Below are 140,778 nucleotides of genomic sequence, written 5' to 3'. Positions count from 1 at the left end.
TCCTTCCTTCTAATTGGGTTTCTTAAATCTGATGAGCATTTAAGTTCTGACAGCTAAACCGTGCCCGGCCTGCTACTGCACACCAGACAGCCTCTTCACCGCTCAGGCCAATGACTGTGAATATGACAGCAGCAGTTACGTGACACTCTAGCCATCTGACTTTCTAAACCAGGGATCTGAATGTTCATGCTGTATTTGTACATCTCCATTTGTTCGATTTTCACTGTGAAGGAAGGTCAAGCTTATAGAAAAGTTTTGAGAATAACACAATGAAGTCCCATATACTCTTCACCTTGATTCACTGCCAATGGGCCATTTTTGCTTCATCTTGTTCTTTCTACACACACACTCACAAATTTCAGTTTATTTTTTTGCCAAACCTCATTTGAGATTACGTTTCAGACCCCAAAACATGGTCAAAATTATGACCCCAGATACTCCACTCACACCCATATTCTGACTTTATTCTTTTTAAAGTAGGCTCCATGTCCAGCGTGGAGCCCAATATGGGGCTTGAACTCACGACCATGAGATCAAGACCTGAGTTGAGATCAAGAGTCAGACACTCAACTGACTGAGCCACCTAAGCACCTGTCTGTATTCTTTAAACTAATTCCCACTGCCCACGTATGGGGTTTCTGTTTGTACATGGTGCTGTACCAATTGAATTTTACTTATTTTGCTTAGGACACAGCAAACTCTCAGACAGCATCAAAAGAACTGCATGTTCTTCTAGGTTGACCTCGCTTTTAAATTACTCCTTTTTCCTCTTCCCCCAATTCGTGAAGTACCTGGTATTATACTTAGTATAATGAGAAAACCCCCCATTGTATCAGATCAGATCTACAGAGAGAGGGAAAATAAACATAATTGACAAGTGGATGATCTCTCCCCAAATTAAGCTCAATTTTCCTTGAGGCTCAAGTAAGTCAGATCCACTGCTGCCCACCTCTACCCAGGTGGCAAAGTATTAGAGCATGACAGGTCAAGGGGCTTTGGTGCTGGGTGGGATAAGGCAGGGCACCAAAGATGGAAAAGAAGTGGAGCCAGTTGCCGTTAAGTCATCCTTCCCACCACTGTAATCCTCGCCAGAACTTTTTAGATCTTTGTGAGATGCTATGGTCTGAATATCTGTGCCCCCCAAAACCTGTATGTTGAAAACCTAAGGCCCAAGGTGATGGTATTAGGAGGTGGGGGGGGCTTTGGGTGGTGATTAGGTCACAAGGGCAGAACCCCCACGGATGAGATTAGAACCCTTATAAAAGAGGCCCTATATAGATTACTTCCCCTTCTGCTATGTGAGAATATAATAATCAATCTGGAACCAGGAAGAAGACCCTGACCTTGGACTTTCAGCCTCCAAAACTGTTAGAAATCAATTTCTATTGTTTATAAGCCACCCAATCTGTGGTTATTTTGTTATAACAGACTAAACGGACTAAGACATGAGGCAAAGAAGGAAGAACCAAAAAGAGAAACAGAGCTTATTTCAGGCCTTGTTGCGATACAGTAGCTTTTTTTTAAATTTATTTTTTTCAGCGTAACAGTATTCATTGTTTTTGCACAACACCCAGTGCTCCATGCAATACGTGTCCTCCCTATTACCCACTACCTGGTTCCCCCAACCTCCCACCCCTGCCCCTTCAAAACTCTCAGGTTGTTTTTCAGAGTCCATAGTCTCCCATGGTTCGCCTCCCCTTCCAATTTTTTTTTCATAAACATATAATGTATTTTTATCCCCAGGGGTACAGGTCTGTGAATCGCCAGGTTTACACACTTCACAGCACTCACCATAGCACATACCCTCCCCAATGTCCATAACCCCCTCCCCCTTTCCCAACCCCACCTCCCCCCAGCAACCCCCAGTTTGTTTTGTGAGATTAAGAGTCATTTATGGTTTGTCTCCCTCCCAATCCCATCTTGTTTCATTTATTCTTTTAAAATGATTTTTAAAAAGTAAGCATCTGAACAGGTCCTGGGCTCCCGTGCTGGCTTACCTTGGCGAGGATGAAACGATCATTGTCTGCGTTCTCCGGATCCTCCTGTTTGTATCTCATGATGTGGAAGAACAGCACGGACATGATCTCGGCGGCACTGCTGCATGATGTGGGGTGGCTTAAAGACAGACACAGCACGGGTCATTTCTCACAGGTGAGTGACTCACCAGGGACACGGAGCAGGAGGAGACCTTTTAGTACACAGACTCCTCAGACTGGAAGCAGCAGTCATTTCTCCCAAGCATGGAAGAATCCAGTCAAGGAAAAGGGATTCAGGGCCACTGCCTCCCAAGTTCATGACTTTTAAGGATGCTGTAAGGCCCAGTAACCTCATAACCTCTCCCTGTGGAGAGAAAGATCTCCAAGACTACCGCCCTCTATCAATGGAGCACCTGTATACTTGGGGCAAGTTCACCTAGTGACTCCGTAAGCACTTGAGCATTCTTTAATTTACTTGAGTTTATCTGTGATATCATTAAGTAAAAACACCATAAAGCAGAAATAAACCCATGCGTACATGAAAAACTAATATTTGATAATGGAGCCAAGAATACTCAATGGAGGAAGGGCAGTCTCTTCAATAAATGGGTGCTGGGAAAACTGGATATTCACATGTGGAAACATGAAAATAGAAATCCTACCTTACACCACTCACAGAAATTAACTTGAAATAAATTAAGACTTAAGTGTAAGACCAGAAACCGTCAGATCCCTAGAAGAAAGCAGGAAAAAACCTTGACATGGGTCCTCATACTGACTTTTTTTTTTTTGGATAGGACAGCTAAACCACAAGGAACACAATAAAAAACAAGTGGGACTACATCAAACAAAAAAACTTTCTAAAAAAAGATTTTATTTATTGTCAGAGAGAGACAGGGGGTGGCTTGGGGAGAGAACACAAGCAAGAGGAGTGACAGGTAGTAAGAGAGGGAGAAGCAGACTGCCTGCCGAGCAAGGAGCTCAATGTGGGATGAGATCCCAGGTCCAGCTCACGTATGTTAACAATCTCTTCTTTCAAAGTTCATTATTAGAAAATGGAGACTTAAACTTTTTGCCTTGCAGGTATTCCCTAAATAGATAAGGTTTTGTTTTTGTTCTTTTAAAAAGATTTTGTTCATGGGGCGCCTGGGTGGCTCAGTGAGTTAAGCCTCTGCCTTCAGCTCAGGTCATGATCTCAGGGTCCTGGGATGGAGCCCCGCGTTGGGTTCTCTGCTTAGTGGGGAGCCTGCTTTCCCCTCTCTCTCTGCCTGCCTCTGCCTGCTTGTGACCTGTAAAATAAATAAAATCTTCAAAAAAATAAAAGATTTTGTTCATTTGACAGAGAGAGAATACAAATAGGCAGAGTAGCAGGCAAAGGGAGAGGGAGAATCAGGGAGCCTGATGCAGGGCTTGATCCAAGGCCCTTGGGATCATGACCTGAGCTGACGGCAGCCACTTAATTAACTGAGCCACCCAGGCGCCCCTAAGTGGATAAGGTTTTAAAAATTGTTAGATATCTTTAAAATACAAATAAATAAAAATTACTAGAGAAATCTTGTACAAAGCCAAACCACTATCAATTTTGAAGATGACAAAAGCAAGAAGTGTAAAAAAAATCCCAAAACATGCAGGTCTAAGTTCATGTAAACTGTACTTTTAATATCAAAGCTCAGGATGGAAAACAAGATTTTATTTTATTTTTTAAAATATTTTATTTATTTGACAGACAGAAATCACAAATAGTCAGAGAGGCAGACAGAGAGAGGAGGGAGCAGGCTCAATGCTGAGCAGAGAGCCCAATGCGGGACTCGGTCCCAGCACTCTGGGATCATGACCCGAGCGGAAGGCAGAGGCTTTAACCCACTGAGCCACCCAGGTGCCCAGAAAACAATATTTTAAAAGAGATACCATGCAAAACATTCTATTCCACTAATACAGAAATTAGAAATCAATAAAAGAAAACTGGAAAATCCACACATTTGTGGAAATTAAGCACTACACTCTTAACCAATGTGTCAAAGGAGAAAACAGAAGAGAAATTAGAAAATACTTAAAGAAAAATGGGAATAGAAACACAGCATACCAAACTTTATGGGATACAGCCAAAGCAGTGCTAAGAAATTGACAGTTGTGAGTGCTTGCATTAAAAAATTAAGATCTCAAATCAAACCCCTAACTTTACAACCTAAGAACCAGAAAAAGTAAACCCAAAGACACCAGATAGAATAATAAAGATTAGAACAGAGAGACCAAGAAAACCCACAGGAAAAACAAAAACAAAGGTTGGTTCTTTGAAAAGATAAAATTTTTTTTAAAAGATTTTTAAATTTTATTTATTTGACAGAGAGAGATCACAAGTAGGCAGAGAGGCAGGCAGAAAGAGAGGAGGAAGCAGGCTCCCTGTGGAGCAGAGAGCCCGACGCGGGGCTTGATCTCAGAACGCTGAGATCATGACCTGAGCCGAAGGCACCGGCTTAATCCACTGAGCCACCCAGGCGCCCCTGAAAAGATAAAATTAACAAATCTTTCTGCTAGACTAAAACTAAAAAAAAAAAAAAAAAAAATTTTTAAATGTACTAAATAAAGCAGGGGCGTCTGGGTGGCTCAGTGGGTTGAGCTTCTGCCTTCGGCTCAGGTCATGATCCCAGGGTCCTGGGATTGGGCCCTGCATCAGGCTCTCCGCTCAGCAGGGAGCCTGCTCCCTGCCCCCCCCCCCCCCCCCCCCCGCCCGCCTCTCTGCCTACTTGTGATGTCAAGTAAATAAATAAGTAAATAAATATCTTAAAAATATGTACTAAATCAGATTTGAAATTACTAATTTTTAAAAACTATTTGACAGAGCAGGTGCAAGGACGAGCATGCACAAGCAGGGGGAAGGGCAGGCAATGGGAGAGGGAGAAGCAGCCTCTCTGCCGAGCAAGGCAGCCAACGTGGGACTCAATTCCTGGCCCCTCGGACCATGACCTGAGTGGAAAACAGTTAACAGACTGAGCCACCTAAGCGTCCCATGAAATTATAGATTTTATTTCAGAAATGAAAAGGCAGTATTACCATTGTACAGAGATAAAAAGGACTACGCAGTACCGTGAAAAACTCTACGCCAATAAATCAATTAAACTACAAGTTGTTTCATGTCACCTGAATAGCTCAGTTCACAGTCCCAGGGTCCTGAGATCAAGCCCCACAACCAGCCTCCCTGCTCAGCGAGGAGTCAGCTTCTCTGTCTGCTGCGCCTCCCCCCGACCCTCTTGTACCTCTGCCTGCCCCTTCCACATCATGCATGTGCGCTGGTCCTTCTCCGTCTGTTCCTTCTCCCCTCGTGCGCTCGTGCTTCTCCGCCCACCCCACCTCGTGCACTCGTGCTTCTCCGCCTGCCCCTTTCACTTCGTGCGCTCGTGCTTCTCCGCCCTCCCCGCCTCGTGCACTCGTGCTTCTCCGCCTGTCCCTTTCACTTCGTGGGCTCGTGCTTCTCCGCCCTCCCCGCCTCGTGCACTCGTGCTTCTCCGCCTGTCCCTTTCACTTCGTGTGCTCGTGCTTCTCCGCCCTCTCCGCCTCGAGCACTCGTGCTTCTCCGCCCTTCCTGCCTCATGCGCTCGTGCTTCTCCGCCTGCCCCTTCCATTTCGTGAGCTCGTGCTTCTTCGTCTTTCCCGCCTCGTGCACTCGTGCTTCTCCGCCTGCCCCTTGCACTTCGTGCGCTCGTGCTTCTCCGCCCTCCCTGCCTTGTGCACTCGTGCTTCTCCGCCCTTCCTGCCTCATGCGCTCGTGCTTCTCCGCCTGCCCCTTCCACTTCGTGCGCTCGTGCTTCTTCGTCTTTCCCGTCTCGTGCGCTCGTGCTTCTCCGCTTGCCCCCTTCACTTCGGGGGCTCGTGCTTCTCCGCCCTCCCTGCCTCATGCGCTCGTGCTTCTCCGCCTGCCCCTTCCATTTCGTGCGCTCGTGCTTCTTCGTCTTTCCCGCCTCGTGCACTCGTGCTTCTCCGCCCTCCCCGCCTCGTGCACTCGTGCTTCTCCGCCTGTCCCTTTCACTTCGTGGGCTCGTGCTTCTCCGCCCTCCCCACCTCGTGCGCTCGTGCTTCTTCGCCTTTCCCGCCTCCTGCACTGGTGCTTTCTCCGCTTGCCCGTTCCACCTCCTGGGCTCGTGCTTCTCCGCCCTCCCCTCCTCCTGCCCTCGTGCTTCTCCGCCCTTCCCGCCTCGTGCGCTCGTGCTTCTCCCTCTGCCCCTCCCCCTAGTGGGCGCCGCCTGCTCTCAAAATCTTTTTTAAAAACCTTCAGAAATATGAAAAAAAAAAAAAACCTAAGAAGTTTCTAGAAACAGAATTCAATAAGGCGGAATGAAGTAATAGAAATTTTTATAAAAGTACTCCGTGCCCAATATGGGGCTCCAACTCACGACCCTGAGATCAAAAATCAAACGCTCTACCCACTGAGCCAGCCAGGGACCCCAAAAATAAATTCCAAATAAACCCATAACTAATAAAGTCAAAAACGCCTCTGCCGAAGGAAAACTCTCGACCTGATGGCTTCGCCAGCGAATCCTACCAAATAGAGAATTAACATCAATCGTCCTCAGACGCTTCCAAACAAAGCCGTGGGAACATCCGACGCCCTCTGAGGCCAGCAGGGCCCTGAACTCAAGCCACACAAGCACCCCGCACGAAGCCAACATCCGTGAAACACAACGACGCCCAAGTCCTCACAAAAAGCTAGCTGACCGCAAAGTCTCCCTTTCGCTAGTTCTCCCTCGCCCCTCGCTTGCTTCTGTTGTGCCCTCCAGGCGGCATCAGGACGGCATCGAGGGCGAGCCCCCGCCCGCTCCCCTTGCCAGCGCCAGCCCGGCCGTGCTCCCCCGAACTCACCCCCGCTCGGCCACGCCGCGTTCTGGGATCCTCCCTGCTACACGCCGGAGGCCCTGAGGGTTGGGGCCGCCACCCTCGCCGCGCGTCCCAAACGGGGCTTCTACGACCGAGCCCGCCCAGCCCCCCCCATGACTCCCTTCACCTCAGGCTTCGGTCGCCACCAGACCAGCCGCTTGAGGCCACGAGGAATTGGGACGAGAGACCCTTACCCAGAGCTCGAAGTGCACGTGGCCCTGATGGAGTGGATGCGCAGGCGATTGGCCATGTCCCGCAACACCTGCACAGTCTTCGCGTCAGGCTTGGCTTCCTCGGTGGCCGTCGTGGTACTCGATTTGGCGTCCGCCATCGCTACCGCTGCAGTCGGTGTCTGAGGAGCAAATGGCGCTGGCCGTGTGAGCTGTGCTTTATAGCTCCCTCCGCGGGGTGTAGTGCGGCTCCCTCGTGCGGTGCTGTGCAGATCCCTCCGCGCACAGCTCCCTCCACGCGGTGCTGCGACGCTCCCTCTGCACGGTGGATTTTGAACACTTGTCTTTTGTCTGTGGGACATTAATCGAAATAATTTAATTTCTTTTTATATTTCTTTGTGCTGTCAATTCAAAGAGGACTGCCTCTGCGGGCTGGGGGCGGAGGGTGGTCCAGGGTCTACTTTTGGGTGGTAAAACGGCTCTGGAACTATATGTTGTGGTCGTTCCGCTCGTGGTGAATGTATCGAAGGGGACTTTCCCACACACTTTAAAGTGTCGCAATAAGTGAAGTCGTGTTTTACGCATTTTATCACAATATTTTTTAAAGAATAAGCCACGCTAGAATTTTACCTTTTGTTGGCCCCCGACCCCCACCCTCCAAACCAGTCTTGCCCCAGTTAGGCTTCTCAGGAGATGAGGCATGCTGCTCTGAAACAGCGTTGTCTCTTTCCGCTACCTCTTTTTCTCTTTCTAGAACCTTCTGTACGGCAAGCTGCAAGCTCCTTGTGATCCTTGAGGTGGCGTTAGCCCAACGCTAGCTACCCTGCAGCTTTCCTGAGGCAACTTGACTTCTGGAAGCTCCCCATCTCCTCAAGGTCACGATGTAGTCTCGGAGAGCCGGTCCTTCTGACTTTGAGACAATCTTAAAAGAACGAGAATGACTCCCCCCGGTGAATGACACCATCCCCACAACACTATATCCTAAGTTCAGATACTGGGGAGCATCTTAATTCAAAACTGCCGAGCTACTGAGAGCCCTTAAGTGCCACTGAACGCGGATACGCTCCCACGGTCTTGCTTGGGTAAAGGGCACATGCGCTGAAATTTTCATTTGATATTGCCCAATCGCTCCACGAAAGCCATGTGTGCCCCTCCTGCAGCGTACGTGAGTGCTTGTTTCCCCGCATCCTCGTCAACACTGGCTGTCATTAGTCTTTTTAACGTGCGGCATTCTCTGGATGAGAAAACAGTATTCAGTTACTGCCTTGATTCCTGTTTGCCCGATATCCTTGCAGTCGCACGTTTTCGGTGTGTTTATTGCCATCAATAGTTTCTCGTTCCTGAATTGTCTATTACTATCCTTTACTGTTTTCATATTGGATTGTTTTAGCTTTCTAATTTGTAGGAATTTTCTACATACTGTGTTGACTAGCCTGTTCTCTATGAGAGATAATTGCAAATCTTTTCTCCCAACCTGTTGCTTTTTATTTCTTATTTATTTTTAATTAAAAAATATCTTATATATTTATTTGAGAGGAGAGAAGGATGGTGGTGGGGGGAGGGGCAAGGGAGAGGGACAAGCAAGCTCCTGCTGATCACAGAGCCCCACGCAGGGCTAATCCCAGGACCCCAAGATTATGACCCTAACTGAAAGCAGACGCTTAACTGACTGAGCCACCCAGGCGCCCCTCAACCTGTGGCTTTTTTAAAAAGTTAAGCGATGGGGGCCTGGGTGGCTTAGTTGGTTAGGCATCTGCCTTGGGCTCAGGTTATGATCCCAGGATTCTGGGATCGAGCGGGAGTCTAGCTTCTTCCTTTCCCTCTTTCCCTCTGTCCCCCGCCCTTGTGTGCACTCGTGGGCGCTCTCTTTCTCACACACACAAAAGTAAGTTAAAAAAAATTTTTTTTAATATTAAGAGAAACCTTATTTTTTAAAAAAGATTTTATTTGACAGAGAGACCACACAAAAAGGGAGAACAGCAGGCAGAAAGAGAAGCCTGACAGGGGCTCGATCTGAGGACCCTGGATTGTGGTTTGAGCCCAAGGCCAATGTTTAGCTAACTGAGCCACCCAGGAGCCCCTGAAAGCTTGTTTTAATGAAGTAAAATATATAAATCTTTTTATATATGGAACTTTGGGTTCAGCCTTGTTCAGAAATGTCCTCTTCACGAAAAGATTGTAAAAACATTATTATGTTTTTCTAATGCTTTTGTTGTTTCGTTTTTATGTTTGGTTCTTCGTTTATATAAGGTAGCACTTACCGCATGTACAGGCACTCCGCATAACTTACTTTTTTAGTAGCCAATTGTCCCAACACTCTATTCATCATTCTTTTTCAAAAATATCGGGGCACCTGGGTGGCTCAGTGGGTTAAACCTCTGCCTTTGGCTCAGGGCATGATCTCAGGGTCCTGGGATCGAGCCCCACGTCGGGCTCTCTGCTCAGCGGGAGCCTGCTTTCCCTTCCTCTCTCTCTACCTGCCTCTCTGCCTATTTGTGCTCTCTCTGTTAAATAAATAAATATATTTTTAAAAAAATCTTAGCTATTCTTTTACATTTTCTCTTTCAAATTAATTTTGGAAGCAGCTAATTTAAGATTCATAAGACACTTCTGTTGGGTTTTTAGTTGGGATTTCATTGAATTTATAGGTTTATGTGTAGAGACTGACATATTTATGGTATTAAGTGTTTTCTTCAAGACCATGGTATAGAGTCATTGATAATCACATCTAATTGGCATCCTATTTTATATTTTTTATTTGCCCTAATATCTTGTTTCTTTCTGTGCCTCCTTTCCTTCCTTTTTTTTGAATTAATAGAGTGCAATTGTTTTTCTCTTCTTGGTTATTTGGATATTATGTACATGGCTTTTTTCCCAGTGGTTAATTTTCCACCAATGTATTCTCTCAATTCTGAGTTGTTAATGATACCTCTATCTATATCTAAATTCCACAATAGAACCAGTCTTTAGTTTTTATTTTATTTTTTTTAAGATTTGTTATTTATTTATTTCTGTGACAGAGATCACAAGTAGGCAGAGAGGCAGGCAGAGAGAGGGGGGAAAACAGGCTCCCCGCTGAGCAGGGAGCCCGATGAGGGGCTTGATCCCAGGACCCCGGGACCACGACCTGAGTCAAAGGCAGAGGCTTTAACCCACTGAGCCATCCAGGCGCCCCCACAATACAACCAGTCTTTAACAAATTTTAATTTTCTCTGTTTCCTACTTCCTTTATATTTTATTTTTTTTAAAGATTTTATTCACCTATTTGACAGACAGAGATCACAAGTAGGCAGAGAGGCAGGCAGAGAGAGAGGGGGAAGCAGGCTCCCTGCCGAGCAGTGATCCCGATGTGGGACTCGAGTCCAGGATCCTGGGATCATGACCTGAGCTGAAGGCAGAGGCTTAACCCACTGAGCCACCCAGGTGCCCTATATTTTACTTTTTTAAAGATTTTATTTGTAAGCAATTTCTACATCCAATGTGTGGATTGAACTTACAACCCTGAGATCAAGAGTTGTGAGCTGTACAGACTGAGCCAGCCTGGTGTCCCCTACTTCCTTTTTAAAAAGATTTTATTTATTTCTTTGACTGAGGGAGAAAGAGAGCGCAGAAAACAGGGGGAACGACGGGCAGAGGGAAAAGGGAAAGCAGGCTCCTGGCTGAGCAAGGAGGCAGATGTGGGATTGACCCCAGGAGGATTATAACCTAAACTGAAGGCAGACACTTAACCCACTGAGCCACCTAGGTGCCCCTATATGGACATAGTTTAAACCAGCCAACTTTTTCTATAAATGGCCACATAGTAAGTCTTTGAGGCCGTGTGGTCTCCTTTGTGCAGTTTCGCGGCACAAAAACAGCCGCAGACAACACATAAAGGCACAAGCGTAGCTGTGCGCCAATCGCGCTTCATTCATGGTCACTGACATTTGAATCTCCTATAATTTTCACACGTCTCAGAATACTCTTCTGATTCTTTTGCAACAATTTAAAAATGTAAAAACTGGTGTGTTTGGGTGACGCAGTTGGTTGAGTGTCTGACTCTTGATTTCATCCTGGGTCGTGGTCTCCGGCTACTGGGATGCCTGAGTAGGGCTCTGAGCTCTGTGTGGAGTTGGTTTGAGATTATCTTTCTTCCTCTCCCTCTGCCCCTCCCCCGCTGCCTGCTTGCCTGTGCTTGTGCTCAGTCAGGAGCGCTCTCTCTTTCTCTATAAAGATAAATAAATATTTTGTAAAACTTAATAAAAAATAAAAATGTAGGGCGCCTGGATGGCTCAGTGGTTTAAGCCGCTGCTTTCGGCTCAGGTCATGATCTCGGGGTCCTGGGATCGAGTCCCGCATCGGGCTCTCTGCTCAGCAGCGAGCCTGCTTCCCTCTCTCTCTCTGCCTGCCTCTCTGTCTACTTGTGATCTCTCTCTGTCAAATAAATAAAAATAAACAAAATCTTTAAAAAAAATAAAATAAAAATGTAAAAACCATTCTTAACTTACACCTGTACAAAATAAAGCCATGCTTGTCTAACCTTCAGCTTGAAGAGTTAAATGGTTCTACAAAGTTTATTGCAAAAACTGTCAATCCCTGGTTTCCACCCACTAAATCGTCCACTCCCTAGAATCAATCACTTTCAACCTTTATAGCTCTTTCTTTTGGTATTTACCTCCAATTCTCTAAAGAAATAATTTTTGTTTTGTTTTGTGTTCATTTTAAAGATTTTATTTATCTGAGAGACAGAGAGTGAGCACAAGATTGGGGGGGCAGAAGAAAAGGGGGAGGGACAAGCAAATTCCTTGATTGGGGAGTCCGACACAGGGCCCAATCTCAGGATCCTAAGATCATGACCCAAGCTGAAGGCAGATTTTTTTTAAAGATTTTATTTATTTATTTGACACAGAGAGAGAGATCAAAGTAGGCAGAGAGGCAGACAGAGAGAGAGGAGGAAGCAGGCTTCCCGCCAAGAAGGGAGTCATATGCGGGGCTCGATCCCAGGACCCCGAGACCATGACCTGAGCCGAAGGCAGAGTCTTAACCCACTGAGCCACCCACGCGCCCCAGAAGGCAGATGTTTAACTGACTCCGCCACCAAGGAGCCCCTAAATGAATCGTTTATACCATTTTTTATTTTTATATTTTAGGAATTATCAATTGGTTTTTTTTCACTATAGAAGATGATAATGTGGGGCACCTGGGTGGCTCAGTTGTTAAGGGTCCTGGGATGGAGCCCTACATTGGGCTCCCTGCTCATTGGGGAGCCTGCTTCTCCCTCTCCCACTCCCTCTGCTTGTATTCCCTTTCTTACTGTGTCTCTATCAAAATAAATAAATAAAATCTTTAAAAAGAAGAAGAAGACGATAATAATGTATCTCTCTCCCACACCCCTCTTCCAAATCCTTCCAGTAAGGTGTAGGGGTAATCTAGGTTAGACCATTGGTGTTCCCATTATCAAGTCCATGGAAACACTAGTTGTAATTGAGCCATCACTCTGATGACTTTTCTTTTCTCTCCCAGTGTTTTGTTTACCTTAGACTTAATACTTGTCCCCTCTCACCACGTTGCTTTTTCTCTACTACTTCTCATTGACTAGCAATTCCCCCAGCTCTCTGTATCTTCTCTCTAGCTGGCCAAAGATGCCCAGCATTCCACGCACTTCATTTCCTTGGAGTGCTCTCTCCTGGAGCCCTTAAATTTTTTTTTTTTATTTTTTAAGATTTTATTTATTTATTTGCCAGACAGAGATCACAAGTAGGCAGAGAGGAAGGCAGAGAGAGAGAAGGAAGCAGGCTCCCCGCCGAGCAGAGAGCCCGATGTGGGGCTCGATCCCAGGACCCTGGGAACATGACCTGAGCCGGAGGCAGAAGCTTTAACCCACTGAGCCACCCAGGCGCCCCTCTCCTGGGGTCTTTTTAAAAAAAGATTTTATTTATTTATGAGAAAGAGGTGGGGGGGAGGAGCAGAGGGAGTGAGACAAGCAGATTTCGTGCTGAGTGCGGAGCTGGACGTGGGGCTCAATACCAGGACCCCAAGATCATAACCTGGGCTGAAACCAAGAGTTAGATGCTTAACCAACTGAGCCACCCAGGTACCCCTTTCCTGGAGCCTTTTGACTTGCCATCCAGCTGCCAGCCTGGGCACCCCTTCCATCATTCCATCATCCTGGAGATTCTACTTGCTTCCTTTTGACCTGTGTTATAGATCACATCTCTACCTCGTTCTTAGGTCCCTCTCTGGTTTTGGTGGTGCTCCTTCTCTAGTAGCTTCCAGAGAAAGAATCAGGTGAAGTAAAGGATTTCAGTTCTTTCATGTCTTGAGTCTAGTTTCACAATAGGCAGTTTGGGTGTAGAATTCCAGGTTGGAAAATCACCCCCCCCGCACAAATTTGGAGGCATTACTTGTTTTCTTGTTCCTCAGTGCTTTGCTGAAAAGTCTGAAGACATTGACTTCTGATTATTTGAATATGACCTATTTTTTTTCTCTCTGACAGCTATTCTCTCAGCATATTGAAGATATTACTCAACTCTTTTCTGGATTTCACTGATGCCGCTAAGAAGTCAGCTTTCAGTCTGAAGGTGATGGTTTTAAAGGTAATCAGTTTTTTAAATCTGGCTGTTTTTAAAGTTGTGTGTCTAGGTGTGGGTTTACTTCTGTTTTCCTGTTTGGGATTTATTTGGCTTCTTGAATTTGTGGAGTTGTGTTTTTCATCAGTCCTGGAATGTTCTTTGTGATTATCTCTCTTTGTTTTTTCAAGATTTTGTTTATTTATCTGACAGACAGAGATGGCAAATAGGCAGAGAGGCAGGCCGAGAGAGAGGGGGAAGCAGGCTTGCTGCTGAGCAGAGAGCCTGATGTGGGGTTCGATCCCAGGACCCTGAGATCATGACCTGAGCTGAAGGCAGAAGCTTAACCCGCTGAGCCACCCAGGCGCCCCTGATTATCTCTTAAAATCTTGCCATTCTCTCATTTTGTTAGACTTTCTCATTCTATCTTCCATGTCTTCTGTTTTTCAAATTTTCTATTTCTTTGTGCCTCTGTGTTACATTCTGGATACTTTCTCTTTTTAGATTTTATTTATTTAAGAGAGAGAGCATACAGGGGGACAGGGAGAGGGAGAGAGAGGACCTCAAGCAGACTCCATGCTGAATGCAAAGCCTGACACAGGGCTTGATCTCTCAAACCTGAGATCATGACTGGGCCCAAAATCAAGAATTGGCTGCTTAACTGACTGAGGCACCCAGGTGTTCCTGTTTTGCATTTTCCTAATTCTCTCTTCAGCTATTTCTTTAAAGGTTCTTTTTAAAGATTTTATTTATTTATTTGGCAGAGAGAGATCACAAGTTGGCAGAGAGGCAGGCAGAGAGAGAGAGAGAGAGAGAGGGAAGCAGGCTCCCCGCTGAGCAGAGAGCCCGATGCGGGACTCGATCCCAGGACCCTGAGATCATGACCTGAGCCGAAGGCAGCAGCTTAACCCACTGAGCCACCCAGGCGCCCTCTCTTCAGCTATTTCTAATGCACTATACATCCATCTGTTGACCATTAAAAACTATTATTTTTAAAATTTAGTTTATTTATTTATTTATTTTATATATATGGAGAGAGCACACAAGCAGGGATAATGGGGGAGGGAGAAGCAGGCTTCCCGCTGAGCAGGGAGCCCGATGTGGGGCTCAATCTCAAGACACTGGGAACAAGACCTGAGTAGAAGGCAGATGCTTAACCCACTGAGCCACCCAGATGTCCCAACCACTTAAAAACTTTTAAAAATGTGAGATTTGGCATATGTATATAAAAGCACAGAAAACATCAACATACATTTTAGGAAATAATGGTAAGATGAACTTGCTTATCTACTACTCGGGTCAAGCACCTTGGCCTCCACGTGTCTCTTCCCATCAATTCCCCTTCTCCCAGTTTAGTGGGAGTCACTATCCTGAGTTTTATGCTATCCATGTTCACACTTTTCTTTATCATTTTATTGTCTACTGTCCCTAAACAGCATCATTTTGTTTTGCCTGCTTTTGAACTTTATATGAATGAAACCATAGAGAGTAAGGATTTTTCCATGTTTAGCTTTTTTTGTTCAACATTATGCTTGTTCATTCATGTTTCCAAGACTGTAGTTCATTTTCATTGTTGTATAGTAGTATATTGTTGAGCATTTTACAGTTCACGTTCACATTTCACTATTGATGGGCCGATGAGTTGTTTCTAGTCGTTGGTTATTGGAGACATTAATGTACCTGTTTCTCAAGGCTATACCTATTAATGCAATTTCTGGGCCATTTAGTATGCATGTCTTCAATGTTACAATTTACTAGTGCTTTTCCAAAGTACTTGTACCAATTACTCTCCCACCTGGAGTGATTTAGAGGTCCTGTTGTTCCATATCCTTGCCAACATTTATTATTATTAGTCTAAGTTTTGCCAGTCTACTAGATGCATAATGGCATGATCTTTTTTTAATCAACGTGTGATTTGCATACAATAAAATAGACAGAACCAAGCTATGTATTATCATATAATCACCCCTGATTTACCACCAGGAAATCCTTTGCAGATTGAAAATGTTTGTGAAGGCTCTTACAGTTAAAAAGTAGAAACAGGGGCGCCTGGGTGGCTCAGTGGGTTAAGCCTCTGCCTTTGGCTCAGGTCACGATCTCAGGGTCCTGGGTTCGAGCCCCACATTGGGCTCTCTGCTCAGCAGGGATCCTACGTCCCCCGCCCCCGCCTGCCTTTCTGCCTACTTGTGATCTCTCTCTCTGTCAAATAAATAAATAAAATTTTTAAAAAAGTAGAAACAGAACAGAGGCTCCACCTGTTTTTTTTAAAAAAGATTTTATTTTTTAATATAAAACAATACCACTTCCTGCTAGTGTTTTTTTTTAATAGTCATTTTTCTGGGGCGCCTGGGTGGCTCAGTCGGTTGGGTGTCTGCCTCCAGCTCAGGTCACGATATCAGGGTCCTGGGATTGAACCCCACATCAGACTCCCTGTTCAGTGGGGAGAGCTTCTCCCTCTTCTCCCTCTGCTCCTCCTCTCACTGGCTTTCTTTCTCTCAAATAAATAAATAAAAATCTTTACAAAGATAGTTATTTTTTAGTAAACGTTTACAAGCATTGGAGGAAAAATAAAAGATTTTACTTTAAAATATTGTCCACCCCCAACGTGGGGCTTGAACTCCCAAGCCCAAGATCAAGAGTTACACGTTCCACTGACTGGGCCAGCCAGGCGCCCCTCCACCTGTTCCGACTCCGCCCACATTTCCTGGCGCAGCACCATTCACTGTTCCCTGGCCCGTGTGTTCCAGCTGTGCTGCTGTGAGCATTTTTATTTTAGAGACGAGAAAACTGACCCTCCGAGTCGTTTATTAACTTGTCCATGCAAGAGACTCATTCGTAGGCATCACAATAGACATTTTCACAGGTGACCATCAGCTCTATATGAGCAAGGAACGTGTCTGGCTTCTGTACCACGTTGTGGGTGCTCGGGAAACACGTGTTGAATGAATGATTGAATGAAGAAATGAACCTGTCAGGATGCAAATCTCCTTGCCTACCTCTTCTATCTGCCTGGCAGTAGCAATATAAGAATCTGTATGGGTTGATGGGAGCAAGCTTATTCCGTACTTTACAAGAGTAGTTCTTTACAAAATGAGATTTATACCAGTGCAGTTGGTATTTCCTGGAAGAGAGGAAATCCAAGAACAGATAGGACAAACGTGGAGGGAAAATTCTAGCCATGGAAGATTCTAGCCAGGGAAGATTCTGGGGGTTCTAGTGAGGTACACTCATAGAGCAAAAAGTCGGGGGCTGGGGACACCTGGCTGGCTCAGTTGGGGGAGTGTGCGACTCTTGATCTGAGGGTTGTGACATCCGAGGAAAAAAAAAAAGTCAGGTGCTGAAAAGAAGGGGAGAGGGGCCTGGAAGTTGAACTTGACCTCCTCGTCTGTGCTGGGCCCATCTTGAATGCACAAGTCTTGCACGTGTGAGTATCTGTGCTTACGCCTACGTATTTTTAGCAGGAGGCAATTCCATGTCCTGTCCTACTATTTGTAGCTCAAAGAAGTCCTGTTAATGATTTCTCGTTTCCCAACGCAGGCGGAAGACAGCAAGAGCTCAAGTGCCACAGTGCCCTCCAGCGTCCCCGCCCACAGTGCCTCCAACAGTCCCTCGAGCCGGCCCCTGCCATCCGCCGAGGACGGCCCCAGCGGCCATCGCAGTCTCCCAGCTGGGGAGCTGGCCCGGCACTTACAGGACAGTGTCCGGCACCGCATCCTCTACCTCTGCGAGCAGCTGAGAGTGGAGAAGGCCAGCCGGGATGAGAACACCATGGGCTACCTCAAGCTGGTGTCCAGAGCCGACCGGCACCAGGCCCCCCACATCCGGCAGGCCTTCGAGAGGGTGAACCAACGCGCCTCTGCCGCCATCGCCCAGATCGAGCGAAGGCTCCGCCATTGCCAGCAGCAGCTGCGGGAGCTGCAGGAAGGCCGCAGGCCCAGGGGCTCCGCGCCGAAGGCAAAGAGCGGCCTGGACGAGTGCAAGCAGCCCGGCGAGAAGACCGCGTTTTCGGAGCCTCCCAAGCCGGGCCGGGCAGACGGCCTGTCCACCAAGCTGTCGGACGTCGTCAGACACGTGCCCCTGGAGAGTCACTTTCCCGCCTCGCAGCCAGGGAAGCCCTCCGAGACCCAGCGGCGCGACTTGCTGTTGCAGAAGATGAAGGGAGACCTGAAGGCCGCCAGGGAGCTCCACCTCAGCCTCCAGGCGTCCTATCAGAGCCTGAAGGAGAAGCGTGGGACGGACCTGCAGGCATCTCTAGTGGCCCTTCGGGAAGTGAAATGCAGGTGAGCTGGAGACCCTCCCCTCTGCTGCCCCGGCTCTGGGGACAGCGCGCCCCCCCCCCCCGGACTGGGTGCAGGAGGGCGAAGGGGAGAGAGGACGGTGAACTTGGATGAACTTGGAGGATCAGGGGAGGGGAAGGGGGCGAAGCTGGTGAGCGTTTCTCTGGGCAGCGGGGCGCCCCCACAGTGGGGAGGGCCCGTCCCGGCCCGCTGTTGCACACGGGCCTGCTTCATCTGCTGCAAACGCTGTTGCTGCTCAGGCTCCCGCTCGGTGGTCCCAGAGGCTGGGGGCTCTGACCCGTTGTGGTGGTGGGGAGCCCAGCAGATGCCTGCTGCCCGTCAGGGAGCGGTCCGGCGCCTGCCAGAACGGAGCAGGAGGAAGCAGGTGCCCCACCAGCCACGGTCCCTTCACCTGTGCTTATAGGTGAGTTGGGGCCAAAGGTCCCATATAGGATATTTATTCTGAAAATGTTTGTCTTCTGGGGAATGCATTCTCCCCACTGTGTGGTGGATCGACTTCATTTTCATCGAAGACGAGACTAGGTCCCACAAATAGGGAGAAAAATGCATACTCGGTCTCTCAAAGGACCCGTCCCATGCCTACTTGGACCTCTCAGAGGGTCCTGCCGGCCCTCAGTGGCGCCGCAGTCTCCCCCTGATGCCCACAGTCTGTGGCACCGGCTGCTTGCGCTCGCTCTAACCCTCCCAACGGCCTGGCCATGGAGGAAGGGATTCACTTACGAACGAAGATTCTCAGTAAAGTAAGAACTTGCGGTCCCTTAGTACCTCTCTCTGTGGGGGGGGGGTGCACGGAAAGAAACTTGGGAATCAGTCCTCTAATGTTTTCTCAGGGAAACGTTACCTGCATTTACACTGCTTGACAAATCCAGAAAGGACAATTACAAAATATGATGGGGAGGTGCGCTTGGGTGGGCGGCACCATCAGTTAAGCATCTGACTCTTGGTTTCTGGTCATGTCATGATCTTGGGGTGGTGGGATGGAACCCCGCGACGGGCTCGGTGATCAGCGAGGAGCCGGCTTGAGAATCTCTCTCCCTCTCCCTCTGCTCCTCCTGCTCACGCTCTCTCTCTCTCAAATAATAAATAAATCTTTAAACAAGTATTACGGCGCAACCCACTGTCAAATAAGATAACGAATCAGAATTATAGGTCTCTTTTGGATGTGATTTTTGTGGGACACGGCAACCAAATCTTAAATGTTGGGACTCTTAATGTCCCTTTGCCAAAATACCATTCATGTCCAAGGTCGAATTTATACAAAGCAAGACTAGAGCTCAGTGGCAGTCACACAAACCCCCGCAAGTTTCCATCCTGCCTCGGCCCGCAGGACCGTTTTGCTCTTGTAAGCTCGTCACCCCTTAGCAAATCAGAATCCAGCAGCAGGGAGGGGCAGCAGGGCCACCTTCCCCTCCCGGATTCCCCATGAATTCGACCAGCTTACTTCTGGAACACCTGCCCCCACTGCCACTGGGCTGTGACCGGAGTGTGAAGTAGCTTGTCGGCCACAGCCATCAGCCTACCTGGATTAATATACACGGGAAGCAATGAAGCAGGTCTGTCCATCTTCGAGTGGACAGTTCTGTGGCATGTAGTCCATTCACGGTACTGTGCAAGCACCGCCTCTATTTGGTTCCGAACATTGTCATCACTCCGGAGAGACACGCCATCGGTCCCCATTCACTTTGCCCCAACCCCCGGTCACCACCAATGTGCACTCTGTCTTTCTGCACTTGGCTTTTCTGGGTATTTCGTGTAAGTGGAATCATACAGTGTGTGCCCCTTTGTGTCTGTTTTCTCGCACCCGGTGTGAGAGTTTTGAGATTCATCTGAGTTGCATGGAGGAGTAGTTCCCTCTTTCTTGCTTAGCGCTGTTCCCTTGTACGGATGTACCACAGTTAGTTGACACATTCACCTGCTGCTGGTTGGAGCTGGGGTTTTTTTAATATTTTATTTATTTATTTGAGAGAAAGAGAGAGAGCGCATGAGAGGGGAGCAAGTCAGGGGGAGAAGCAGACCTCCAGCTGAGCTGGGAGCCCGATGCGGGACTTGATCCTGGGAGGCCGGGATCACGACCCGAGCCGAAGGCAGTCGCCCAACTGACTGAGCCCCCCAGGCTGGGGCTGTGATGAATAAAGCCGCCACGAACGTTCTTGCGTCAGCTTCTGGTGGCTGCCAGGCTCCTTAGCTTGTGGCCACATCACTCCGATCTTCACATCTCTCTCTGTTCCGTCTTCCTCTGGGCCTCTCCTCTGTGTGTAGAAGCTCCCTCTGCTTCCCTCCTGTAAGCGTGCGTGCGACTGCACGTGTGCCCCGGAGGACCGACTCTGCCCCTGCCGCATTACCCCGACCCTGCGCATAAGGCTTGATCCCTCCTACATCGGTTTCTCCATCTCAGACTTCTTCAAGTTGCAAGCCACTAGCTTCTAGCTCAGTGCACTGAAGACCAGTCTTCGGGAATGATCGAGAACGATACTCTTCTTCAACAGCCATAAGCTTTAGGACACTCCGTGTCGGCGAGGGCAGGTTTCACAGTTTGGGAAGACTGGAGGGCATCTTGGTTGGCTGGTTGTCATTTTGTCTTTGTAAGAGTGTTTTTTCTCTCTTTTTAAAAAAGACTTATTTACTTATTTTAGAGAGAGAGAGAGAGAGAGCGCGCGCGCGCATACACGTGGAGGGGAGGGGCAGGGGGAGAGGGAGAGAAACTGCAGCCGACTCTGCGCTGAGCACGGAGCCCGGTGTGGGGCCTCGTGCGGCTTGATCTGATGACTCTGAGAGCGGGAGCTGAGTTGAAGCCAAGAACTGGATGCTGAACTGACTGTGCCACCCAAGCACCCCTGGAAGGGCATTTTCTAGAGTGGCCCATTTGCCTCTGCAGCTGTACGAGTGGGAGAGCGAGCGGTCCTTGGCTACTGGAGAGCCAGAGAGGAGCGTCAGCGCTGCTGCAGCCCAGCAGGCTGGGGGCCCGAGACAGGGGAGACTACTAGAGCACCGTCATGACCACATTTTCTCCTTCAGTAATCGCTTCCCGAACGCATCGAGGAATATATTTGTCAGTTCATATTAGTATGTTAATGAGGAATCTATGCGTGACTTCGTAACCCTGAAGAGTATGTTCACGCACAGATCCTTGAACGTTCTCGTGTCTGAGTCCTCCATGTAAATGGAGAGACGGGCATGCAGAATGTCCTTTCAAGGGGGCGCCGTGCTGCCTCCCCGTGGGCGTCGTCAGTCTACTCTGTCCTCCATGAGGAGTAGGGCAGAGCCCGAGGGACTGTTTCCTGAAACCCGGTCATGCGCCAGCTCTTGACAAACCGGCTTTCAGCAAGTGAGTGTTCAGCTCATTACCTGCCTGGGCCATGACTCCGTGTGGCTGTCGGTCAAGTGCTTGAAGCAGGACGAAACTGACCTCCTTGCCTCACATTTCCCGACTGTGCGACAGCACCCCTCGTTCTGCCCTGTGCGCGCCAGAGCCCTGTGATCGGACTGGGCAGCACACCCCAGCCCTTCTGTGTCCCCGGGGCTCTCCGGCACCTGCCTGCTTCGGCAGCATATCACCTCCCACTCCACACCCACGGGCCGAGCCTTCCTTTCTTCGGCTCTTCCCTAAACGACGACACTAAAAGCCACATGGCCTCTGGCCTCCAGCCCATCCTTCCTGGTGCCCAAATGAAGAACCTCAAAGTGTTTTTAAACCATGAAAAATTCCAAACCCGGGGAAAATGTAGAGGATAACATGATTGAGACCGTGTGCCCACCTGCGGGCCTCTTAAATCTTCGCATCTACCATATGTGCTTCACATGGGATTTTATTAAGAAGTAAAACTTGACAGAGCTCTCTTGAAGCTGTCACAGCCTCCCTTCCCAGCCCCAGCCCCCTTCCACCCACCTGGTTATCCTCATTGGGCCGTATCTTTCCCACGTGTGTATTGGTGCTTTACACCTTACATGCGTGGCTGGTTGAATACATACTGGTTAGTGACGTTTTGTTCATGGTTTTTCAGAGGTTTACTGAGGTATAAGTTACATGCAATAAAGTGCAGCATTTTAACTGTATGTTTCAATGATCGTTAGTAAATTTACTAAGTTATGCGACAGTTCTTTGTCTTGTTTTAAGATCTTATTTATTTATTTGTCAGACAGTGTGCGCACAAGCAGGGGGACCAGCAGGCAGGGGGAGAGGGAGAAGCAGGATCCCTGCTGAGCAAGGAGTCCGATGAGGGGAGCCGATGTGGGACTTGAATCCAGGACCCTGGGATCATGACCTGAGCCAAGGGCAGACACTTAATCGACTGAGCCACCAGGTGTCCCTGTTTTTGTTTTAATAACGGCTTTATTGAAATATAATTCCCAATTCCCATCCCATAAAATTCACCCATTTACAATCAGAGCTGCGCAACCATCACCACTCTTTCATTCCAGAACATTCTCATCACTCCAAAAAGCTCCCCACCCTCTCCCCACCCCCCCAAGTGCCAGGAACCACTCCTCTGTTTCTGTCTCTATGGATTTGCCTATTCTGGACATTTCTTTTTTTTAAGATTTGTCTATTTATCTCTTTAGAGAGAGAGAAAGCATGAGCAGGGATGGGGCAGAGGGAGAGAGAGAGGCAGACTCCCTGCGGAGCAGGGAACCCGACTTGAGGCTCCATCTCAGGACGCTGGGATCATGACCAGAATCAAAGGCTGATGCTTAACTGACTGAGTCACCCAGGTGCCCCTGGACATTTCACGTAAATGGAATCATACAATTTGGGGTCTTTTGTGACTGCTCCATCCCTGTGAGCTGCAGACTTTTCTGGAAGCACTACTGCTTACCAAACCCTGGTGCTGGGAACTTAACAAAGTTTTGATTCTCCCACTTCTCGTCTATGGCTGGTTTTGGAGAGCTGTTACAGAACGGCGACTGCCTGCGAAACAGACCCGTGTGTCAGTGTGTGTGCGGCTGCTGTGCATTTGTGGCGTCCTGAGGCCGGCCTGGAGGAGGACGGAGGAGGAAGGAGCAGTCGGAACCCAGCTGCAGCCTTGACACAGCCTGCGGGCCGGGCGCGCGGGACCATTACTTTCTCTTTTGCTTCCAAGACACGCGCGGCTGGCGGAACGGGTGGGCGAGCACGTGCAAGGACACCTGGGTGAGATTCACCGCCTCAAGCAGACCCTGGCGAGCGCGGAGGAGAAAGTGGCCTATCTGTCCTATGAGAGAGCCAAGGAGATATGGGTGAGAGCCTCAAGAGGGGGGAGCTTTGAAGGAAATGGCCAGTGAGAAGGATGTCGGGATGAGAGAAGCAAAGGGTGATACCCCTGCAGGAAAGACGGACCAGTCACGACTCGGCAGCATGCAGTCTAGTCTCTCCGCTCACGCGGCGCGCCCCGCACTCCTGCCCGGATCCAGCTGAGCCGGCCTGGGGCTTTGGGCTCTGCTGTTCTCATACTTGGTATTTCGGGGCCACCTGGGGGGGGTGCTGGTGAGTCACAGCAGCTTCTTCTGGCGCGGAGAGCTCCCTCTGGGTGGCCCTGCTTTTGACCCCGAGTTAGCAAGCACGGGGTAGGGCTTCCCTCGCCTGTGGCGGTTGGGCTCCCTCTCCCGCACCCGCACACCTTACTCCCGTCCTTGGCGAGCTCTGGCACGGCCAGCTTCGCAGTCTTAGGCCACACTGGGTGTTACGGGGCCAGGACAGGGCCCTTGGCATGCAAGAGCTCTAGGCTCTTGACTTCCCTAAGTCTTCGGCTCGCCAACGTTTGCTGTGCTCCCCTGAGGAACTCGGGTAAGTGACGCACTTCATGGGGTGGGGGTGCCGTTCTTGTCACCTGCAGGAGGTCATGGAGACTTTCAAGAACCGCCTATCTAAGCTCGAAGCGCTACAACGAGCCACACAAGTGGAGATGCTGGAGAACTGCAGGACCCATCCCCAGAGGTTTGTGCTCCGATGCGCGAGCCTGCTCCTCACGCTGGCCACCGTCTTCTTGGTCTTCGTCTCCACTGTGTGCGCCTGCCCCCTGCCACTGGTGAACTCCCGCCTGCGCACGTGCACCACACTCGCGCTCATCGGTCTTGGGGCCCTGGCCTGGCAGAAGCGGCACGCCCTCCCTGCCGCAGACTGGCAGGCCTGGGTCCCCTCCGGATGGAGACTGTATTCCAAGGACTCCAAGCCTCTATCAGATGGGACTTAAAGCCTGGGTTTGCTAGCTCGTACCGCCTTCTGGGTGTCAAGGGCGTCCAGCCAGCCCAACCCGGACAGCCACTTCTCAGCTCTCCCTTTCCGATTCCGTCACCACCAGCCCGCTTTGCCCTTCTCTTCCTCATGACCCTTCGATACCATCTGCAGACACAAGTCTTGGAAAATATTAAAGTGTTTGAGGCTGATCGGGGAACTGGGGATCTGCCGTTCTGTCCCCTCATGCCCTCTTGTGACCCAGTGACCAGACCCTCAGAGGCTCAGGTGTCCCCAGGCTGCAGCGGTGGCCTCTACGACTTTGTTGCTTTTGGCAAAGAGAAACTACGTTCCTTTCACAGGGATAGAGAAGAAGGGGCGGCGGAGGGGGTGGCGGCGAGAGTGCTGGTGTGGGGGCAGGGGTTATGTTTCCTGGTGGGAGCAGACCTCGTTGTTGTCATGGCTGGGAGACACTCATGCAGGTGACACCGAAGACACAGACGAGGCCTCTGTCTTGGAGGCGCTGGAGACTTCAGAGCTCTCGCCCACCTTCTTGCCGAAGAGCTGCAGGACACAGTTCCGAAACTGGCAGGACAGAAAGTGCTGGTCAGCAGAGCAGAAAGGGCCACGTACTCTGCTGAAAGTCATTCTTGGGGTATTCAAGGAGGGTCACCTGGGTGACTGAACACCCTCTCTTCCACTATTCAGAACCCTGTACGGAGAATAGAGGAGCCCGAGGCTGTCACTGACACGTGGCGATGGTCTACTCCTGCCTGTTCGTTCATCTGAGTCATTTAATTTAGAGTCTGACGGTGACTGTCGTGGGTCAGATTGTGACTCTGCTCCCCACGTCCCAGAGCTATGTTCGAGTCCTAACCAGAACCTGTGAACAGGACCTTATTTGGAAATAGAGTCCTTGTAGATGTGGTTAAGATGTACATTACCGTGAGGTCGAGCTAGAGTAGAGTGGGCCCTAATCCAATGACTAGTGTCATTAGAAGAAGGGAATTTAGACACAGACTCAGAAGGTCACGTGGAGGTGAAGACAGAGATCAGGGTGGCTTGTCTACAGGCCAAGGAGCACCTTGCCAGAGCGGTGGAGCACCACCGCCAGAAGCCAGAGTCACCCTCAGAGCCCTCAAAAGGAACCAACCTTGCCCGCACCTTGACCTCAGACTTCCAGCCTTCAGAACTAGGTGAGAAAAGAGTTCTGCTGGTTTAAGCCCCCCAGTCTGTGGCACTTTGTTACGGGAGCCTCCGGAAGCTGGTACAGAAACCAAAGATGATGCCAGCTAAGGGGCCCGTGCATAGGATGGCCTGCCTCCAGAATGTCTGGGAAAAGACTCGGAGGCATTTCAGTGAAAGGCATGTGATTGTCATCTCGTTTCCATTCCATCATCTCTGAGGACACACAGAACTAGGCTGCTAACAGTCTAGCCGCGGCCTCATGTCTTTAACCACGAGAATCTTCCAGCGTCAGGAGGGCCTCCATCTTTGCTGCTTGGCCCTAAAGAGATCTGGAATGTGTTCGTTTCTCAGATTAAGTCTCGTGTCATCACTGAGCTAACCACAGTGCCTTGAGAATGCAGATCAGAGGCATCTCCTGTACATTCCAGGCTTAGTCTTGACTACCTCCAGCTCCCTCCAACATCAAAGAAAACACACAGTCACTGAAATCAATAACACAAGAAATGGGCCAAATAGCGGAATTCATTTAGCTGAGGAATTCTTTCGACATCCGCCTCCTGAGTACCCACTCTGCGCCAGACTGTGTCCCGGGGGGATCAGCAGTGTAGAAAAAGTAACGTTCTCCGTGCTCATGGAGCACCATGACAGAAAACTCTCTCTGAATGCAGCAGAAAGAGATGACAATGTGGAAAGGGTGAAAGCAAAGTTTGAAAGCCTGGAGGGGTCCAGAAGCGCAGAAGTCTTGCCTAGGAGAGGAAATTCTGGAAGGGGAGGATGGAAAGACTCAGGTAAACACAGTACAAGTCAAGGTGGTCTAGGCTTTCAGAAACAAAAGCCAGACTTAACAAGAGACCCTTGGGAAAGCCAGGAAACAGGAGTCAGGCTAGAACTACACTCAAGGTGTTGAGGGGCCAGCAATGGAGTCCTGGGGAATCAACTCCAGCACTGGTCCTACTTAATACTTGAACATGACCCAAAGAGTGTGTGCTCAGTGAACTCTACAGGGAGTCAGGGCCGGGCCAGAGGGCGTGGAGCCATGGGCCAACCACGTAATGGAGGAACAGAGAAGAGCTAGTTGGGAGGAATGGGAGTTGGGTCTGGTGTAATGCAAGGCCCCCTCGAGGGTGGTATCTCTGGCCCATGGACCTTTCTGGTCACCATCAAGTCACACACCCACAGTTGTGCCTTACTGAAGTAGGTCTGATAGATTCAAGGAAGAATGGGGCAAATCATGCTTGGAAGGTGCGGAGCCTCGGTGGTCCCTATAACCTACCGTGAGGTCTAGGGGTCCTGGGCGGTTCACTGCTGAGGCTCCACGTGCCAGCCCCTGACAGCTGCTGCATGCCGAGGCCTTGGGCAGGCACAGCATGTTCCCCTGAACTACCCCATAAAGTCACCGAAGCCACATGTCAGTGCAGCCGAGCAGGGCCCCTTGAAGGGTTGAAAGCCGGACAGATAGATGACAGTGAAGAGGAGAGTTGTGCCTATGAAGGCAAAACGGGCACAGGCAGGGTAAACGGAGACGTGTTCAGGCATTCCCTGGGTGTTCGAGCTCCAGGATGGCCCTGAGGCCAACAGAAGGGAAGGGTAGCCGCATACCAGATGCCCTGTGGCGCCCACCCTTGGGTCGAGACTCTGAAAGAATCCAGAGCGGGGGCTTAGCTGAGCTTCCCCTGGTTGTTGTGTTGGAGGTCATTAACAGGGTCCCCCGGACATGATTCCAGGTGGGGGCCCTCCCTGGGCTCTTCTGCAGTCAATTTCTAGCTTGTCCTGCCGACGGTGTGACTTACCTGCCGGTTCATAAAGACATAGATTATGGGGTTGTAGATAGTGGCACTTTTGGCAAAGTAGGCTGGCAGGGCAGCCACCAGGGGGTGGAAGGCGTAGCCAGGATGGGCAGCGGCGAAGCATGCAAAGAACGTGTAGGGCCCCCAGCAGACACAGTAGGCGAAGATCATGATCACCACCATGCGCGTCACCTCCTTCTCCGCCTTCTGGGTGGACTCAGATTCTTTTTGCTGCTTTGCCACCTGGGGGAGACAGAGATTCATGCCTGGGGCCGAGGAGTGGAAGAGTCCCTCTGGACTCCTACCCCAGGGGACTCTATGGCTATTGGTGGACAGCGGCTCAAGGAGTCAGCGCGGGGATGGGGAGTGATGAGAGAAGGCGATGCCCCGCCCCCGTGCTGGTCAGCGGCCAGCTCTCAGCCGAGGGAGCCCGCAGCCTGGCTTAGGCTGGACGGGGCCGGCCTTGAGGGAGGCTTGGAAACACAGCTGGCCCTGGGGGAGAGGGCCTCAAGCCAGGGCCTTCCGAGCTCTTGGCTTAGCTGGGCTAAGCCACACAAAAGGAATTCGGGAAGGAGCCAAGGAGGCCATTCTTAGCCTCACGCCGTCCCTTATCCGTGTGTCCCCTCCAGTGCTCAGGTCTGAGGGGCTGAGCGCGAGGAGACCCCGAGGCTGGACACTGCCCGCGGTGGGCAAGGACGCAGCCCAGAACTAACATGGCTCAAGCCCTGGTTGGGTTCCTGCGGGAGGCAGCTGGGTTGCCTCTGATCCCCAACTGCTAGTGGGGCTGGGGGTGGGCAAGCGGGGCGGGGGGCACGTCACGGGCTGAAGGCAGGGAGCTTGTGGCCTTCACTCTAGAAAGACCTTATGGATACTCGTTTTGCTTGCGGATACAGCTGGCTGCACGGGACTGCCCGGGAAAGCCCGGCTTCCCCCCCAGAGGGGAACCATCCTGGGTCAGGGAGGAAATGCAGCTCTGCTCCCTTATTGGGCCCCACGTGAAGGGGGGCTGTCCCCTCCCATCTCGCAGGGGCAAGCAGAAGGGAGCCCGGGCTGCAGGGGCTGCTCCCAAGGAACAGTTGGTTGGAGGGCAGGAGAGAGGACTGGGTGATCCTCGGTGCCAGCCCTAAGCTCTCTGGCCCTCGGGATCCTGCCAGGCCAGGGGGGTGGGTGCGGGGAGGCCCGGAGGGTTTGGGGGCTTACTGCGCGGATGGCCAGCCACACTTGGAGGTAGCAGAGTATGATGACACTGAGCGGGATGATACAGCACGTGACCATGAGCACGATCATGTAGGACTGCACCCCCGGGTACGAGCTGCCACTGAACACGTCCGGGCCACACGACGTCTTCAGGCCATGGGGCCAGTACCTGCAGAGAAGGGCTGGCAGCCTGTCCTGATGCAGGCAGGGTGGCCTGGGACCCCCTCAGGCCAGGCGCGCCACCGACCTGGGTGGCAAGATTGCTGGGTTTTGTTTTTTTGAAGCTCCATCCATTTATTTTAGAGAGGGGGGAGGGGCAGGGGGAGAGGGAGACCGAATCCTCAAAGCAGCTCCCTGCTCATAGCAGGGCGAACACGGGGTTCCATCCCGGGAGCCTGAGACCACGACCTGAGCCAAAACCAAGAATCGGCTGCTCAACAGACTGAGCCAGGCAGGCACCCCAGGATTGTTTGGTTTTGAAAATTATGGGGAAATTCACATGACAGGAATGAACCGTTTTTGAGACGAGCAGTTCAGTGCTGTTCGGTACATTCACAGTGTTGGGCAATCACCGCCTCTGCCTAGTTCTCCAGCACCTTCATCGCCCCCAAAGGAAACCCGTGGGTAGCATTTTGGTAAACCTTTGTCCGGGTCTAGGTCTCATAGCTCCTTCCTTTTTTTATTGTGGTAAAGTACTCATAACATCTGAGTGCCCAAAGAAGCGGCCCGGCCAAGACACCAATGACCTACAGACCCAGCTGTACAGACAACCCAAGCAGCCTCTGAAAGGGAGGCCCCTCGGAATGTTCGAGAAAGGGGCCTGGGGCAGAGTGGTTTAAGGGGCCCTGCTTTCACTTGCAGCTCCTCCCAGGGCTCGAACTCATTGCCTTTCTCTGTGTGCTCCCACGAGTGTTTCACGCTTGGGGGAAACAGACCTTTCCAGAGCCCCTGAGACCACAGGCAGACAGATTTATACATCTGTAGACACTGCACCCTCAGAGGGGTCCCAGGGAGAGTTGGGTCCATCCTCGCTTTACTCATGGGGTCACAGAGGCCCAGAAACAGGAAGCAATTTGCCCCAAGGTCCCAGAGGGAATCGGGAGTCTGCCCCTCCCCCACCGTCCTTCACCCTGTGCCCTGAACGAGCTGCCTTCCCAGTGCCTCACCTGCTCCAGCCAAAGATGGGTGGGGCGGTCCACACAGCAGCCCAGATCCAGGAAAAGGCAATGCCTGCGATGGCTAGTTTGGCATCAAACCTCACGTTGCCAAAGGGCTTGCAGACTACCATCCACCTCTCCCAGGAAATGATGGCCAGGGACCAGAGACCCGTGATCCCTGCAGGGGACAGAAGGCAGATGAGGGCTTTGAGCCTCCAAAGTCCCTCCTTCCATCCAGACCAGCTGACACCTACCTGCAACGCTGAATTCTCCCCCAAAGTGTATTCGGGTCCAGGGGGCAGTGGGTGTCTTGGTCAATTCCTCTGACACCCCCTTTCCCCATTCTTTCCTCTCGGACCAGTACCGCCCCCCCCCCCCCCCCGGCTTCCTAGCTCTCTTCCCGTTGGCCACCAGCCCTTCTTCCGACGCTGATGCCCCTCCCGATGGCCACACACACACCCACGTGACTGCACTGAGGTGCTGTTGTCCCAGCCGAGGGCAAGGAAACACGACGCATCCAGCGACCCGTGCCCCTTCTGCCGCTCTGCACACTGGTTTGGGCTCCCAGATCTCCCCCCACTGCCCGCCACCTGGCAGGTGGAGACGGTGTCTTCCTGTCCTGCTTATACGCTGGAGGTCTGTGGGCAGCATTCAGGGCTCCACGAACTGGGGCAGGAAGAAAGACGGCTTTGTTTGTGGTAACCTCTAGTGGACACTGGGCATTTCCTTCCGTTATTAGCACAGCGGCATCAGCAATGCCTGGGACTTGGTCACATTCCAGAAGCGGAAACATTTCCCAATATCACCACATTCCTTTCCACTTGGCAATTTCAGGGGCTGTCCAGCCAGATCCAGTTATGTGGTACTTTAATAAAGAACGGTGTCAATCATACTTCTAAATAATACATTCGCTAATAGTTTTAATGAAGGACTATGCCACTAATCAATATTTAATACTTTGATCATTATATTTCAGTATCACTGGATTCCTTTGTAATCCTGTACATCTTGTCGTGCACCTTGGTGAACATTCTCCCGGGGAGGGTCCACAGGCTCCTCGGCACCTCTGTGACTCGAAAACAGACCTCAAGCAGAGACAGAAGCGAGTGGGGAATCCTGACAGAACCAGAGACAGGCCCAAGTGGAGATGAAGGTGCACTGAGCACTTGGAAATGGGGATGGGTCTTCTCTGCTTTGCCCTCCCCGGGCAGCCCCATCTGTACCTTTGGGAGAGTGATGGGCCGTCGTCCGTAATGAGAGGGGTTGGGGGGACAGCGTGCGCCCCTGCACAGTGAGCTTCACCTCGCCCCCAAGGCCTGCCCCCATTTTACAGATGGGAAAATGGAGGCGCGGCGCGGTAACCTAATTCAGTGGCATTCACTGCTCGAAGAATTCAAATCTGGGGCCAGGGACCCCCCTCCTTCCTCAGGCCCTTGCCGTCCTTGTGTCTTTGTTTTCTCTTCTAATCTCCACCTCCTCGGAATGCGAACTGGAGATCAGTTTACGTAGCAATTAGGCAAGCCCAAGATGGATATGGGAACCAAGGACCCAGGAATGATGACCAGATGGTTCTGGGCAGCTTCTCATATGGAAGAGCTGGTGTGACAGGCGGGGGCCTGGAGACTCAGGCTGCGTGCGCCAAGCCCCGTGGCCCTTAGGCGCTCTGTTTTCTTGGATGGGCACCAAGCTGCAACCCTCAGCCCTCCGTTCTTCCATGGGGGCCTGGCCCAAGAGCTCCCGGAGGGCATCTCAGCCTCAGCGGGCCTGCCTGTCCTCCTGTTCCTTGTGGGCCCCAGAGAAAGACACCTGGCCTTATGGCAGCCCCCCGTGGAGCCCCACGTGTGCAGGTCCAGCTCCCGCTGTAGCCTCCGCACCCCTCCTTCTGTCAAGTGCCGGCGGCCCCCAGCTCTCCTTCCTCGGCTGTCCCGTCCCAGCTCCCTGCTTGTCTGGTGGACTTAAGATTCAGGTCCCCCATTGTCTCGTCCAGCTCCTGAGAGAACTGATGTGCCATGTGGTCACATCTGGGACAGGGACCCCTCTTGCCAGGACTTGGAACGACCTCGGGGCGGGGTCCCTATACTCTCGCGCCCGGCACGTGGCTTCTTCTTTGCCGATGTCGACCCGAGCAGAGCCAAGCAGAGCCAAGGCCCACAGAGGTGTTAGCGATGGGGGTGGGGAAGGGGATCTGGGATCTAGTTTCAATATTCCAAGAGCTCGAGTGGGACGTGCTTCCTTCCCTGGAGAAAGCTGGCACAGGTGAGCTGAAGGGCACATGTCCCTGACCTGAGCACAAGTTGTGTTTGCCGTGACCAGAGCCCTTCCCTCCCGCACGATTCTGGGACTGTCTGGTGCTGTAGGCGTCTCCTCCCACGCCAGCTGCACAAACAGGCCCGTCTCAGGGTGGGCACTCGGGATGCCTGCTTGCTGGACGGCAACCGGCCCGCCCCATAACGATCCAAGCTCGGTTCGCCCTGCAGGTCCGTCTCCCTTCAAATATGTACCCTGGGCACACCTCGGGGGTTGCTGCATGAGCGTGTCCTTTACACGCGCCGTCTGCGTCTGCCCCGAGCCTGGCTTACCACACAAGGAGACAGTGTAGCCCTCCAGGACACACAGAGGGTGGCCCAGCACGAAGTAGCCATAGATCTGGTTCACGACGCTGATGGTGCTGGCGATGATGGTCTCCGCTAGGTCAGCGACTGCCAAGTTCACCAGGATCCAGTTCAGGGGGTGACGCAACTTCTTGAACCTCATGGTGGCTGCCAGCACAAGCCCGTTCGTGAAAACAGACGCAAAGACCACGAAGATCATCCAGGCGCTGGTGAGGTGGTACACCCACCTGGGAGCGATGTGGTAATTGGGGCCTTCGAAGGGGCCTGCAAGGCAGGAGGCGCAGAGTGGGGACAGGAGCTGGGGCTCAGCACTACCAGCCGCACGGCTGTGCCCTCCCCGGCCCTCCCTGCCTTGTCGGAGCGACGCTTGTCCTCCGGAAGCGGAGCGGCAGCTCGGCCCCTCGGGACCACCGTCTCCGCACTCCTCTGTGACCTTCTAGCTGGTATCGGAGCTACCCACGCACGCGTCCCGTTGTCCATCTCACACGCGGGACCAGCACACAATCGGTGTTCGGAGAATGAATGAATGAGCTGTGAGTCGGATTGTATCCCCCCCGAAAAGACATGTCGGAGTCCCGACGGCCAGCACGTGCGAGTGTGACCTTATCTGGACACAGGGTCTACCCAGAGGCAATCGAGTTACATGAGGTCGTTAGGGTGGGGCCCTGAGCCCACAGGACCGGGTCCCTCTACGAGGGGGTCATTTGGACGCAGAGACGGGCACACGGCGGGAGGCCACGTGAGGAGGGGGACAGAGCTCGACTGGAGGCTTCCCCAAGCCCAGGAACGCCACTGATGGCCAGTGACCACCAGAAACTGGAGGAGAGTCCGGAGCCGACGGTCCCTCAGAGCCGCCAGGAGGAGCCACGCCTGCCCACACCTGGATCTCGGACTGCGGGCCCCCGGTCTGTGAGGGAAGGGATTTCGCTCGTTGGAGCCACTCGCTGTGGGGGGCTTGGTCATGGAGGACCTAGGAAATGCACACAGATCGCAAAGGAGGGCTAACTCCCCTTTACTACAACACAGTAGTTCTGCGCCTCTCTGTCTGGGAAGGACCTTTCTCACCACCATCATTTTTGGCAGAATAGGGGAAGGGGTTATAAGCCGGTGCCCACCACCATCCAACAAGGCCGTGCAGCGCCTGGGAAAGCATCCACGCGGAGCCCAAGTTTACCAGGACGCCTCTGTGGTGTGTTTCAAAAGCCCAACTCAAACCAGTTTTAGCACCACGAATTGTGTAAGACTGATGAATCCCAGACCTGCACCCCTGAACCAAACAATCCATTGTATGTTAGTAAAAAGAAGAAAATAAAAAGTAAGGCTTTCTGGGATCCCCTGGCTACAAGCAATGTGGTAGATCTCGCTCCCCCCGCCAGCACAAGTGGACCCCACGGCACCCACGGCTCCCTGGGACCAGACCCCTGAGTACCGAAGGCCTGCGTGTACCAGTCTCTGTGCAGAAGGAAGCAGAGGGAAACAATGGGGAACAGAGACCATCCCCCCCAAATTGCCAACAGACTGTCCCCGGAAACTACAGTGGGTCAGTTTGAGAACAGCAGCTGGAACTGGGAGGTGTTTGGAACACTCTGGCTTGGGGATAATTTCAAGATGAGGCCGCCAGAGCGTCCTTCCCAGACAGCCCGTGGAGTCCAAATTGGGCAGGGCAGGGACAAGAGGGGACAGGGCAGTGTGCAGTGGGGGAGGGGAGAGGAGGGTCCCGAAGGTGGGAAGTCACAGAGGAGGGTCGTCTACAGGAGGAATTTCGTACAGAAATGGGTATCACAGTGAACTCACAGGAGAAGAGGTTCTGAAGAAAATTCTGCAGGGAGGGAGTTAGGTGTGGGGGCAGATAAAGAAGCAAGATTTCCTTGAATAGACCTTGTTCTCTAGATTTTAATGTGGAATCTTGTAAGTATTTTATTACATAATTTTAAAACAACATTAAATTTTAGGGTGCCCAGGTGGCTCAGTGGATTAAAGCCTCTGCCTTCAGCTCAGATCATGATCCCGGAGTCCTGGGATCGAGCCCCGCATCGGGCTCTCTGCTCGGCAGGGAGGCTGCTTCCCCCCTCTCTCTGCCTGCCTCTCTGCCTGCTTGTGATCTCTCTCTCTGTGTCAAATAAATAAATAAAATCCTTAAAAAAATAAAAATAAAAACAACGTTTAATTTTTAAAAAGTAATCCCGGAAAATCCAAAATAAAACAAACGAAACTAAATGTATATCCACTCAGAGGCATAATCACATAGGAAGGGATTATTCTAAAGGACTTGGAAAGACACTAGATAAAAAGACCTGTCCAAAGTTTTGGGTGATCACATCGTTGATGGTAGTGTTGGTGTCCTTATTCTGAGACCGTTGTGAGTGTCTTTGAGATCAAGCAAACGAGTAATTAAATGATATTCTAATTCTTCCAGGCAAAGCCCTTGAGAACAGGATTCCTAGTGGGAGGAAAGGAGACACAGAGGTCAACCCCAGCTGGCTCTGCTGGGAAACCAAGTCATCACTTTGGAATCGGGGCAATAAAAAGAAAGAAGGGGCATTTCTCTCGCCTTTCCTATACACACTGTGCCCTTGGGGAACCCAAGAGTCGATGAGGGCATCGTTCCTCTGTCAAAGTGCGCTAGCTATGGATGCGCGTGGGGTCAAGGAACCAGAACGGCAGCAGCCGCCAACGCCCCAGGAAAAGGGACGCCGTCCTAAGGGAGAGCTGGATCCAACGGCCGCCAAGCCGGTCTTCCGAGCAACTACCGGTTTGCACAAACGTAATGACAGACGAGGTGGGGGACGCCACCCGTGGGAAACCGCCGGCGAAGTCTGAAGGGGACGAGCCCAGGGACGAGCGACCCCTTTCCGTCGACAAATCAGTTACAAGGAGGCAGAGGGGGAGCCTCGAAATTCAAAGAGGATGAGAAGAGAGCGATCAATCTGAGCATGGTGGTTCAAGCAGAGGGAGAACAAAATGTGTGATTGTTCTTTCAATACCGACTAGGAGACTGGATGATCCCAAGGCAACGTTACCTTCCGGGTGTGACAATGACGCGGCGGGTACGTTTCTCAAGCGGTTCGCAGAGGAAATAGTGTGATATCTCAGGTCTGCTTCTGGAAATCGGGGAGGGGGGCGTTACACACTGGCCTCCGCTTCAGTCAGTACTTGAGTTTGGGGGGAGGACAAAACGGAACCTCAGGCCTCAGTGAAGCCCTCTCCTCCGGGAGAGCACGGCCGCGTCTCCACCGAGGCCATGACGGGATGCGGACTCTCAGGTCAGCGCAAACTTCGGGGTCTCAGTCAGTTCGGCCCGGGAGCCCTGGCTATCAAGGAGCTGGTGTGGCTTCTGGACACCACGGCACGTGAGACATTCCCGAAGGAACAGATGGTCTTTGGTTTGGAGGAGCGACTGGGGAAGGGGGGCAGGGGCTAGGGGCCGCCGGTGTCCTCAGCTCTTTCCAGGGCTTGCATGCAAAGCTTTTGGACTGGCCCGCTCCCAGGGCATAACTCGCGCCGCCCCTGCAGAGGAAGAGCTGCTCTGGGAGCCACGCGAGCCTCCCCCCAAGAATGCGCAGCCAAAGTCTGCGGGCGCCGGGCGCACGGTTGGAGAAGATGACTACCGCTGTCCCTGGTTGGAGACGACTACCGCTGTCCCTGGTTGGAGACGACTACCGCTGTCCCTTCCAACCCTGAGTGTGGAGAAGTCACTCACCCTCCTCCGGGGCAGCCGCCCAGCCTCCCGCTCCCACTGTTTGCCTCCTTTTGCCTTCGGGAGATGCAAAAATGAGGCAGACCCGGCTTCCTCCCCAGGAAGCTCAGGGAAGGGCATCCAGATAGACGCACCAGCACCGAATGCAGTGAGCCTGGGACCACAAGGAACTAGGTAGTGAATGTCCCTGGGACAGGGATTTTCCAAAGGTCTGGGAAGTCTGTGTGGTTTGAAAATGCCGGTTCCACATTATGGTGTCCTTTTACAATGAGAATGCCCCCCCCCCCCCCGATTTCACGTCATCATAGAGATTAAGCGAGAAGACCACCTCGGCTGAGGACGATGCGCGGAAGAGAAGTCTCGCAACCGGGCTGGGCGGCCAGCGGCCCCCTGTGCGGGCACTAAGGCCCAGTGTCCCTGGAAGGCTGCCCTAGCCAGTGTGACCCGGCCTTCACAGCACCTGCTCGCTCACCTCTGGTGGCGTTGCTGTTGGTGTAGGTGAAGATGCTCGCCTGGGTGCTGTCCTCATAGCCGGGCTGCGGATGCCCACCTGCAAGCCTTTGGGGGCCCCACCGCTGGGTCATGACTCCAGAAAGCCCCGTCCTCAGTGCCTGCCAGCCCTGGCGCTGCCTGGGGGTCATGGCGCTTTATACCGGCCCGTGGGATCAGCCCAGGCTTCCTCACCTTAAAAGCTCCCAAACCCTTCCCCCCCTGATCTCTTAATTGGGCCTTAGACCTCCTCCTCCCCCACCCCTTGCCTCCTGGCTCCTAAGATGAGCCTGCAAGGGCGGCTCAGAAGGATTTTCTGGGAACCCAACTCGGAGCCCCCAGCTTGCGCAGGTGGCTGTGGGAGCTGCCGTGGGCCCTCACCCATGTTCACATTCCCTTTCCTCCCTACCGTGTGGCACTCGCTCTTAGGTCAGCTGGACCCAGGCTTCAAGACCTCCAGATTGGGGCATGCGGTAGGGAAGCAGCCCAGAGCCTAGACCTGCCTTCCCTGCCTGGTTTGCTGCAGAGCCGTGGGAGGTGCGGGGCCGGGAGGCTTTGCCGTGCCCAGGCCGGGAAGGGGGCCTCCCTGCGGGTCAGGCCATCTCGCGGACTCAAGCGGGTGCAAGCTTTCCCGAGGAAGGGGGACTGGTGTGAGGTGCAGAGAGGCCGCACTGCGCATCTTGCTTTCCACTGCCTGCTGCCCCTTGCGACCCGCGCTCCCCAGGAGCTACGCCAACAGAGGGCTCGCGGGGTGGCAGGGGCTCATGGGGGAGCCCTCCCAGCAGCCTTTCCGGAGCCCCTGAAGGGGCCCACACGCATTCACATTCCACCTGCTCAAGTCTCTGTCCCCTGAGTTCATGACCTTTCCTTGGACCACTCCCGACCACACCTCCTTCAAAGCAAACCCGTCAACAGACTGTTGCGACCGGCCGCCTCCCGGGTCCTCTTCGCCCCCTGATGTCTGGCTGCAGGCCTTGGGCCTGGCCGCGCTCCAGTTTCATGCTGATCGCCCAAGTCTGCAGCCCTTGTCCCCGTCTACAGGGGAGCACATCTTGTCTCACGGGTTCCCGCCAGCTCCTCTTTACACAGTCCTGAAATTCAGCGGCCTCTGTCACCTCCTTTGGGTTGGCCTGAAACTCAGGAAAGCAAGACCTGGGCACATGACGTCACCTCCCCACTCTCAGTGCCGTGACTCGGCAGCACCCCAGGCTACGGCTCCTGGTGGCGTGGCCGGGGCTCCAGGTGGCGGATGGAATGCCTTGGCTGCGTCCCTGGCGGCTGGAGCTCCGGGGGGCCCCGGGGTGGCCACCCAGAGGGAGAATAGCTCCGAGCATGGGTCAGCGTCTGCCGCGTGCCTGGGGCCAGGCTAGGAGCTCCGTGTGGCATCGAAGGAAGGAGTCCTGACCACAGTCTTGCCAGGCCCCACTGGCAGCCTGGAAAGCTGGGCTCACTGCCCAGGGGTAGCTGGAAAGCCCAGGGAACATGTCCCCAGCACTTACACTCCTAGATACCTGCTGAAGAGAAGTGAAGACATATGTCGCGGACGTGTACGGGGACACTCCGAGCAGCACCGCTCACCGGAAGCCAAAATATAGAAACAGGCGAAAAATGAACGAATGAACAGAGCGTGGCCTGGCCGTGCAGCAGGCCGCCGTGCACCGTAGCCAGGGACGGAGTTCCGGCCGCGGCGCCAGGAGCGGCCTGCGGAGTAGGACCCCGAAGCCCCCACACTGGATGATTCCGCGGAGAGGAAATGTCCAGAATAGGCAAGTCCGCGGAGACAGAAAACGGAGGGGGGGTTGCCGGAGGCGGGGGTTGGGGTGGACAGCGGGGAGTGACTGCTCGTGCGAACAGGGGTTCTTTTGGGGGGTGATGGAAATATTCTAAAGTTCAACTGTGGAGCTGCAGCCCCAGTGGAAAGCAGGCTGGCGACTCCTCGTGTGGCCCAGCAGAATTGCCAGGAACGACCCAAGAGGATGCGGAGCCGGGGCGGCCAGCATGAGCACAGCAGCTTCAAGGCGCCCTGGGAGGCGCAGGCCTCTGAACGTAGCTTGACGTGACGAGGTTTTGTGACTTCCTGGTTTACGCCTTTCCCTCCTCCTGGGTCCCAGGGAGCTTTGTCTGCCTGTACCCCACCACGGTCAAAGAATCAGAGCCTGTGAGAACGTCAGAACTAAAAGTGGACCTCCTGGGCGTGCCTGGATGGCTCAGTCTGTTGAGTGACTGCCTTCGGCTCAGGTCATGATGCTGGGGTCCTGGGGTCGAGCCCCACATTGGCCTCTCCGCTCAGTAAGAAGCCTGCTTCTCCCTCTGCCTCTGCCCCTCCTCCAGCTTGTACTCTCTCTCTCTCTCTCTCTCCCTCCCTCCTTTGCTCACTCTCTGTCTCTTAGATGGGTAAATAAAATCTTTAAAAATATAAAAATAAAAGTGGGTCTTCTCTGAGGTCACCACCGAACCTGGCCCCTTCTGAGCACCAGACATGGGATGGCCTCTGCCCAGCTCCACCAGGGACTGGCAGGGTGGCCTTAGATGGGCCGACCCCTCCCTCTCAGGCCAGGTTCACCCTCTTTCTGCAGGGAGATGACCAATCCTGCCTGCCCCCGACCCCACGGGATGACCAGAGACATCCAGGGCCACCCTGTTGTGCAGAAGGAACCGCCTCGGTGGGGGTCTGGCCGAACTGAAGCAGGCTGTGTGCGGGAGCCTCCCGCTTGCGCCCCAGAGCTGGCCCTTGTTTAGCATGACCCTGATGACGGAGCTGGGTCTGCCCGAGGACCCGGGGAGGGGGCGGGGGGAGGCGGAGGCCAGAGGAGCTGGGGCCAGTGGTGAGCCCGGGCTGTCACGTCGCTGGGAGTGGGGTGCTAATTGATGATTAGGGCTAACAGAAGATCAAGTCTCATTTTAGCGTAAAGCAGATTACTGCCCCGGAAAGTCACCTAGCACCTGGACGCCCACGTGTGCTCCCCGAGGCGAGGGGGATGAGCCGGGAGGAGTTGGGCCAAAATGCGCTGGAGCAGCAGGAGGCACAGCAGGGGGAGGGGCCTCTCACCGCCAAGGGCTGGGGGCTCACACCGGCCACTCTGGCCCAGGCTGCAGGAGGACACGCCCGCCTCGTCTCTGACCCCACTGCTCCCAAGCGACCAAGCGAGGCGGCGAGGGGGTGCCGAGTCCGCGCCTGGCACCCCGCAGGCCGGCGGCTGTGTCGGAAACAGCTCAGGCTACAGGGCAAAGGGACTGTTGGCTGGTTTGTCTGTGACGTTTTCGTGTGTGCGATGAAACGTACATCAGGTCAAACTTCCCACGCGCACCACTTGCCCGTGTACGGCACAGCACACCATCCGCCTCCAGCGCGCTTCCCGTCATCCCAAGCCGGATCTCTGTCCCCGTTCGACACCGACACCTCCCCGCAGCCCCCAGCACCTCAGAGGTGGGCTCCTACAGTGTCTGTCCTTTCGTGTCCGGTTCCTCTCAGCTGGCAGAACGTTTTCAAAGACCATCCATTGCCTTTGACTTTCAAATAGTTTTACATACATCGACTTTTAATTTTCATGTGGCCAAATGCGACTCTGTTTCCTTTTTGGTTTCTGGTGGAAAAGTTCTCCCACTGTGAGTTCCTCGGAGATCCGTCAAATGCACCGTGTGTGGGAAGTCCGAAGGCGAGGGCTGGACAGTCCCCCATTCCCGCGACTGTCCCATGGCATCCCAAACTGCTCACCTCAGAACCTGACAACAATCAGATTTGCTTCACCCTCCAGCTGACCAAGTCCCCCTCCGGTCAATGTCCCCTTTGTGGTCCAATCTCCATGCTCTTCGGCTCAGGCCCCTAATCTCCCCCCATCTGCCGTGGGCCTCCTGGAGCGCTGTCACGCCTGCCCTCTGTGACCTTGAGCGAGTCAGTCACCATCTCTGAGCACGTGTCCTTATCAGGAAGAGGGGATGACATGTATTTGCTGTAAGGCTTGAAGGAGATCATCCTTTGGAGAAGTTCCAGCACAGTATTTGACAGAGAATTCGGTCCAACCATGCGTTCCAGAGATACTCATCGAGCAGCCGGTGGGGCCAGGGTGCAAACGCACGGACATCCCTGTGCCTCACAACTGCGTTCTAGCCGGGGAAGAGACCGTGGCCAGCAGACTTCATAAGTGAGCTGTGACAAGTAGGATGGAGAACAGGAAAAGGGAAACAGGACACAGGGGTTGGGGTGGCAGGGTAGAAAGGAAACGGGTGTCCATTTTCATAGGGCATCCGGGGGGGCCTCTCTGAGAAAGGGCTATGGGAGCAAAGACTTAAAGGAAGGAAGGAGGGGGCCATGTAGAGATCTGAGGAAGACACCCCAGGAGAGAACCAGCAAGTAAGTGCAAAGGCCCTGGGGCAGGAACATGCCTGGAATGTTCAAAGAACAGTATCCTCCCTGTTCTGGAGACCAGGGTAGCAGGAGCAGAGTGAGTGGAGACTAGAAAGAAGAAAGGTCAGAGAGGCGATGGCGGCCAGAGCATGTGTGTCCTGGAGTCCATTTTCCACATGTTGGCTTTCACTGGGAGTGACGCACAGAGCCCTGCACGATTCTCAGGGAAATGTGACACGATGGGACCTGGCTGCTGTCCTGAGAGGGGAAACAACTGAGGCAGATGCGGGGTGATCGGGTGAGAAGCACTCGGCGGGGCCAGGGGAGAGATGGTGATGGCTTCACCAGGGAAGGGCCAGGCCAGCAGGATGGGCAGGAGCGTCAGGTGCCCGGAAGTTTCTGCAGGTAGAGCCAACAGGATTTCCTGGTGGCATCGGCGGAAGCAGTTGGAGAAAGGGAGGAGCCAAGGCCAACTCCAGAGTTTGGGGCCTGAGCAACTAGAAGGATGGAGGTTATCCTCAGCCGAGAAGTCGGGGCCACGGGCAGCGGGGGTTCGGCTGGTGGAGGGAGGCTGTGAGCACCAGGAACGCGGGTGTAAACCACCAATGTCAGGAACAAACAGGGCCCGTCCCCTTGACCCACAGACGTTATTCAAAGAGATTATGCGGAACAACTTATCCCAATCGGTGTGAACATTTGGGTGAAAAGGACCAACTTCTAGAAAAACCCTAGCTTACCAAAATGGGCCCAAGAAGTAGAAAATCTGAAGAGTTCTGCATCTATGGAGACGTGGGAGCCCTGATCACAAAACTGGCCACGAGCAGTGTCTCTCTTCGGTTTCTGGGCCCTACAACCTTGTTGGTTTTCAAGCCTTGTCTGTATTGTCCTCCCCAGTAAGCCTCGGACCTTTGCGGCTCATCCCGGGAGGTCTTCGTATCCACACAAACAGAATCAATAAGTCCCTGCTGAAAGTTTTGATGTAAATATCTGAAATTTGAGTTGACTGAAATTCACCAGGCCTCCACCGCGAAGGCACACACGTTTTGTTCACTTGCACTATTGGGACAGTTTCCTCCAGAAAACCCTACTGGGTTTGTGTTGCTTCATTTTCCCTTTCTTATTTTTGGTTCCTTGTCTTTTTGAATCCATTTTTCCTGTTTTTACTTGGAGAAAAAGAAGTATTTCTTTCCAATCTGGTCCATAGTTACAATCTAGTTCAGAGCCAATCCTTAAACTCTATCTAGTTTCTGCTGTAATTTAAAACCATTTCATGTTTGTGTATAAAGAGCCTTCAAAAACATATATTCTACAAAAGCAGTCACAAAAGAACAAATACTTACTTATATGAGACCGCTGGAGAAGTCTAAGTCATAGAGACAGAAGTAGAAGGGTGGGTGCAGGGGGCTGGGGGCGGGGGGAATGGGGAGTTCGTGTTAAAGGGGTATAGAGGTGCAGTTTCGGGGCGCCTGGCTGGCTCCGTGGGTTAAAGCCTCTGCCTTCAGCTCATGATCTCAGGGTCGAGCCCCGCATCGGGCTCTCTGCTCAGTGGGGAGCCTGCTTCCTCCTCTCTCCGCCTGCTGTTCTGCCTACTTGTGATCTCCATCTGTCAAATAAATAAATAAAATCTTTTTAAAAAAAGAGTTGCAGTTTCACACAATGAAGAAGTTGGCAAGCTTGGCCGCACAAAGATTAACAGTACTGAACTGTACTCCAGGAAACCATCAAGATGGCAAAGTTTATACCACAACTAAATTTGCAAAATATATACTCCACTATATTAACTCCACTGCAGCCTATGGTGAACTCATGTGTCTGCCTGGCAACGTGAAAGTGGTGAAAGTCCTCTTTGGGAACAGCAGATCACATCAGGTCCACGTGTAAGAGAACTTCCGAGGAACACAAAGACGTCCTTAAACCGTTCACACTGAGCTGTCTAATAGGGCAACTCGAGCGTCTCTAACCGTGGCACTCTACTTCGCAGGTGTCAGTGTCCCTGTGGCCACCGCCGCAATCAGGCCGAGCCCACATTTGGCTTTGGGCTTGAAGCTGCGCTCGGCCAGGGCCCGTCACTTCGTAACTGTCCAGGGTTTGCTGGAGCAGCTTGTGCGCCCATGAGGCCCAGGGGAGCTGCGGGCTCTGCGGGAGCCGGGGTTGGGGGGGGGGCGGGTGGGAGAAGGACTGGAGCAGCAAGCGGGGCACGGACAGTTCTCTTTCCCGGTCAGCGTTGCGAACTGGCTTCTTTATATCCCAGGTCAGAGAAAATGAGCAGTTCGCTTTACAAATCCTGGTCTTCAGGTAAGAGAAAGGGGAGAGATGGAATCGTGCATGCTCACTGGCAAATTCGATCTGAACTCTAGGTTTAAACCCACGCGTATATGGGGGCGTCTGGGTGGCTCCGGCAGTTAAGCTCCTGACTCTTGGTCTCAGCTCAGGTCTTGATCTCCGGGCAGTGAATTCAAGCCCCACGCTGGGGCCCACGCTGGTTGCGGAGCCTGGGAAGGGGCGGCGCAAATCCGCAGGTATAGGTTACACACGGTGCTCACACATCCCAGCATGGTCTGTCCGAAGAGGGTCAAGGTGAGCCTGGAGCATCTCCGTTGGCCCAGAACCCTTGGGCGAACGGCAAAAGGGCACGGGAGCCAGCCCGGGGGGAGGCCCCCGGCCAAGCCTGGGGCAAACTGAGCCTCAGGAAGGATTCCCGGAAGGAACGGAGCCTGTGCGCGGTCTGACTGCCCCCCGGCGCGCCAAGTGGGTCTGGGCTTGGAGAGACTTGTTTTCCCAGCAGGCGGCTCCGGCCGGGGGACTCCGGCGGGCGGAAAGGGCCGCCCCCGCCGCGCTCCAGCTCTCGGGCGCCCTCTTCTGGCCTCGCCGAGCGCCTCGCCCCGCGGGGTGGCGCCTCGCAGCGCCCGGGCCGCTTCCGTTTCCGCCTCTGCGGAAGTTGCGCCCGCCTCTGCCCCGTTGCTTCCCACGTGTGTCCCCGGCTGTCCCCGGGCAGAGTCGGGCCGCGTCCTGCAAGAGTATATCCTGCTCGGGGGGTCCCGGGGGCCAGTGGCGCGCAGAATTTCACTTGAGTCTAGTAGTGGGCTCTGGTCCTGCAGGTCCCCTGGCTGCCGATTGTGCTTTCAGTAGATGGGGGGGGGGGTGCGGCTGTGGCAGGGGGTCCCTGGGCCTTTCGAAGCGGGGGAGTTCGGGTTTTCTGCTGCCGTCCTACTCCTGCCTGAACTCAGAAAGCTATTTCCTGATCTTTTCTTTTCTAGCTGACTTTTTAAAAAAAGATTTTATTTATTTATTTATTTGACAGGCAGAGATCACAAGTAGGCAGAGAGGCAGGCGGAGAGAGAGGAGGAAGCAGACTCCCCGCTGAGCAGAGAGCCCGATGTGGGGCTCCATCCCAGCACCCTGAGATCATGACCCGAGCCGAAGGCAGAGGCTTTAACCCACTGAGCCACCCAGGCACCCCTCTAACTGACTTTTATATTGTGATAAAGGACACATAAAATTTCCCACTGGGACCATTTGTAGGTGCGTTAGTACATCCTCGTTGTCTTTATTGTCTTTTTCTTTTTTGTACTAAGGTCATGAACTCAATTCGTGGTCCAGTTAATTGGTTTCTTATTTTCATTCCCACAGACGGTGGGAACTGAACAAAGGCTCACACGATACACGTGCAGTTAACATTGTCGACAAGACGTGCGGGACGATACGGTTCCCTTTGACGCGCCGCCACTGATAGGGAAAGATATTCCAAAGAGAAGCCCCGGGTGAATCTGTTTTACCAGTAGTAGGTCGAGCCGCTCAGGGTCCCTTGTTGTCGCTGTGTGTACTCCCTTTATCCGTGGCCGTGTGTTCTTTATCTGTCCTGCCTTTCTTACACAGCACGGCAAGACATATGTTTCGTTTCCATTGTTCTAGAAATGGTTTTGCTGCCTCTGAGTTGGAACCGAGGACGGAAAGCTTGACCCCGAGGGGTCTGACTGGCCGGATCCCTCCCCCTCCAGTGGAGCGGCTTGCTGGCTGCTCTCTCTTGTGGCAACCCTCCGGGCCATTGTTGTGGAGGCCCCGGGCCATTTTCTGTGCGCTCCACCCACACCTTGGTCTGTAAGGCTTCGTGTCCAAGTCTGATTACTTAAGGTTTACTTTTGCAAGTGACGTTCCTGCTGAGGCTCACAAAATCGATTTATCTGCTTATAGGCTAGGAGGCAAGAGCATCGACTCTGATCGACCAACGCAGGTAACCACTTGGCTCGAAGCCCAGCGGCCGGCGGGAAAAGGCACAGCATGCGGCCAGCACTACTATGCTTAGGGATGATACAGTGGCCTCGGTCAAGTTCTCCTTTCACTTGCTACAGCACCTGACGTTAGTTATACATGTCTCATAATTCCGCTACGGTCTGAATGTTTGTGCCCCCCTCTTACGTTGAGATCACAATGCTCAATGTGCTGGGATTAGGATTCGAGGCCCCTGGGAAGTGATTAGGTCATGAAGGCAGAACCCTGGAGAATGAGATTGTACCCTTAGGAAAGGGGCGGGAGAAAGACCTCTTCCTCTTTGGCCCGGTGAAGGCACAGTGAAAAGTCTGTGACCCAGGAGAGGGCCCTCATCTTGCCGCGCTGACCCCCTCATCTCAGGCTTCCGAACTGTCGCCCCGTAAGCAACTGATTTCTGGGGTCCTGGTCTAACAGATTCCTAAAGGTGCCGAAACAGCTTCAGAAGTCAATCATGGCGAGCGGCTGGCGTCTGGAGGCATGTGCTGGAAAAAGGCTACGTTGCCATGAAGGGCCCTTCACAGGGGATTCTGATGAGGTTCCAGAAATTAAAGAGGAGAGCTGGACAGAGAACCTTCTCAGAGCACCTGTGGGGTCACGAGCCGGGTGTTGGTGCAAGCAGTACGGAAATGAGGACACGCTTTGGGAAACTGTCGGAAAGGCCAGCCTTGGGAAATGGCCAGGAACTTGGCTGAATTGTTTTGTTTTGTTTTGTTTTTTTCAAGATTTTATTTATTTATTTGACAGACAGAGATCACAAGTAAGAGAGGCAGGCAGAAAGAGAGGGAAGCAGGCTCCCCGCTGACCAGAGAGCCCGATGCGGGGCTCCATCCCAGGACCCTGAGATCATGACCTCAGCTGAAGGCAGAGACGTAACCCACTGAGCCCCCCAGGCACCAGTGAACTGTGTTCATGTGGTGCTGTCCTGTGAGTACTGGGTTTGCGCACCGCCTTGAGGGAATGTGGGCAGACAGGGAAGGTGCAGCTGGGCTTCCTGAGTGCTGACGGCATGACTCGAGAAGAAGCGGGTAAGATGGAATGGTTAATCCAAAGCGAAGCGGAACTTAAAACCTCGGAAGATTCTCAGCCTGGCCGTATTGCAGGACACGAGCAAGCATATCGGGATGAGAACACTCAGGGCGCGGCCACGCGAGCCTCTGGTGAGGAGCCTAGTGTGGGTGCGAGGGCCCGGGCTTTGTCAGCCCCCGCAGCAGGCGGACTGCCGGCTGGAGCTGGAGGGAAAGGGGCCAGGCAGGCAGGAAGGCAGGCTGGGGGGCGCAGCCAGAGACCTGTTTTTCCAGACAAAGGAAGGACCCCAAAGACTCTTCAGAGATCTTCGATGTCAAAGCGGGGGGTGGGGGCTGGACATTGGGCCAAACGACCCCCGCCCAAAGCATGGGCTGCCATGTGGGCCATGCCCAGAGAAGCCCTGGGGACAGGGACGCATCGGGCTCACCGCTCAGTGGGAAGTCTTCTTGTCCCTCTCCCTCTGCCTCTTGCTTGTGCTTTCTCGCTCTGCCTCACGAATAAATTAACTAAATCTTAGAAGATGGAACAACTTCAGATCTGCTGTTGTTTGCCCCGTTGGGTTTTAGACTTGCCCGCCATCCTTCTGCCCTTTCTTGCCAGTTTCTCCTTTTTGGAAAGGAAGTGTTTATCCTCTGCTTGTCCTACCACTGTATTCTGGAAGTACAGAACGTGTTTGATTTAAAGGTTCACAGCTGGAGAGGAATCCGCCTCAGGATGACTCAGACCTCTTACCCACTTCTGATTTATACAACGTTTAGATGAGACTTTGCACTTCGGACTTTGGAGTCACTGCTGGAGCTCTTAGAGACCTTTGGGGCTGTTGGGATGGGATGCGTGTATTTTGCATGTGAGAATTACATGAATTTGGGGGATGCAGGATCGGAATGCTAAGACAAATTCGAATGAATACCAGTCAAAGGGAATATGCTCTTGGCACAAATTCTTCTCTCAAAAGACAGGTGTGAGCTTTGAATCCACGCGTTGCGCAAGCATCTGAAGCTCGATCTCTGGTCCCTGCCTTCCGGTTTTCTTACGGGTTTTCTGCATTGTAATGCGTCTCTCTCCGGTGGTGGGCTCCATGAAATCTACCGCGATCCTGATGTCTGTGGGCCGCCCAGGCCAGTCCGCACAAGCATAACCTTTGAAATGGAGAAACAGAGAAAGAGCAAGAAGAAAAGATTTCGTTGTCTATGACTACTAGAAAATGGAGCACTAAGGACAATGCCAGAAATATTCTAGGACAGATAATGACAGCTGGCTCGCCCTCATCAGTTTCACTTGTTCCCTGAAAGGCCTTTGTAATTATGCCTTACTCCACTGGTCCTGGGCCAGCCGCCTGCCCCAGGAAGTCATCCGCTTCTGGTTGGAATTGGTCCTAGCCATCCCGAGCTTTACTCCTCTGCAAGCTTTTCAGGTGTGTTTTTCAAGAACTTTTGGGCAATTCTCAGGAGCTCACATGTATTCCATGATTTGGTCTGGCTCTCAAGTGTTTCCGCTGACAAACCGCCCCAAAACTCCGTGGCCTAAAACAACAATCATTTGCGATTTCTTTCAAGTTTCCGTGCTGACCGAGCTGGGGCTGGGCGGTTCTTTGCTCTGCACCGTTTCGGTCGGGGTCCCTCCTGTGACTTCATTCAGCTGGGAGCAGAGCCAAGGAGGCTGGAACCTCTGAGATGGCCCCAGTCTCGTGTCTGGCAGTCGGCGCCCGCTGCGGGACAGTTCTCGTCCGTGTGGCGGCTCATCTTCCATGGCTTCTCCTGGTGGCCTCTCGAGGGCGACAGCCCACACTTCTTCCGGTGCCGGTGCTGACTTCCGAGAGGGAAAACGCGGGAAGGGCGAAGCCTCTTCTGGAAGTCACCGGCTGTCACTGGTGCCACGTCTTGTTAGAGCGAGTCCCGGGGCCTGGGAAGAGAAGGGGAAGTAGACTGCGCCTCTGGCCGGGCGGCGGCGTGCTCACGCCGCGCTGCAACAGGGAGCGCGCCGCGGGGGCGGCAGAGTGGCCGTCGCGAAGCAGTCCACCCGTCCCGTGGGAAATGCTCTGTCATCCCCACATCTAAGACAAAACCTAAGGGCCCAAACGAAGTTGTTGAACGGTTGGCGCTGAGGTCTCCGGTGGGGCCTCTGAAAGCAGCGCTGCCTTCCCGAGTGTGGGTGTCCGTGTTGACGCCCCTTGATAAGCCATGACCCTGGCCTGCTGCGCCATTTGTCTCCAATCTGTCCATTTCATGTGTCACTAAAGCTGTTAGTTTTTTAGTTTTAGGGAATTTGAAACCTTATCACAGAGAATAGTATAATCTCAGAGAAGGTATAAAAGTCATTGTGTCAAGACCACTCGCATTAGCTCTTGTGTAAAAATAAGTGCGTTTAAAAATTTGTTCTAAGAAGTTATATGAGTACCAAAACAGGTTTTAAGTGTTTTTCTTTTCTTTTCTTTTCTTTTTTTTAAAGATTATTTATTTATTTATTTGACAGACAGAGATCACAAGCAGGCATAGAGGCAGGCAGAGAGAGACAAAGGGAAGCAGGCTCCCTGCTGAGCAGAGAGCCCCATGCGGGGCTCGATCCCAGGACCCTGAGATCATGACCTGAGCTGAAGGCAGAGGCTTTAACCCACTGCGCCACCCAGGCGCCCCTTCTTTTCTTTTTTTTTTATGATTTATTTATTTGAGAGAGAGAATGAGTGCAAGAAGCAGAGGGAGAGAGAAAATTTTTTAAATTTATTTTTTATTTTTTAAAAGATTTTGTTTATTTATTTTCAGACAGAGAGAGCGTGCACAAGCAGACAGAGTGGCAGGCAGAGGCAGAGGGAGAAGCAGGCTCCTCGCTGAGCAAGGAGCCCAATGTGGTCCTCCATCCCAGGACCCTAGGATCATGAGCTGAGCCGAAGGCAGATGCTTAACCCACTGAGCCACCCAGGTGTCCCGACAGAGAAAAATTTTAAGCAGACTCCGTGCTGATCTCAGAGCCTGATGCAGGGCTCGATCTTATGACCCTGAGACCATGACCTCACCTAAACCAGTGCTTGACTGACCATACCATGCGGGCGTCCCAAGTGTTTTCTCATTGAAGTGAAATTCGTCTAATGTAAAATTAACCATCTTAAAACGTACAGTTCAGTGGTATTTGGCACATTCACAATGTACAATTATCACTCATTCCAGAACATTTTCTTTGTTCCAGACAGAAACCCCGCACCCTTTAGAAGTTACTTGCCATTCCTTGCTCCCCTGCCCCAGCCCCTAGCAGCAATAATGTGCTTTCTGGCTCCGTGGATTTGCCTATTCTGGGCATTTCAGAGCAATGGAATCATGTAACATGTGACCTTTTGTGTCTGGCTTCTCTCATTCAGCAGAGTATTGTCCAGGTTCCTTCATGTTGTACCTTCATTCCTTGTTTCAACTCAATAACATCCAAGTGCATGGCTAGACCGCGTTTGGTTTACTCATTTACCTGTGGACTCACTTTTTGACTATTTCTGCATCATGTTTTTGAGATTCGTCTGCAATGTACCATGTATCAGTATTTTATTCCTTTCTACCAGAACATATTTAAGTTCATTTTAATTAATTTAATAATTTAACATATTTAAATTAAATGTTAATAAATGTAGCTTTTATAATCCCATCGAGTTGTTTGTAATAACCCTGGCACACTGGGATCATGCCTTGTTACCTCACACCCCCCTTGCTCACATGCGCCGCACAGGGTATCACCCAAGCCGGGCAAAGGAGTAACCCTTGGCACTACAAAGCTGCCATCTACCAAGGCCGTGGCATGGAGACTACTCTCGTCAGCATTATTAATTTGAGGACTGGTCTTGGAGAAAGCCCACATCAAAGAGAGTTGTGTCCAAGCAGAGGATCAGAGGGGATGGGGGGGGGAATGAAACAAGACAAAACCAGGGAGGGAGACAAACCATAAAAGACTCTTAATCTCAGGAAACAAACTGAGGGTTGCTGGAGGGGAGGAGAGAGGGGGGAGGGGGAAAATAAATTAATTAAAAAAACCAAGAAAGAGAGTTGTGAGAAGAGAATGGTCAGTTGCTTGATAAGAACATAAGTGGCCTAGAAGCAGAAACGCCCATGGCCTTGACAGTGTAACCAGAGTCACAATATTTGATAACAACCCACAGGAGAAAGTAACATGATAACGGGTAGGAATTTTAGCTCCTCCTCAAAGAAAGAGCTTTCACTACTTGTTTTGCTGGCTTGCTTATTTTCTTATAATTGACCTCTGGTGTGAAGTAACCATGCTAAGGGGAAGCAGAGAAGCACCTCTGAACAGAATTTTGAGCTGTCCATTCCTACTAGTGAGAAAACCCTTTACCCTCCGGCTAGAATACCAGTGCGAAAAACTAGTGATTACTTAAAGGCCCAGACCTCTCTACTCTATTACACATAAGTCTTTAAAACATTTATTGACTTAATACACCTTTATATGCATTACACAAATGTACACTTATGTACTGTCACAGTAAAGATGTGCAGATGGCAATACTATTGAAAGCTTTAAGACTTGAAGTGTTTAAAATATGATTAAAACAACCAGGCATGGACTACAATCTGCTGGACCTGTTGCTGATTCACCAGGTCCTGTCCCCCAGCTGCCTGGACTCCCACCCCCTGCTCTTGGCCTATGTGAAGCGCCTCAGCACCCGGCCCAAGCTCAAGGCCTTCCTGGCCTCCCCCGAGCACGTGAACCGCCCCATCAACGGCAATGGGAAGCAGTGAGAGCTTGTGCACCCCCGTGGGTAGCCAGGGCTGCCTGCCTGCCTTTCTCCAGGACTAATAAAATTTCTAAGCAGGAAGCAGTGCTGTGAGCATCGAATGTCTTGGGGGAGGGGGCTCTTGAGACCCTCAGCAGTCAGGTTGCGGGGAGAGACAGGGCAGCCTGGATGCTGGAATTCGAAAACACATCGGGATTTCTTCTTAGAGCCTTCAACCTGGACTGTGTTTAGTGAACTCCAGAGTAGGAATAAAAAGATCCAAAAAAAACCAAAAAACAAAAAAACAACCAGGCATGGCACAAAACAATAATTATACCACAGTGACTTCATGAGTTTGAGTGGTATGAGGGCCAATGGGGTTTATACACAGGCAACAATATAGAAGTAAAACGCATGGAGTACTTCTTCGTTCTCTGTATGAATTGTAACTCCTTTTGAGATTGTCCAGGTAGAGATTACTTGCTAACTGCCTCAATTTATTATTCACCCAAGGTCGCCAAGTCAATGGATTAAGAAACGATAAGTAGGCTGACGTTGAAGAGCAATACAATCGCGGTTGGGGAATAAAGGAGTACTCACTATACAAAGCAGAATAACGTTGTGGGACAACACACTTCCTGCTATTACACTCACATAACTACAGCTACTTAGTGTAAGAAGTGATGACTTATCTGCTGTACAGCATAAGTATCATGAGTTTAGAAAGTTCCACTTAATAAAGCACCTTGTAAGAAATGAATAATAAATACATCTCAAATCTTGCAAAAACCCAAATGTAGTGTTCACGTGATATTTTATATTGTAATAAGATTGGGGAGAAGACAGAAACACCTTTTAAATGAAAATTAACAAAACTATTCAAGGGTTTACCTTGCGAAGAAGTATTGAAGGAGCTTGGGAGTTTTAGATGGTTTTCTTGGCTTTACTTTACCAAGTGGCGTACAGCTAAAGCCAGGACTGTATAAGTGGGGTCCAAAACTTTTAATCACAAATAATGAGAGGTCACGTCATATGGAGGTGAATGGGATGACCAGGGCCTTAGCCACACGAAGCCACGCAGTGCCCCACTTACGTGGCCCGAGGATCCCGTGACTGGTGGAGCCTGTGACAGCCGTCTATTGGCCCCATGGAGGCATGTGGGGCAGGGGGACTCTGTCTTCCCTTTCCTGTCAGGCTGGAGGCCACTTCCCCATTTGTCTCTTACATTGTTAAAGCCCTTGAAATACTAGGAAGAGGGTTTAATACAGGAGGAGGCTCCCGAAGCTTCTCCACAACTGTTAATGTTTGGCCTGATGGCAATGTGTGTTTCCTTGTTCTTTATCCTGTAACTTAGCAACCAGGACATCCTGGCAATTAAAAAAAAAAAACAGTTTTCATTTTCTCTTATCCAAAACCTGTTTTAGAGAGAGAAAGAGTGTGCTGAGGAAATAAGACTACAGTTTAGACTTTTACTAATAGCTTAGTTGGTTTTATATGGTTATTCATACATATTTTATCTTTACTTATTAGAGTATGATAACCACAAAATCAACGATTTTACTGATCAATTTTTCTCTTTTCCTTTTTGAGCATTTGGAAATTACCTTTGTGCATCGAAGAAACCAGGATGTAATATTGCCCCCATAAGATCGATATCTTTAACTTAGTTAAATATCGGAACAGGCATACTGGAGGACAGATCCATGTTGGACGGGGACTGGAGGTTATACAGTTTGGGCCCTTTAAAAAAAAAGATTTTATCTATCTATCTATTTATTTATTTATTTCTTTAAGAGAGAGGGAACAGGGGGAGGAGTAGAGGGAGAGGGACAAGCAGACTTTGTACTGAGTGGGGAGCCTGGCGCGAGGCTCGCATCTCACCACCCTGAACCATGACCTGAGCCGACATCAAGAGCTGGTCACTGCGGCAGTTTGGTTCCTTCTTTTCTTTGTTTAAAGATTTTATTTATTCATTTCCGAGAGAAGGAGATAGAGAACCAATGAGCAGGGGCATCGGCAGAGGGAGAGGGGGAAGCAGACTCCCCGCTGACCAGGACCCCAGTGAGGGACTCGAACCCAGGACCCTGAGATCATGACCTGACCAAAGGCAGACGTCTAACTGGCATCAGACGTCTAACTGACTGAGCCACCCAGGCGCCCCTGGGCCTTCTGAAAGAAATGGAATACAAATATACAAATTTCGTTCCAAAAATGTATGTTTATTTGGAAAAATAAACCACAGCAAACGACTCCCTGCTCTGCCACCAGCTCTGTGGATGTGGCCTGGCTGTGAGCCGAAGTGGCCCATCTCCCTCTCCGTACCTACGGGGCTGCCGTCGGGGCAGTGCCATCCCTGCCGTCTCTAGTCCAGGACCATCCTGACGACCTTGAAGCCTGGCTGCAGCCTCCATGAAGCACCCTGACCCACATCCTCGACCTAGCAGCTCTCCTGTGGTCCCGCTCCTCAGGCTACTTGACGCGGTCTTCCAGCACGGGCGCCACCCCTGCCCGCGCTGTGAGGGGGCCTGGGCCTCTAGACCTGTCGCCCGATCCTGGGGACAGCCCTCTGAGCCGTGAGGGAACTGGCGGTGAGATTCTCGCTCAGGAAACCTGCCTGGGCTCCAACCCAGTCGTGGTTTCTTGTTTCCTAACCTTGAGGAGCTGGTACTTTCACAACATCAGAGGTGTGGGCTTAAATTTTAGAAAGACTTCCCTCAAAAAGTCTTCAAGTGTCTTTGAAATCAATGGAAATAGGAATTCCTGTGGCCCTGACAGACTCATGTCCTCGTTTGTTCATTTCCTCCAGATGTGGGCAAAGGTACCTTTCAGGGAAATTCCTCTCACTGACAGGCATGCAGAGCAAAAGCCCCTCCTTCATCCCCCCGAAGAGTATCCTCGAACCCTCCCACATGCTGGAGACTGTCAAGGAGGCCTCCGGTGGGGACAGAAGCGCCTCCACTGCGACTGCGTCTGAATTGGGGACCTTTGTTGGGCACCAAGTTTCAGTGTCTCCCCGGAGGGCTGAGCCCATTGGCTTGGGAACCCCTGGGTGCAGACGGACAGGTGCAGAGGCTGCCCCCGTTTCATGGGGCACTATAGAAAGCTGGGAATTTGTTGCGGTGCGCGGAGGGCAAGCTAGGAATCAGTGGGAAGGTTCTGACGCCATGCTGGTGTCCACAGCTTCTCCGGCATCCTGCCTTAGCCCACTTGTGTATTTTCCTGAAATTCCCCTGGTTCTTCTAAGGGGGAGAAATGAAGAAAAAGCAGTCAGAACCAGCCTCACGGAGCCCGAGTGGAGGTTGGGCTCATGAGCTGGCTGGGACTCCACTTGTTTCCCTCCCAGACCTGCAACAGCCGTGCCCCAGATGCCACAAATGACGGAGTGCCTTGCTCCCCTGGACTCCAGGGAGCAGAGCTGTAGGCAAAGACCACAGAAAACAGGCAGAACCAGTTCTGCAGCTAGAGCTAGAAGCTACGTGTAGACAGACAGAGCCCCAGTCCCCCGGGAGGGCTCCTCAGAGACTGCTAACCCTTGGACTCAATGACTCTGGCCCCAGACAGGAAGCACAGAAAGAACGACCGGTGTGTCACTTCGCCCTGGGAGACTGGACAGCTCCCCCAGGCTCCCTGTTTCTAAACTGGGAGACAAACACGCTGTGGGAGCCTGGGCAGCTTTGTATCCTGGAACACACTCACAACTCCCAGAAACGGGAGTTTCAGTCCCTCGCCATGAAAGACAAGACAAACTAACCAAGATGGACCAGGGGCCAGAAATCTCAAGTGGCCCCCAGACTTGGACAGAAAAGAACCCAGAAGCCAGCTCAGTCGCGGCAGCTAACAGTCACCTCCCCAGTCAGCAGCTGGGAGGGAGCTGGGAAGGAGGGCTAGAGACCCAGGACCCTCACCTCCGCGGCTGGGACTTCCCGAGGGCTAAGGCTCTGCCCTCATGGCAGCTACCCTGAGGTGAGTGACTGTGGGGGAAACCTCCAAACTGTGGAAACAACCATCTTTTCATTATTATTATCGTGTCATGTCAGTCACCATAGAGTACGTCATGAGTTTTTGATGCAGCGTTCCAAGACTCATTGTTTACACATCACACCCAGTGCTCCATGCCGTCCGTGCCCTCCCTGATACCCACCACCAAGCTCTCCCAACCCCCCAACCCCTCCCCTGCAAAACCCTCAGGTTGTTTCTCAGAGTCCACAGTCCCTCATGGTTCATCTCGCCCTCCGAGTTCCCCACCTTCATTTTCCCCTTCCTTTTCCTAATGTCCTCCATGTTAGTCCTTATTCTCCACAAGTAAGTGAGACCATATGATAATTGACTCTCTCTGCTTGGCTTATTTCGCTCAGCATAATCTCTTCCAGTCCCGTCCATGTTGCTACAAAAGTTGGGTATTCATCCTTTCTGATGGAGGCATAATACTCCATCGTGTATATGGACCACATCTTCCTTATCCATTCGTCCGTCGAAGGGCATCTTTGTTCTTTCCAGACTTTGGTGACCGTGGCCATTGTTGCTATGAACATTGGGGTACAGATGACCCTTCTTTTCACGACATCTGTATCTTTGGGGTAAATACCCAGTAGTGCAATTGCAGGGTCATAGGGAAGCTCTATTTTTAATTTCTTGAGGAATCTCCACACTGTTCTCCAAAGTGGCTGCACCAACTTGCATTCCCACCAACAGTGTAAGAGGGTTCCCCTTTCCCCACATCCTCTCCAACACACGTTGTTTCCTGTCCTATTAATTTTTGTCATTCTGAAAGCAACAGTCTTAGCCAGAGATATGATAAGCACGTGTCCAGGTGCAGTGAGGCAGGCAGCCGGAGAATGCTGGCTTAAGGTGCAGCTCTGGGGGACAGGCTGCAGAGAAAGAGGAGTGTTTAGATCAATTTCTCCCCTAGGTATAAGGGATGTTACTTTTCGAAGGGCTAAAAATCTGCCATGTCTTTATGACTTATGTGAGTGACATCTGCATCATGTCCCAGCTACACCTCCAAGAAATGCTCGATATGGCACTCTTCGTGAGAACTAACAAGCGATATGCTTGTGACTTCAATCAGAAACACATGGGGCGCCTGAGGGGCTCAGTGGGTTAAAGCCTCTGCCTACGGCTCAGGTCATGATCTCAGGGTGCTGGGATGGAGCCCCGCATCGGGCTCGCTGCTCAGCGGGGAGCCTGCTTCCCTTCCTCTCTCTCTGGCTGCCTCTCTGCCTACTTGTGATCTCTGTCTGTCAAATAAATAAATAAAATCTTAAAAAAAAAAAAGAAACACAGCGGAAGGAAGTCCAGCTCTTTTCTCATGAAAAAGTCCTGCTTCAGTTGAGAGAAAATCCACTTTTCCTTAAGTTCGGAATAGAGCTCACCCACTTGTATTTGGGCCTTTGCGTCGTTCCCACTTCAGACACTGGCGTAGCCACGATGTCTGCATCACTGTCTACAGCATGGTGTTGTCCCCAGCGCGGTGACACGATCGATGGCGCCCGGGGGTGGGGGCAGAACTGCCTGGCTGAGGCGGGAGCTCCCCCGGCAGGATCATAACACGGACACCCCTCATCAGGACGAGAGCAAGGGCGCTGAGGAGCCACAGCATGAATGGAAGGCGGCGTGTGACTGCCGATGCGGTCGCGCTTTCAAATAATGGCTGTTATGAACAGTCTCATGGCAACGCATTGAAAAATGCTGTTGAAATGAACAAGCCCCCAGAAAAGGAAAAGGCAGAGAGCAATCAGAGCTTCTCCCAGGCGCGCATCTGCTCTTGTCTCATGGACTTGCCTCACAGCACGGCCCCCAAACGCCAGTCTTTGCTCCCGCCTCAACCGAACAAACCGAGAGTGCCCCTTGCCCCCAAGCCAGAGGAGAAGGCCGCCTCTCAGCACTTGTAGAAGGGAGCATAGGAACAGCAAGAAGCAATTTGAACGGACTGAGGAAGTACAAAAGGAAACAGGTAGACTTAAAGAACAGGCCAGTGACGAGATTTTGAAAGCAGAACAGAAATAAAGCAAACTCCGCCAACCTTTTCTTCGGAAGAGGTCGGACTTTATCACCAAAATTCCAGATTTGGGGTAACCGCACTTGTCAGCCATCCACAAGTGTCGGCTCTGCTTGGGGAGGGGGACGAAGAGACCCTGCATTATTTGACAAGAGTTGAAGTGACCGAATTTGAAGATATTAAATCAGGGTGCAGAATACACTTTAAAAAAATTTTTTTTTGGTGGAAACCCTTAGTTTGAAAATGAAGTTCTCTCCGAAGAATTTCATCTGAATGAGAGTGGTGATCCATCTTCAATCCACTGAAATCAAATGGAAATCTGGAAAGGATTTGACGAGAAACGTTCAAGTCCAGGGCCGCAGCCGGCCAGCAGGAAGAGACCGACTGACGAGCCAGGAGCCTCCTCGCCCGCTCCCCCACTCGCCTGCTCCCCTACCCGCCCTCACCCCTACCCGCCCTCACGCAGGGGCAGACGCCGCCGCACGGGTCACCCAAGACGATATTTGGCCAAATCCGTGACAGCACTGCTTGGTGCCCGATGTGCGTGATGGAGGAGGGGAAGGAGGAGAGGGCGATGATGTTGAAGAGGGAGGACTGGAAGATACCGCTGAAGGACGAGATGACGGCCAAGGTGAGGCAGATGAAGATGACGGCATTCGGGGAGGAGGCGAGGCGGCGGGAGGACGAGCTGAGTAATGGAACAGCCCCGGGTTCCAACCTTTTTTAATGTTCTGCGGTCCCTGGGAGCAAGTTGCAGTCTTTTTCTTTCCTCTTCTTGTGCTCATTTGCCCTGTTTTCTGAAGTCTCTTTTCCCTCCCTCTATGGCATGGTTCTTAAGTTATTTTGGGGGGAAGCACCTTGAGCGGAATGCAGTGGGAAAAACATATCTACCCCTTTCTTTCCAAATTTATTTTTATCCCTTCCTGTCTCAACAAAAACTATGGAATCAACACCACTGTGCTCTGCGGGAGAAAAAGAAAAACCTTCTGCTCCCTTAGCAGAAGGAAGCCGGAAACTGGAAGGTGGGAGGCCCCTGCGTGGTGGTGTCTGGAATTCTAGCTGTTTTCCTCCCTTCTCTGGATGCTGGGCTCACAGACTACACTGTGTCTCTACGTGGGTATGGACAGTTAGCATTTACCAACTTGTATCTGTCTACTTTCTCTTGTATAAAAAGAAAAAAGAAAAAGAACCTTAAAAATGAGGTTATAGACTGTCAGCAAAGGGTGGGTTTGAGATGTTCGCGTGGGTTTGTGGGCATTTTGACCACATGGCTTCTCTTCTGACTGACACCCTTGCCATCAAAGATGACACTTTCAAAATAAAATTCTCTCTTAAGAAGCAAAACAGATGTGGGGCCCCTAGGTGGCTCAGCCACTTGACCATCTGACTCCTGATTTCGGCTCAGGTCATGATCTGGGATTGTGGGATGGGGCCTGGGTTGGGCTCTGTGCTCAGTGGGGCGTCTGCTTGTCCCTCTCCCTCTGCTCTCTGTCCACCCCTCCACGCATGCACACACTCTCTCTAAAATAAATTTTTAAAAATCTTTAAAATAGGGCGCCTGGGTGGCTCAGTGGGTTAAGCCTCTGCCTTTGGCTCAGGTCATGATCTCAGGGTCCTGAGATCGAGTCCCGCATCGGGTTCTCTGCTCTGTACGGAGCCTGCTTCCTCCTCTCTCTCTCTCTCTCTCTGCCTGCCTCTCTGCCTGCTTGTGATCTCTGTCTGTCAAATAATTAAATAAAATCTTTTTAAAAAATCTTTATAAGAAAAAAAAGAATGAAACAAAGCAGATGAACACAGGGGAAGAGAATAAAAAGAGAGGGAGGCAAACCATGAGAGATTCTTACGCACAGAGAACAAACCGAGGAAAGGCGGGTGGGGGATGGGTTAAATGAGCAACAGGTGTTAAGGAGGGCACTTGCTGTGACGAGCACTGGGTGTGACATGTAAGCGACGAATCACTAAATCTTACTCCTGAGGCCAATATTACACTATATGTGAACTGACTAGAATTTAAATTAAATCAATCAATCAATAAAATAAAATTGTCTCCTAATGATGACTTGAGCCCTGCCAGTCAGTGGGAGGATCACAGGAACCTGTAGGATCTTACCTGGAACTGACATTCTCTATTGTAATTTCATTTTTAAATTTTCCTTTTGTTTCACTGGGAAGGATAGATGATACTCAGTTTTAAACATTAAAACGTACAAGTTGCCTAGTTACAATAGAACTAAATGTCTACATGCACACACACACACACGGAAGAGGCAGAAACCCGAAACAGTCATATAATCATAAAATGTTTTTATCGATAATCAAACTCCAGGCCCAGATGACTTAATCAGGAAGATCTACCACATATTCAAGAATAAATGGTTCTACTTTTATACACATTCTCACAGAGAATAACAAAAGAGGATATACTTTTGTTAGAAGGCAAACATAGCTTTGACACCAAACCTATTAAAAGCGTCATGGGGAAGGAAATTATTGGCAAGCTCCCTTATGAGCATAGATGCAGAAATCCTAAGCAAAATATTAGCTGTTCGGGCTCTGCTCAGCAGGGAGCCTGCTTCCTCCTCTCTCTCTGCCTACTTGTGATCTCTGTCTGTCAAATGAATAAATAAAATATTTTTTTAAAATATTAGCTGTATATAAGGATGGTAGTACATACTGACCAAGCTGCGTTTATCTCAGGAGCGCAAAGTTGGTTTAACAATAGAAAATAATTTATTGTAATTAAAGACATTAATACCTTAAAGAAGAAAAATTACGGGATCGTTACAATAGGTGCAGAAAAGGCATTCAATAAAATTCAACATCCATTCATAATTAAAAAAGAAAACTCGGGAAACTGGGAATTAAAGTGAGCTTCCTTAACAAAAGCCCTATAAAAATAATTATAGTCACCACATTTAATGGTAGAATGTTGAAGGCTTTCCCTTGAGATCAGAAATAAGAAAAGGGCGCTCATTATCATCACCACTTGTCAACGTTGTAATGTTGGCCCTAGTAATAAGTAAAAGCTAAAGGCAAGAAAAGACTGTCATTATTCACAGGTGATTTGATGTGGACTATGAAATACAAAGAAGCTAGAGATAAATCATTACAGTTATTAAGAGAGTTTAACAAGGTTGCTGGATATAAAATCCATATATAAAAGTTACTTATATTTCTATCAGCAGTGAACAGTTCAAAAATGAAATTTTAAAAATTAATATACCATTTGCAATAACACTTTAAAAAACACAAAATACCTAGGAATACGTTTCTAAAAGATTCGCAGGCCTTTCAGGGAGGAAATGATAAAACTTTAACGAGAGACGTTAAGGAAGACCTAAATAAATGTCCGGATTGGTAAGGCTCGATACTGTTTCCCCAAACTGATTCACACATTCAGGGAAATACCTATCAAGATCATCATACAACGAGCTGATTCTAAACTTTCTATGGAAATGCAGGGCCCCAAGAATAGAAGAGGCACTCTTTTTTAAAAGATTTTATTTATTTATTTGACAGACAGAGATCACGAGTAAGCAGAGAGGCAGGCAGAGAGAGAGGGGGAAGCAGGCCCCCCGCCGAGCAGAGAGCGCGATGTGGGGCTCCATCCCAGGACCCTGAGACCATGACCCCAGCCGAAGGCAGAGGCTTAACCCACTGAGTCACCCAGGGGCCCCAGAATTCCAGTTTAATAGGAAAGAGCCCAATAACTCCATAGAAAAATTGGCAAGAGACTTGAACAGGTATCTCACAAAAGCAGAACTTTTCATAAATGTATGAAAAGGTGCTCAATTGTGCTAGTGGTCAGGGAAGAGGAGAATGAAGGCGCAGTGGCACACCACGGCACACCTACAGGATGGGCAGGAACTAGAAGTCCCAGCTCTGACAGTACCGCGTGTGGGCGAGGATGTGAGGAAATGAGGCCTGAGCGCTGCTGGCGGAACTGTAACTTGGCGCAGTCACTTTGAGGAACTGGTCGGCGCTCTCTGCTCCGATCGAACACACACACAGCGTATGCCCCGGACAGAGGCTCCAAGAAGAATGTTCTGGGCCGGACGTTTGGCTCTCTGTAGTAAGCAAAACCAGGAAACCCCCCAAATGCCCAACGAGACTAGAACGGGTAAATGAGCTGTGGTGTATCCGCATGAGTAAATATCACACAGGACATATATCCCCAACATGATGGTTAGCGAAAAGAAATTAATAACTTGGCATTATTCCATTCAGAGAAAGTTCAAAGTAGGCCGGACTAAACTCTTGTTTGCGGAAGCTTCTTTAGGTGATAAAATTCTTTTTAAAAAAATTTTATTTATATATTTGGGAGAGAAAAACAGACAGAGACAGCAACAGAGAGCACGAGCCAGGAAAGGGGGAAGCGGGCTCCCCGCCAAGCAGAGAGCCTGAGGCGGGGCTCGATCCCAGGACCCTAGGAACATGACTTGAGCTGAAGGCAGACACTTAACCAACTGAGCTCCCAGGAACCCTCAAACAGCTTTAAAAAAAATTATTTCTTCATTTTGGGGGTGGGAGAGGGCCAGAGGGAGAGGGAGAGAGAGAATCCCAAGCAGACACCCCGCTGAGCACAGAGCCTGACACAGGGCTCCATCCCGCAACCTTGACATCATGACCTGAGCGGAAAGGACCTGAGCGACCTGAGTGAGTCGTTCGCTCAACAGACTGAGCCACCCAGGCACCCCTCAAACAGCTTTATTCAGGTACAACTGACATGCATGCAGAGGTAGTGCTTAAAGTATACACTGAGGGGGGCGCCTGGGTGTCTCCGTCAGTGAAGCGTCTGACTGTTGATCTCAGCTCAGGTCTTGATCTCAGGGTCGTGAGTTCGAACCACACGTAAAAAAATAATAGAACATAAAGTATACAATTTGGCACATTTTGACACATGTATACTCCTGTGAAACCACCACAATCAAGATCATGAACACAGCGAGCTCCCCCAAAAGAGTCTACATGCCCCTCTGTAGACCCTTCCCCCCACCAGTCCCGACGGCCCAGTCCCCAGGCAACGCCGATCTGCTTTCTGTCACTACATGTTCATTTGGCTTTTCTAGGGTTTTATGTAAACGGAGTGTAGACTCTTTATATGAATGCGGTGTGGACTCCTTTTCTGTCTGGCTTCTTTCACTCTGTGGGATGACCCTCAGCTTGTCCTTGAGTAGCATTCCCTGTGGTGGACGTACCACAAGCTGCTTCCCATTCATCCCCCGAAGGACATTTGCCTCGTTGTACCTGGCGAGGGCATAAAGTGCTCCCTGGAACGGAGACAGCCTATCAATGTCTCCCACCCGTGTGCTCAGAACGGACATCCTGTCCTCCGCACCCAGATCCAAGCCTCGAGGTAGGGTGTCAGAAGTGCCTTCTCCAGAGGCTCTTCAGTGGCTCAGTCATTAAGTGTCTGCCTTCGGCTCAGGTCATGATCCCGGGGTCCTGGGATCGAGCCCTGCATTGGGCTCCCTGCTCAGCCCGAAGCCTGCTTCTCCCTCTCCCTCTGCCTGGTACTCCCCCTGCTGTGCTCTCTCTTGCTTGCTCTCTCTCCCTCTCTCTGTATCAAATAAATAAATAAATAAATAAAATCTTAAAAAAAAATAGAATCTTCTCCAGAGACTTGGGGTGAGACTGAGCTTTGCTCATGGTTCCAGAACTGAAGGACGGGGGCCTCCCAGTTGAAAACACGCGGCGAGCGCCCAGCACATGGCTGAAAACAGACCCTTGCCAAGGTACGTGCTTCTAGACGCTGCAGGAAAATCATGACCAGCATGGAATTTCATAGTAGCCACATTATCACTCACATCTAAAGGCAGAATACAGACTCTGTCAGACATGCAACTTCTCGAAAATTTCTCTCCTGCACGCTCCTTAGAGAATTGCTGGAGAATATGCCCCTCCCTCAAAAACCTGTGGGGTAAATACACATAACAAAAAAGGACCAGGGCCACGGATACATGAGTTCCAACGGAGGAAGGAGAGAGGGAAAGAAGTCTGGGGAGGAGGGTCCGGCCTGACTTCGGGTTCCAGGTTTAGAAGCAACCAGTCTCGATCAGAAAAAATGTGACATAAAGACAGACACATGCAGTCCTTGGTCCCCATCTCAGCCTTGCCACATGCCTGGTGTTCAGTCATGACCCTGCCCACTGGCTTCCCTGGGAGGGAGCTCCCAGGGAAGCTGAGGCCGGATCCCCGCCCAGAAACTCTGTCCAGCTTCTCTTCAAAGTGATGAGGTTGCCCTCTCCTTACCCATCACCCAGCGCTTTTTTTTTTTTAAAGATTTGTTTATTTATTTGAGAGAAAGAGAGCACGAGTGGGAGGGAAGAGGGTGAGGGAATCTTTTTTTTTTTTTTACATTTTATTTATTTATTTGACAGAGAGAGAGATCACAAGTAGGCAGAAAGGCAGACAGAGAAAGACAGGGGAAAGCAGGCTCCCTGCTGAGCAGAGAGCCCAACACAGGGCTCAATCCCAGGACCCTGAGACATGACCTGAGCCAAAGGCAGAGGTTTAACCCACTGAGCCACGCAGGGGCCCCAGGGAGAGGGAATCTTAAGCAGACTCAGCTGAGTGTGCAGCCTGATGCGGGACTTGATCCCACCACCCTGAGATCACGACCCGAGCCGAAACCAAGAGTCAGACGCTTAACCCAGTGAGCCACCCAGGCGACCCCATGGCTCAGATTTTATACACCTTGGCTTTCTCATGCATTCATACAAAGCGAGCCTTCCCTAGACTTGCATGTTATTTAAATATATCCCTCGAGTATGCATTACATTAGAAATAAATATTTTGGGGACAGAGGCGCACGTCTGTGTTGGGAGTTATCTGTCAGGTCACCGGACATCTGAGTGCTGACTGTAGCCCAGGCACTTTTCAGGCTCCGGATAGAGCAGAGAACAAGGAGCAGCCCCGCCCTCATGGCGCACACCTCTACAGTGGGGGAGAAAAAAGCTTTCAGGTCTCCAGAATTTGTAACCTTGGGGAGAAATGGGTGCCCAGAAGGACAGCAGAGCCAAGGCACAAAGCGGGACAGCGCGGCTGCTCTTGGAGGCGTGGTACGTAGTCGGAAAACCGGTATCACAGGTTACAGTTTAAGCCAACTCCGTTGTAAAGATTTGAGTATTTCCTGTGTATTATGATGTTTTGCTACCCTAAAAGAACTTTCAGGACACCTGGGGGGCTCAGTCGGTAACGTGTCTGCCTTCGGCTCAGGTCATGGTCCGGGGGTCCTGACATGGAGCCCCGCGTCGGGGTCCCTGCTCGGCGGGAAGCCTGCTGCTGTCTGCTGCTCCCCTCCTCTGACAAACAAATAAATAAAATATTTTTTTTAATTTTTAAAAAAGATTTTATTTTATTTATTTATTTGACACAGCGAGAGAGATCGTAAGGAGGCAGAGGCCCGGGTGGGGGGAGCTAGCCAGTTCTGGGAAGCTGCTCCAGCCCGGAGCACAGCTTTGATATGCAAACTAATCAATCCAGCTCGAGACCTCCGGCGGCGGGCGGGCTCCTACCGCTCGGGAGGGGGTCTGCCTCAGCCCTAATCATCCCAGGGGCGGGTGTCAGGCAACTAGAGACACCCTGTAGCCCAAAGCCCACTAAGATTATTTAAACTAACCCTAAACTGTTCGCCCTGTCCTGCCTTGCCTCTCTCATGAAAACCATAGTCAAGTTTGTGGCATAAACCTTCCCCTCCCTCCTGTTGTCTGCGTCCTGACCGCCCTGCGGCGTCCTCATGCCGCTCCGCATGGCAGGTGTCCTGTGTCGAAGACCTATGAGTGTAATAAACTTTGTTTTTCTTCGCTTCCCCTCCATCTTTGCTCGTGATTACACCTGACTGATCATGCCATGAAAGAATGCAAAACACCAACTTGTGTCATTCTCTTTGTTTTGCCCCAAGGATGAGACTGTTATATTTCTGCGCATGTCTTCACATATTTCCAGCAAACTGTGCTTCCTCTGCTGGAATGAACTACTGCTCTGTTCAGGAAGATCATTGCAGTTTTGGGGTGCCATTTAATGTTCTTTGAACCCTCCTTTGTCACACACCAATATTGCTTTCTCCGCTGATTAGGAAGGAGGCGGCTGAGCGCAGTCGCGTCTCTGAAGAGTTCAGCGGCCGCACACGCTGTTCAAATGAATTGGCACATCTTGGGGACAAACCAGTGAGCCGTGGCTTCAAGCGGCAGGCCCACGGGGTATAGGTAAGCCAAGGGGTGTCTCAGTAATGGGTTCGGGTGGAATCATCCCATTTTGTAAGTGAGTGAGTAGCTGAAACCTATGCCAAAATGCTTGATGCCAAATGCGAGCCAATGCAGGCACGCGGAGCGGCACCGCTCCGAAGTCTGACAGCAAACACGAAATCCACGAAGACCACGAGCTGTGAGAAACAAGGCTACAGAAATAAAACTCAGAGAAGGAAACCAAGGATGGAGAGAGAGAAGAGGTGGGAGCAAGGGATTTCCTTATCTCTCAACAAAAATTGCTCTTATCAGCAGATACTGTTCAGTGGGTTTCCTAAGGCTGGAGGGGAGCAGGGAGAGGACCTGGAATCAAGGAGGGCCTCTTGGTGGGAGCTCCAGCCGTGGGGGGGGGGCAGCAACCTCCTACCTGGATGGATCGCCAAGCTTCTTCCACATCGACCTCCCAGTGCTGCTGGGTGCCCCTTTCCTGGCATTCAATGCCCTTGGTTGACGTAGTTTCTGTTTTCTTGGAGGACCTTCATGGATAAAATAGCCAGTTTGAGACCACAAGGAAGAGCCCATGCTGGCATCATGGCAGAGGGGAGAGAGAGATAACCATTGACCAAATATGAAGTCAGAAAGAGCCCTGAAGAAATTTCAAAAAATAGAAAAGAATACAGAACACATTCTTTTTAAAAGAGTTTATTATTTATTTATTTGACAGGCAGAGATCACAAGTAGGCAGAGAGGCAGGCAGCGAGGGGTGGGAAAGCAGGCTCCCCGCATTGGAGAGTCCAATGCAGGGCTCAATCCCAGGACCCTGAGATGATGACCTGAGCCGAAGGCAGAGGCTTAACCCACTGAGCCACCCAGGTGCTCCAGAACACATTCTTGGAATAGAATGTTAACAATTAAAATGGAAAAGAGAACAAAAGCCTACCTTTACAATTTAAAACTCCCTTTTAAAAAATCTTTGGTTAAAAGAAGTCTAAGAAAAAAATTGCAGAATATCTAGAAAACAGGAAGGTTGAGAACAGAAAGTACTGAGCCGGAACACAGAGAAACCAGAGAACTAATAAATCAATCTCAAAACTGGCTCGTTGAGAACCCAAAAACAAGACCAAAAGATAAAACAACAGCCAACATAAGCAAGGGGAGAAAAGAACCAAAAGAAAACAAAATGAAAGGCCCAAACTGGGAAATAACAGAATTGGTCATAAGTCTCCCAGGGTCACAAACAATTTGTGTTCTAGGCAACAGGAAAACTAACTATGGTAGGGGAGCCCTTAAGCACAGAGAAAGTTCTCGTGAAGAGATCCCTGATGCCTGATTGAGCTACTGCCACGGCTTCAGATGACACCTCCAGACCCAATTCACTCCAGGAGGAGCAGAACGTCTGCAGCTTCCCCGAAGTCCCTTGGAGAACATTCCTGAACTTAATCCTGGTTAGAACTTGGCCGCTGCCCACCACAGTTTGCCACAGCAGGAGTTCTTCCTGAGCTACACAAGAAGAGGGGGAGCCATGGGTGACTGCATGGTTCAGTAGGTTAAGCATCGGACTCTTGATTTCAGCTCAGGTCATGATCTCAGGGTCGTGAGATCAAGTCCTGTGTTGGGCTTTACACTAGGTGTGGAGCCTGCTTGAGATTTTGTCTCAAAATCTTCCTTTCCCTCCACACCCCCGCTTCATTACAGAGTGTGTTTGGATATCTGGTAAGGCAGTCTTCTCTTGAGTCAACAGTTTCTTGGCCCATCTTGTATATTTACTGTGATGAACGCTTGAATCATATCCTTAAGTTCCATGACATTCAGGTAGGGGTAAAAATGGATAACACCTATTGGCATCCTTCAATTTCCAATGTTTCTGTTCCCCTTTCCTCCACTCTCTCCCTTTTTAGAGATTATCTTTTCCTCTTTATCAGGATGAGATGTAAATGTTCTGACAGTTCAAAAGTCAAGTGAAGCTGCTCTCGAGTGGTCAAAGATACATTACCATTGAAAGTTAGCACACCTGTGTGGCTCAGTTGGTTAAGCATTAGCCTTCAGCTCAGGTCATGATCTTCGGGTCCTGGGATCAAGTCCTGTGTAGCCCTCCTTGTTCAGTGGGGAGTCTGCTTTCTCCCTCTCCCCCTGCCCCTCCCCCTGCCTCTGTCTCTGTCTCTCTCAAATAAATAAAATGTTTTTTTAAAAGAAAGTTAACAGAAGAGGTTCGAAATTTATACTTACCAACAACTAAAGATAACAGTATGAATATCAAAGGCGGTGTGGCAGGAGACCACTCTCAGGAGCACCCAGGCCTTCTGAGTTAACACTTCACTATATATAAGGAGAAGAGGGCTGTGTCCCATCCTGCAATGAAAACCTATCCCTCCATATTCTGGAGGGATATAAACAAGTTTTCTGCAAGTTGAAAACCAAAGACAAGTTGAAAACCAAAGATATCATAACCTGAATGTGGGTTACGATATTTATGTAAATATTTTTGATGCCAGATCAAGAAGACACATTCTAGGATTACATTTCCTTTGTATAAATTGAACTGATGAACCCTGGGCCATTGGGAAAGAGAGTTGTTTCAGCATCAAGGTCCAGTGAATTCTCTCTTGTGCACCATTAGTTGGTAAAATTATGACATATTTTACTTTCTTTCTTATTTTGATCATAAATTCCTCATCAGTTCTTGTTTTCCTGTTTCTAGGTACTTTCCTTTATTTTCTTGTACTAACTAACCATCATCGCATTCAATTTTCTTCAAACTCCCAATTGCACCATCTCATATTTGAGTTGACACACACACGCCCTTTCTTCTCTGAATTCTTGGAGTTCTCTCTCCCAGAGCCTGCCTTTCTCCTACTTCAATCCGCTCTGATTGCCAATCAGGCCTTCTGCCCAGTTGGCATCCCTGATATTTCCTATCACTGTGCTCCTGGATTAGATCCACTGTTTTGTGGATCCCACATTTTCCTTTTTCTTGGCTTATGCCCTTGTTTTGTTGGAGAACATCCTCAAGTAGTTTCCTAAGAAAGTATATTTGAGAGAAATTTTCTTAGCTCTTGCATATCTAAGAATATTTTAATTCCATTGTCCTATTTGATGGATATTTTGGCTGGTGGAGAACCTGCATTGAAAACCATTTTTTCTTAGAATTCTGGAAACATTGCCCTATTATCTTTTTTTAAAGATTTTGTTTATTTATTTGAGACAGAGACCACAAGCACGGAGGAGAAGCAGACTCGCCCCCCAACCCCCACTAAGCAGGGAGCAGGTCACCCTGGGATCCCAGCGTCCTGGGATCACGACCCAAGAAAAAAGGCAGATGCTTAACCGACTGAGCAACCCAGGCGCCATGCCCTATTATCTTTTAAAAATTGTTGCCTTATTACCTTTTATCAGTGTTATGAAGATGATGCTACTTATTCTGATTCCTGTTCTTTCTTCTCACTTTTATCTTTCAAGAACTCTTGTTAATTGCTTGCTGGACTTCTCAAATTGTTCTTCCTAGTCCTTATATTTCTGTTCAGATTTTTTGTCTGTATTGTTTTGTTTTATTTCCTAGAAGACTTCTTCAGTTTTGCCTTTCAATATTTCTATTGGAATTTGAACTTCAATAATCACATTTAATTTCCAATAATTATTTTTTCTTCTCCATTCCTTTTACATAATATTCTATTCTTGTTTTGTGGATACAATATTTTCTTTTAGTTTTCTGAATATGCTAATTAAATTAAAATTTTCTTTCCATATGTTCCCTGCATTTTCTGGAATTCCTTTAAGTTCATTTTTTCCTATAGGTTATACTTGATTATTTTTAATGTCAAAGACCTTCTTCAAATTTCTGAGGATTCTTAGTGTTTTTTTTAAAGATTTTATTTATTTATTTGACAGAGAGAGAGATCACAAGTAGGCAGAGAGGTAGGCAGAGAGAGGAGGAAGCAGGCTCCCCGCTGAGCAGAGAGCCCGATGCGGGGCTCGATCTCAGGACCCCGAGATCATGACCTGAGCCGAAGGCAGCGGCTTAATCCACTGAGCCACCCAGGCGCCCCCTTAGTGGTTTTTTAATATTTAATAAAGAAATGCAGGATAGGGCGCCTGGGTGGCTCAGTGGGTTAAGCCTCTGCCTTCGGCTCAGGTCATGATCTCAGGGTCCTGGGATCGAGTCCCGCATCGGGCTCTCTGCTCGGCAGGGAGCCTGCTTCCTCCTCTCTCTCTCTCTGCCTGCCTCTCTGCCTACTTGTGATCTCTCTCTCTGTCAAATAAGTAAATAAAAATCTTAAAAAAAAAAAGAAATGCAGGATAGCTATTGTGGATTTAATCTGCTTTAGGGAAAATAGGTCTGTTTTCCTGCTATGAGGCTTCTGTGTAGGCCAGGGAACCAAAGAACAGAGTTCACATTCTGCAAATGTTAGAACGAGGAGAAAATTGTTCAGGAGTTGCCAGCTTCCATGCTGGAAGCTCTACCTCTCTGTAGACATTTCACTCCATTTCTTTAGAGGACGGTCACGGGTTTTTCTTGCAGGCCTGCACCAGCTGCCAGCTCAGCTACCTGGCAGAGAAGAGGAGGTTCCAACTGTTGCAGTCATTCTGTATTGGGATCTTCAGTTAATTCTCATGCGTTCGGTCCCATTTCGTTCTGTTGCCTTCTACCACATGCCTGCTGATTCTGAGCCTACTCTGGGGGCGCCTGGGTGGCTCAGCTGGTTGACCATCTGGCTCTTGGTTTCGGCTCAGGTCATGATCTTGGAACTGTGGGCTTGAGCCTGCTGGTCAGGGTCCGAGCTCAGGGAGGACTCTGCTGGAGATTCTCTCTCTTCCTCTGCCCCTCCCCTCAAACATGCTCGATCTTGCTCTCTCTCTCTCTCTAAAGTAAGTAAATAAATAAATCTTTAAAAAGGAAGGAAAACTCTGTGTGTGTGCACATACAACTGTGAATATAATGTATCAGAATTAATTCGTTTCTCATCTATTTTCCCATTTCCTAGTACGGGTAGTTAGGTTATTAAATTTTTTTAAAGATTTTTATTTATTTATTTGACAGACAGAGATCACAAGTAGGCAGAGAGGCAGGCAGAGAGAGAGGAAGGGAAGCAGGCTCCCCGCCGAGCAGAGAGCCCGATGCAGGGCTCAATCCCAGGACCCTGAGATCATGACTTGGGCTGAAGGCAGATGCTTCACCGACTGAGCCACCCAGGCCCCCCAAGGTTATTAATTTTTCTAGATGACTACTTTAGCTACATAACGTAGGTCATTGTTTGTCATTTCTGAAGTTTATCATTTTAGCTGTTGTTTCCTCTTCAGCCAGAGTTATTTTGAAGTCTGTTTTAAAACTTCCAAATGGAAAGTGGTTTTTCATTTTGTTTTGTTTTACTTTTGCCCATTCTTTTGTTCCTAAGTTTGAATCTTATCATGAAGTTGCCAGAGACTGGACTGCATGATTTCAACATTTTGGAATTTACTGAGACTTTTTTTGAGGTGTCTAATTCATAAGTAACTTTAGGAAATTTTCCATAGTGCTTGAAACAAATTTATGTTCTTAATTTTTTGTTTTCATCTGGGATGCTAGTTCTACAACTCCAGACCATCCGTTTTGCCCTTCTCATTTTCCATTGCCTTTTTGGATGTGCTTTCCTAAAAGTAAATATTTCTATCAGTCCAAGGAATTTTTAGACAGATCAATTAGGAGTTGGTGCTCTGTCTGTCATATTGATAAAATCCTTCTGGTAGTTGGTTTTCTGTCAATTGCTGTTCATACTATATTTTCCTGGTTTTTCTAAAAGATTTTGTTTATTTATTAGAGAGAGAGAGTGAGAGAGAGCACAAGGGGGGACGGCAGAGGGAGAGGGAGAAACAGACTCCCCCCTAAGCAGAGAGCTCGATGTGGGGCTTGATCCCAGGACCCCGAGATCATGACCTGAGCCAAAAGCAGACACTTAACCAACTGAGCCACCCGGGTGCTCCAGTTTTCCTGGTTTTTATCTTTTACAGTCCAAATTTTAAGGGGACCCATTTAAAAAATATTATAGCCCATTTTTTTAAATGAGGCATTTTTAATTCTACTGGTGAATACTTTAAACTCTAGTATGTTTTTCTACTTTTCAATGGCAAAAGTGAAATTGTATTATTTAAGCCCTGTTTAGTCAAACTAAAGAATTTAGCAAGATCCTCTTCATTGGTTTTCTTTCTCAAAAATGCCTTGACTTGTAGTCTTGTACCCTTACTCTTCCCAATCTAGAATTAACTTGTTACGGTCCACAAAAACTCCTTGATTTTGACTTGGGGAAAAGAATCTCCAGATTGATTTATGAAGAATTGGCATCTTTATTATGTAACTCTTTCCTTACAGGAATGCAGTAGTTTGTTTGTTTGTTTGTTTTTTTCTTACTTGACAGAGACAGAGTCAGACAGAGAGGGAACACAAGGAGAAGCAGGTTTTCCACAGAGCAGGGAGCCCAATGTGGAGCTCGATCCCAGGACTCTGGGATCATGACCTGAGCCGAAGGCAGACACTTAATGACTGAGCCACCTGGGCGTCCCATCTTTCTTTCTTTTTTCATCTGTGATTAGTACTTTATTTTTTATTGTGTTATGTTAGTCACCATACAATACATGATTAGTTTTTGATATAGTGTCCCAAGATCTCTCTCTCCCTTCCTTTCTTCTTTCTTTATTTCTTTCATCTTCTTTTATGTTTTTCAATCAAGTTTATAGTTTTTAAATAGAAGTTTTTGGCACTTCTTAAGGTTAGTCCCAGCCATTTTATAATTTTTGTAGCCAGAGTAAGTTGAGTCTTTTTTTTTATTACATTTCCCAGCTTTTTATTACTGGCTGTATCTATATGTCTGCATCCTAAAAACCAGGGAATTGATCTTTCCTTACTGAGTCTAATGCGTTTTTCTCCTCATGATGAAACTCCAAGAATGAACTTTCAAAGAGAATCGGAGGAGGATACCTGTGTTTTATTTTACGTGAATGATGTTGCTCCATAGATCTTGTTCTGTTTCTTGTTTTGTTCCCACCTAACACCATTAAATATGATGTTTGCTCTAAGCTTTTTATTTTTTTAAAGATTTTATTTATTTGACAGAGAGAGAGATCACAAGTAGGCAGAGAGGCAGGCAGAGAGAGAGAGGAGGAAGCAGGCTCCCTGCTGAGCAGAGAGCCTGATGAGGGACTTGATCCCAGGACCCTGAGATCATGACTTGAGTGGAAGGCAGAGGCTTAACCCACTGAGCCACCCTGTTCTAAGCCTTTTAATAGATACCTTTGATTAGATTGAGGAAACTCCCTTCTACTCATAGCTCCCTGAGTTGTTTTCCTCATAAGTAGGTGTTGTATTTTATTAAACACTTTTCCTGCATCTATCGAAATAATCATATAATTTGTTCCCCTTAAATCTGTTAAGATTGATTTCTAATTTTAAACCATCCTTGCATTCTTAGCATAAATTTCAGCTTGGTTATGAAATATAATTATAATCTGCTGGATTCAGTTTACTTGTCTGGCATTTTAACATCTATCTAATATATCCTATAGCATACTTTCATTGGCTCATTATAGTAGTTATATTAGTCTCATAAAATACGTTTGGAGAGTTTTTTTTCTGTGTATGGTTGGAATTACCCATTCATTAATAATTTGGTAGACTTTAACTGCAACGCTCTCCAAGCCTTTTTTGTTTGTTTGACAGGGGGTAGATTTTTAAGATACATAGTCAATTTCTTTGTGGTTATAGAGGGTCTATCCAGGTTTTATGTTTCTAGGGTCAGTTTTGGTAAGCTGTGCTTTTCTAGGAATTTGTTCATTTTGTTTATGTTTTCCAATTTTCTGCCATACAGTTGTTTGTAATATCCTTTTAAAATTTTATGTCTTATCTACTATCTATTGTATAATCTGTATATCTGTGGTTGCATCTCTTTTTCATTTCTAATATAATTTGTCTTTCCTCTCTTCATATTTAGGTTGTTGAAGGGCTGACTTTTGCTTTTCAGCTTTTCAAAGAATCAGCTTTTGATGTTCCAATGCTATATCATTCGTTTCTGTTTCATCCTTTTCTACTCATTCTTATTTGTCTTCTATTTTCTTCAGGTTTACTCTGCTGTTTCTTTTTATAGTTTCTTTTCTTTTTTTAAGATTTTATTTATTTATTTGAGAGAGAAAGAGAGCGAGATCACACACATTTGGGAGCAAGCACAAGCAGGGGGAGGAGCAGACTCCCAGCTGAGCATGAATCCTGACGTGCGGGGCTCGATCCCAGGACCCTGAAATCATGACCTGAGCTGAAGTCATACACTTAACTGACTGAGCCCCCCAGGTGCCCCTCTCTTATAGCTTCCTGAGCTGAATGCTCAACTTGTTGACTTGTTAACCCAAACGCCGACTCAACACCTCCACTTGCACATCTAATAGGCACCCAGGCTTAACATGGTCAAAACGGAACTCTTGATATGCACCTCTAAAAATGTGCTTTCGTACAGTTTTCCCCATCGTAGTGAAAGGTACCGATTCATTCAGTTGCTCAGTGGAAAACTCAGGAATCATCCTTGTTCCTTCTCTTTCTCTATACATCTAATCTTTTCTACTCGACTTTGAAAGTCCTGAACGAGTGTTACAGCATCTCAGGACCTCCCCGGCCACCACCCTAGTTCCTGCGGCTATCATCTCTCCGAGACGGTCGTCAGGGTCTCCTGACTGGACTTTTGTTTCTAGTTTTGTCCCTCACGGACAGCTCTGCACACGGCACATACAACGTGGATCTGATGATGTTAACTCGCAGTTCAAAGTCCTCCAAAGGCTTCATCTCAGGAGAGGCTCCCAGTTCCCGTGGTGGCTCTAGCTGCCTCTCCAACTGCACACCCTGCTATTTTCTGGCCACATAAACTTTCTTCCCAACATGCCAGGCACAGTAGCTCCTCAGGGCTTTTGAACTTGCCTGGAATATTCTCTCCACAGATACCCATATGGGGGAATGAAACAAAGGCAAAAGTGTATAGATAGCTAAATAGCACCCCTTTACTCTTGCTCTATGTGTCTCAAAACCCTTATCACGCTGTGACATTATATTATATCCCAATTTGTATGCTTAGCATGACTCTTTGCCACAAGAATGTTTACTGTCATGTTCAGTACTGTGAATCCAGAACCTGGAACGGTGCCTGGCATGTAGCAGGTATTTAATAAATGAAGGGGAGCCACCAAATCAGAATTAGAAGGTTCCTTGTTTTTTTTTAAAGATTTTATTTATTTATTTGAGAGAGAGAGAGCAAGCTTGAGAGGGGGAGGGTCAGAGGGAGAAGCAGACTTCCTGCTCAGCAGGGAGCCGGATGCAGAATTCGATCAGAGGACTCGAGGATCAGGACCTGAGCCAAAGGCAGTTGCTTAACCAACCGAGCCTCCCAGGCGCTCCTAGAAGGTTCCTTGTTAAGCACAGAACCAGTACAAGGAGCATCGGATGAGTTCGACAGGTGGAATACAATTAAGGTTGCCTGAGAAATTGTCGCGTCCTGCACACCCTATTGGATAAAACTTTTCCCATACTCCTAAATATTTTTCTGACCCAGAATTGCTGGATCTTAGCTCACAAATCACCTTTTCCGGCACGTGTTCCCTCTCCCCTCCTGGCAGAGCTAAGTGCTGTTCCTTTGTGCTCTCACTGCCACTTCTCCACACCTCCACCAAAGCATCCGATACAACAATGACAGATCTCGGTGCAGCCTGGCCATGCACACTCTTCTCCTACCAGAGTTTCAGGAAGACCACGGCTGTGGTTTGTTATTTATTCCCTGACCCTGTGAGAGTGTGGCATACGGCATCGGGCAGACGGCAGGCCCAGATGAAAGAATGCAATGGGTAGGCCCCTGAGACGAAGGTCGGTTGTCTGGAACAACGTCAGGCTCCAGACTAGGCAACTTTGCTGCTCCTAGTGAAGGTGGTGATGCTGAGAAAATACAGATGCGGTGAAACTCTTACAGCAGCGTAGTTTGTGCGTTTGTGTACAGCGGGTCAACCGCCCAGGAGGGCCACGCAAAAAAGGCGTGCGGAGCCTAGGCCTCCACTTGCCCCAGCATCCGCAAGGGCCCATTAATCCTTAATATTCAAATTCCTCCCACTAAACCAGCCCCTCTGCGCCCTAGCCGCCTCTTTTCCCCAAATGACGGTGGATGGCAACCAATCGGGAGCTGGACAGGGTTTCCACCCCCTTTTCCCTAGCGGGAATGGACACCAACCCCAGCCAATTGGTAGCATCGTCACCGAGACCCCGCCCCACCCTGGCCGCCGCACCCAATGGCGGGAGGGCTCGCGGCGGTGCCGGGGGCGGGGCGCGGGCGCGCAGGTGCAGCAGCGCGCTAGCCGGCCGGGAGGGCGGGGCGCGACGTCGGCCGTGCGGGGTCCCGGCGTCGGCGGCGCGCGCGCTCCCTCCTCTCAGAGAGAGGGCTGTGGTAAAAGCCGTCCGGAAAATGGCCGCCGCCGCCGCTGCCGCGCCGAGCGGAGGAGGAGGAGGAGGCGAGGAGGAGAGACTGTGAGTGGGACCGCCGCGGCCGCGGGCGGGGACCCTTGCCGGGGGGCGGAGGGTAGGGGCGGGACGAGGCGCGGGAGGGGCCCGCGGGGTCGGGCGACTCGGCTGGCGGATGGCGTCCCTCCTCTCTACCCTCCCCCTCCCGCCGCCGCCGGTGACGGCTCCCCCCCTCCCCCGGCCCGTCACCCGCACTCGCGGTGACCGTCCTCGGCGCGGTCGTCCAGGGCCGACTTCGCCTGGCGCCCCCCCCCTCCCTCCCGCCTCCGGCGCGCATCCCGGCCCCCGGCCCCGCGGGCGCCCCTGTCGCCGGGGTTTTGCCTGTCGGGACTGCGCGCGCGTCGTGCCCTTCTCGGGGCTTCGGGCCCGCGGCGTCGTCGCGCGCCCGCCGCCCCGGCCTCTCCCTGGATCGCGCTCTCCCCTTTCCCTCCCTCGCGCGCCCCCTCTGCCGTTACTCGGCCCCCCCACCGGCGCGCGTGCGCAGTCCGCCTCCCGTCGGGAGAGTGCGCCACAAGGGCTCCTGCGCTCTCACCCCCATCTCCAGGCTTTGCCTCCCCCTCCTTCTCGCCCGTTCCATGACTTTCTGCCCCCAGTGCGAGCGAGTCGGTCCACCATCTCCTCTCCCCTCCAGCAGGAAAAGTAGGTGGGAATTATTGCCCACCCACAAAAGGGACTAGACGTTGTGTTCCTGGTCCCACAACTCATCATAAAGAGGCGGTTATAGTTCCCATCGTGAACCTTAGACAGGGGACTGTGTGTCCGGGAACACCGGAGGCTCTTCGGTGGGAGTGCGCCCCCAGGGTCTTTGGGGGTTCCGTGGCCTCAGAATGTGAGCGCCCTCCCATCCTCCCCGCCCCCCTTCGCCGGAGATCTTCTAGTTACATAAGTGGAGTGGGACATAGTATGTAACCGGCTTCTGTAGTCCTGGAGCGCGCCCTGCTCAAGATCATCATTACCAGATGGGGCGAGTGCATCGCATCGCTGTGGTTCCTGTCAGTTGCCCCTGAAAGTTTATTTTCTTTGTAGTTTGGTTATAAGTGAATTGCCCACACTGAAACTCAGGTGACTTTTACGTGGTATGGCAATGTTACTGTGGTTTTGCCCTGAAGATTTAATGTCATTGTAAAGAGTTTAAAAAAATTGCTTTCACAGAGGAGACCTTTTATGACCTTGCTAAGTGGACCTGAGATTGGGAAAGCTTGCTCTGGAATACCTACCTCTGTGGTGGTCGCCTGTGTTGAGTGTGTTCGTTGTGGGTTGGTCACAGCAGAAATGGGCTCCACCAAAGTGATATTCCTGACTCATGGTCAGGCAGATGTGTGCTTCTGGTTCTTTTTCCAGGAACAGGAATGGACTCTGCAGAGCCATTCACACATTGTGTCTCTGTTGTATGGGGGATCAGTACCCCAAATTGTGAGATGGTAGGATCGAATCGGGGGGCGGGGGGGGGGTTGGTAATGGTGGAAGCAAATCTAGCAGCGCCTGATGCCGAGTGGCTTAGACCTTGGGAGATGCTCACAAGTTTTAGGTGTTTTGTTATACCAGAAAAATGAAGCTTATTTGTGCCGTGGTAGTAAAATCCAGTGTTGTTAATAGGCAATTATTACTTGAGAAGAAATTCGTGTTTCATGGCCAAAATTTTCATCTGGATCTCAGCAACTTCAGTTAGCAACAAGAGTAAGCTGACCTCTTGGGTCTTTTGATATCTGCTGGATCCTTATTTTTAAAAAACAAACAAAAACAAACAAACAAAAAACAGTGTCTAGTTTTCTTGGGTCTTTTAGGAATTTCCACTGGGGCTTTAGGGAATAGGCTTATTTATGGACCTTTTATGACTTCTATTTCAAATGCCAATCAGGAAGCCCGGGAAACACTTGCTTTTATTTCTTACCTGGACACACGAGAACCTTAAGGGACACAGTCCATCTAGTAGAGTACAGTTGGTTAAATAAGTTGTTACAGATACCCATTTGTGGCACATCAGCTTGGTGGCATGTCGGCTTGGTGGCAGATCACTGAGGGACTTTCCTAGCCACACACTCGCACAAGCCCACTTGACAGAGATTCCAAGGTTTGTGCATCTCGGCCTATGACATGCCAGGACGAGGACTCCGCTTTGTTTTGCATCATTGGTAATGCACTTGCCTCCTCAAGTGCCCCTCCAGTTAGCTGTTCATCATACCTCTAGCCTTTTAAGCAGCACAGGCAGCTTCCAGAAGGTAGTTCTCCGAAAAGTGCCTGGTGGCATCTGAGGTCAGTATGTTCTAATAGCTTGAAGAGACCTGCAGCTTTCTTGCTTCGTGGGCTCTCACGGCGTCCTGTTTCTTGTTACACATGTGCCTGGAGTGCTTTAGACCTACAGTACGAGGTCTTCATTTCACCCGATAGAGCATGATGCAGTCAAACTCTACTCTGACTTTTGTGCTGTTGATGTATCGGGAGGGTTGGAATACAATTTTGTGTTCTCTTTGCAATTTCTAGCCAGAGTCATTGTTTCCCGTTCACCCTGCCTGTGTGGCCAAAGCTAGAAGGGGTGGAGAGGCAAACTGTGGAGTTTAACAAAAAGAAGCTGTGGAGTTTGGCTAGAGAAGTCCAATATAATGTTGCTTCCCCCTGAAAACTCCATCCCCTGTGTGGGCACTGAATGAGAACCTTGCTTCTTTCACCTGGAATAGAGAAGAGCAGAAGCAAAATTGTTAGTTCCTTACTCCAGTCCAGTTTCCAACGCTGATGCACCTGCCTGGGACTATTTGCATGATGAATGACGTGTCCTGGAACCTGTCAGCGTTTAGAAAGGAGACTGTCAGTAGAAATCTTTTAATTGGCTAAGGCAGTTTGTCGCCAGGCTACCTGAGTTATCTATGAGGAGAGAATCCCAGAAAATGTTTGACATTCGTAGTGACTATAGTCGACCTTTGAACGATGCAGGGATTAGGGGCCCTGACCTCTCACCCCCGTGCAGTTGAAAATCCACGTATAATTTCTGACCCCCCCCCGATCTAACTGCTAATAGCCTACTGTTGACTGAAAGCCTTAGTATTAACTTAAACAGTTGATTGATGCATATTTTGTATGTTATGTGTAGTATATACCGTATTCTTAAACACAACAAAGATGTTATTAAGAAAATCATAAGGAAGAGAAAATACATTGATAGTACTGTACTGAAAAACATCCGCATGTAAGTGGACCCGAACAGTTCAAACCTGTGTTGTTCAAGGCTCAACTGTAGTTTTTTAAGCACATGGGGGTGGAGGGGTGGGGGAAACAGTCCTGGACTGGTGGCGAGTCCCAGGCAGCGCAGCAGGACACCTGCTTGTTTTCCTACCTTCTGCCATGGTGACATGCATGCGGTCCGGCCTCATGTGGCATGTGGCCGGCAGACACAGTCTTTTTTCTTGGGCAGAGCATTATTTCTGCTTCAACGGAAGGACCTTGTCTCAGTTCTTCTGTACCAGCCTTCTCCGGTCAGATTGCTGTTGTCGCCACTGTGACCACTGTGCCTCTTCCTCGTTTCCAGTAGGACAGATGTGAATGGGTTCTTCCTCCTTGGGCTCACTTACACAAAATTATTCTCTTCTGCCTTTCTCTGTTCTCTTCTGCCTTTCTCTTGCAAGGAACCTTTTCCTATTGAAATCTTGATTTGCATGCCATTACTTAAATACTTGGTTCTGCCATTTTTGATGGTAGGTATGGTGTTGGGGGGATCTGAGTGGGAGTGGGAATTTGGTGGCAGGCAGGGCATCCCCATTCCCATATCGAAGGGGTGTCTGTGGCCATTCTACTCAAGAATGAAGCCTTGGCCTTTATAACTTCTTCAGGGCTTACTGATGTTGGGTCTGCTGGCACGCCAAGGTGTCCTTGCCATGGCTGTTCTGCCGTTCCTGCAGGTGTCTGCACTCTGGGGAGCAAGCCTTAGGAAGGGCTGACTTGTCTTCCTTGCCTGGGAGCTGGGGGCATCGTATACGTGAACCTGCAAATTACTGTTTCTTTGGGCTTTTACTTACCTGCTTTCATTTGCTTGCTCTTTTTTCCGTGAAATCTTGAGTTAATCAAAGATCTTAAAATTTCAGAACTGGAAGGAACCTTAGTCCAGCTCCCTCAGCTTACAAGTGAAAAACCATGGCTGTGAGAAGTTGTAGCTTTGCCAGGGCCTCCCAGCCAAGATACTGGTTTGATTTTTATTATATAGCTAACTGAGTAGTAGTGTTACCTTGACTTCTGGATTTCAGAGTATTCTATGACTCCACTGTTTAAGGGAATTGTAAGGCCGCACTGCACCTCAATAGATAATTCTAGGTACCATCCCGGTAGTTATAGACCAGCTGTAGAAGACTTGGTTGGTGTTGCCCTTCCTCTGGGTTTAATTACACTAGTAATTGTTAGTGTGACTAGTCTCTGAATTGTATACTTGAGGCTTGTCTAGTGTAAAGGCAGAAGTGCCGCTCTCGGGCCCTCACGCCAGCCAGAGATTAGCTAATACGGGGCCGTTTAGATTTTAGCAAGGGAATGATGTTATCTTGATGAAAAATGTAATGACAGAAGTCTTCTTTTGAATATATTCAAAAGCAAAAGAGAAACTATCAAACTAATAACTTAGTTTGTTGAGCATTGTGATTTAACTGATCTGAGAGGCTTAAAAGCGATCGCTCTGAAACAGACTTGCGTATGTTGGAGGAAGGCTTTGGATCTCCCGGGGCGTTTGGTCTCTGTTGGTGCTGCTTCCCCCCGCCCCCTCTGGGCTAAAGCTCCTTTAAGTGATGTTACAGCAGCTCATTTCAAATTCAGCTGCTTGAAAAAGAAGGGAGACTTTGCCTCTGGATTTCATGTGTTCTTTTGGGGATGACATTTTGATGTTGAATGTTCTCTTGAACATGTTTTCTCTCCCTGAGCCTTTCTGTATGACGTAGTGCAAGGAATACTTACCAGGGATCACCGCTGACAGTACGCTTTATAGTGCCAAAGTGTCCCTCAGAGGTGACTTGTGATAGTGTTGGTTCTAACACACATGAATCTTTATTTTAGTATGTGTGTTATGTGCAAGTAATTTGCGGTTTGTCCTTTGTTTCTAGTAGGTAAGCTGGGAAATAGCATAGTACTTTGTCTATATGTTTATCTTCAAAATGTCCCAAATAGCCCTGGGAAAAAGGTCGTGCAGCACAATGGGGGCTTTCAACTTACGATTTTCTTTGTTTTAGGCTCCATAAAAATACAGACTCACCAGTTCCTGCTTTGATGTGACATGTGACTCCCCAGAATACATCTTGCTTCTGTAGACCAGCTCCAACAGGATTCCATGGTAGCTGGAATGTTAGGGCTCAGGTAAGTAACCTTCCTTTTTTTTTTTTTAGTATATGTCCTGGTTTGGCCATCTGTTTTTAAAAAAAACAACAAAACAAAACAAGGAAAAAAAAAACAAGATGTACTACTCTTGGACAGTATAAAAGTACCCCAAAGACTAAAGCTATAACTGTGCCAAACTGTGCCATATAATAAAAAAAAGTCACTTCCCTGAGCCCTGAAAGGTCAGTTTGGGTAGGGTTACTTGGTAGCCACAGCGTGATCTGGGGGCGGGCGTCAGATTAGAGCCGGAACTGGTGATCTGCAACTTCAGTTCACCTTGACACGGTCAGCTGAGCCGAGGGCGCTGACTGAGCTCTTCACGTGCCACTGCTGCTGCTGCCTAGCGGCCTGCCGCCTGGCGCTTTGTTGCCTTTGGCTTTGGGTAGATGACTTCCTGGTCAATGTTAGTGAGCAGTGGTGAAACATTTTCAGATATGGGAACTGGTGTGCGGCCCCCTAGAGGAACGGCTTCCTGAAAGCTGTCACAGAACCGCAGAGCCCACGGCTAATGGCTGTGCTTGCTACCCTCCTCCCACGGGAACTCAGGAGAGCACCAGACACGGGGCCGGCTCTGGAGACTCTAGAGTAGAATGAGTGCCTTTGGAAAAGCTGAGGATCCAAGCCATATGAGTGAGGTCTGACGATCAGGTGCTCTATAAGCCACACTTTGGGCCACTTTGGTGCCATTGTGTGGGATTTAATTTTGTAAAAATGAGTGCTTCCTTAATTCTCAACTGTCAGGCTCAATATTTCAAGCTTTTTTAAAATCAGTGGTCACTCCACATTTGATGTTTGACACCTGGATTTCAAAATTCCATGTGGTAAGGCAGAACGTACTGATTGAATTTTTCCATTCCTTTTCCTAAGAAAAAAATGTGAGTTTACGCATACGCTGCCGGCTGAGACCCCCCAGGTAGCACTTTGTTGTCTCTCTCTGGTGGTTTCTGACACCCGAGTCTAAAGCTTTGTGGCCATCCACAACATGGCCTGTTAGAGGACTGTGTGAGGGCAGGGTTGGGGTAAGGGAGGATAGAAGGTGTGGAACGAAGTGAGGAGCATTGCGCTGCCTCCAAGTCCCAAATTTGGTTCCAGTCCTGATCCTGTGACTCAAATTGTCATTTCTCCTTTATTGCTGTGGGGTGTACTCTGGGCCCTGCTGACAGGCCGTCCTTTGTACACCACATATTTATGCTGGTGGGAGTTGTGTGGCTGGTGCTTTGTGCATTGTCTCAGAAATGGTGTGGACTAAATGTATCATGGCAGTGAATGCGTTTCTTCTGGTAGATGTGAGGCCTGGGAGTGGTTTATGTTTCTTGTAGTCTTTTTCTCAGATTATGAATGGATTTTATAAAGCAGGCAGTGGTCAGTCTATATAGTTTCTTCTAAGACATGTAGAAAGGAAGAGATATTCAGAAAAATATCTGTTACTTACGAGTGGAAGAGACACAGCCATTTGGGCTTCAAGAAACTGAAGGGAATTCTGCAAGGACAGAACCTGTCTTTACTAGATGAGCTTCTTATCTTACTATTTTTCTTTTTTTCCTTTTTTAAAAAATTATAAAAATAATGCATGCATTTATAGAAAACAAACCATTTTAAAGTATAGCATGTAAAAAGATGAAAGCTCACCATTACTCTCCATGCTCGCGATACCCAGAGTAACAACTATAAACGCAGGTCCTTCTGAATCTTCTCAGGCTATACAAATAGGCAAAGTTTGTGTTTTAACAAGATGAAGATGATACTATACATATTTTGCATCTGTTCTTGTGATTTATTTCTCTCTGCCTCGTTTCTGTTAAGTGGCGGTGTGATCTGGTGCTGACTTACTGTCATGCCTTGTCCCCCTGTTGACTTTCCCGACGGTTCACTATTAAAGACGCTGCCGGATTGAACGTCCACACGTACCAGTCTTTTCGAAGAACAGCTGCCTAGACTCGGAATTGCCGAGGGTACCACCACATTGCCTCCTGAAGTGGCTGTCACGGTTCCCATGACAGTATGAGAAAGTGCCTCTTCCCACACCCTCCCAGAATTGGATGCCCATCTTCTAAATCTGTGCTCCTTGGGTTATTACCGGGGCCAGACCTCAGTAATCAGCAGCCATTTGTATTTGGTCTTTGTGAGTTGCTTGCCTGTTGGTGTTCTGCCTTCCTTCCTCCATCAGGGTATTTGTTTTTCAGTCGATCTGTAAGAACTTGTAATGTGTCAAGGATACTCTCTGTCATCACACAGATACTTCTCCTACCTTGTCGTATATCTTTTGATTCTGCTTGTCTTTTTGGATATATAAAACTTCTGTTGGGATTTTTTTCTTTCGCTTTTATACTTAGAAAGCCCTTTCCTACCTTAAGAGCATGTCAGTATCCATCCGTGGATTTTTCTTCCTAAAAAAAGATTGATGTACTATATTGATAAATAACATACAAAAGAATGATAGGTAAGTTTTCCTGTTTTTCATATGGTTATAAAAATGCCTCTTTTGTGTGGAGCTTTGGGTCGGGATGAGGTCTAGAGCCCATTTAGCCGGTTGTGTCATAGCCGTTAGGTGAGGCAGTCGCCTCGTCTCCACCTTTAGTGAAGTCTTCACTTTTAGACTTGAGTTCAAGTGAGCAAAGCAGCTCTTACTTTTTTCTTTCTGAAGTTTTTCTTTGTGAGACTTGATGGCTGGTCAGCATATAATCATCTGTTCATTCCCCCAACAAGTCCTTGAGCCCCTGATTCAAGGCAGAGGCAGTCTGGGGCCCTGCAAGTGTCGCTTTGTTCTTGACTTGGGCGGGGCCAAAGAGGCTGCAGTACCATTGGCAAAGGCTCCAGTGCTCATTCCAGAAGACTCGAGAAAATAGTGGATCTTCACAAAGTAGGTTTTGGATAAACTAGGAGGAATCCAGAGGGTGTGTGTGCATGCGCGTGCATATATGCGTGCGTGCGTGTGTGTGCTTTAGATTCTGACACAGAAGTGAGAGCTTAGGGTAGACTGCAACATAAGCGTCGTTTGTTTCCTAACTCGTGTGATTGCAGGCTGGCTTTTGTCTTGAATGATGATGAGGGCTTTTTGCTGGTGAAACAGTTCTATATTCAGCTAGCTTGGTTGTGATGGAATAAAAGTTGTGTACTGATAAAAATGGTAATTTTCTTCTATGATGATTTTGAAGCATTTCTGTAATAGCTCATAAAAATAAAGGCAGGCTTTTGGTGAATATATTCTTAGGGAAAAACTAATTTTTTGCAGCTTGCATCATTTAAATCTAATAAATAACCTTAAAACTGAAGTGGAATCCTGATTTGGATTGAAAAATATTTTTTGCTTAGATAAAGGATATAAATGACTTATAATTAAGAAAAAGCTTCTTGTATAGGCTGGGTTTTTTAAATGAACTTTAAAAAATGGGTATATAGGGGCACCTGGGTGGCTCAGTGGGTTAAGCCTCTGCCTTCGGCTCAGGTCATGATCTCAGGGTCCTGGGATCGAGCCCCGCATCGGGCTCTCTGCTCCGCAGGGAGCCTGCTTCCTCCTCTCTCTCTGCCTGCCTCTCTGCCTAGTTGTGGTTTCTCTCTGTCAAATAAATAAAATTAAAAAAAAATGGGTATATTGTACAGAATGAAAAAGGTTGTGTAAGAGGCTATACGGTTAAAGAGCTACTTGCCACCCTGTTCCCAAATATCCATTTCTCTCCCTGGAGGCAGCCGTCATGACCAGTTTCTTATTAATAGTGTGTGTGTGCGCCTGTGCACATGCACCTGGGTGTAGTGTTCAGATTGTGGTAAAACACACCGAACACAACATTTAGCATTTTAGCCACTTTTACATGTACACTTCTGTGACATTAAGTATATTCTTGTGCAACCGTCCCCGTTATGTATCTCCAGAACCCTTCTCATCTTGCAAAACTGAAACCATCTGCATTAAACCCTAATTCCCTGTTCCTCCTCCCCCCCCGGCCACCACCCTTCTTCCACTTTCTGTTTCTATGAAATTGGCTATTCTAGATACTTCATATTGTTATCTACTTTATAATTGTGTTTACATATTTTGTGGGCATGTACACACAAGGGTGGGTTTGCGTTTTTACACAAACGGTAAAACACTTTACACATTTCCAAAATTTGCTGTTTTTAGTTAATGTATCTTGGAGATTGATATCCGTTTCTGTAGAGCCGTATCATTCTTTTCAAGGGTTGTAGAAGAAATTCCAAATGTGGGACTTGCTGGCTTAAAGAGTATATGCATTTTAAACTTGGAGAGAGATTGCTAAATCAAGGGTGGCCTGTTAATTGCATAGTTTTTTTTAAGATTTTATTTATTTATTCATGAGAGAGAGAGACAGACAGACAGAGGGAGAAGCAGGCTCCCCACTGAGTAGGGAGCCCGACGCAGGACTCGATCCTAGGATCCCGGGATCCCGACCCGAGCCAAAGGCTTAACCATCTGAGCCACCCAGATGCCCTGTCAATTGCATAGTTCTGAAGAAAAGACTGCGTATGAGTAGATGAACACACAAATTTATGGCTGTGGTGCTATTTGTAGAGACTAGAGAGCCGTTAATTAGACTAGGAAGAAATCATTTTTAGCAGCTAGCGCTAGAAAGCAAAACTTCAGAAGCTTCCCTTTCATCAGATGTGACCTCATGTGAGCAGAGCCTATGAGGCAGGACCCTTTACTTGACAAGGGAAACTTCAGCCAATTCTCATTTGTGAATTTTGAAGAAAATGGAGCATTTTTATTTTGGTACTAAGTTGCAGTGGCTCCTTGGGACTCAGAGTTGAAAGGTCTCCTGAAGCTGCTGAACCTTCTGTCTTATTTGTATTGTGATGTGCATAAGGAATGTCCTGGAAATATTCAGGACAAGATTGCTGTTGCTTTGTTTCTCTTCGATTCTTGTACTCTTCCCGGAGCAACACTTGGTTAATTTACCCTATAACAGTTTGGCGTGTATTATGGGTCACGTGCCATACGAGATGCTGTGGATTACCCTTAGCTATCTTCTGATCGAAAGGAAGATACAGATGGGCAAACAGACCTTTGCTTTACAAGGGGCCAGACGCTCTGACGGAAGAGCGCTGACCACTGCGGGAGCACACAAATGGTCGAGGGGCCCCGCCGACACTTGGAAGTGAGGGTCAGGGAAGTGACTTCTTTGAAAAGGGACTACCAAGACCTGAACCATAGGTGACATTAGCTAGTCCAGAGGAAAGTATGAGTTGGGGAGAGACCATGTTCAGAGGCTAAGATAAGAGACAGCTGACTGGTGGGCTGGGTCTGAGGAATTCGGAGCACAGAGAGGACACAGGGGCGCCAAGCGGGGCCTGAGGGCAAGGAGCGTTTTTGTTGGCGGAGTGCGCTCCTAGGAAAAGAGACACGCCGCACCAGCTGTGCCAGAGGCGCTCTGCTTTCCTTCTGAGTTGCCCCACGCTCTGAGATGTCCCCGAGCCCCAGAAGGCAGCGTGACGAGCTCGGGCCATCCATCCTGTCCCCTTTGCGTCCCACACTGCTCGGAAGGCCATCTGCCCTGAGTGACTTCCCGCCCACCCGGCAGGTCCCCAGGACTCCCACTTCCGGTCTCTCTAGGAACCTTCCTTCCCTCCACGAGACCCGTGAGGAGAGGGCTTCCCCTTCTCCAGCACGCTTCCTTCTCCCATACTTGATACTGAGGGGAGCTGGGTATCGTGAGAGTCAGCTCTGGTGCCAAAGCCGCTGCTTAGCTCTTCTGATGTTTCCTTATTTTTTTAAGCAAGATTTTCATGGTGCAGGAAGCAGTGCGTAAGCAAGCTCACTCTCTCGTCAGGGACGGGGTCCACCCCGATGAGCCGCCGTGGCTGGCGGCACGGTCATCGCCCCGAGCCCGGGCCCAGAAGGTTAGAGCAGAGCGCTCCGTGCTGCTCGTCTGCGCGCCTGCTTCTCTGCCCTCCCGCAGGCCATCCTGACCCTTCTGCCTTCGAGGTCTTGCCTTCCTGCTGTCCTCTTTGCCCTCTGCCTCCTTGCTCACGTGCTCGCTGCTCGGCGCGTTCTGCTCACACCTAAGAAATGTTAGCATTTTGCCCTCTTCACATCTTCCTCCTCCCAGGGGTTCCGGTGTGACAGGCCCAGTGAGGTCCCAGCTGCGCCTGCGCTAGCTCGCCCTGCCTCCCCGGGGTAGCCTGTCCCCAGAGGGAGCGGGGGACACTCTCCGTGCAAGCTGTGTGCTGTGTCCCACATGAAATGTGTAACACTCAGAACTGTCTTCGCAAACGTGCCGGACGTTTTCCTGCTCTGTGTAACATCCTGCAACTCGTTCTTTTCGCTCCGTAGTTGGCTCTTGAGCTTGGTCTGTGTCGCTCTGTGTAGACCTTCATTCAACATGTCTCCTTGGGCCGTAGAAACATCACTGCGGCAGAAGCCCCACCAGAGCCCCGAGGGAGAATGGAATTTAGAGAAACGGGCATTGACATCTGGTTTATGTTTACATCCTTTGGTCCTGTTAACCAAGAAGATATTTTTATTTCTTTGTTTGTGAAAGCTTTCTACAAAAAAAGGCATCCATTTTCTAGATTTATTAATAGGGCAGTCCAAAGGTTTTATTTTTAGATTTGAAAGAAGGCAAAGAAGGATTCTGAGATATGCATATTTCCCTTTGTTCCCGTCTTCTTTGCAACATTCCATATTTTTAAAACACGAGCTTGAGCATTTTTAAGCACAAACTGACTTTCTACGTGTGGATTATTTTTGAAAAGATTAAAGCATTTTGGTTTTTCTGGGACTTCTAGTGATACTGAAGTTTTGACATTACTTTGATAAGTTAAATTTTAAATTTGTCTATAGATATTTAATAATACATTTTTAAAATGTGAATTTCTGTGTTTTTTTGGTGTTTTTGTAAACAGCAGAAGGTATCAGTCCATATTAAGTCCTAATTTGCTCTAATATTTTCAGCTGTTTTTGGAATTAGACTTGGCAAAAAAAAAAAAAACAGATAAACTTCTGCAATTGTGACAGTTTGTTTTTTTGTTCCGCTTAACTCCAAAATAAAAAATGCTAGTGAATTTTTTTTCTAGGCTTGTAAGAACATAGGAATGATTAAAGTCGTCATAATACTTAAGGAGTTAGGGAAAGTTGAAAGTCTTATTTAAGTGGCGACTGTATAAAAATGTAGCTTATAAGCAACTGTATAAATTTTTTAAAAAGATTTTATTTATCATTTGACAGAGAGAAACACAGCGAGAGAAGGAACACAAGCAGGGGCAGTGGGAGAGGGAGAAGCAGGCTTCCTTCTGAGCAGGGAGCCCAAACCAGGGCTCGATCCCAGGACCCTGGGATCAGGACCTGAGCCGAAAGCAGACACTTAATGACTGAGCCACCCAGGTGCCCCAACAACTGTCTAAAATTTATTAGCTACTCTTCCGGGTTGTTTAAGACAAACAAAAATATAGTATTTATTAAGCTGTTTCTTTTTTTAATTACACAAGTAAAGCATCATTGCAGAAGATTCAGAAAATGCATATGGAAATCACTCTGGAAATTCCACCACGTGGAGAAAACTCCTGTTACTATTTGGTCTGCCTTTGAGGTCTTGCCTTCCTGCTATCCTCCTGGCCCTCTGCCTCCCTAGCCAAGGGTTCTGAGTCATGGTTGAGAATCCATGGGTTCCATGACCTTGGATGGGAAAAATACTTCTTGATTTTCACTAACCTCTCACTGAAAATTCAGTTTTCCTTCAATGACGTATGTAGGCCATAGACCATGGTAGTATTAGGAGTACCTGTGACTTAGTCACTAATGGAGATGAAAGATGCTTTCGTATCACGTTAAAGTTACATTAAAGTTAGAAACATCATTTGTCCTCGTTACGCTTGAGACCTAGGGTAGTTATTAGATTTAGTTATTTAATGGTTTCCTGAGGAAGCACATACTACTCTAGCACCCATGTTGATATACGTTGTTAATCAGTTCCTGTGCATTTATTTTTTTGCATTTCAAACCAGTCTTCTGAGGAGGGTACCACTGAGCCCAAAGGGTCCATGGCAGAAGAAGGTTAAGAACACCTGGGCACATCGTACCATGCAGCCTCAAACATCGGAGCACTCAGCTCCTGAGTAGTCAGCATGTGGGGGAAGAGCCTCGAGAGACCCTAGAGCGCAGGTGCAGGAAAGGGAGCCAGCTCGGCATTCAGAGCCTGCTGCAGCTTACTCTCCCGAGTGTCTTTATGAGCCCACTCAGTAGTCGGGAGAATCCGTGCAAAGTGTAATGCAACGAAAACTGTTTAAGGATACTTCTTTTAAAAAAAGAAGATTTTATTTATTTCTTTGACAGAGAGAGACACAGTGAGAGAACACAAGCAGAAGGAGTGGGAGAGGGAGAAGCAGGCTTCCCGCTGAGCGGGGAGCCCGAAATGGGGCTCGATCCCAGGACCCTGGGATCATGACCTGAGCCGATGCTTAATGACTGAGCCACTCAGGCGCCCCTAAGGATACTTCTTTTTAAGATTTTTTTATTTTTAAGTAATCTCTACATCCAGTGTGGGGCTCAGATCCACAAGCCCAAGATCAAGACTCATGATCCACCAACTAAGCCAGGCAGACATACCAAGAATACATTTTTTTAAGATTTTATTTATTTATTTGACAGAGAGAGAGAGAGAGAGACAGTGAGAGAGGGAACACAGGCAGGGGGAGTGGAAGAGGGAGAAGCAGGTTTCCTGCTGAGCAGGGAGCCCGAAATGGGGCTCAATCCCAGGACCCTGGGATCATGACCTGAGCTGAGGGCAGAGGCTTAACTAACTTGACTGAGCCACACAGGCGCCCCTACCTAAGAATACTTAGTAGTGCATAAATTGCTAAACAAATAATAGTGTCAAAGTCACCTTTGTTGTTGGCATTTAAACATTCTTCCAGAGTCTTCCTTATGCACCCTTGTGCATACATACATGTTATTTTAAATAAATGGGATCATACAATGTGGTGTTGTGACTTGCCTTCCTTCCTCAATGATAGGTTGTAGATATCTACCCATGTCGGTAAAAATAGATTGATAACACCACCTTTCCCTAAGATAAAAATAACTTAATTGCATTTTCTCTTTTTTTAAAGATTTTATTTATTTATTTGACAGGCAGAGATCACAAGTAGGCAGAGAGGCAGGCAGAGAGAGGAGGAAGCAGGCTCCCCATGGAGCAGAGAGCCCGATCGTGGGGCTCGATCCCAGGACCGTGGGATCATGACCTGAGCCGAAGGCAGAGGCTTTAACCTACTGAGCCACCCAGGTGCCCCGTGTTTTCTTTTTTTCTTCTTTTTTAAGATTTATTTATTTATTGGAGAGACAGCAGGGGGAGGCACAGAGGGAGACTGAGAATCCTGAAGCAGACTACCTGCTGAATGCGGAGCCTGATGCAGGGCTCAGTCCCAGGACCCTGAGATCATGACCTGGGCCCAAATCAAGAGTTGGCTGCTTAACCGACTGAGCTACGCAGGCGCCCCTTAATTGCGTTTTCTAATTATAAAAATAGTATCTGTTCAATGGAAAAACAATTTTTTTTAAAATATTTTATTTATTTGACAGAGAGAAATCACAACTAGGCAGAGAGGCAGACAGAGAGAGAGGAAGAAGCAGGCTCCCTGCAGAACAGAGAGCCCGATGCGGGGCTCGATCCCAGGACCCTGAGATCATGACCTGAGCCGAAGGCAGAGGCTTAACCAACTGAGCCACCCAGGCGCCCCTGGAAAAACAATTTTTTAAAAGATTATTTATTTATTTATTTGACACAGAGAGAGATCACATATAGGCGGGGAAGCAGGCTCTCCGCCCAGCAGAGAGCCTGATGCGGGGCTCGATCCCAGAACCCAGAGATTATGACCTGAGCCGAAGGCAGAGACTTAACCCACTGAGCCACCCAGGTGCTCCTCAATGGAAAAAATTTTTGAGAAAATAAAGAGGAAAAGTAAGAATTACCTATAAACGTGGCATCTACAGATAGATAACGTTTGGCTAATAATGTCTTTACACCATCATTTTTTTTATTTAGAGAGAGAGAGTGCATGTGTGTTGAGTGCGGGGAGAGAATCTTTTTCTTAAGATTTTTCAAAAAAAATAGAGAGCAAGCACAAGTCGGGGGGAGGGCAGAGGGAGAAGCAGACTCCCTGCTGAGTGGGGGAGCCCAACGTAGGCCTGGATCCCAGAACCCTGAGATCATGACTTGAGCTGGTCAGACACTTAACTGACTGAGCCACCCAGGCGCCCCGAGAGAGAGAATCTTAAGCAGACTCCAAGCCCAGCACAGTGTCTGAGTGTGGAGCCTGACACAGGGCTTGATATCATGATCCTGAGATCATGACCCGAGCCAAAATCAAGAGTCAGCACTCAGCCAGCTGAGCCACCCAGGTGCCCCTTTATACCATCATTTTTTGATGCGTACATGACATTTGGAGGTCTGTGCCTCAGTTTAATTATGGGCATATCCACTGATTCCTTGTCTCCATTGCTCCGAACGACAGGTATGCCCGTGTGCTGACGATACCACTCTGCCCGCATCTCTCGCTCCCCCCCTTTAGCCCCACGCTGGGTGGCCTTTGTAATATTTCTGCTTGAGTTGCTCACAGTCGTTTCAGACTGAACAAGACCCAAACAGTTCTCTTGCTTTCCCCCCACTTCAAATCTGCTTTTCCCTCCATCTTTTTTATCCCAGTAAATAACATCAGTGTCCATCCTGTTAGCGGTGCAGAATTCTGGGAGAATCCTTTGATTCTGCTCTTTCCCTTACCAGCAACTCCTGTGGGGTCTGCACTCATCACGCCCCGCAGAGCCTCCTCCTCCGCACCTCTAACACTAAGGCCACATGTCCCCGCTTAGCGGATGCCGCAGGACTTCGGGTGACGTTGAACAGCTTCCTCACTGACACTCGGGAAACACTGCGCATTTCATAGAACTATTTGTTACAGTGACAGTCAGTTCTAAGTGATGGTCGTGTTCCACATTTAGTGACTTTTCATCTGGCCAATACAGCTCCTTCTAAGTACCGCATTCTTTGCCGCTCCCTGCCGAAGGGTCTGCGGCTCCTCAGGCTGTCATCCAGCCGTTCGTTCCATCCATGACGGAGCCAGGGCCCCGCTGTGCTCGGGCACCATAGTAGGCAGCCTGTAGGATGACTGAGACAGATTTGTGCCTTTCCTCATGGAACTTAAGTTTGGCAGGAGACACAGATTTTGAGTAATTGACAAGTAATTATGTAATTACAGCAGGTTAAGTGCTCTGAAGGACACGTGGCGGTGGGGGCGGGGAGGGAAGGGATATTCACGATGATCGTGAGTAGTGGGACAGTCCGACTTGGGAGGGGTAAGGAAACCTGTGCTAAGGAGGCAGTATGGAAGCCGAGAATTGAGGGGTGAACAGGAGCGGGCAGGACACAGAGTGGAGGAGGGCTTTCTGACGCAGAAGAGCACGTGTGAGGGCTCTGAGCCCCGCGGGAGCTTAGCTGTCTGAGGCACTTGAGGAAGCCCTGTATGGCTGGAGCAGAGTGGGAGGGCGGTGGCGGTGGTGCAGGGAGACAGGGTGATGGGCTAGGTGCAGGATTGCTTTTTTAAGATTTTGTTTATTTTAGAGAGAGAGTGAGTGCACTTGAGCAGGGGGAGGGACAGGGGAGAGAGAATCTCACGTACACTGTGCTGAGCACAGAGCCCAGCTCAGGGCTCGATCTCACAACCTTGACATCATGACCTGCGTGGAAATCAGGAGTCAGATGCTTTAACCAACTTAGCTACCCGGGCACCCCAGTGTAGGACTTTTATATTAATGTTGGAGCAGTAGGAAGCTATTGAAAGGTTAAGTTGGTTGGGGTTTGAGTTTTATCAAAATACTACAGCCTGTTGATAACAATATAACTTGTCTCAAAGCAGGTTATGGTGAAAAGAGCAGCCTACCCCTTCCTCTTCCTGTTCCACAGCCCAGATATGAGAGCTTTCAACTGTTTCAACTTTCAGTTTCTTTGATGGTTACCTTCAAAATTGAATCATATGCTTCTACATCTTCCTTGACTGACCAACTTTGGGGAATTATATTAACTCCCTGAAATGAAAGAGGATGACTTAGCATACATTACCTCCTATGTTGAGACTCATTTTCACCTTTTCTCTGTAACTTCAGTGGTTCCTGTTGCATCAACTTTACCCATGGCACTTTACCTCTGTGAAGATGAGGATACTAATGACCCTGCCTTTCCTCCCACCTTTGCCCCACTTTGACCTCCTAAAACTACACTTGACCGTATCAGGTCTTAAAATTGTTAACATTTGTGTTCTGCCCTACAACCACATCCAAGTGGTCATAGGTTAATTCCAAAGTTGAAAACCTGTCAAACATCGCTGACACTATTACACATAGGAAAATATTGTGTACTCTGAGGCCAAGTCACAAATGCTAGGATTACATTTCCTTTTTTATAGGTCGAGTCACAGTTGCTAGACCACTCAAAGGAGAAGGACCAAGCAAGGCAAATTGGATCTTTTCTTAGACTCCATCACCTGCTTAACATGCTTGCCAGAGTTTAACTAACCTGCTTCGTGTTTGTTTGTTTGTTTATTTTCTGTAAGATTTTGTTTATTTGACAGAGAGAGGGAGATCACAAGTAGACAGAGAGGCAGCAGAGAGAGAGGGGGAAGCAGGCTCCCCTGCCGAGCAGAGAGACTGATACGGGGCTCGATCCCAGGACCCTGAGATCATGACCAGAGCCGAAGGCAGAGACTTAATTAACCCACTGAGCCACCCAGGCACCCCCTGCTTCATATTTGGACCTTGACTTTCTTGTACAGATATTCCCACTGTTTCGGATTGGCTTTTGCTTTTCTTTAATAGTATTCCCCGATCTTGGTGTAAAGTCTTTTCAGCCGTGCTGTTTCTTGCCTGCAGCTCTGTGTCAGCTCCGCTTCCCCTCTCAGATACTCCACTCAGAGCTCTCTGTTCCCCTCCTGCAATCTGGGCAGGTACTCGCTCCCTAAGGTTGTACACAGCTGCCGCCTGGATCTTCCCGTCACGGAGCTCTTGGGTTGGAGCCACTGTTTCCCACAAGCCATGTCTTTTACATGGCTTACTCCTTGTTTTCTGGACTACGTCTTTAAATAACTTACCGAGATAGTGTGTGTGGGTAGTAAACTGTAGTGGACACTCTTGTTGCTTACCCATGTCCATTCCCTCTTTACTGATGCCTAACAGAACCCTGGTGTAATTCACCTTTCCACCTTACTCCCACCACCAGCAAGGATCCTGAAGTCATTCTGCACATTGCATTCCCTTAGCAACTGTTACTAAGGTTGGACCTGTGGCCTCAGTTGGTCCACTCAGAATAAAGGGAGGAGCTTTGATGGTATGTTCAGGGCAGACTATGCTTCCCCTCACTGGACGTAAATCAGGAATGCTGTTAGCAGCTCTGGTGTAACCTCAGATTGAGGTACTAAGCCTCACTTAGTGGAAAGTGACAGCACTTTGTCACCAAGGATGGGGAAGCAGAGGAACAGAAGGGCTCTGGGCTTCCAGTTACATGAGAGAATATATTTTCTTATTGTGTAAGCCAGTTTGAGTTGGCTTTTCTGTTCCTTGCAGCCAAAAGCATTGTTAATAGACAAGTCTTCTGAGTCACTGCATGTCTGAAATGCTTTTCTTTTGCTCTTCTTTGACTGAGCATATGATTCCAAGTTGGAAATCATTTTTCCTCCTAACTTTGAAGGCACTGCTTCCATTGTCTACTAACATGCAAAGTCACTAAGGGAAGAAACATCTGATGTCAATCTGATAGTGGTTCTTTTGTAGGTGGCCTTGTTTTCTCTCTTCTTCCATGGAACATTTTTAGGATTTTTTTTCTTTCTCTTTGGTGTCTTAAAATTTCATGAGAATGTGTCTGGAATTGTGTCTTTTTCATTCATTGTACTGGGGTCATTCAGTCATTGTCTGTTGTCCGCTCTTCTTTTAAAAAAATATGTTTCATTTTTCCATTTTCCCTTTTTTATGGAGATTCCTTTCAGCTTAATTTTGGACTTCTTATATTGGTCCTCTGTCTCAATCTTCTCATATTTTCCTTTTGTTTTCTTTCACTCTGAATTTTGGAACATCTCCTAGACTCTATTTCCATCCCTTCTGTTACATTCTTCATTTCAGCCAAATCTTTCTCTCTACTTACTGTGAAGCCTGTGTGCCCACTGCCTAGATTCAACAATTGTTAACATTTTGACATATTTGCTTGGTCTGTTTAGATGTGTGCATTTTTATATCTTTTTGCTGACCATTTGAAAGGAGTTTGCAGACATCATGACATTTCATCCCTAAGTACTTCAGCATACATCTCCTAAAAATAAGGACATTTTCCAATATGACACAGTACCCTGAGCACATCTAAAAGCATTAACAGTTTTCTGTTATCATCAGACAGCTATTCTAACTTCTGGTTTTTCCCAAATGATTCTTACAGCTGTTTGGGAAGAGGGGAACTAGAAAGCAGTTAAGATTTATACCTTACATTTGAGTATGTTTCCTTTTTCTCTTTTAATAAGAATAGCCTCCCCACCTCCAGTCCACCTGCAGTGTAGACTTTTTGAAGCACTAGCCCAGTTGTTTCACAGAAGGCCCTCATTCTCCATGTGTCTCTTCTCCTGTTTATCGCTTACAGTTAATTATAAATGAGAGGTTAGATTTGCGGGCTTGTTGCTTAGGTAACCATTTTGGGCAAGATTATTTTGTATTAGGATTAGCTCAGGAGGCATATACTAGATAGTTCTCCTGTGGTTCCTGATGCTACGTTTTACCATTTGGTTGAAGAAGCAGATGATTGCCAGGTCTTTCCAGGTGCAGCTACAGCTTTCCTGCTGTAATCGAGAAGTAACATGTGGTGTGATGCTTTGGCGTGACACAAGGGTTATGTTTCCCAACAACTATTCATCTAATGATTTTAGCATTCATTGATGATCCTTGCATGCCTCAATCTATTATTTCTTTGGGAGTTAGAAAATTATGGATTTTCTAATTCTGTCATCTCGTCTACATTTAATACTGGCATTCTGTAAAGAACTTTCCCTCATCAAATAAGGAGGATCTGTATTTCCTTCTTAAAAAACAGCATAAGTACTAAATCTTTGCCTTTAATTACTAAATTAATTACTAAATTCCAGAGTAAGGAGTGGGTGTGATAGTCACCCCCCAGATGGTAGCACACTATCTGCTGTTGTATTTTCTCTTTCAGGTCGGTGTGGACTCATGGATTTTTATTTATTGAATGTTTTATAATTCAGCTACAATGATCATTTTTTTTTATCAGAGTATTCCAGATTTGGTCAGTGTGAGTCTCTTCATGCTGACACCTGAGTCTTCTTGGCATACTCTTGAGTCTTTGAGTGATTCTTTGCTTTCTGGCACAAGAAAGCACGTGTGCCTTTTCCATGTGTGCTTTTCTAAGACTTCTGATTCCTTTTAGTGGAAAATGGTGTTTAGGAGCCAAGATTTGGGTGCTAAATGTGCTTATTCTTACTGGGGTGACAATCTCTCTAGGCTTTCTCAGTGGACTAAGCTAAAAAATATTCTGAAGAATAAGTTTAACTCATGTACACATAATGATGTCTTTAGTGGAAATTGAACATTTGAGGACTCGTCTTTAATATTTATCCTTTTATCTTTTTCTTACACTGAAAATGTTGATTCTTCTTTTAAGATTTATTTATTTTAGAGAGAGAGAGAGAGACACAGAGTGCACAAATGGGGAATGTGTGGAAGGGGAGAGGGAAAGGGAAAGCAGACTCCCCTCTGAGCAGCAGAGCCCGACAATACGGGGCTTGATCCCAGGAACCTGAGATCATGAACTGAGCCAAAACCAAGAGTTGGACACTTAACCAGCTGAGCCACCCAGGTGCCCTGAAGATGTTGATTCTTAATTAACATTATTTGCTTTGTCTAATAATATACATAAAGTTGTTATAAAATTATAATGTTATTACTACTACTAAGCTGCTGTCTTAGTGATTGAAGAATCACAGGACAGAGTTCACAGCAATCACAGCAGCTGGAAATCAGGAGTAGAAATCCTGGAAAGCAGATAGCCATAGGCAGGGGGCCCAGATTCTTCTTATAAACTTGGCTAAATTCCAGCTAAGGCAAAAGAAATGAACAGAGATTATAGATGCTGTCCACCATAGGGAAGACCTTTGGAGTTTGAATTCTCTTAAGTTGACTGCCTGCCAAATAAATTGATACTCTTTATTGGAACATAACAGAACCCAAAGTCTGACAGTGTATCATTCATGATGTCTGGACATTTGAAAAAATGGAGCAGGGGTAAGCAAACTTTTTTTGTGCATACTAACTATTTTAGGCTTTGCTGACCATATAGGCTCCGTCACAGCTACACAACTCTGCTGTTGTAGGGCGAAAGCAGCCATAGACAGTACATAAAGGAATAGGCATGATTGCATTCCAATAAAATTTTATTTACAAAGATAGGCAGTGGGTCGGATTGGGCCTGCAGGTCATACTTTGCCCACCCCTGTTTAAGAGAAAAGGCAATCAATGGCAACCTGCCCCAAGATGACCCAAGTGTTGGAATTAGCAGAGAAGGATTTTAAAGCAGCTGTTGTAACCATGCTCAAGGACGTATAAGAAAGTATGCTCATAACGAAAGCATGAATCAGTAGCCCTAAATCTACTCACATAGATAATTACGTTAAATGAAAACGAACTAGACACTTTAGTTAAATGGCAGAGATTGTAGGCTGGATTAAAAATCAAGGCCCAGGGCATCTGGGTAGTTCAGTTGGTTGAAAGCATCCAACTCTTGATCTCAGCTCAGGTCTTGATCTCTGGGTCATGAGTTCAACTCCTGTGTTGGGCTCCGTGTTGGGTGAGCACCCTACTTAAAAAAAAAATCAAGACGCAATTATATGTTGTCTATAAGAGAAGCAGTTTTTTGTTTGTTTGTTTGTTTGTTTGTTTGTTTTGACAGAGACACAGAAAGAGAGGGAACACAAGCAGAGGGAGTGGGAGAGGAAAAGCAGGCTTCCTGTGGAGCAAGGAACCTGATGCTGGGCTTGATCCCAGGACCCCGGGATGATGGCCTGAGCTGAAGGCAGACGCTTAATGACAGAGCCACCCAGGCATCCAAGAAGCAGTTTTAATATGAAGACACCATTAGGTTGAAAATAAAAGGATGGGGAAAAGTATACTGTGCAAACAGTAAGCATAGGAAAGATGGGGTAGCAATACTAATATCCAAAAAAAAGCCAGACTTCAAAACAAAAGATATTACCAGAGATAAAGAGACAACACTTCATAATGAGAAAAAGGTCAGTTTATCAGGAAGACATTAACAATCACAAATATGTATGTGCCTAATTATAAAGCTGCAAAATACATGATGAAAAATTGGCAAAATTAAAGAGAGAAATAGACAAATTTGTAATCATACTTGGCAGTTTTAATATTCTTAGTAATTGTTAGAACTAGACCAAAAAAATCAGTTAGGATGTATATCTGAATGGTACCAGTCATAATGACTTAATTGACATTTATAGAATAGCTCAACAATTGGAGAATACATATTCTTTTCAAATGTACATATTACAGTTCAACGGTGTATCATTTTGCTGGACCATAACGAGTCTCAATAAATTTCAGAAGTTTGAATTATGTTCTTTGATCAGAATGGGATTAATTAGAAATACTAACAATAAGATCTAAAAGAAAATCCCCAACTATTTAAAAATTAATATATCTCTAGGAGCACCTGGGTGGCTCAGTGGGTTAAAGCCTCTGCTTTCGGCTCAGGTCATGATCCCAGGGTCCTGGGATCGAGCCCCACATCGGGCTCTCTGCTCAGCAGGGAGCCTGCTTCCACCTCTCTCTCTCTGCCAACCTCTCTGCCTACTTGTGATCTCTGCCTGTCAAATAAATAAAAATCTTTATAAAAATAAATAAAAATTAAAATTAATATATATCTGAATAGCCCATGGGTCAAAGAAGAGGTCAAAAGAAAAATTAGAAAAGATTATAAGCAGTAATGAATTATAATGAAAATAAAATGTATTAAGACTTATAGGATGCAGCTATAGGAGTACTTAGAGGGAAATTTATAACTTTAAATGCATATATTAGAAAAGGAGGAAGGTGTGGGACATCTCGGTGGTTCATTCGGTTAAGTGTCTGCCTTTGGCTCAGGTCATGATCCCGTGGTCCTGGGATTGAGCCCCACATCTATCTCCTTGCTCAGCGGGGAGCCTGCTTCTCCTTCTGCCTGCTGCTCCCCCTGCTTATGTTCTGCCTCTCTCATTCTCTGACAAATAAATAAATAAAATCTTTTAAAAATGTGGTTTAACATTAAAAACCATTCTATAATTCGCTGTATTAAGAAAATAAAGGAGGGGCGCCTGGGTGGCTCAGTCGTTAACCCTCTGCCTTTGGCTCAGGTCATGATCCCAGAGTCCTGGGATCAAGGCCCTGCATCGGGCTCCCTGCTCAGCGGGAAGCCTGCCACTCCACCCCCAACCCCCCCCCGCTTGTGTTCCCTCTCTCACGGTGTCTGTCTCTGTCAAATAAAAAAATAAAAATCTTTAAAGGAGGGAGCACCTGGGTGGCTCAGTTGGTTAAGTGGCCCACTCTTGATTTCAGCTTAGGTCATGATCTCAGGGTCATGAGATTGAGCCCCACGTTGGGCTCCACACTGAGCATGGAGTCAGCTTCTCCTGGGCCTCTCCTTCCCCGTCCATCCCGCCACTGCCTCACTTGTGCATGCACACATGCGCTTGCGCGCGTGCTCTCTCTCTCTCTCTTGCTCACTTGCTCTCTCTCAAATAAATAAATAAAATCTTTTTGAAAAGAGAGAATACAGGAGAGAAAACATAATTATCTCAGTAAACTTAGGAAAAGTATTTGACAAAATTTGCTGCCTGTTCGTAATAGAAACTCACCAAATTAGGAATGGAAGGGAACTTTCTCATTTGATACAATACATTTAAGAAAGCTAAGATAAACTATATTTAATAGTAAAATATTGAACATGCTACCCCTAAAATCAGACACAAGGCAAAGGTGTCCACTCTTAATACTCACGTTCAGTATTGTAGTAGAGGTTTTAGCCAGTATGATAAGGCAAGAGAAGATTTAAAAGCATTAATGTTGAAAGGAGATAAAACTGTTTCTTTTTGAAGTTAATATAGAAAATCTGAGAATCTAGAAGAGAGAAAGAAAAACCGACTAAAACTGAAAAGTGAATTCAGCGAGGTCTCAGGACATAAGGTCAATTATAAAAAAATTAATTGGAAAGTAAAATTTATAATGCAGTAGCATTGGGAATAATTTAATGAAAAATGTATAAGGTCTATACACTGACACTGAAAACATTGCTTTAAGAAATTAATGACCTAAATAAATAGAAAGATTTACTATGTTCATGGATTGAAAGACTGATATTTACGATGTTAGTTCCCCCATATTGATCTGTAGATTAGATGTAATTCCAATCATAATTACAGGCTTTTTATAGAAATTGACAAGCAGAGTGTAAAATGTATATGAAAATGCAGACTACCAAGACATTCAAAGCAGTATTGAAAAACAACAAAATTGGAACATTTACTTTACCTGACTTTGACTTACTATAAATCTATAGTAATGAAGACTGTTGGGTACTTGCATAAGGATAAAGACCTAGTTCAGTGGAATAGAATAGAGAGCCCAGAAACTGATCAAAGTTCTATGATCATTTTTTTGTTTGAGAGAGAGAGAAGAAGGGGAGTGGGTTGGAGAGGAAGAGCGAGAATCTGAAGCAGGCTTCATGCCTGGCACAGAGCCTGATGCGGAGCTTGGTCTCACAACCCTGAGATCATGACCTGAGCTGAAATCAAGAGTTGGATGCTTCACCTGAGCCACCCGGGTACTGCAATGATCCTTTCATCTTTCACGGAGACACCAGAGCAGTTCAATGGGAGAGAAGGGACAGCCTTTTCACCAGATGGTTCCGGATGATAGCAAATGATGGTTATACACCAGAAAAAAGAACCTTGACCCTATCCATGTTAGTTTTCTAGAGTTGCTTTAACAAAATACCACAGACTGGGTGGCTTAAAACTCGGGGTGTCAGCAGGGCCGTGCACCCTCTGAAACCTCTAGACGAAGACTTCCTTGCCTCTTCCCAGCTTCTGGTGGTTTGCTGGCAATCTTTGATATTCCTTGACTTGCAGCTGCATAAGTGTAGTGTCTGCCTTCCTCATCACATGGTGTTTTCCTCGGGCATCTGTGTCTTCACATAGCTGTCTTCTAATAAGGACACCAGTCATAGTGGATTAGGGTTCCACCCTATTCCAGGATGACCTGTCTAATTACATCTCCAGTGACCCTATTTCCAAATAAGGTCACATTCTTAGGTACCGGGGTTAGAAAACTTCAACATTAAAATTTTAAAACTTTCGCTCTTCGCTGGCTACCATTAAGAAGATGAAAAGACGGGGCGCCTGGGTGGCTCAGTGGATTAAGCCGCTGCCTTCGGCTCAGGTCATGATCTCAGGGTCCTGGGATCGAGCCCCGCATCGGGCTCTCTGCTCCTCAGGGAGCCTGCTTCCTCCTCTCTCTCTGCCTGCCTCTCTGCCTACTTGTGATCTCTCTCTCTGTCAAATAAATAAATAAAATCTTTAAAAAAAAAAAGAAGATGAAAAGACAAATCACTGAGAAAACAGTTGAGACAAGTCATAGAGAAAATAGAAAATCATGTATTTGACAGAGGACTTATACTTAGAATATGTAAAGAACTCACAGTTCAATAATATAAAGAGGAAAAGATTTTAATAGATACTTCACAAAGGAAGGCATCTGAATGATGACTATGAGAACATGCTTAACATTACCCATCAGAGAAATGCAAATTAAAACCACAATGAAATACCACTACACACCCACCAGAATGGCCAGAATTGAAAATTGGTAATACCAGATGTTGATGAGGATGTTGAGTATGACTGAATGAGAAATGGTACCAGGGAACCATAGTGATGTTTTCTCTTAAGAAAGGTTTGGCTTACACAGATGCATGCCCTTGACAGAACGCATCAGATGATACACTTAGATTTGTCATTTCAAATTTTTTTTTAATTTTTTGTTTATTTTTTATTTTTTTATAAACATATAATGTATTTTTATCCCCAGGGGTACAGGTCTGTGAATCGCCAGGTTTACACACTCCACAGCACTCACCATAGCACATACCCTCCCCAATGTCCATCACCCCACCCCCCCTCCCAACTCCCCTCCCCCCAGCAAACTCACTAGAAGTAAATTTTACCTAAGAAAATGATAATGAGTTTTCAACTATAACTATAGTGATATGCATGCCAAAAGTATTTGGGTGTACTGGTGTGCAGACTTAGAAATGCATCAAAAATCAGATGGATTGCTGGCTAGATGAACCATGTCAACAACGGCAGAGTCGAGGTGATGAGAATGTGGGTGTCCTCTGTGCAGCTTGCTAAATTTTTCTGTATATTTGAATTTATTTGTAATATGTTGGGGAAAAGTCACTTGGAATAATTCTTTTCTGTGTGGTTATGTTATTGATTTGATACACAGCTAGGTTTATTTTCAGCATTGTTGGCTTTTTTCTCTTTTTGGAATATGTGAAGTATTTAATGGTTCAAAAGTCAAGCCTAATTTAATATGGGGAATTGCTACTTCACTGAACCCAGTTTAGTTATGATTGTAGAGTAGTAAGTTAAAATTGTATTAGTGATTCTTTTTATTAATGGCTTGTATGCCCACACTTCATGTGCACATAAGCAGCGTTGAAATGTGAGATGGCTACTGGATCTTACAGTAAGACAGACTTGAATTTTTTTAAGCCAACCCTATATAAGAAATGTATACTCCAAAGTCACATTTCTGTTTCTACCCCTCCTTGATCCCCTTACAGGTTATCATTTTAGGTTTTTGCTCCTCCGTCTCGTGTTTCCTCTTAAAGAGATAAGCCAGTACACACGCATTCTTGTTTCTCCTCCTTCCTGACAGAGACGGTTAGCATGATGGGTGTTTCACATTTTGTTTTTAGTTTGTTTTCACTTGGTCTGTCCTGGAGAGCATTCCCTATCCTTGTAGCTTCTCTCCTTTCTTATGGCAGTATGGAGTTCGCTCCTCGTTCGTGTGCCTGTCGCAGAGACTCGCTCTGTAAATGAACTGCGCTCGAGTGGAGCGGCTCTTTCTGGACGGACATTTGGATCCTTTTCAGCCTTTTCCTATTGTAAACAATGCCTTACTGTTGTTTTGTATTTGTAGCTAATCCTTTTTAATCCCTGAACTCTTTTATTGTCTTGTTTCTTTCTTGTTTGTGGACACTTCTGTTCTGGTTTTATAGCTATATTGTCTTCTAGACTTTTCCCCAGAATATTATATTTCCTCTAGGGACAGAGTTGCTCTCTTTTCCATGCTGCCAGGTCTCTTCTCTTAGCCCTAGAGAGCCATGCAGGTTGGGAGCAGGCAGCCTGGGTAGCTGGCGCCCCGTCTCTGCTCTGGGGGTCTCCCGTTTCCTGTGGGGTCTCTCCCGCAGCAAGGGTTTGGAGTAGGCGTTCTGTAGGGGGCGGGGCAGGTTAACCAGAGTTGGCCTCGAAGGGGAAGCAGATAGGAGTTGGCCCTTGTGCCATGGACTCTTGGAGGCCAAATGGAGATGGGCTTCACCTGGGCCTGTCAGCAATGCCAGGAGCCTTACTGGGAAGATGGGAAAATTCCAGCCCTTCCTGGATTTAGAAAAGACCCTTTGGTTTCTTGCCCATGGGAGAAAGTGGCACCTTGCCACTCAGAGGTGCTCCACTGACCAGCCCCGGTATCATCAGCCTCACCTGGGAGCTTTCTGGAAGTGACCTTCCGGATCACAGTCTGACGCTCAGAAGCCCCACGAGCGATCCATATGTATGAGAGTTCCAGGGGCACGGCTTGTCCCTGGTCTACTCCGATACTCTGAGAGCCTCTTCGGGGTTCTAACCGCCACATGGGTTCCCATCTCCTTTGCAGTACCTTCTGCTCTGTTCTATTAGCGCACTCTGCCTCCTTCCAGCATCTGGAAATTTGTGAAGCGTATCTGTTCGGAAGTCCCCTCCTGCTGTCCTCCCTGTTGGAGTTTTCTTCCGCTTCCTACACCTGTACTTTGTTTCTTCAGGGTCTGAAGGGCTACGTGGCAAACGCATGTGTGCAGTTTGGTGTCTAACGAAGGGTCTTAAGCCGGCACCTGGCTGTAATGTAGCGAACTTCATCAGAGGTGACGGGGACAGAAGGCAGATCGGAGCGAGTGGGAGGTGACGGAGTAGAGACCAGGTATAGTGTATGTGCTGCCGAGGGGAGCACAGTAGAGACGAGGTGTAGACAGCTCTTGGAGAAGTGCTGGGATGAGGACCAGAGAGATGAGCGTGGGGGGGAGGGCACCGGTGCCGCAGAGGCTCTTTCAGGTGGGTGGCGTGAGAGCATGGTTGCGTGAGGAGGAGGGCACAGAGCCCTGGAAAAGCAATTCTTGCATGGAGAGTGGCCACTAGAGGGTGGACTTTGGGTGGGAACTTCCTCTTTGGTCAGGGTGGAGAGGGTAGAAGTCACATGGATCCTTACCTTTTTTTAAATATTTTATTTATTTGTAAGCGAGAGCAGAAGCAGGGGGAGTGGCAGGCAGAGGGAGAAGCAGGCTCCCCACTGATCAGGGAGCCCAGTGCGGGACTGGATCCCAGGACCCTGGGATCATGACCTGAGCTGAAGGCCAGCACTTCACCGACCGAGCCCCCCAGATGTCCCGAAGTCACATGCATCCTTGGTTAAGGTTCAGTCGCCTGGTGAGAATTAGAGCTTACACAGTGCTGGAGGCCAGAAGTCCAAAATGTAGGTGTCACAGGGCCCCACTCCCTCCAGAGGCTCTAGTGGAAGATCCTTCCTGACTCTTCCAGTGGCTGGCTGCTGCCTGGTGGTCCTAGGTGTTCCTTGGCTTATGGTCACATCACTGCAGCTGCTGTTTGCCTCTGCACGTGGCTTCTCGCCCTAATCCAGGAGGAGTGCATCTTTAGATCTTCCCTTAACCACATCTGCAAAGACCCTTTTCCCAGATAAGGTAACGTTTGGGGGTCCAGGGCCGAAGGCATGTATGAATCTTTTGGGAGCCACCATTAAACCCACCTTAGAAGCCTGTCCATCACCATGGCGGGAGGGCCTGGGGAAGGCCAGGAGTCCCCACAGAACAGTAGTTTTCAGTAGAATCCAGGTGGTAAGCAGAGGGACAGTGGCCATGCAGTTTTATTTTGTGTAGCACGACCACAGTATTTCAGCGAACGGAGCTCTCAGAGGAGACTTAGTGAGGTGTTTATGTTGTCCGGAATGGTCTTCACACAGCACCCATGGAACTCCTGACTTTCTGGCTGCCGCAGTTTGGGAGCTGTAACTGAACAGTGTTGTTACTCACTGGGAAGTTTGTGTAGTTAAAATCAAGGGTTCCTGGGTGCCTGGGTGGCTCAGTGGGTTAAGACTCTGCCTTTGGCTCAGGTCATGGTCTCGGGGTCCTGGGATCCAGCCCCGCATTGGGCTCTCTGCTCGGCAGGGAGCCTGCTTCCCCCCTCTCTCTGCCTGCCTCTCTGCCTACTTGTGATTTCTGTCTGTGTGTCAAATAAATAAATAAAGTATTTTTTAAAAAAATCAAGGGTTCCTTTAAGTCTGTTCTCATACTCCTTGTACCTTGCACTGTGACTAGACATGGAAACGAAATATTTAAAAAGTGAAAGTGCTGGGGCGCCTACCTGGCTCAGTGGGTAGAACATATGACTCTTGACCTCAGGGTCATGAGTTCAAGCCCCACATTGGGCATAATGCTTCCTTTAAAAAAGGAAAAAACCGTGAAAGTGCTTACACTTGTGCCTGTTTTAAAAAAAAATGACTTCTTGGGGCACCTGGGTGGCGCAGTCGTTGAGCGTCTGTCTGTCTTCAGCTCAGGTCGTGATCCCAGGGTCCTGGGATCGAGCCCTGCATTGGGTTCCCTGCTCAGCCGGAGGCCTGCTTCTCCCTCTCCCTCTGCTGCTCCCCTGCTTGTGTTCCCTCTCTCGCTGTGTCTCTCTGTCAGATAAATGAATAGAATCTTTTAAAAAATGACTTCTTGGGGTGCCTGGGTGGCTCAGTGGGTTAAGCCTCTGCCTTTGGCTCAGGTCATGATCCCAGGGTCCTGGCATCGAGCCCTGCATCGGGCTCTCTGCTCCCCGGGGAGCCTGCTTCCTCCTTTCTCTCTGCCTGCCTCTCTGCCTAGTTGTGATCTCTCTCTCTATCAAATAAATAAATGAAATCTTTTTTAAAAAATGACTTCTTAAAGGTGCACATGCTCTGAAGCATGGCCACAACTTTTTGTTCTTTCTCAAAGTCAGACAACTTTTACAGTAGCTGCTGCTACCAGATAATGTAGCCTTAATCATTTCCATCATCTGCAAAAGTAGAGCTCCTTCTGTGTCCAGCTGTGTCCAGCTGAGCGCCTTTGTCCTTGCAGGCGCACAGGTGTCCGTGAAGGCTCCACCTGCTCCCTGTTGCGGGTCTCCCCGTATCCTCACTCTCTCCTTCCCGATGTGAATGGCATGGGCAGTCGTCGTCATTCCCTGGCATGCCACCTTCATGCCTTGTCATACTGTGTTGTCGAAACCTTAACCCTGATGAAAATCAGTCTTCACCTGCCACACAGCTGGGTAGAGTCCCCGGACTTCTCTGGCTAGCATACGATGGTTCCCCAGTCTCTCCTTGCCTGTCCCACCCTCCTCGTCTGTCCCACCCTCCTTGTCAGCCATCTCACCTTCTCGCGGCTGATGTCTCATCTCCTGGTTCCCGGAGAGCAGGGAAGGAGGTCAGCAGCAGGGCCCGCATCTCGTCACCAGCATCTGCCTCCCAGCCTGTACCCCAACCCTCTCCTCGACCCTTGCTCCTGCCGCCTCTGCAGGCCTCTCCCATGTCAGGGATTCTCTCCTCAATGCCAGATCCTTCCCATCCTCCTTGAAGCCTGCTGCTGCTTCTCCAACTTTGACAAAAGTGGCCCTTGACCCCACCACCCTTCCAGCTTCTTTGCTTCCCTTTGCCGGCAGGACTTCACTCTGTCTCTGCACACTTTCTTGAGATCTCTCTAGTAGTCCCTTTGCTGACATGAACGATGGCCTTCATATTGTTAAATCCCAGAGCCGGCTGTTGCTTCTCTTTCCTGACCTGTCAGTGTCCGTGGTCCCAGGTATCTGCACGAGTCAGTCCCTTCCCTCCCTCAGGACTTTGTGTCAGTGTGTACCTTCTCAGTGGGGCCTACCCTGACCCCCTGTTTCCTCCAGACCATAGCTTTGGTCCCTTTCTGACAGAATGGGTGAGTGGCCTTGTCTATCTTAATTGTGTCATCCCTGCAGAGCAAGACGATCCTTCGTGACTGTGTGCTGCGTCTTCCTCTGTGCCCCCTGTGATGTTCATGCCCCTGTGATGGCTCATACTTCTCCACCTGCACTCCCCAGGTGGTCTTATCCAGCCTCATGGCTCTCCAACCATTTGCAAAGCCCTGGCTGCCAAATTTATGTCTCCAGGCTAACCGGGTCCCCTGAGCTCCAGACCCATGCTCCCAGTGCTGACTTAGTATCTGCTTGTCTTTGGGCGGGCTTCTCCAGCTGTACCTGTTCAGACCCGGGCTTTGACACCACCACCAATTCCCCCATGCCTTCTCTTTGCCCGGTCTTCTTGCTCCTTGGGCCGGAAGCCTGGTGCTCGTTACCCACATAGCTTCCACACCATGTCCCATTTGTCCGTAGGCCATGTTTGTTCTCCCTGACAAGTTCCCATCTTTGCTGGTCCCATCCTGGTCCAAGCTCCCAACCTTGCTGCTTGCCGCCTGCCTCTCTGTTCAGTCCTGCAACATGCAGGACCCTCCCTGCTCCCCTTAGAATTAGAGCCAAAGTTCTTACAGTGGCCTGGTGTGATCTCCTCTCCTGCCACTCTCCTGTCACTCATCCACTGTGGCTTCCCTAGCCTCCCTTCCTGGACCCTCTGGGTATACCCTTGTCCTTCCCTCTGTTGGGGACATTCTTCCCCCAGGTATCACACGGCTCCCTTTTTGTCTCCTTCAAGTCTGCTCAAGTGTCGCCTTCTCAGTGTGGCCGTCCCCGAAAGCTGACCTCTGCCTCTACCCCACCAGTTCCCCTCCCGAGCCGAGCACTTGTTATCACCTGCTATATGCTGTTTTACTCACTGGTTTTATTTATGTTCTCTCTCTCTCTCTCTCTCTCTCTCTCTGTCCCTCTTCCTCTCACTAGAACCGAAGCCCCATGAGGGCAGGGGTTTTCTTACCTCTTCCCTGCTGTATATCCAGTGCCTAGAATCGTGCGTACTTACCGCATGGATGGATGGATGCTGAATTCTGTAGTGGGACCTTGCCCTAAGATTTTGTCTCATGCTGAGAGGAACAGAATAGAACGCAGCCTGCTCTGCTGTTGACTCATTTGCTTCTCTGTGGCCAAGAGGAACAGTTTTGTTTATGGGTTAATCCGACCGACATTCTGGAGTCAGAAAGTACACATAAAGGGCAGATATGCGGAGTGGTTACTTTGATTTACTTTTTGGGGATTTGCAGTTATCCAAAAACATGGAACAAATGGATGAAAACCTAAATAATACCCACACGGTTCCCCCACTTTTTAAACATACATGCTCTATGAGTGTATAATTTAACAGCATGATTTTCCAGTGTAGCTTTGCAAAACCGGAGAAAGGAGTTTTAAAGACTGTCAGGTGGCTTCGTGTGTGTGCTGCTTCAAGTACCCGTGAGGATGGCCTGCGTGGCTTTCCACCTGACTGGGCAGAACCTCAGGAACGGATTCCTGCGAAGAGGCTGGCACTGCCCACCCCAGTGCTCGGACCTGAGGAGCCCGACCGCTCCCCTCCTTGGGCCCTTAAGAACCCCTGCAGACATCCAGGGTAGCCCCCAGAGCTAAAAAGGACAGTGGTTTTCTGGCATGTTGTGCTTTCCCTAGTGTGTTATGAGCTTCTGGAGCGGAGACCCCATGCGGCTCCTTGGGACGTTCCCCTGTGTGGTACGGCGCCCAGCACGAGCGGCTGACGGAGTCACTCCTGATTCTCGCAGGGGTCATAAGGGGAGAGTTTCTGGCTCACCAGATGGCCTCCAGGCACACATATATGTACGCCTGCTTCCTGGACCCGGCGTCCGGGCTCACGCAGCAGGCTGGGGCTGCTTGTTTTCCTGCCCCGTGGCTCTAGTTTGGGAGAGCAGAGCGCTCTGGCTAATTGTACTTTCAGAGTCTCAGCCATTTGCCATGTTTTTGTTTTTGTTCTGGTCAGGTTATGGCACCCACTACTGTGAAGGCAAGGAAAGGAATCGGGTGTTGGAGGAGGTAGTGTGTTCTGTCGTTAATTGTTTTACTTTTGAGCTTTTTATACTTCTTGCAGTAAAGCAAGTTTTCTTAGAATGAATAATGCTGGGAGCTTATCACATAGTGGGCATATGTGTTGTCCTCAATACATTCAGAATTATCTGGGTTTATTTTTGTCTCTCGGATTCACTTGTAAACAAATCAAGGCTGCATTTTTAGCTAACAGAAATAGAAAGAATCTCAAAATTTCTTTTGTCATGTTTTAGTGGCTTGAGTTATAGTGATTGTGATAACTTGGTGAAAAAGCCATGTAACAAGTGAACCTCACATGTGGTTTATTATGTACATTTTGGTATGGGTTTTGTTTGTTTCTAAGCACCTTTATACTTTTTTTTGGTGTTGATTCTCCCATTTTGTGGCCCTTGGGTAGAAGTGGACCTTAGTTTCTGCTTAAGAAAGCCTAAGATGGGATTCATTGACTTCTCTCCTTTGCCCTGAAGTCTGGAGGCAGCGTGTCCATGGCCACTGCAGAGGCTCCAGAAGTATCTGGGATCCAGGGCCCCTCAGTCTTTTTCTTCCATCACCTTAAGCAGGTACTTTCTATCCACAAGGCTGCCCGTGGTCACAGGATGGCATTTGCAGGCTTAGCTGTCGCATCCTTGCCTCCAGGTGGGCAGAAGGAGGTGTGGAGGAGGGGCAGAAGGGCACTGGCCGGCTCACCCTCTAGTCCCGCCGAGTAACTTCCATTTCCGTCTCCACATCTGTCAGTTTTTACTGAGGAACGAAGAGTGACTAGAGCAATTATTTATTTCACACTCATAGGTCTAGGTCAGCTGCCAAATGGGGTTCAGCTCTGTTCCCAAGCCTGTCGTTCCAGGAGTGGAGAGGGAGAAACAACTGCCAGGGACAGTCTCTTCTCAGGCGGATGTCATTCCCGAAAGGAATGAGCAGAGACACAGAAGCCACTTTAAGTCTCTTCCTCCTCAGTCTCATCAGTGGAAGCCAGATATAGGAGCAAGTGCAGAGCCAGTGGGCGGGGAGGCTGGTCCGCCCACAGTCCACGGGGCAAGAGCAGCCACGAAGAACAGGACAGTGCAGTCTGCCACCGTCTCCTTGGCCAGAAAGTCATCCTAGTTCTGCTGGGAAGCTGGAGAATGTCTTTCCTTAGCCGAGTGCGGGGTCCGGTTAGGAAGGCCAGTCGTGAACCTGGGCACGGAGGGGTAGCTGCTGGCAGTGCCTGCTCCAGGTGACCTGTCTTCCCTCTCCTTGCTCCCTGGAAGCCACGGGATGATAGGGAGACCCAAGTTTGGCCAAACCCGTGCTCTGCTCAGGCACTTGGACTCTTGAGAGTAGTCGTGGTCGCGGCCCACACCTCAGGAAGCCCGCAGTAGTGGCCAGTCCAGGGATGAGGCGGTGGTGGTGCCCGAGGTGGGGGTCCTCGCCCCGTGGCCCATTTAGTACCACCTTGGCTGTGTTTTCAGTTGTGCAGCTGCTCCTCTGGCCTTAGTTCCCGAGTCGGCTCTCCGTTTCCCGATCTGCCAGAAAACTGCTTTGTGGTCGAAGTTAGCTAGAGTTGCTCTCTGTTGCTTGCGACCCAGGACTTACTGCAGTGCATGAGGTCTAGGCAAGGTAAAAACATGCGACTCACAATTTGATCTGAAGTGTGGTGGACGAGCATAGAGTTTTGAGCCATGTTACCTTACGGTTAAATCCCAGCCCTCACCTGCCAGCGGTCAGGTCCCTTCTCCCTCCTCGAGCCTCAGTGCTGCCTTTGGTCACCCTGCTGCCTTCTGACCCCTGTGAGACTGTAAAGTGATGACTGCAAGAGTATTGCGAAGTGTCCTGCTCTGAGCTCTTGGCTGGACCATGTATTGTCTGGGCCGTGGACTTGCAGTGTAGAACTGATGGCGCCTCAACTGGAAAGCTTTCTCCAGAGCTTCCGGAGTTCTGGAAAGCAGGTGAAGGAGGGCGGGAAGCACTGTTAGTGCCGGCTCTGAGCGAGGCTCCGCGCAGACCCCGGCTGCTGCCAGGGCCCGGTGCTTGACAGACAGGCTATCCGGTGAGTGAACGCGTGCGTGCGGCGTGCTTGGGTGCAGCTTCGTGGGATTTGGGTGAGTCTGAAGGGTTTGGATAGTTCTGCTGCAGACCGCCATCCAGCGACTCCTCCTAGTGATCTTGGGCTGCTCCCTAGTTGTTTATTGTGAGTTGGGGAGATTTTTAAATTTCCTTTTCAGGGGCTCCTGGGTGGCTCAGTGGGTTAAAGCCTCTGCCTTCAGCTCAGGTCATGATCCCAGGGTCCTGGGATCGAGCCCCGCATCGGGCTCTCTGCTCAGCGGGGAGCCTGCTTCCTCCTCTCTCTCTGCCTGCCTCTCTGACTACTTGTGATCTCTCTCTGTCAAATAATAAAATCTTAAAAAAAAATTTCCTTTTCAGCCTAAACTTGAATGTAACAGTTCTTACTGCTAACTTACCACTAGTCACCACTAACCAACGGAGAGCATGAATGGGAAGTTTATAGAAGAGATACAGGTGGCCAGTGAAGATAGGAGAAGAATTCTGTCTCAGTGGTAGAGACACCAATGAAAACAAAGAAGATGCCATTTCTACGTACTAGATTTGTAAAGATGAACAGAAAGAAGGAGAAAGAAGACCTAGTGTCGACTAATAACGGGGTTTGCTCACTCCCCAGCTACAGGGCTGGCCTGCACATCCAGCCGGGTGGGGGCCTTACCTTGTCTGCAGGTAGGTTTGACTCTGCTGTTGAGCGGGTGACCCACGCACACCGTTCATAACTCGGGAAGTGCACGCCATAGGGTGACCCTTGGTCTGCGCCACCCTGGGCTCTCTGCAGGGAACAGCTGCTTCGAGGGTCTGATATATCTCCTGTGAGGTGTTCTGTGCACATACACACAATTTGAAACCTAATTTTAGGTTCCCTGCACCTGCTCGGGTCAGTGTGGCTAAGGTATATTTTTGTCCATTATGTCTGTTACTAAATTTACTAGCATGTAGTTGTGCGTAACTTTTATAAACTTATGCAACATCTGTATTTATGTCTCCTTTATCATTCTAGTGTTGTTCATCTTGTACCTTCTCTGTTTTCCTTGTCTTGGTGGAATTTCGTTGGTTTTATTTTTCAAAGATCGAACTTGCTGGCATTATTGGCCTGTATTGCTGTGCGCGTACAGCTCATTACACTCTGCTTTTCTCTCTGTCACGTCTTCTCCTTTCTTGGAGAACATTCTCTGCTTTTCTTTTTCCTGCTCCTCAAATTGTAAACTTAGCTCATTGATTTCGAGCCTTCTTTCCAGATAGGAGCGTCAGGCCGACCTGCAGGCTCTCGCAGCTGCGCGCACCAAATTCTGATGTCTGGTGTCATCACTTTTAAGTCAGCTGAAAGGGTTTTTCAGTTCCCTTTATGAGTCTTTGACAACCCCCCAGGTATTTAGAAATGTGGTTTTTTTAATTTCCAAGCATGTGGCTTTGTGTTTTGTTTTGTTTTGTTTTAGTTAACTGTCGTAAAAAAAAAAAAAAATCAAGTTCTAGCTAAAGTGCAGTGTGGTCTGAGAATGTGGTCCATGTGACCCCAGCCCCTGCGGCGCGTGGAGAAGTGCTCGCTGCCTGCATGCGGGGTGCACTGCCTGGCGGGAGGCAGGAGCCTGTGCAAGCGCGGCACCTCAGTCTTGTTCCCTGGGTTATGGAAGTGTCCTCTTTTCTTCCCGTCATTTTGTCTGTTTGATTTACTCACTGCTGGGGAGCACGTGTCTCAGTGTTCTCTGCTGCTGGACACGTCCGTTTCTTCATGGGCTTTGTTAATTTGGGCTTTATTATTTATTTTGAGGCCACGCTTTCAGGTTTTTTAGAAGATTTTATTTATTTCAGACAGAGAGCGAGCGAGCAAGAGAGAGCACAAGCATGGGCGGGGAGGGACAGAGGAAGAGGCGGACTCCCCACAGAGCCCGATGTGGGGCTCGGTCCCGGGACCCTAGGATCATGACCTGAGCCAAAGGTAGATGCTTCATTGACTGAGCCACCCAGGCGCCCAGCTTTTCAGTTTCAGAAACAGTGTTCTCTTCCTGGTGAGTTGAACCCTTTGGCATTATGAAGTGACTGTCTTTCTAGTCAGTAGTGCTTTCGCCTTCAGTTTCACCACGTTTGCGGGGCAGTAGTGCCGCACCGCCTGTGTTTTTGGTCAGCACTGCCACTTCTCATTCTCTCGCTTCTGTGTCTTTATGGGTAGATGTAGGTCTTGGAAATGGCAAATAGCAGCGTTTTTAAAGAATCTGTTTCGTCCGGTAACATCCGTTTAGTTGCTGAAGCTTTTCGATTGCTCATCCCGCTGTATTTTGTACACTCGGTTTTTTGCATACTTTCTGTTCTTTACTTTTCTTTCTTGTCTTCGTTTTTTTTAATGTGTAAGATGCGTATAACAATATTTACCATCTTGACCATTTTTTAAAAGATTTGTTTATTTGAGAGAGAGAGGGAGAGGGAGACAGTGACAGCATGAGCAGGAAGGCAGAGGGAGAGAGATCCCAGGCAAACTGCGCTGAGCGTGCAACCCGAAACACGGCTCATGCATCTCGACCATTTTTTAAAAAGATGTTATTTATTTGACAGAGATTACAAGTAGGCAGAGAGGCAGGCAGAGAGAGAGAAGGGAGAAGCAGGCTCCCCACTGAGCAGAGAGCCCGATGCAGGGCTTGATCCCACAACCCTGAGATCATGACCTGAGCCAAAGGCAGAGGCTTAACCCACTGAGCCATCCAGGCGCCCCATCTTGACCATTTTTTTTTTTAAAGATTTTATTTATTTATTTGTGTGACAGAGAGATCACAAGTAGGCAGAGAGGCAGGCAGAGAGAGAGGGGAAGGGAAGCAGGCTCCCGGCTGAGCAGAGAGCCCGATGTGGGGCTTGATCCCAGGACCCTGGGATCATGACCCGAGCTGAAGGCAGAGGCCTTAACCCACTGAGCCACCCAGGCGCCCCCATCTTGACCATTTTTAAGTGTACAATTCAGTGGCATGAAATACGTTCTTGTTGTCGTGCTACTACTGTCTGTTGGATTGAAGCTTCTTTTTTTTTTTTTTTTAAAGATCTTATTTGTTTGACAGACAGAGATCACAAGTAGGCGGAGAGGCAGGCAGAGAGAGAAAGAGGAGGAAGCAGGCTCCCCACTGAGCATAGAGCCCGACGCAGGGCTCAATCCCAGAACCCCGGGATCATGACCTGAGCCGAAGGCAGAGGCTTCAACCCACTGAGCCACACGGGTGCTCCATCTTCTTCTTCTTCTTCTTCTTCTTTTTTTTTTTTTTTTGAGAAAGAGAGAGAAAAGGCACGTGCATCTGTGGGAACAGGGGAGGAGAGGAGAGAGGGGAAAGAGTCTCAAGACTTCCTGCTGAGCATGGATCCCAACATGGGGCTCAGGACCCTGAGATCGCGACCTGAGCTGAAATCAAGAGTCACCACTCAAACAGCTGAGCCCCCAGGCGCCCCCTCAGACTGAGGTTTAATTGGTATCACACAGTGTACATAGTGCCATCCACCGCGTTTTCATTTTCCATTTAACATTAGAAAATAAACATCGCCATTGTTGTGGACCTAAGTGGGTTTGTGTCCCCTCCCCCCACAATTCAGTGTTCACACCTTAACCCCCAGAGTGATAGTACATGGAGCTGGGGCTTTGGGGAGGTAATTAGGGTCAGAAGAGAACAGAAGGGTCAGGCCCCCATGATGGGATTATTAATAGTCACTGGAACCCTTCTCCCACATGAATACACAGCAGGGGGTGCAGCTCTTATCTTGTCCGGGCAGCTGGGACTTTTCACTAGAAGATCTTTTTTTTTTTTTTTGCATTCCCAAATTCATAACCCTAAAGGAAAGGTGGCACATTAAACACTAGAGCCTAAAACTGAGCTCAGCCAAGCTCAGGTGCCCCACAGTTTTTGTCCCACCAAACAAGAGTCCGTGGGTGACTACACAGTGGTTTCCTCAGAATACTTCAGTTTGATAGTTGATCCTGGGAGAGAAGTCACAGTAATGATCTTAGGTTGAACAAGGTATTATTTTGTTAAAGATTTTATTTATTTATTTATTTTAGAGAGAAAGAGCACAAGTGAGGGGAAGGGCAGAGGGAGAGAATCTCAAGCAGACCCCATGCTGAGTGTGGAGCCCATCGTGGGGCTCGATCTCATGACCTTGAGATCATGACCTGAGCCAAAACCAACAGTGCGATGCTTAACCAACTGAGCCACCCAAGCACTCTTGAACAAGGTGTTATTAATGAAGGAACATTTCTGGGAGCTCCAGGAGCCTCTGGTCTTCCAGAAGGTAGTCCCATGGACCCTAGAGGTGTTATCAGACATCTCAAGTTAGTTAGCTGGAGAGGTTCTTTTCCACCCACGTGCTGCCCTCCCATCCCCATCTCAGGAGCCTCCTGTGGCCCGCTGGTCAGTCCACAGGTCAGTCCTCGGTTTCAGCTGACAGCCCATTAGGTGGCGACAGAGAGCACAGAAAGAAGGACGCGGGAAAGGAACCGTGTTTGCTTCATGTTAGAAAAAGCACATGGGCTGTTTGTGCGCATTGGTCAGATTTTACCACACAAGGCATTTGAAGGTTTTTTGCCCTCTTTTCTCCCTCCTGTTCTTCTCAACCCGCTGTCTCCCCCACCACCCCCCTTCCTCTCCCCAAATAAGGTGGGTGGGCCAGAAGAGCAAACAGCCAGAGGCCACATCCTCAGTCTCCGTCACCATTGAAGCAGCAGCAGTCATGCAAGCTGGGAAGCTGCCACACTCTTCACTGCCCACATTCCTTTATTTCTCCCACCTGTGTCTTCTGCATCCTTTCCTTCACCGCCAAGCCCTCATCTCACTAGGACTCCTCCAATAACTTGCCAACTGTCCTACACATTTCTATCTTCCACGAGGCCCCTAGAGTCAAACCTCACTCCCCTGCTTTAAACCCCAGAATGGCACCCTTGTCTTCTAATGGCATCAGGGCCTCTGATATGACCCCTGCCTCTTTCTGTCCTCTTCCGTTCGTTGCTGCTCTTTCTCCCATACGTGCACCCCTGGGCTGTAGAGAACTGCTCTCCTCCTGCTGGCTCTGTGCATCGCTCCCTTGTCACATTCGCCCTCTTACTTACTCTCGAAGACTCCGTTCAAGTAGCTCTTCCCGACGAGAACCCTAAGTAAGCCCCAGGCCTTATCTGGGTTAGATCTGCCTCTTTCATTCCTGGCTCCCCACCAGGACCTCACGCTGAGAGCGCAGCCCGCAGACCGGCACAGCCCCTGGGCCTCGGACGGGAGGAGGAGCTGGGTCTTCCGTGTTCGGGATCCATGGCCGCGACCCTCCTGCCACTCAGCACCCTGTTGCAGGCTTTCTCACTGCTCGGACAGTCCCCTCTGCCAAGGATTTGGTACCAGGCCTGCCGTCTTTGTGTCTCTGTGCCGGTCCCTTCCATCGCACAGGTGACTTAGTGTGCGCGTAGATGGCCCTCAGCCCTCCTCGCTTCCAGCGGGCTCTGCCACCCACTACTGGGATCCCAGCTTGGAATTCGCCATCGCTGCAAACTGCTCTCCGCACAGAGCTCTAACAGACAGCTCTGCTGGTAACAAAGACTTCCTGTGCTCTTAGCTCACAGATTCCTCCCTTCCCGGGACCCTGTCACTTTCCTCTCTCATGACTCATGCCCATCACCATACGAACGTGTCTTAGAATTTCCCAGCTTCACTGAGCACTCCCTCCTCAGCTCCCTCTCAGTTTTATTAGCTCTTTGGGCAAGCTTTTCTAGACTTGACTGCTTGCCTTCCCCTCCTCACCTCCTCCTCTGCTCAGCCCAGTTCATGGAAGTGTTCTCCCCCCATAGTCCACAGAGCAGTCTCATTACCCCCCAGTGGATGTTCCCCGGTAGACGGCCATGTTGCCATGGCCAGTGGTGAGTCTTCCTCTTGACATGATTGTTCCTTCCTGGAAACCCTTCCTCCCTTGTGTCCCTTTGGGGACCCCACCCTTTCCTGGTGCAGCGTCACTGGCTGAGTTTTATTTTCTTTGGACACTTTACCTCACATCTAAGCCCCCCTCTGTGTGGGGGGAGACTCCCCCCCCACCTTATGACTTTGATGGGAGGCCGGGTGACCTGACTAGTCGCTTAAACGCCAGATGCTTCCCTTTTTATTTTATTTATTTATTTTTAAAGATTTTATTTGACAGAGGTCATAAAGAGGCAGAGAGGCAGGCAGAGAGGGAGGGGGAAGCAGGCTCCCCACTGAGCAGAGGGCCTGATGTGGGGCTCAATCCCAGGACCCCGAGATCATGACCTGAGCTGAAGGCAGATACTTAACCCACTGAGCCACCCAGGCGCCCCGGGATGCTTCCCTTTTCAGTTTCCCAATTAACCACAGCAGCAGTCAGCAAACTATAGCCCCAGGCTAAATCTGGCCCACTGCCTGTTTTTTTCTTTTTTTAAATATTTTATTTATTTATTTGACAGAGAGACAGATCACAAGCAGGCAGAGAGGCAGGCAGAGAGAGAGGAGGAAGCAGGCTCGCTGCGGAGCAGAGAACCCGATGCGGGGCTCGATCCCAGGACCCTGAGATCATGACCTGAGCCGAAGGCAGCGGCCTAATCCACTGAGCCACCCAGGCGCCCCTGCCTGTTTTTATAAATAAAGTTTTATTGCAGCCCAGCTCCGCCCCTTCCTTTATGCTTGTCTGTAGCTGTTCTCCCAGTGTACCAAGCAGATGCTGCGTCTGCTGTGCCAGAGGTCCTCCGGTCTGCCACACAAAACACTCACTGTCTGGCCCTTTACAAAGTAAATTGCCTGAGTCCTGCACGAGGGCATGGGTGTGAGCGGCATGTTCAGACCCATCCTTAGAGGGGGTCATAGCCAGCAGAGGAGCCCTAGCTCAGCGCCTGAAAGGATGCTGAAACGACAGGTTGCTGGGCCACAAAGTGGCCGTGGTACTGGTGGTCAGGGCTGCGCCCTGCATCGTGGCAGAGGCAGTGTTTAGCCGCCTTGTGCCTGCCCGGCAGCAGGATTGGAACACTGTTTCTGGCCGCCTGCACTCCACCCTGTTCCTCCAACCCTCTGAGGACCGTCTGGCCACCCACTAGCCTTTTTTCCTTAATTTTTGTTATTGTGGTAAAATATACGTGACAGAATTTACCCACTGAACCATTTGCAAGTGTAGCGTCCTGTGGTGTTACGTACATTTATATCGTGGGGACATCACCACCTGTTATCATCCAGTAGCCTATTATTCAGGTCTTTGCCTGCATAAATCCGCTGGAGCTGGTCTCTCTCACTTGCCACCAATAATCTGGGCAGATACCTGTTATCCTGCTTCTTTTCCTCTCTCTCTTTGGCTGACTCCTTTTTATCACAGCCACAGATAGTGGGGGGAGGGCTGTCCACACTTGGCGTCCATGTGCCTCTGTTAGTCCCTGCCTCTTCGGACCTCGGTGCTGAGGACGCCTGATCTCTGTCTCCAGCCCAGACCCCTCCCCCAAACTGCAGGCTCGCATATCCAACAGCCTTTTAGATCTTCAGAAGGCGAAATGCCTCAATGTTGAAAACATCTGATTTGGAAGTCAGAACGCTTGGTCTGTGCTCGCCCTGCCCCCAGCGCACACGTGCCCTCCGCTGCCAGCATCTAGACCAGCCACTGAGTCACCGGCCTGGAGGCTGCTGTCCCGGGAGCACGGTTAGCAGGTGGCCTGTAGGTCCTTTGCACTTTGCTGGGCCTCAGCAGCAAAAGGCTCCTCACCAAGGTCATACCCCCGTTTCCAGGGCAGCACCAGGTGACGGAGCCAGGTGGGGATACGACCACCCCCACATACCCCTGCCTTCTCTGTCCAAGTGTGCGAGAGCCGTGTTGGGCCTGTGGAGCACTTCCGCTCTGCCCGGCCTGCTTCCTGCCCCTCTCTTCCTGGATGTCAGTCCCTGATAAACATTCGGCGCCCAGACTGTGAACTCACCCTGCAGTCCCTGCCGTCTCTGTGTGTGCAGGAGCTCTCCCCTCCCTGCCCTCCCCGCCTCCCGTGCTGTAACTTCATCATTAGGGTGAGTGTTTTCAACTATTCATCTGGTCATGTCTGTCCCCGGAGTAAAACCCTCCGGGGGCCTCTTACCCTCTCACAGTGAAATCCGAAGTCCATTGCCTGGAAGCAAAGCCAGATTCCTGGGCCTGTAGCCTACACAGTGGCTGGGCCTGAGAAGAACCAGGTTTGGTGTACCGCTCTGCTGTGGCTATCTCGAATGTGTCCATTTTTTTTAACCAGAGTCCCTGCGTTTTCATTTTGGACTGGGCCCTGCAAATGACTCGGGCTGGCCTGCTTCATTTTGAGTTCATCGGACCCTTATTCCCTCGGGTCCAGCCTCCCCCCCGCTCTCAGCCTTCCTAGAATAGGCCAGGTTGTTCCTGGCTCAGGGCCATGGCTCTTGCAGCTCCCTGTACCTGGGCCCCGCTTTACATGACCCACTCCCTCACCCCTCACTTCCTTCAGATCTGGGTTCAGGCTCCCCTCAGACACGCCTCCCCCAGGGCTCAGGCCCCTGCCCATCTCGCAGCCCTCTGTGGGCCACGTGTGCACACCCGCGAGTGCAGCACGGACGGCGCTGCCAGGACGTGAGCTCCTTGCCCGCTGTCTCTGGGCCTGTGCCACTCACAGCTGCCCTGAGCTGCCCTGTGCTGCCCTGTGCTGCCCTGCGGCTGTGTGGGTGCTGTGCACTCCTGGTCCTCTGCTGTTTCTTTCTTTCTTTCTTTTTGAAAGATTTTGCTTATTTATTTGACAGAGAGGTCACAAGTAGGCAGAGAGGCAGGCAGAGAGAGAGGGAAGCAGGCTCCCTGCTGAGCAGAGAGCCCGATGCGGGGCTCGATCCCAGGACCCTGGGATCATGACCCAAGCTGAAGGCAGAAGCTCCAACCCACTGAGCCCCCCAGGCGCCCCGGTCCTCTGCTGTTTCTGCCTTGGGAGGTATTTATGTTTCCTTCTCCCCTCGGAATGCCTGGCACGTTCTTTCTGTTATCCTGGAAGTTGAGGAGGTTGACCAGAGTCTGTCTCACTGCTAAATGTTCCTTGTCACATGTTCCTGGGAACACATTGTGTTCTTTCAAGGTACAAGTGTAGCTCGTCTTTGTTTCAGGTCTGTTCTCTTGTATTTTCAGTAGCATCTTCTGTTCCGTTCTGGGGCTCCCTACTACAGGCACACAAATGACCCTTCTGCTGGATTGTCTTTGTCTCCCTCCCAGTGCCGCCAGCTCTGCTCTCCGTGCTGTAGCGCTCGGTTTTCATCCGCGTTCACTGTTTGTCGGATTTGGCTTTCAGCTGTGTATGTTCTGGCTGTTTTTAAACGTATCTATTGTTCCGTAATGATGTGTTTTGGTCTGCAGTTTGTCTAGGTTGGGAATTTGCCTTTCTTTGCACCGTGTTTTATCATCTCATCTGAATTCTTATTGAAAATGCGCTCCTACAGAGTTATGAAGAATTTCCTTCTTTTCCTTGCAGCGTATTCTCTTCTTGGTGAATGACTTTGCCTTTCCTAAGCTATCCCTTTTTTTTTTTCTTTTTGCCATAACATGTTTGCGGAGTTACCACGTCATTTCCAGATATTCTGTTTGCTTTGGTACAGTGGGGGAGTTCTTGGCTTTTTCTTCCTGGTCTCTTGGCATCCTTTCTCACTGCCGTCTCCCCCAGGCTGTCCTGAGATTGGTGTTGCGTGGTCAGGGGAGCTGCGCCCTTCGGTAGTCTTTGGCAGTATCCAGATTCTTCTTTCTGACCAGAGAAATGTAGTAAATGTCTTATGCCAAGGCTCAGTCTAGCTGCTTGAGGGACGTGTATGCCATTCCAGAGGGATGCGGGGGAATGGCGCGGCTCAGGCTCTGCGTGGTTCCCTGGGTCCGTATGTACCCAAGAGCGGCCACCGCCCACAGAGCCCACCTGGCTTTCCGGGAACTTCCCAGCGGGAGATTCTGTAGTTCCTGGGTCTGAACGGAAAAAGTGACGGACTCCCACCCAGTTGTTTCTCTCCAGCTTATTGCCTGAGGTCTCCGGGTATTTTCAGCTCCCCAGCATGGCTTCCGGGGGTGGGACAGGGCCCAGAGCTCCAGTAGGCTGCTGGGTAGGTTTTATGTCCCTTTGTCTGATGGAGGCTTCCTTTCACACCTCCTCCTACCTTTGTTTCTCAGTTTTATTAGAGGTTGGGAGAGAGCAAGTCTGTGGGAGGTTGTAACCAGCCGTTTAAAGCTAATTCTCTAGTCCATGTGGAACCGATTCTGTCGTGTGGCATGTGATGCAGTGGTCATGGGAAGCAAGTCACGGTCCCGTCCCCCACACTTTTCTCTGGCTGTTCTCCGATGCTTTTGTTCTAGGTAAACATCAGGCTCTGAAGGGAGTTCCAGTGGGCTCTGGACTGGAAGAACAGTGTCCGGCCCCTGCGGCATCTTCTCCCCGGCTAGCACTCAGACAAGGGAAGTGACTGAATGCACCGATACTCATCTCCAGGCGTGTTGCTTACCTCCCTAGCCAGTCCCCAGCGTTGTCTGCGGGGTAGAAATTTTGTCCCTCCCGCTTGTCCAGTGCTTCCCCATGGCTTTGAACCCGTTGTCCAGAGCCAGGGCCGGTGTAGGATGGGGACCCAGGGTGCTCCCGGGGAGGTTGCTGGGACAAATGGGATCTCTGTCCATATCCGTGTATCGCTGTCTGGCTATCCCAGCCATGCAGGCTCCCCGGGGCACTGCAGCCTTTCTCTGCTGTCCCCCTTCTCAGCAGTTCCCCGGGGAAGCCTCGGCCTCTTACTGGCCTTTCTTTGGAGGGTACGAGTGGTATTCCAGGCCCTTCCATTTGCCACCAGCAAACTGCATTCCAGCCGGCCTGACTCCAGGGTCCTGTTACTCTGGCCTTGAGGACTTCTTCGGGCTCTGCTGGGGAATCCCATCCACAGACCTTCCTGGTGGGTCCGTCCTGCGCCTCCCGTATTTGAGCCGGGGAGGACGGTGCAGACAGTACTTCACTCAGAGTGCCGCGGCCGTCGGTGGCTCCCTTCCTGTTCGCCAGCACTGGCCGATTTGCCCCTTTCTTGTCGTTGGCTGTTTCGGTGGGCTCAGATGTCATCACTGGGAAGAAGAACCTTGTTAAGAATGCAGATAGGAGGTGACCTACCCTAGTGAGAGGCTCTTACAGAGTTCTTGCTTCCATTATTAGAGATTTCCTTTTGCCTCTTTTTTCCCCAAAAATACATTGCCTCTGTTGAAAATTTATTTTGGCAAATACTCTCTTCTTTGATAAAAGCAGCCAGCGCTTTGATAAAAGCCTGTAAAACTTTCATAAAGTATACAAAGGTAAGAAGAAACCAGTATCAACGGACGAGTCGGGGAAGAGGCAGCTGTGAGAACGTATTGCTGGGCCCAAAAAGGCAAGTGTAACGTGAGCGCATGTGGAGACGGGCCGTCGGTATGCTGAGGACTGGGTATTCGTCGTGTATTTGTCGCTGGAGGTGTCCAACCACTCATGCATGTGATGACTGTGAGCGCCCCATGGCACGTAGGAGCCAAGGCACTTGGGGACATGATGGAAGGGAAGTTTCCAGATGTGGAAACTAGAGAATGGAGAGCAAATTCAAACAACATGGGCTTTCCAGGAGAAGACGTAAAATAGCAGAAACATCAGTAGTGAGGATTGGGTTCTTGGTTTTCCCCCGTTCTTAACTCACCTGGCCAGCTCCCTCTCTAGTTGCCTTCATGGCGCAGCCTGTGGGGACGCCGCAGCCCGTGGGGACGCCACCTCGTGACCGCAACCTCACCGGGTTACCGGCTTGGGCCCTGCCCCCAGCCCAGCCCCAGTAGCCTCACATCACCAGGCCGTACTGTTGCCACTGCGTGCGCATTCCAGAGTTCTCCCCGGCATTCAGTGTCTCCCCTGCCACAACACGTGGTAGAATTGCAGGGGTTTCCTGAGCGACTCTCTGCTCGGAAGATAGCACCAGAGAAGAATAAGAAATGGATGAAGGTAGGGGGCGCCTGGGCGGTTCAGTCGGTTAAGCCTCCGACTCTTGGTTTGGACCCAGGTCATCTCAGGGCCCTGGGATGGAGCCCCGGGTCGGGGGCTCACTGCGGAGCCTGCTGGGGATTCTCTCCCTCTCCCTCTCTCTCTTTGCTCATGCGTGCACTCTCTCCCTCCCTCCTACCTGACATCCCCCCAAATAAAGAAAGAAAATAAAATAAAATAAAGACACAGGTGCCAGTAGAAAGCTTGTCTTCTTGCTGTAGCATTCCTGGCCCGAGCGCAGCTCATCCTCATGCCCAGAAGAATGTTAGCCGCCGAGTGAGCGAGCGGCTGCAGTACTGCTGTGTGTGCGCCCCGGCCCTGAGGCTTCCTGTGATGACGTCCGTGGAAAGTTTGTCCTCCCCGCTGAGCGCTCCGGAGCGGCAGCACTTTCTGCTGCCCTACCCCACTCCTGTCTAGTTCCAGACCGTTTCCAGCCCCATTTCAACCCCAGAGGAAACCCTGTGGAAAACAGCCTGGTGGTTCCTCAAAAGGTTAAACATAGAATTCCCCTATGACCCAGCATTTCCGTTCTGGGTGTAGACCCAGCGAACTGAGAACGTACCCATGCAAACACTGGCACGCACCCGTTCAGAGCAGCTAAGAGGCGGAGACCCCGCAGCTGCCCGTCAGCAGGCACACGTACGGAGCGCGCTGTTCCCGAACGACGGGATCAAGTCCTGCTGCGCACCGCAACACGAATGAGCCTGGGAAGCGGGACGCTGAGTGGAAGGAGCCGGTCCCAAAAGGCCGTCTCGCGTTTGGTTCCATTTACATGAAATATCCAGAATAGGCAAGTCCAGAGAGGCAGAAAGCAGATTAGAAGCTGCTGAGGGCTGGGGGTAAGGCGACCTGGGCGAGTAGCTGCTTAATGGGTATGGGTTTCCTCCAGGGGTGATGAGATACTCTGGAGCTAGTGGTGACGGTAGCACAAGTCCGTGACTGTACTGAGTGCTGCTAATGGCAGATTCTGGGTTCCGTGCATCGTACCACAGTAAAAAAAAGATTGATCAAATGCCCTCAGAATATTTCGCCAGCCACCTTCGACTTGGCTGAATGCCTAGTCATTAAACTTTTTTTATGTCATTAAACTTCTTGAACTAAATTCTTTCCAGCTGCCATGGTTACCATGTCCTGGGCTTCAGAGACGGCATGCACATCGGCTTGGTCTAGTCTGGCGCATATCACCCTCCGTCCTCCGCGGGCCTCTTTCTCTCAGACGGGCGGCAGTGTGGGTTGCCTGGGCTCTGCCTGTAGCCAGACAGGGTTGCTTGGAGACAGCTGTGGGTTCTGAGCACTGCTTGGGCATCGTTAAAACCTGCCTTTACGATTTAGGGTAATAGAGTCAGCTGTCATTTTAGTGGGGTGATAGCAAAATTGAGATACAATTTACATACCGGGAAATTCAGCCATTTAAAGTGAACAGATCATCAGCATTTAGTACATCCACAATGTTGTGCAGCCGTTACCTCTGTCTGGTCCCAGAACATTTTATCACCACTAAAACACACGCACACACACACCCACAACTCTACAATCATTGGGAGTCACTCCCTATTACCCACTACCCCCAGCCCCTGGTAATGACTGATCTACTCTTTCTCTGTGGATTTGCCAGTTTGAAACATTTCATAGAAATGGAATTAGGTAGCATTTGTCCTTTTGTGGCTGGCTGATGTCACTCAGCATAGTGTCCCCCAGGTTCATACATGTCACGGCCTGTGCCAGAATTTCAATTTCTTTTTAAAGCTAAATAATGTTCCATTGTGTGGACAGACCACGTTTTGCTTACGCAGTCATGTGTCCGCGGGCCCTCGGGCCGTTTCCGCGTCTTGGCTGCTGTGAACCACGCTGCCGTGAGCACGAGTGTGCGGTTCGTCCAGTCCCTGTTTCCGGTTCTAGGGTCTACAGCTAGAGTGGAGACGCTGGGTCCTGTGGGAACTCCGTGTTTGACCTTGAGAGGGACTGCCTGGCCGTTCTCCGCGGTCGCAGTGTTTGTGTCAACCTGCTTTTCTGCCCCCCTGTGCGACGGACGCATGCTGTGGACGTGAGATCTGTCATATGGCCCTGGTGCCTTCATTTGCGGAGCGAGCTCCCTTTGACGGTCATGAGCTGTATTTTATTTAGCTTTTCAAAACACAGCTTCTCTTGCATCTTCTGAAAGCTGAAGTATTTAAAAATACACGGAATTCAGAGCCGCTGAACTTCGGGTTCTACTGCCATAGACTTGGCGCTGAACCCCATTTGCTCTGTTGCTCCCCAGAGGCCGCTGAGACACTCTCTTCCCGTGCCAGCCGGATTTCTCTCAGATCTTTAAAGGGACTGCAGCCGGCACCCCAGGCGCGGCTGCCGTGACCGTCCATGCACAGAAGCCTCCTTGATCCCGGGAGTCCGCAGCGCGTGCTGGAGGTAGAGAGAGTCGGAGGCACGGAGTGAACCACACGGCGGGTGGAGGCGGCCGCTGCAAGACGGCCGTTTCTCTCCTTTGTGCCCAGCCATTCACCCGGCAAGTAGCCCCTGCCTTGGCCCCGTGGGTCATGGCCTCGTTGTGGGACTCGGGCTCCTCCTGCGGTTCAGTGCATTGGGTGACTAGAAATGAACCGTGCTGAGAAATGCTGTATCCGGAAATTGGCCTTCTGCAGATGTGACTGAAATGGGCAGGATATTGCTGTGCCTCTGGAAGGATCCCGGGAGCTCACTCGGGAGGGGGCTGGATTCCAATTCAAGTAAAAACCACCTGGTTTCTTTTCCATCTGAAAGCCTTGGGGGTTGAGAACTCCCTCCTCAGTCCCAGGTGTCTGGCCAGCCGCACCTGCCAGCTGTTGGTTGCCTGCACCCCTGTAACGTACAGGGGCCTGGGGTCACACGAGTGCCAGGTACAGCTTCCCAGGGCAGCCTTCTGCGGGCTTACTGGAGGTTTCTTTCCTTGTGAAAGTACAGGCAGTTCTCTCCACCAGGCCCCTTGGGATAACAGTAATGCAGCTTGAAAACAAGATGCCTGCAACTCTGATTTTCCTCCGCTAGATTAAAGGAAAGATTTGATCTAGTGTTTGTGTTCTAGAAGCACGGTTACTAGATGATGTTTTATTATTCAGGAGCCTTCTTTCCTGCCTCGTAGATATTTAAGGTTTGTGAGGGCCCTTGTGCTTCAGTGTGATGCGTGCGTTCCTGAAAAACTCCTGCGTTCTACAAGCTACACGATAAAAAGTAAGCGTTGTTACAGGGAAAATGGGAGGGGTAGACCACGCCGAAGCTCTGTGATTAGAGCTCACTAACAAAGTCATTGACAGTTCTGGTTAAGAGACACCACACACTGCCATGGCTGTTGGCATTCGCAGCCCGTACCGCCGCCAGCTGAGGCTTTCCCCTGGGAGCCGCACGCAGGTCCTGTTGCGCAGTTCCTGTGACACTTGACGTGGGGGCCTGGGCAAGGCCGCCTTTGGCAGTGATTCTCTTTTCTTTTCTTTCTTTTGTTTTAAATTTAAGTCATCTCTGCACCCAGCATGGGGCTGGAACTCATGACCCCGAGATCGAGAGTCAGATGCTCTTCTGACGGAGCCAGCGAGGTGCCCCTTAACAATGATTTTTCTTTAAACACAGGGAAAGAACCCTGACGCCTTCCCTTCCGTCGCACTCAGCGGCTGTACTGTATGCAGGATAACACCACTGTGGTTCTTTAAGCCACTGCAAGAAGGCACTTGGACAAGGTTTCTAGCTTTCCCTCTTAATGTATTCGTATAATGTGAAAGTGTTCTCCTTAATTGTTGGAATACTTGCCCGAAGCCGCGTCAGAACGTCGTTGATGCCACACCCCGCCCGCTGCCTCCGAGCACTGCGCTTCCCTGAGTCACTGTCGCTGCGCTGCGCTCACAGGTGCTGCTCGAGCCTGGCTCTCCCGTGCTGCCCCCGTGACCCTGTCCTCCCTGTCACCACAGATTGTCACTGCCCATTCTCCTAGGTCCTCATTGGCTGCCCCAGCCTCATCTCCTGCCAGCCCAGCCCACCAGTGCTCAGCAGGCTGTGGTAGCACCCAAACTCATCCTTTAGTCACTTACTCAGACCGTGCCTGCTTTGGGTGCTAAGTCTAGCCCCCGCTCCTCGAAGCTCTTGGTCAGAGGGATACAGTCATCCAAAGAAGCAAAGGCAGTACAGCCTCTAGCTTGTGACTGTCACGTGGCGCTCCTGTGCCTGGCGCTGTGCGTCGAATGGCGAGACCACGGGGAAGGCCCGCACTGTCAGGGCATGGAGGGGTTGACCTGTGTAGTGGTGTATTCCAGCTGCATGGGGGGCGTCGGTCCTCTTGCTCATAGGGCTGGGGAAGGCTCCTCAGAAGTGCCAGCTTAATCCAAAAGAAGATGGGAGAGAGGGCCAGCCCAGAGCCTTTGATGACACGGGGTAGGAGTCATTAGTCACTCCTCCCTCTAGGGATGGAGCTGTTCATTACCACGGCCCGCTGTCACTGGTCTGTCCCGAGCCCTCCTTGCCAGCCAGTAGAACTCCTCAACCCTGGAAACCCAGCTCAGGCCTTCCTCCTCCAGGGAATCCCCATCTCTGGGCTTCCCCTGGCCCCGGAACAGGGAAGGGTATCACTATTCTTTTGTTACTTCTTTGTCCCCCTCACTAAACTGGGGGCTCTGGAATACCACAGAAGGATGGTAATCCCACCGTGTTGTTCCAGCCCCTGGCAGGGTCTGGCCCAGGGCAGGGGCGGTTGATGAACAAACACCAGCTCAACCAGGACCGCAGACAAGTTCCCCAAGCACAGAAGGGAACTTGGTGTCCTCCTTTTTCTTTTCATCTGTAGCACTGATGAGTTGGATGGGTGGTTTTTCTGGGGATCCTCTCAACTCCAGAATGAATGAACGTGTGAACTAGGTGCTCGCTCAGTTCTCCTGCTCATCTCAGGTTTGTGAGTGCGTGTGCGTGTGCATGTGTGTATATGGTGTGTATAGTCCTGATTCATAGGAGGATAAAGAGGGCTGTTTTTGGTTTGTTGTTTTTTTTTTAATGTGTGTTTCAGCAAACTCTGTAGCCCCCTGGTGGGGTGAGGAGGCCTTAGGGAGTTGGGTTGCCCTGGGACCTAGCAGGTGGATTCCTGTTTTGCATCATTTTTACCCCCAGTCCCCACCCAGTGGACTGACTTCCAGGCTGCTTTGTGGGTGTTTGTCGTTTGCTCTTGCAGAGAAGTAGCAGTCACAATAGAGTGACAAACCTGGGTGCCCCTCGGTGCACAGATTTGAATATCACCATATTGTCATAACCGCGTCAAGTAATTTTTTAAAAGTTTTTATTTATTTATTCATTTATTCATTCATTTGATCACAAGTAGGCAGAGAGACAGGCAAGGGGTGGGGAGCAGGCTCCCCGCTGAGCAGAGAGCCCAACACGGGGCTTGATCCCAGGACCCTGAGATCGTGACCTGAGGCGAAGGCAGAGACTCGACCCACTGAGCTGCCCAGGCGCCCCTGCTTCAAGTAATCTTAATTTAAAAGAACTAAAATACTGCGATTGAGTTAAAGGCTCTTTTAGTCCTCACCTTTGGTGCTATTAAAAGTTCATTTGTTATACACCTAGATAGGGTTTAAAAGGTTAATTTTATGTTATGAATGTTTTACCACAAGAAAAAACTTAGCAAAAAAAAAAGGAAAACCTAAGACAGTTCATTTAGGGCCAAGTCAGAGTCTGGGCACAGCTGGGTCTCTCCTCGGTGGCTAGTATCAAAGAGCTGTATTCGCCTGTCCTGGAACTTCTAACCATGGACGTGACTGTAACCCCCACCTGCTCCTGGCCCAGGCTTCCCTGTCCTCAGTGACAGACACCACTGTCCTCCTAGGCATCGGCCATGGTCCTTAACTGATCCCTTCCCCTCACCCACACCAGCCTGTCTTCAGCTCTGTCTCTCCACCTGGTTACTTCCCAGATCCTCCACTGTCCCCGCCCTGGACCACCGGTCCCCCTGCTTTCCTTTTTGGCTTCCCGAAGTCTGCTTTCCACACAGCAAGGAGATAAGAGCCCTCTTCCCTTCCCCTGCCCAGGGCTCCCCAGTAGCACCCTGACAGAGCCGTCCACATCCCCTTGAGGCCTCTCTGCTACCCAGAACCTTCTTCTGGCACGGAGCCACATGGCTTGCCCCCTTGCTTCCTGTAGGCTTTTCCTTCTTTTGTTCCTCGTTGTGTTCCAGTCAGTTTGTTGTTTTGGACACTCACCTTGTCACAGTGTCACCTAGTCACCGAGTGCAAGGAGCCCTTTCAGCCAGACCAGCAACTGTGTCCTTTGACTTTCTCTTTTTTGGTCCAGGACCTCCCCTGCCTTTCTGCCCCCACAGGCCACCTTAGAACCACAACCACCCACTTCTCCCTCCACGGACACAGGGTGCCTGCTCTGCTCCTGGGTGCCATATTAGGCCTTAAAATACGTCCCACCAAGGATGCGCAGAGCGCTGTGGTCAGAGGGATTTGAAATAAATCTTTTCTCTGTGGTATGGTACCAGTTTGATGTATCGTTAAACTCCTGTGTTTGTGTTTGCGTTCTCCCGCATAGTAGGGTTTTGTTATCGTTTGTTTTGGTTTTCATTTTGGTCATGTAAACTTCCACGCGATTCAGAGAGGTTTTGCCTCACACCTATACCTTACCTCATTCTCATCCTCCCTGGGACTAGAAAGCCCTTCTTCCCTTGTTTCTCCCATGAGAGGCCGTGGACAGTGTGTGGGCGAGCCGGGGGTGCTGTTTCGCATGGCTACCCGGGCTGTAGGCTTAGTGGCAGCCATTCATTCAGCACGGCCTTGCTGGCAACACTCTGAGTTGTCTGCAGCATTGGGGCAGGAAAAATAATGCCATTAGAAATACCATACACCTGTCGTTTTGCATTTCTGGGGGTGTCTCTTTAGGGTAGAGTTTTAGAAGGGATTGCCGCTGATGGTGTTGATACTCTTGATTGTTTCTAAGAGGCATTGCTGGGGCATGTGGTTTTTGTACTTGACCTTGTGGTGGTTAAACTGTTTGGGGCATATAAATGAGCATTCTGGAGGAGTCGGAGACCTTTCCCATGGGTGCAAGCCAGGGTGTTGTCCCCTGACTCCAGGCCCGTCCAGGTTCAGGGCGCAGCCGCCGCCTTCAGCAGTGCCCCTCTGGCGGCCTGTGTAGAAGTGGTTGCTCCAGCCCCTCCGCAGACCTCACCTACCTTCCCAAGATCCTTCCTTGTTTCCTGCTGAGATGTTAAGACTGTGAGAATTGAAAACTGAGCTCTGTGCTGTAGCAGATTAGAGACCCTCGCTTTACAGCAGGAAAAGATCTGTGGGCCACGGGCTGAATCGGGGTGACCCCGGCAGCCATGGTTAGAGCCCTGAACTGCTAGGGGATGACCCAGGATAGGGAGGAACTCAGGGGCAATTTTGTCTCCAGACCCCTGACCTGAGCTGTTTTAGAAAAGGCATGTCCTCGTGGTGCCAAGGGAGTCCTGATGCGAACCCCCCTTTGGCAGCTCACCCGTATCCTTTGAGTCTGGTTTCCAGTGCGCACCGCAGCGCCTTCACTGGAGTCGCCACAGTGTGAGCAAGGGGGAAGTTGCTTGGGGTAGACCAGCCAGGACGCAGTGACCAGTACTGACATGAGCCTTGTGGGACAGGGCAGCTCTAGGGTTGAGATACTGAGGACAAGAATAGTCTTATTCTTTTCTAGAATGAATTGCCGAGGGCACCTGGGTGGCTCAGTCGGGTAAGGGTCTGCCTTCGGCTCAGGGAGTCCCACATCGGGCTCCCTGATGAGCAGGAAGTTTGCTTCTCTCTCTTGACCCTCTTCAGTCTCATTCTCTCTCTCTGAAATAAATAAAATCTTAAAAAAAGAAATAGAATGAATTGCCGAAAGGCCAGCAGACAGCCGATTGCAAGCCCATGAGCCTCCCAGCCCGGGTCATGTTGCTGCCCTCTTAGCCCTGCCCTGAGAACGTCATGGCCAGACTCTGATTCCAGGGTCCGGGGCCTCATGGTGGTCATTTCCAGCGTACGCAAGGAAGGGACCCTGCCCCGTGGAGCCAAAGTCCAGGGAAGGAGATGCTCTGTCAGTGCGGGAGAACGGGAGGCGCCCTCCCCGGAGCAGGCAGGTGCACTTCTGTGCCTCCATCCTTGCTCTTCCCTCCGCTGGTCGGGCCGAGGCGGTCGCGTGGTAAGGGAATGTCCAGTGATGAAAGTTCACCAGACCCGGCTGGCTTCTCTTCTCACTCTGGAACCCCGGGCAGCAGTTTCTGGTTGCCCGAGTTGGCCAGTGCTTACGTAGCGCCTTTGCGACTTCTCTCCCTCTGGGCTGTTGGTACCTATTATCATGATGAGGAAACTAAGGCACAGGATGTTGGGGTCACTTGCTTTGGGCCCATGTTTTAAAATTGCAGAGTCAGGATTTGAGCTCAGGTTGTCTGGCTCCGAAGCTGGTTCTTTCCATAGCACTGTGCTGTGCCCCGCCTCCCAAGGGGGCAGCGCGAGGCTCCGTCACATCAGTAAGTCGTGCTGTGCCCCATGACTGGCTTTTACCAAGCACGCAGTTGAGGAAACTTAAAACTGCAGAAGCCAGAGTCACGCCCAGGCCAGGTCTGCACGCACAGGAGCCCCACCCACGTTTTCGGTGGGCAGCCCCTCTGGCAGTCGGGGGCCTCCTGTGGAGCCGCCCGGCCGCGGGGCACTCGGGCACAGCCTGTAAGGGTGGCCCCCTCCACGGCACTGCACCAGGAAGCCACACGCTGCTTCCACCCCGGAAGGTGTCCCCTGTCCAGGCTGCTCCCTCTCCTGTATGCTAGGAGGGGGCCTCCGAGTGGTCACAGGACAGGTTGGGCAAAGCCCCAAGGCCCTAAAGAAATCCATAAAAGGGGAGCGGCGCAGGACCTGGGCCGGTGGCGGCGGCAGCAGGGCAGCCCTGGCTCTCAGAGCCCTGCCTTGCCGGGGCGCCCTGGCCTGCCGCCGCCTGCTTTCTCGAGAAATCCATGCGCTCCCTGTGGCACTTACATGCTTATTTAACACTTCAGGGAAGAAAAGTCAGAAGACCAGGATCTCCAGGGCCTCAAGGACAAACCCCTGAAGTTCAAAAAGGTGAAGAAGGATAAGAAAGAAGACAAAGAGGGCAAGCATGAGCCCCTGCAGCCACCGGCTCACCACTCTGCTGAACCGGCAGAGGCAGGCAAAGCGGAGACCTCAGAAGGCTCGGGCTCAGCCCCAGCTGTCCCGGAAGCCTCTGCCTCCCCGAAACAGCGGCGCTCCATCATTCGTGACCGGGGACCCATGTATGACGACCCCACTCTGCCCGAAGGTTGGACCCGAAAGCTCAAGCAAAGGAAGTCGGGCCGCTCCGCTGGGAAGTATGATGTGTATTTGATCAAGTAAGTAGGGGCGACTCCCGCCTGCAGAGCAGGGAAGGCTGGGTGGGCAGGAGGTCAGGGACAGGTGCTAAGACACTGATGGGGATCCCTTAGAGTGGCAGCCCTCTGTTGCTTGTAGATCAAGAAAATGTGTGTGCGTCTCCCCCTCTTGCGTTGGGGGCTTCAATAGACCGCTTGCAGACCGCAGCAGGTATGTTTGGAACGATGGTGTGCAGAGCTCGCCACCCTGAGTGAGATGGACACAGGGTAGCAGAGTGCGACTTCTCGCCACCAGCCCTTGAGGTCTTGTCAGCAGGTGGCAGAGCAGTAGGGCCTCCCCAGGGCCACAGGGAGGACACCAGGAGAGGTTCCCTGGGAAACACTGAGGACACAAGGCCCTGCTCATGTAGGCCGGACCCGCCACGTGTAGTGGCCTGTGCTTGGAAGGCAAGCGGAGCTCTCTGAGTTCCTCCCATTTCCTCGCTGGAAAACAGCCAGCTGAGGGGCTCTTCTCAAAACCTGTTAAACTCCTCTCCTTCCTGGGAGTCATTCTGTGACGTGTCCTCATGACACGTCATGACATGTCAGGAGAAGCAGGAATTCACAGGACTCAGTCCGCTCCGTGAGACATGCTCTCCATCTCTCCATCTCTCTGTGTGCCTTTCCAGCGGTCACTGGTGCTGCCCCGCTTTGAGCTGGTCTGCTCGTTGGGCATTTTGTGTCCAAACAGCAGCTTCCAAGCCAGAGCTTCAGAGGAGGACTGAATAAGTACGTTTCTGGCCCTTAGACGATCCAGAAAAGGTTAACAGTTTTGGAAGGACATTTGCAGACAACCTCGTTTGATTTCAACAACTCTGACAAGGGGGAGTGAAGCACTGTCCTGTGGACAGATGAGGAAGCCGATCCCAGAGAGGCTAAGCGGCCTGCCCAGGTTCCGGCAAAGGAGTGCTCTACTCACTGACCAGGCCCAGGCCCCAACCAGCAGAGTGGGCCCCCGGGCCTGATAGCTCAGGAGGGTCCCCAGGCCAAGGCCCCTTTGGGGGCCAGAAGAGGGGCCTTGGTGGCAGGTGGACCCTCAGGGGCGTCCAGGCAGCAGCTGCAGAGCAGCCGGCACCCAGCTGTCCCATCACTAGAGCACACCCTGCAGGTGCCCACCCCCCACTGACCCGGTCACTTCGTGTGTGATCGTGGCCATGCCCCTCTAGTTTTCGCCTGTTTTGGCTTTTCTCTCACGGGACTCTCATGCAGTCACGTCATCAGGCAGGTCAGTTGCAGAACGTGCTGTCACAGAGGTCACCGTCTTCTGCTCTGCCCCATCTTTGTACAGTAGCGCGGAAGCTTCTAATCATTCTTTCTGTCTCTCCCGTTTGTCCCCACAGTCCCCAGGGAAAAGCCTTTCGCTCTAAAGTGGAGTTGATTGCGTACTTCGAAAAGGTAGGCGACACCTCCCTGGACCCTAATGATTTTGACTTCACGGTAACTGGGAGAGGGAGCCCCTCCCGGCGAGAGCAGAAACCACCTAAGAAGCCCAAATCTCCCAAAGCTCCAGGAACTGGCAGAGGCCGGGGACGCCCCAAAGGCAGCGGCACTGCGAGACCCAAGGCAGCGGCATCAGAGGGTGTGCAGGTGAAAAGGGTCCTGGAGAAAAGTCCCGGGAAGCTGCTGGTCAAGATGCCTTTTCAAGCTTCACCGGGGAGCAGGGCCGAAGGGGGCGGGGCCACGACGTCCGCCCAGGTCATGGTAATCAAACGCCCTGGCCGGAAGCGAAAAGCCGAGGCCGACCCCCAGGCCATTCCCAAGAAGCGGGGGCGCAAGCCAGGCAGTGTGGTGGCGGCCGCTGCCGCCGAGGCCAAGAAGAAAGCCGTGAAGGAGTCTTCCATCCGCTCTGTGCACGAGACCGTGCTCCCCATCAAGAAGCGCAAGACCCGGGAGGCCGTCAGCATCGACGTGAAGGAGGTGGTGAAGCCCCTGCTGGTGTCCACCCTGGGCGAGAAGAGCGGCAAGGGACTGAAGACCTGCAAGAGCCCCGGGCGGAAGAGCAAGGAGAGCAGCCCGAAGGGGCGCGGCGGCAGCGCCTCGTCGCCCCCCAAGAAGGAGCACCACCACCATCACCACCACTCGGAGCCCCCAAAGGCACCGGTGCCGCTGCTTCCGCCCCCGCCCCCGCCCCCGCCCGAGCCGCAGAGCTCTGAGGACCCCGCCAGCCCCCCTGAGCCCCAGGACTTGAGCAGCGGCGTCTGCAAAGAGGAGAAGATGGCTAGAGCGGGCTCGCTGGAGAGCGATGGCTGCCCCAAGGAGCCGGCTAAGACTCAGCCCGCGGTCGCGACCGCCGCCACGGCCACAGACAAGTACAAACACCGAGGGGAGGGAGAGCGCAAAGACATTGTTTCATCCTCCATGCCAAGGCCAAACAGAGAGGAGCCTGTGGACAGCCGGACGCCCGTGACCGAGAGAGTTAGCTGACTTTACCCGGCAGATCGCAGAGCAAACCAACAAGAATAAAGGCAGCTGTTGTCTCTTCTCCTTATGGGTAGGGCTCTGACAAAGCTTCCCGATTAACTGAAATAAAAAATATTTTTTTTTCTTTCAGTAAACTTAGAGTTTCGTGGCTTCAGGGTGGGAGTAGTTGGAGCATTGGGATGTTTTTCTTACCGACAAGCACAGTCAGGTTGAAGACCTAACCAGGGCCAGAAGTAGCTTTGCACTTTTCTAAACTAGGCTCCTTCAACAAGGCTTGCTGCAGAGACTACTGACCAGACAAGCTGTTGACCAGGCTTCTTAGGGTATGCCTGCACCTCCCCTCCCATCCGACCTCACCCCGCCCCCCCATGTGGTCGTTAGGGACAGAGAGTGCCATTGGTGCCCCCATCTCCGCTCTCCTCTCCGCCCCAACCCTGCCCCACCCCCACCCTCCGGCTCCCCCGCCTTCCCCATCCCCACCCACATTGGGATAAGGAGGTGTGAGGCAGGAGAGACAGGTGGATCCTTTAGAGAAAAAGACAGAGATGGCCAGTGGCTACAGCCCCTGTGTGATCTCACCCATGGTGGCACAAATCCGGCCCCACGCCAGTCCCCACCCAAAACTGACTAGGACATTTCACAGGGCAGGGAAGTAGCACCTGTGTGCTCCAGTTCTGGCCTGGCTAGGAAGGGGTCAGTCCTTGTGCTGCTGCGTGTAGACTGGCCTGAGCCAGGCGAGAGGACGGTGCAGGGCCACTCTCCAGTGAGTGGCCCTAGAGAGAGAGCAAGAGAGAGAGGGGGTGGGGGGGCATGGAAGCAACAGGACGAGGCACAGGCAGGCTGGCCCCGGGCTCCTGGGCTCCTCCGGGTGGCAGAGGGCAGTGGGGCCGATGGAATTCCTAGTCACTCCGAGCAGTCTGTGGCTGGCAGGTAGAGGCCTAGTGGGCAAGTTGGGGTGCCAGGGGGAAAGAGGGGAAAATGTTCTTCCAAAACTTTCCAATTCTACTCCTTTAGGGACAGCTTAGAACTATTTGCACTATTGAGTCTTCATGTTCCCACTTCAAAACAAACCTGCTCTGAGAGCAGACGGGCTTGAATTGGTGACAGACATTTTGTCCCTCAAGCCACCAGACGTGACGGTGTCACAACTACCTGGATCTGTATATACCTGCGCTTGTTTTAAAGTGGGCTCAGCACATAGGGTTCCCACGAAGCTCCGAAACTCTAAGTGTTTGCTGCAATTTTATAAGGACTTCCTGATTGCTTTCTCTTCTGTCCTTCCATTTCTGCCGTCTTTCATTCATCCTTTCATTTCTTCCCCTCCTTGTTCATCCCCTCTGTACCAGGCACCCACAGCTCCCAGCTTTACCTGAGCTGGTGCTGGCCAGCGCCCGCCACCAGATCACACCCTGCCCTTGGCCTTCCCACTGCCAGCTCTAGCCCTAGCCCCACCCCATTCTGAGCCCTGAGGAAGCCCCAGGCTCTGCTGAGTCCTCCTGGCCCTAGGGCCTTGGCCTCTCCGAAGGGCAAGAGGGCAGCAAGGTCTCGCTCTCTTAGGGAGCGCCCTTGCCTTGGGCAGAACTTGGATTCTGGGCCTTCCCAACCTTCCACTCGAGAGAAGCAGGCAGGAGAAGTTGGGCAGATTGGGATTTGGGAGCTGAGGGTAGCACAGAGGCCCCCGTGGCCTGCTGTAGTCCTCAAGTAGCCCAGCCCTGACCTTGGCCTCGGCCAGGCCCAGCTAGCACAGTGTGGTGCGACGACGCAGCCGATGGGAAGAAATGCAGCTGCCCCAGTCCTGAGCGGGGCCCCGCTGGCCTCTCTGCTCCTCCCGTAAGGTAACCATGAGTTCGCCTCTGGTGGGAGACGTCTGGCTTTGGCTGGAGACTGGGTGGGGCCAGCGTATGACACGTGTCCACCTCTGTGCCAGGGGACGGTGTGGGGGCTGAGAGGCTTGGCTTTGCTGTGGGTGTTCATCGCTCAGTCTCTGTTCGGGAGCCCGTCCTGCGTTCTGTGTTCAGGAAGTCCTTATCTAGCTGCACATCGTCATCATACTGGTCTGTCCTTTTCTGTGTTTACAGAGATGTCTCTTGTATCTAAATCTGTCCACCTGAGAAGTACCTTATCAAAGTAGCAAGTGAGACAGCAGTCTAATGCTTCCAGAAACACCCACAAGCACGTCCCATGCGAGCTGCCGCCATGAACTGTCAAGTGCGTGTTGTCTCGTGTATTTCAGTTCCTGTCCCCTGGCTTCCTTACTGCGGCGTAACCATGAAGGAGTGAAACACCCTAACCGTCCAGCACTTCCTTGCCAGCCCTTAGTGATCAGGAACCATAGCCAACAGTTCCATTCAGTAGCTTAAGGAAAAAATGCGTTTGTCTCTTCCAGAATGGTTAGAAGCAAGGGAGTTTGCCCCCATTCTGTTTGCAGAATCGTAGTTGGCCTTCGTAGCATTTTTGTACCCATTTCCTTACGCTGCGAAAGCAGGTCCCACAAGCAGACCCGCCCTGCTCTTGGCCCTCTGGGCTTCACTTCTCACTCCTCCCCAGGAAGGGAAGGGGGGGTCGGAGGAGGGGGCAAGTCCTTCAGGATCCCTCTTCCTTCAAGGACAAAAGGCTCCTGACCCTGAAGGGGCCTTGCACTCCAGGCACCCACAAAGGATGCCTGTCCACGCGAGTACAGTGTCCGGCCAGTACAGTTTGTCCTGGAGACGCCGTCCGTCCGGGTCGGTTGGGTTTTTATGCATTAAACTTAGTCCAGTGGAATGTGACCCCCGGAACCAGTGTCAAGAGCCGGCCTCTCCATCAGCTCAGTACCATCTGGTCCTGGGAAGAAGAGTGCGGGGGCCCGCCACGCCCCCCTTCCACCTGTGACCTTTCAGGGGCTGACTGGGCATTGGTGGTTGAGAGCACAGCATTTCAAGTATCATTTCCTTTCGGCCCAGCCTGACCTGCAGCCCCCTCGCTCCCCAGCTGCTTCTCCGTACTGTTCCAAAGCTGCAGGCAGCCCCTGAGGCTCCTTGGGGTTTTCTCACCCCCTCCCCTTTCTTCCACGTCCCCTCTTCTTCACCTAATAAAGGCATCACAAGTAAGTCACCATTAAGCAGGTCGCCTTGGTGGTTTGTCGCCCTGGCAGGCAGGGGCCCTGCAGCTCCCGTACGACCCCAGTCCTGGGTCAGGTTGACAGTAGGTTGGAGGGAAAGCCAGGCCATGGGATTCTCACCAGCCGTGTCCAGCCCAGTTTGGGGGTGTGACCTTGACTTTGTGTGTGCTTGAACATCACGAAGATTGGGGGCATCTTTTAGGGACTGTGTGAAGAATTTAGAAACTAACCAACAGCTTTCAAACACCTGTTTGTAGGAGTAGGTCACAGTCACTTTTGGTCTCCCCAGCCCTGGTTCTAGTTGTTAGTTACTACCTCCTCTCCCAACAGAATGCTGTATGCACTCGAGCTCCTCCCACAATGCCCAGCCCAGCTCTGCCCTGCCCTGCGCATTGGTGGGCCTGCCCCAACCAGTGGAATCGCTGGCCTTGACGCTGTAGTGAACCGGGGCACTGAACCACAGCCAGGCTCAAAGTCAGCTCCCTTCTGCTGCTACTCTATTCCCGTTATCAGAAGGCACAGGCGACACCTAGAAATGCCCCGTTCCCCAGTCCGTCCATGCCAAACTACCCAAGGACCTCAGCTCCCTCAGCTCCCGGGAAGGGGAAAGCCGTGGTGGTGGCCCAGGGACACTGGCCACAGCTGGCGCTAGGCTTCTACTCCTGAGACCCCCGTGCGGGGGTGGGCAACAGTCTGTTCAGGGGCCCCATTCCGGGCTAAAGGCTGCAGACGGTGGCACCAGGACCCAGAGCCAGCCCCAAGTTGTCACCTGCTCCTCCGTGCAGCTTTTGGTTGCTGACAGGGACGGGGAAAGAAGGTACTAGCGTGCAGCAAGCTACCGCGCTGGAGGAGAAAGGAGTTTCTTTGGCTGACAGGACCTCTGGATTTCGGTAACTTAGTGAGCCGCGGCAGTGCAGGAGGGAGCCACAGGTATAACGCGAAGCCACCAGGTGGAGCCCGGCCGCCGCACTCCGAGCTCCCCTCCCGGAGCATCTGCACCGGGAGCTCTGGGTGGGTGGAGCCAGGGAAGGTCACAGGGGCTAGTTCTTGGAGAAACCCTTTGTGCATCCTTTTCTAGCCAGTGTGTCAGTGTTGCTCCGAGTCGTTCCCTGATGTGAGTTTCACGCACAGATTTTAGGACTAATGGCCCAGACCTCAGGAGGCAAGCTGTGTTTAGAGCCCTGTGGGCGTTCGCCTGGCCAGTTCCCAGCGTCCTGGCTCACGGTGTTGGGGGAGGGGGCAAGCATGGCAGCGTCGCCCGGCCTGTGGTGGAGCCCCCGCCCCTGCGGCCCCAGCGTGTCGCGTTCCTGGTCTTACTCTGCTCCCCGTAAGGGCCCCACCTTTGCCCTCCCCAGCAGTAAACTCGTCCACTCTGGAGGGGTTGGTCGAGTCTCCATTTTTGCGTCTTTTTCTTTCAGCTGCTGTATCAGTCTTTAGAAGAGGCATAGTCTAATTGTTATATATCACTAGGATGCCGCCTCCCCCAGGATCTAAAGTTACATATTAAAGGGGGGAAGTGAACAAGAACAATTCAGAAGGAAAACCTAGACAACATTTGGCAGAAAATTGCATTTCGATGTTTCCGAACGAGTAAGAGCTAGCTTTTGCAAAACTGCCGATCTAAAAATATTTGGAGCTTGGCCTGCCATGTTTGTGCTTGGAAAAGGGGAGTCCAGCCTGAAGCTGCGGGATCTGAGACTCGGGGCCACCCTAGCACTGAAGAGCCCCCCTGCCTGTGGGGCTGCCTGCCCGGTCCCCAAGCTGTAGAAGCCCAGCGCTTGGTGTGGGAAGCAGTGTCCCCAGTGACTCCAAAGGCCTGCGACGTCCTCACCACCCAGCAGCACCTGTCTCTTGCTCCTTCTCATCTCTGCAGGATGTGCCCCGAGTGCGGATTTGTGGGGGGAAGGGAGTTCTGGCTGGGGCCCCGCAACTAGGAAGGTGAAGGTGAGGTCCCCCCCTTGGTCTCTGCCTGTCCCCTGAGGACATCCCCCAATCCCCGTCTGCTCTCCGTGGGGCCGAGGGTCTAGGTGAGGTGGTGCGCCCTTCTGTACTCAGAGGTGACGACAGAGGCCTGAGCACGTCCTGTGGTGTGTGTCCCCCTTGCCCCTCACCAGCGAGAGCCCCTGGGCCAGAGGGAGGGCAGGCACAAGAGCAGGTACCGAGACCCTCACTAAGGGAAGTCCGGCCTTTGAGTCTGGAGAGCATTAGGGAAACTTGCAAATTGCCTTTGCTCCCCTGCCCCCCTTCTAGCTTACCTTTTCTCAGGTCCTCAGCAGCGAGAGACAATGAGATGAAAAGGCCAAGAGGTTTGGCTCCTGCTCACTGGTAGTCCCTCTCCCTTCAGTGTTTGTGTGTCCAGTGACAAAGGTGTTCTTCCTGGTGACCCTGATTATATCCAGTATCTTATACGCTATACGCATAGGCCTGCTTGGTCTCCTCTATCCTGAGCGTTTGTTTTGCTTTTTAGCTTTGCTTTTAGTTTTTCTGTCCCTTTTATTTAATGCACCGACTAGACACACAGAGCAGTTGAATTTTTATATATATATCTGTATATTGCACAATTATACACTCATTTTGCTTGTGGCTACACACACACACACACACACCTGTTAAAATTATACCTGTTGCTTAATTAAAATATTTCTGATAACCATAGCATAGGACAAGGGAAAATAAAGCAAGCAAACAAACGAACAACAACAACAACAAAAAAAAAAAAAAACACAAAAAAAAAACACAAAAAAAAAACAAACAAAAAAACCTACAAATCTGTCTGCTGGTCACTTCCTCTGTCCAAGCAGATCTGTGGTCTTTCCTCGCTTCTTTCAAGGGCTTCCCTGTGCCAAGCGAAGGAGGCTCCGGGCAGCATCCGGGTTTTGCACTGTTTCTCCCATGCTTGTGAGAGAGGTCCCGGGATGCTGGCGCAGGACAGTTCACCTCAGCAGGCGGGTGTAGGAGCGCTTCCTTGCCCTGGCAAATTCTGGAATGTAGCT

General features: G+C 50.1%; 4 protein-coding genes across 5 annotated transcripts in view; 2 read left to right on the top strand and 2 right to left on the bottom strand.

Moving 5' to 3' along the window:
* Nucleotides 1-7,176, bottom strand: part of TKTL1 (transketolase like 1) — a 25,679-nt gene extending 18,503 nt beyond the window's left edge. Inside the window, exons 1-2 of the mRNA XM_045994519.1 lie at nt 7,040-7,176; nt 1,998-2,115 (exon numbers count right to left, since the gene is read on the bottom strand). Coding sequence (XP_045850475.1) covers nt 1,998-2,115; nt 7,040-7,176 — 255 coding nt within the window. The remainder of the gene's footprint in view (nt 1-1,997; nt 2,116-7,039) is intronic.
* Nucleotides 7,177-13,578: 6,402 nt separating this feature from the next.
* TEX28 (testis expressed 28) lies at nt 13,579-24,028 on the top strand. Its single transcript, XM_045994382.1, has 4 exons — nt 13,579-13,590; nt 17,101-17,843; nt 22,940-23,075; nt 23,672-24,028. The coding sequence occupies exons 1-4, from the start codon at nt 13,579-13,581 to the stop codon at nt 24,026-24,028; spliced, it is 1,248 nt and encodes a 415-aa protein (XP_045850338.1).
* Nucleotides 24,029-24,483: 455 nt separating this feature from the next.
* Nucleotides 24,484-36,231, bottom strand: LOC123935028 (long-wave-sensitive opsin 1). The gene is made up of 6 exons (XM_045995425.1): nt 36,120-36,231; nt 31,918-32,214; nt 29,348-29,516; nt 28,185-28,350; nt 26,988-27,227; nt 24,484-24,594 (listed from the first exon to the last, which is right to left on the bottom strand). Exons 1-6 carry the CDS (start codon nt 36,229-36,231, stop codon nt 24,484-24,486), a joined length of 1,095 nt encoding a protein of 364 aa, XP_045851381.1.
* A 38,811-nt stretch (nt 36,232-75,042) lies between these two features.
* Nucleotides 75,043-140,475, top strand: MECP2 (methyl-CpG binding protein 2). 2 transcript variants are annotated; one of them, XM_045996195.1, is made up of 3 exons: nt 75,043-75,178; nt 131,896-132,246; nt 133,605-140,475. In XM_045996195.1, the coding sequence occupies exons 1-3, from the start codon at nt 75,117-75,119 to the stop codon at nt 134,686-134,688; spliced, it is 1,497 nt and encodes a 498-aa protein (XP_045852151.1). In that variant the 5' UTR covers nt 75,043-75,116; the 3' UTR covers nt 134,689-140,475. The 2 variants fall into 2 exon arrangements, with proteins under 2 accessions (XP_045852151.1, XP_045852153.1); XM_045996197.1 differs by lacking the exon at nt 75,043-75,178 and having other exon boundaries at nt 132,160-132,246; nt 133,605-133,659; nt 133,769-140,475.
* Nucleotides 140,476-140,778: the final 303 nt, after the last annotated feature.

This window comes from Meles meles, chromosome X, assembly GCF_922984935.1.
Source record: "Meles meles chromosome X, mMelMel3.1 paternal haplotype, whole genome shotgun sequence".
Taxonomy (NCBI): Eukaryota; Metazoa; Chordata; class Mammalia; order Carnivora; family Mustelidae; genus Meles; species Meles meles.
Note: the sequence above shows the minus strand (reverse complement) of the source record. Positions and strands in the feature narration are given on the sequence as shown.

What these genes read in the sequence shown, in the direction of transcription:
- LOC123935028 (XM_045995425.1), bottom strand. Translation starts at nt 36,231, where the DNA reads ATGACCCAGCGGTGGGGCCCCCAAAGGCTTGCAGGTGGGCATCCGCAG. An exon ending in CCCATCTTTGGCTGGAGCAG is followed by an intron (nt 28,351 to 29,347) that starts GTGAGGCACTGG and finishes CCTTCTCTGCAG; the next exon opens with GTACTGGCCCCATGGCCTGA. An exon ending in ATGTCTTTATGAACCGGCAG is followed by an intron (nt 24,595 to 26,987) that starts GTAAGTCACACC and finishes CTGTCCTGCCAG; the next exon opens with TTTCGGAACTGTGTCCTGCA.
- TEX28 (XM_045994382.1), top strand. An exon ending in CTTCGGGAAGTGAAATGCAG is followed by an intron (nt 17,844 to 22,939) that starts GTGAGCTGGAGA and finishes TTTGCTTCCAAG; the next exon opens with ACACGCGCGGCTGGCGGAAC. An exon ending in AGAGAGCCAAGGAGATATGG is followed by an intron (nt 23,076 to 23,671) that starts GTGAGAGCCTCA and finishes TGTCACCTGCAG; the next exon opens with GAGGTCATGGAGACTTTCAA.
- MECP2 (XM_045996195.1), top strand. Translation starts at nt 75,117, where the DNA reads ATGGCCGCCGCCGCCGCTGCCGCGCCGAGCGGAGGAGGAGGAGGAGGC. An exon ending in GGAGGCGAGGAGGAGAGACT is followed by an intron (nt 75,179 to 131,895) that starts GTGAGTGGGACC and finishes TTAACACTTCAG; the next exon opens with GGAAGAAAAGTCAGAAGACC. An exon ending in TATGATGTGTATTTGATCAA is followed by an intron (nt 132,247 to 133,604) that starts GTAAGTAGGGGC and finishes TTGTCCCCACAG; the next exon opens with TCCCCAGGGAAAAGCCTTTC.